General features: G+C 40.8%; 1 protein-coding gene and 1 long non-coding RNA gene across 3 annotated transcripts; one reads left to right on the top strand and one right to left on the bottom strand.

Moving 5' to 3' along the window:
* Positions 1-5087: 5087 nt before the first annotated feature.
* Positions 5088-10878, bottom strand: LOC118858387. 2 transcript variants are annotated; one of them, XR_005010936.1, is made up of 3 exons: positions 10742-10878; positions 8422-8578; positions 5088-7124 (listed from the first exon to the last, which is right to left on the bottom strand). It is a non-coding gene; the product is annotated as an uncharacterized LOC118858387 (long non-coding RNA). The 2 variants fall into 2 exon arrangements; XR_005010935.1 differs by having other exon boundaries at positions 5089-7124; positions 10212-10878.
* A 310-nt stretch (positions 10879-11188) lies between these two features.
* NUDT3 (nudix hydrolase 3) lies at positions 11189-93699 on the top strand. Its single transcript, XM_036768885.1, has 5 exons — positions 11189-11508; positions 32877-32987; positions 86755-86799; positions 89198-89282; positions 90054-93699. Exons 1-5 carry the CDS (start codon positions 11410-11412, stop codon positions 90230-90232), a joined length of 519 nt encoding a protein of 172 aa, XP_036624780.1. The 5' UTR covers positions 11189-11409; the 3' UTR covers positions 90233-93699.
* The last annotated feature ends 21183 nt before the right edge of the window (positions 93700-114882 follow it).

Raw genomic sequence — 114882 nt, 5'->3', positions numbered from 1 at the left:
GCCAAACAAGTTGTGGCATATGACTGTAATGGAATATTATGCTGTAAGAAATGATGAGCAGGCAGATTTCTAAAAAACCTGGAAAGAAATATATGAACTGATGCAAGGTGAAGTAAGCAGAACCAGAAGAACACTGTACACAGTAACAGCAATACTGTACAATGATCAACTGTGATCGACTTAGCTATTCTCAGCAATAGTGATCCAAGACAATTCCAAAGCGCTCCTGATGAAAAATGCTGTCCACCTCTAGAGAAAGAACTGGTAGGAGTTTGAATGCCGATTGAAGCATACTACTTTTCATTTAAAATATTTTTTTCTTTTGGTCTGACTTTCACAACATGACTAATGGTAATATGTTTTGCATGATTCAACATGTATAATGTATATCAAAGTGCTTACCGTCTCAGGGAGGGGGAGGTGAGGAAAAGCAGGGGAAAAATTTGGAACTCAAATTTTTTTAAAAATGTTAAATTTGGGACTAAAAATTTAAAAGAGAATGTTTGAAATTGTCTTTACATACAATTGGGAAAAATATAAAATACTAAAAAAAAACTGACTTTTACATAGCCTTTAAAGTTAGCAAAGTATTTTATATCTAGTCTCTCATTTGGCCCTTTCCAGGGATGAGGATGTTATGGTATTTATTCTCTTCCCCACTTCACAGATGAAAAAAAAAAGGTTCACTAGAGACTTACCTGTGGCTCCAGAAACTAGTTAAATGTCAGAAGTAGGATTTGTCTTTTTCACTCTAGTTCTCAGTCCATTAGAGTCATAAGCCTAGAAAACATAGGAGTTGAGATTCAAACCTAGGTCCCTCTGGCTCCCAAATTTAGCTTTGTCACTCCCAGTATATCACTATCTCTCTCTCCCACTAACTTAGACTAAAAGCAGGTTTGAGAAATGATGGGAAAGTCAAATTAGAATATATAGATGGTTCTATACAAATGTTTGAAAGTGAATAGGTAAATCTGAATGCTACCAACATTAATATGGTGGCTTTGATGTATCTGGTATGTTGGTGACTTGGTAGGATGATCAATAGGCAATTTTTTTTCTCCTAGATTATAGGAGAGGAGCAGGTAAGCAACACTGATAAGGCATAACAACAAGAGTATATCATTCCTGTTGTCAAAAATTCCATGCTTTGTATTTGAAAAAGGACTTGCTTGGGGCCAGCTAGGTGGCACAGTGAGTGGAGCACCGGCCCTGGAATCAGGAGGACCTGAGTTCAAATCTGGCCTCAGACACTTGACATACTAGCTGTGTGACCTTGGGCAAGTCACTTAACCCCAACTGCCCTGCAAACCCCCCCCCCCCAAAAAATAAAAAGGACTTACCTAAACAACCAGGAATGTTTAAATAAGAGGTGAGGAAGCTACAGAAGGAAGTACTTAAATAATCCACACAGATTTTTAGCAAATTACCTCAATGTGTGCATCTCTCAGGTTTTTGAGCAGGAGAAATTTACTTCTTAAAATACTCTTTTTGGTAGGTTTTTACACTATGCTTAACTTGTACTAGGCTTCATGCAGTGAAAATTGGCGTGTCTGGGCAAGGTACTATGCTTGGTACTGGACTTGCTTCTGAATAGTTACTAGGAACTGGTGCAGGAAGCAATTGGGATCGTGACAACAATATCACTGAATTCAACATTCTGCTGGGAAAGGAGAAACCAAAATAAACCTGTCACTTGGTTACTCATTTTTAGAAAAGGAAACTGGGACACAGTGAGGGCAGCTGGAAAAAAAATGTTAGGAAAAGCTTTAAAATGCTATAACCTACAAGGAAGCCTTGGGACTTTCTATTTTAAAGCACCTTATTGGAAGCCCAGGGTAAATGTGTGGCACAGACCCAAAAGAAGAGACAACTTGAAAAATAATTCTTGTACAGTTAGTCGACAGTCAAAGAGCCTATTGTAGGGAAAAGGGCATCTCTTTTAATAAGGGCCACATTATTCATGCTAAGAGAACAGAGCAAAGTGGGGCAGTGTGAATGCAAGCTAGAATTTGAAGAGCACCTCACAAGGTTAATAAGAAATGGCTTCAGTATAGGTCAAAATCTAGAAGTTAATTTGGGAATCAGTAGAGGCCTTTCAACCCAATGCAAAAGGGATGCAGAGGGATGAGAAAGAAGCCACAGAGACAATGACTTCTTTGCCTGAGTCTAAGAAAGATCCCTCAATTCATCGTAGTTTTTTGAAGCAGAAATGTCAGAGGAACTAGATTAAATTGGATTGTAAAGCAGGTAAGCTATTCTAGGCCAAGGTGAAAGACTAGATTTAGGTAAGTTAGTTAAAGCAAGGGTTTTGATAAAACTCCAGGATGAAATTATGACCTAACAGGGTTCTATCCTGGGTCCACTTCTATGCTGCTTCACTTGGTACTCTCCTCAGCTCCCATGGATTTAATTACCATCTCTATGCTAACAATTTTCAGATCTACCAATCTCGCCCTAACCTCTCCTGACCTCCAATCTCACATTTCCAACCACCTCCAGTGGAAATCTTCAACTCAACATATCCAAAACTCATTATCTATCCCCCAAACCCTCCCCTCATCCTACCTTCCCAGCTACTGTAGAGGGCAATACCATCCTCCCAGTCCGACAGGCTAACAACCTTGGAGTCACTCGGGATTCTTCGCCATCTCTCATCCCCGTGTCCAGGCTATTGCCAAGACCTGTCAATTTTACCTTTGCAGCATCTCCCCAATACACTCCCTTCTCTCCTCTGACATGGCCACCACTCTGGATTATTCTAATAGCCTGCTGGTAGGTCTGCCTGGGTTTTATAGCCAGTAAGTAATGGGACCTGGGTTTTAGTATGCTGGGGCACTCTCTGTTGTTCTAGATTCTTCACTAGTGAGCCACATGATCAAAGGCCTGATTTTTTTAAATTACTAATTGATGCAAACCTAATGTGACTCGGTGGCTAATTTTTGTATGACTGTAATTGCTAAATTAAAATGTGTATTTAGCAATTGCTTAATTTTAGTAGTTGCTAAATGTTTTTGCTTAAGATCTCAGGCGGTTTATATTTGGCTGCAAACTAGATGCCCTTTGCAGGATTCCATGCACCATGACTTATGCTATGACTCCCCGAAGAATTTTTGTTTTTTTAACTGACAACACAGCGTAGTGGAAAACACTGGATTAGAGTCTTAGGACTTGGGTTCGAGTGTTGGGAAAGTCATCTTACCTCCGTGAGCCTTAGTCTCATCTGTAAAAGATGGATACTGATACTTTTATTACACACCTCTCTATCTTGTGAAGATAAAATAACCATGTATGTTACAGCCTCCCTTACAAAGAGGTTGGGGGGGGGGGTGTTGAGTGGAAGGAATGGAGCTATAGGTATAGAACACCTTATAGAGTATAAAATTTTCTGTTAGTTTTGCTGAACATTTTTTCCTTAAAATTTTTTTTTTAATTATAAAGGGTGGCTATCTGTAAGATGGAAGGAGTGAGACACGTTGGTCAGCCAGCCAGCGAGCATTTATTTAGTGTCTATGTCTAGCACTGCTAAATTTGGGGGATAAAAAGAAAGAGGGAAAAATCCCTACCCTCAAGTAGCTCACATTCTAACGAAGGAAATAACATGCAAACAACCATGAGCATATAAAATACATACAATCTACACGGGAGATAGAAGCATAAGTGAGGCACTGGGTGGAAGACCCTGAGAAAGCCCTCTTAGAGAAAGCTGGATGGGAGCTGAGTCTCAGACAAAGCCAGGGAAGCCAGGAGAGACAGACGAGTAGGGAGCATCCCAGGCATGAAGCATAGCCGGTGAAATGCATAGTTGAGGATTTAATGTGTGCAGAGCAGCAACATCGGTGTCATTGGCTTTTTTTTTTTTAATTTTCCTAAGCTTCCTAAGCCTTTTCCTAAGACTTCCCTAAGCCAAGATTTTCATGATTTCAAAGGGTGTAAAATGGAAGAATGTAAAGGTAGGAAGGGCCCAGGTTGTGAAGGACTTTAAGAGCCAAACAGAGGATTTTATATTTGATATTGGAGGGAAGAAGCCACTGGACTTTATTGAGTAGAGGCGTGATACGGTCTGATCTGTGTTTTAAGATCACTTTGGAGGACAAATGGATGAACTAGAAATGCAGAGAGATGAGGCAAGGAAAGTCTATCGCAATAGTCCAGGCATGAGGTGACGAAGGCTGGCACCAGGGTGGTAGCTGTACGAATGGGACGCTGACAACAGCAGTAGCAAAGGTGGTAAAGACTTAGGAACAGATTGTGGGGTGAAGAATGACACCTTCGTTGTGAACCACGGTAACAGGGAGAGTGGTGATGTTCAGTTGTAATAAAGAAGTTTAAAAGAAGGGAATGTTGTGGGGTCGGGGGGGGGGGTAGGGTGCAGATAGTGAGCTCTGTTTTGGACATTTTGAATTTTAGATGTCTACAGGACATTTAGTTTAAGATGTGTAATAGTTTGTGGTGCCAGACTGGAGGTCAGGATTGGAAATATATCTAGGAATCGTGCATAGAGATGACAATAGAAACCATAGGAGATGAGGAGATAGAGCAGGATAATATAACATGGAAGAAGAAGAGAAAAGGACCAAGGATAGCTCAGGGTTAATAGGATGAAGATGCAGATCCAACAAAGGAGACTAAGAAGGAATGGTCAGAGTGGTAGGAGGAAAACCAAGACAAAGCCGTGTCAGCCAAACCTAGAGAGGAGAGAGTATCCAGGAGAAAGACAGTAAGCCAGGCACTGTATTTATTGAGGAAGGAAAGAGAGTATCCTGAGGGATAGTAGATAATTCTTGATTGGGTGAAAAATATGGATTGAATGAACCTCAAAGGAGGAAAGGTTACTGTGTGATAATGGTAAATAAGATGACAGCTGTAAGCAAGAAGTTTCTAACTCCACCACAATCAGTGAGTCAAGGGGCATAATATAGGTGATGTAAAGATATCAAGAATTTTTAAATATTACAAGAAAAAGTAATCATGTAAACATAGAAGAAATAAAACATACATAAAAACCGAAAAGTCTGTAGGTATGTGTATATGGAATATACAAAAGTTTGTATGTCTATGTATATGAAAACTAAGGAATGAGCATTTTTGCTTCCATTTTTAGATTTTGTTACTATTTTTAATAGTTGTACTGATTCTGCTTTATCATTTCACATAAATCTTTCCATGATTCATTATATTCATATTTGTAACTTTTCTAGAACAGTATGTAATACGTTGGGCTCAAGTACAGGTTGTAACATTTAACAAAAAAAAAACCAGGAGTAAATTATATCATCAAAGAAATGTATGATTGAAAAATATGATGGGCTGATCATGTGTCCAGAGTGGGAAAGAACTGATGGAGAGATGGCCTAGCCTCCTGCTATCACATGCCCCAGCATACTGGGTGGAGACACGCTGGCGAAGTCAGAGAACACCAACAAGTGTCATTTGATACAAGCAGGCATGAATAAAGTACATTGTTGAAAGGGAATATTCACATTTGTGAGTCCATAGGTTCCTTTGATTAATATTTCATTACCTTGATATGCCATAATTTTAAAATTTATTTAGTATTTTATTTTTTCCCAATTACATGTGAAAATAATTTTTAACATTCATTTTTAAATTTTGAGTTCCAAATTCTCTCACTCCCTCCCCTCCTCCCCTCATGGAGAAGGCAAGAAATTTGGATATGCCACAATTTATTCAGTCATCCCCCAACTGTTGGGCTTCTAGGCTGTTTACCTGTTGTTGTTGGTTGTTTTTTCCCTAATGACAAATCCACTGTAAAGGTTTTTCTACAAATTTTTTTTTTCCTTTTAATAACATCCTTGGGCCTTACTAAGGAGATCTCTGGGCTAAAAGGTTGGGTCAGTTTTGCAATGCTTATTTTATTTCGCCAAATCTGGCTTTCTAACAGATAAATGGTTTTGTTTTCTTTAAAAAAAATAGATAGATAGATGTAGTCAATATATATGCTGTTCTAATCATATCACTTTATGTTACTTCACGCCTTCAGATTTTCCTGTGTTCTTTGTAGTTAACATTATTACAATACTTTGTGATATTCAAATATGCCATAATTTAGATGTTTTCCATTCATCGGACCTATTTGATGGATACATTAACGAATCTCAGATTTTATCAGTTCTTTCCAACATTGCAAATCGTGACCCATCCACACCTTCTAGTCCTCTGCTACCCTCATCCATGTCCTCAGCGTTTATCAAGTGGTATGTCTGACATGCTGGTAGGCAGCTGGGCAGTACTGGACGGGGAATCAGGGATACCTGAGTTCAAATCTGACCTGAGACACTAATTAGCTGCGTGACCCTTGACAACTAACTCACTTAAGTACTTTCTGCTTCAGTTTCCTCCCCAGTAGATTGGGGGCAGTAATAGCATTTACTTCTTAGGTTGTTGTGATGATAAATTGAGATTTTTGTAAAGCTCTTTGAAAACCTTAAAGTGTTATGTGAATGTTAGCTACCCCTATCATTCCCCTAAGTCTTTTTGTCATGGATGATAAAAGGGAGCTCTAGTTGGTTGAGTGTGGAGAGGGATGGTGTAAGTGACAAGGTCAGGTGTGCCTTTTCACAAGGTCACCAGCAGCCGAGCGGAGGAATAAGGCTGGGGAGCCACTTGAAGGAGGTAGTCCCACCAGGACATGACTGCAACAGTTCCAGCTTGTGGTGATGAGGACCTGCTCCGGGGTGTGGCATTATCAGAGAAGAGAACAGAGCTTCACCAGGGATGCTGACATCTTGATGTGTGCCTGTTTATAGATAACATTGTTCTGTTCACATCCAGTCCAGGAATATTCCTGGAACCCCACATGGGATCCAGAATTATTCAAAATAACTCAGCCCATTCACGTCGATAAGGTGGAGGAAGACAGCTTGTTTTCCAGATTATTACAAGTAGTTCACCAAGAAGCAGTGATGAGCATTCACGGAGGCATCTCTTTTGGGCATTCTCAATACAACATAAACTCTTTGAGAACAGGGAGTGTCTCATTCTTTGTCTTTCTATCCTCCCACCTGGCACACCAAAGGCACTTAACAAATGCTTGTTGACTGATGGACTAGGGATTTAGAGGCAAAAAGGAAACAATCCAGGCTTTTCAAGGAACTCATCTACAGCTAGGGAGAAACATACATAGTGTACATAGATGTTGATTACAAACTGAACACAAAGTAAATACAAAATAATTCCAGGGTGAGAAATGATTTGTTCTCTCTCACATTAGTAACCAATTATTGAATTAGGACCAGGATTTTTCAGGTTGTCCCCTCTCAGAAGGACATTGCTGATAATGAGATTGAATTAACTTTCTCAATCTTATTCAGACCTCACCCAGGTTCCTTGTGCTCTACCCAGGTTTGGGTGGGGATAAATTCTTTGATTAGATTGCCCAAGGCTGGGCAATTTAGAAGTAAATGTCAGGATCCTACCCCACCTCCAGCCCCTCTTTGGAACAGGTTCACCAATCATTGTAAAATTCACTTTCTGTCAATTGTTAACCAATCAGAGTTGATTGCCACCCTCATGAACACCCACTCTTCCAAGGGCATATAAACTGTGAGCCCACAGACACTATTAGTTTATATGACATTCAAGAGTGTCACTGACCCATTTTATTAGTAATATTCTAGCATTATGGATAAAATGATGAGTTATCCAGAAACTATGTCTCTTGAACTTTATAAACATCATAAGAGGCTGAGGGAAGAGCACCAATAATCAGGGAGATCAAGAAAGGCCTCCCTCTGATAGGCCTTGTGGGGTGGTCAACCCACAAAAGTAATCTAACAGTATCTATGCCTTGGACAAATATTGCAGTGGGACAATGAGTTGGGTTCAGAAATGAACAGAAGAGCAGACTGGAAACCTGCAGTCCTTTTAATTACTCCAAGAATGTCCCTAAAAGGTCCATTTTTTTTAAAGCAGTCAATCATTTTCTAGTTTTTTTGTTTGTTTTTGCTAAAGCAGCTATGACAATTGTACAGGACGGCATAAACAGGAAGTACCTAAAGCACTGGCATTAGGCCTAGTTTTAAAGTTCTTATGATTAAAAAAAATTTAGGGAATATGCAGATTGGCAACAGTTTTTTTTTTTCCAAGTACAGAAATGCTAAGTTAAGAGGAATAAGTTTCAGGAAAAGCTCTTGAATTATATGAGTTGGCAAACAATTGATTCAACAAGTATTTCCTGATAAATATTTCTAATATGTGCAGAGTATTTTTGCCAATTGTTAAGTAATTTAGTACTGGAATTGTTATTACTCAGAGTGGCTAGGAGTCATTGTAGATTGTTCCCTGAAAACATGGGCTTTGTGTGGTGTTTGAAACCAAAAATTCTAAAAATGCTAGGCCACACAGGAAGTTAATGGCATTTAGAATCAAAAGGGACTTCAGAAATCCCTCTGTCCAACCTACCCGCTTTACAGATGAGCGGAGTCACAGAGAAGTAAGTTGATTTGTCCAAGGTCACAAAAGTAATAAGCAGCGGCGCTGGGATTAAACGTAGGTCTTTTGACTCCAAATCTTGGTTTCTTTTATTTTTCGAAGACCAGGTCTTTCCACCTTGGTTAGTCTGGAAGTAGAGTACATACTGATAGGTCAAACTGCTGGTAAAGACGCTCCTCTTTCTGAGCTGGATCACTTTGTGCTCCTCCTTAGTAACTCCGTGGCTCCCTACCTCTAGAGTTTGACCATATTGGTGTGGATACCCAATCACAAAATCAGCTTTTGCCCTAATTTAGCTTGGAACTCCTAAGCTCAAGCAATCCATCAGCCTCAGCCTTGCCAGGTGCAGGGATTACAGGTGTGTGCCACCATGCCTGGCTCCAGATCTTGAGTTCTTTCAACTACACAGGGATCATTGAAAAAGATTTGGAAATAAGCAGACAACACCTAATTTGTATATCTGTTCTCAGGATTCCCCCTTACATGGGGGGAAAAAATCTGGAGATGTACAATGAAAATAGGGGGAGAGGGAAAACAGTCATATGCCAACAAAAAAGGGTAAGACTTCACATTGAAGGGACATAGGTCTAAGCAGATGCTATAACTACAGCGAATAAAAGTCAATGTCATATAGATGAAGCAAACACATGTAGAAACTTTAAAGAAATAAATTTAGGGCACATGAAAAACAGCTTTAAGCAACAGGCCATAAATACCTGAAGCTGATTGCTGTAAGTGATTTAGAGTGAAAATGCAAGTAAGTTGATGGAATAAGGTAAATTCATCTTTACTAAACTCCTATTCTGAAGCGTAACATGGCACGAAGGTAGCCCCGGGCTCTAAAAGGCTATGCTACTGGAAACTAAACCTTGGCAGGCCCTAAAACCAAACGGGAGGTGCTTCAAGTATCAGCCTGGTGGTACAGCCTGTTATCCAAAGACCAGCCTAAGTAACGGAGAGCTTTGCCGTCAGGTGATGAATTTCTTCGGCTACCACAGCTCACAAACTTAACTACAAAGGCATGGAGAGATTTTAATTCGTAGTGATGGGGACTATACCCACAATGATCATAAGATCATAAATTTCAATCTATGGAAGGGACCTTAGAGGTCAACATGTTCAACTTCCTCTTTTACGGGTGGGACTTAGCCAAGAACTAGCAGAGCAAGTAACTGGTTCCTGATCCAGTATCTTTTTTCACTTCACCAAACCGCCAAGATTGAATCTCATCATTTTTGAAATAATTAGATAAGATGAATTAATTGCTTATGAAGTCATAATAGGTTATTAAAGAAAGTTATGGGATGTTTTGTGACCCATTTCTAATCTTTTGACCCTAAAGGCAACCACACCCTCCCAAGGAACTTCTGGTTATGGGTTCAGTCCTGTCTGACTCTTCCTGACCTTATTTGGGGTTTTCTTCCGGCCCATTTTATAGATGAGGAAACTGAGGCAAACAGGGTGAAGTGACTTATCTAAGGTCACACAGCTAGCAAACGTCCCGGGCCAGGTTTGATCTCAGGAAGAGGAGTCCTTCCTGACTCTAGGTCTGGCACTCTATCCACTTCACCACCTAGGTGACCCAGTCCAAGGAACTCACTGTCAAGTTAAACGCTGAATCAGATCGAACCATGACCCCGTTCTGGATGGGGCTGGGGACAGGACATATCAATAAGGAGTCTTCCTTGACTGATTAAAAAAGATTCAGTGTGGGAACAATTCAGAAAATTGAAGGAAGCCCAGGAGACAACTTTACTCACAAGTTTTGCTCAGGAGGCGGCCTCAGAGGTCAGTTTGTCCAACTTCATCTTTGGCAGGTGAGGACAAGGAGACCCAAAGACTTTAAAGCGACTTGTCCAAGAAGCGGGGTAAAGGACTGACTCCAGATTCCCCCCCTCTTCCCACAACGTGCCAATGCAACCACACAACCTCCTGGGGATGAAGGATGGGGACAGCAAGTTGCTACGACTGAGTAACCACAGAGAGGCGGGAGGAGATGGCTCAAAGCCCGAGGAACGAGGCCATGCTCTCTTACATTTCTTGGGAGTTTTTTGCCTCGATTTTTTTCCTTTATGAATGGGGGGAAGGAAGCTTGGGAGGATGGGGTTCATGGTGGGGGGGCGGGGTGGACGGTTGTCCTAAGCTCCTTCACGGCGGCCAGCGGTATTTCTACTTTAGACTCTTGGTAGCCCACCCCATTTATGCGAAGCAAAGGCGATTTCCTTGGATTTTACGAAGCCACGCAGATAAATATTTGTTCTTCCGAATGGCCGGCCCCTTCCTGACTCACCCTATAGCCTGGGTCCCAAGCCGAGGGGAGCGCGGCTCCGGGGCCCCGCCGATGACGTAGCGCCGAAGCCGAGCCCCCGCGCCCGGCCCAGGCTGCCTTTATCCTTCTCCGAGCGCAGCCCCGCCCCCGCCCGCCCCGCCCCCCGCTCAGCTACGCTACTAGCGTAGCGGCCTCCCCGCCCCCACCCCCTCCGCCGGGGCCGGCCCCGTCCCAGCGCCCGTTTGCGCCCGCGCGGTTGGCGCCAGGGCTCGAGCCCCGTTCGCTGGGGAGGGAGCGATTCCCGAAGGCCGCCTGCGCCGAGAGAGCGGGAGCGGCCCCGTCGCCCCGCCAGGCCTTACGCCGCTGACGCGGCTCGCCCAAGATGGCGGCCCGGTCGTCGTCGGTGGCGGCGGCGCTGGCGGAGGGGGCGGCGGCGGCCGTGAAGCGAGCGGCGGCGGAGGGGGAGGCGGCGGCGGCCGTGACGGCGGCGGCGGCGACGACGACGACGACGGGCCGAGGGCGGGAGGAATGAGGCGGACGAGGCGGGACAGCGGCAGAGCCGTGTAGCGGAGAAGCGGCTCCTTCCCCTCCTCCCTCCCGGCGCGGCCTGCAGACCCCGACCCGGCCCCTCGCCCCGGCGGCCCCTCCCCCTGCCGCGACCCCGCGACCCCGCGACCCCGGGCCCGGCGATGATGAAGCTCAAGTCGAACCAGACCCGGACCTACGACGGTGACGGCTACAAGAAGCGGGCCGCGTGTCTGTGCTTCCGCAGCGAGAGCGAGGAGGAGGTGCGGGGGGCCCGGGTGGTGGGGGGCGGGGGGCCGCGGTCCGCGCGTGGGGACGGGCCGAACCGAGACAATAGGGGCGCCCGCACCTGGGTGGGGAGACGGAAACGGAGGCGAAGAGGGGCGTCCGCCCCCTCCCCCCTCCTCCGAAGGGAGGGGGGCCAGAGGGGACGGTCATTTGGGGCTTCCCCTCCCCCAGTTAAATGGACTGCGAGGAGGGTGGGCAGGGCGGGGCGCGGCCAAAGAATGGGGCCTGGGGGCTGGGGCTGGAAGAAATCTAGCCGAGCCATTCCCCGAGGTGATGAATAAGGAAAAGATTATGGCGAGGAAACGGACCGGAAGCTGCCGGGAGAAACTATGGAGCCCCAAAGGAGGGGAAGGGGGGCCTAAAGGATGTGGCAGAGTGATCCGGGAGCCGGCGGTGGAGACGAGAATGGCTGAGGCGTAATGAATGGGCCGGACTCGGAGCGATCTTCCGCGCCCTCGGGCACAGACCCGCATTTGTCGGACGCGTCGTGGAGTGGCCGCCTCGTAGCTCCGCTTCGTTTAACGTCTGCGGTTTGCCCGGGGTCGGTGCTGGTGGCGCAAATAGCGGAGCGTTTGGATGGCCTGCGGCAGCTTCGTTACGGGGAGCGTTCTGCCCAGCATTTTAGCTCATCTTCGAGGCTGAACCCTGTAGTTTAGGTCCTTGGACCGATCCCTTCCACTGCCCCAAAGTAAGGGTCTTAGGGCAGGATGGCTCGGGAGGGGCATGTGAAGAAGACGGGAAGCCTCTGAATTCTTGGTTTGTTTTGGGTAGTGATGGAAAAGTCTGCGTCCAAAGTAGTTTCCATGGTGGCTCGGAAATAAAGCACAGAGGCTTTGGAAAGCCAAAATGGTGCTTTTGCAAAAGTGTATACGTAATAAAAGTTAGGTACAAACGGAAACAGTCTATACAGGGTGTTCCTAAAGTCTGGACACAGGCAACTGACCGCGACGTGGAGTTCACGTGAATCTTGCAAAGCGCATCGACCTTTGCATCACAAGTGAATTGAAGATGTTATTAATATTCCAATTAAATAAAATGTTGTTAAAATTTCATTCATTTCTTGAAAATACGCATCTTTGCCTATGTGTCCAGACTTTAGGAACACCCTGTATTGTGGGAAAGCATTCAGCAGTGTGTTAATAGGAACGGACCTATGCTATAGCGCATCATATTGAAATGGGGAAAGAAATTTGAGCCAATGCTTGTGAAAGAAGCTGCGATGAATTGATGGATTGTCTGTAGGTGCTGTCCAGAGAGATTTTAGAGGAAGTGGAAATTAAAATTGTCTAAAAAAGTGAATTCTTGTAGCAATATACATGTTCTTGAGGTAGTATTTCCTTACAGTAGAATCTAAGGGACTATATACAGGCACTTGCTTTAAAGGTTTCCAAAGCAGATACATTTTAAGAGAGATTCTAAACAGTGATTTCCTGTAAGTTACATACTCTTTTAGGACATAAAGTAGCTGTCTTAGTTTCTTTGTTTACCATCGTATTTGTAGCTTTAGGATATCAGATGGGATCCCAGGCTTGGGGGGGCAGGGGAAATTATTTAAGTAATTATAGCAGATTTTGCTGTAATCTCCCCAACATAATTCTATTATGAATGATTTAAAATTTTTTATAAAGATATATACACATATATATGCATTTCATATATATGTAAACTGATTTTTTTAGAAAACAAATCCATTATGGATAAGTTAATTAAGGTTCCTTTTCTCCTAATCTTTTTTGCTTAAAAATTATGCCACTTAGTAATAACAACTAAAGTAGCAGTACTTTAATCATCAGAGATTTCTAAGCTGTAGGTCTTTTCAGTAGCAGCAATAGTCATTAAATGTTTAAGGGCATCCTAAAAATAAAAGTCACAGGCATTGTTACTCATTTTTAGGATTTTAATCTAAAACTCTTCAAAGGAATGCTGATAAATGTATCAAAAAAATTTTTTTTAAACCTGACTGAATATTGAATTAACTTGAGAATTGGGTAATGAAGCTATTTGTGGATCATGGTCATGGAATATTAACGCTCTAAGAGATCTAATTAGCTTAACCAACTTTCTTGATTTTGCAGTTTTACAGAAGAGGAATCTTAGGCCCAGGGAGGCTACAATATGCTCAAGGAATATAGGTTTGTGTTGCTCTGTGACAGTATAATATACCCAACCTTTTTTGTGAAGAGTTTGTCAATCAATAAACATTTATTTATGCCAGGCACTGCGCTAAGCTCTAGGGATTCAGAAAGAGGCAAAAGATACTCTTTGCCTTCAAGGAGCTCACATTCTAATGGAGGAGAAAACATACAAACATGTACAAATAAGCTATATATAGGATAAATAAGAAATAATAAAGAGAGGGACAGCAGTAGAGTACAGAGGGGTTGGGAAAAGCTTCCTGTAGAAAATGGACTTTTAGTTGAGACTCAAAGAAAACCAGAGAAAGCAGTAGACAGAGATTCCAGTCATGAGGACAGCTAGAGAAAATGCTCGGAACCGAGAGATGAGTGTCTTGTTCCTGAAACAGCCAGGAGGTCACTGTTACTGGATCAAAGAGTATGTGGCAGGGAATAGAGTATCAGAAGATTGGAAAGGTAGGAGGGGCTAGGTCATGAAGGATTTTGAATGCCAAGCAGCGGATTTTGATTCTGGAGAAGGTAGGGAGCCACTGGAATTTATTGAGTAGGGAGTGGTGATGTGATCACTCCTGTACTTTAGAAAAATCACTTTGGTGACTGAATGGAGGATGGCTTAGAGTGGGAAGAGATTTGAGGCAGGCAGACCCAGGAGCAGTCTATTCCAGTGGTCCAGGTGTGAGGTGTTAAGGGCCTGAACCGGAGTGGTGCCAGTTTCAGAGGAGAGAAGAGGGTGTTTTGGAGAAATGTTGTAAAGGTGAAATAGATAGGCCTTGCAACAGCTTGGATAGGAGGGTGAAAAGATAGGAGGTGACGATGACTTCTAGGTCATAAGCTGGAGGGACTAAGAGAATAATGTTGCCTTCAACATTAGTAGAGAAGTCGGGAGGGGGGGCCGGGTAATGATTTAGGCATCGGTTCCCAAAGTGGACCATACCACTCCCTGGAGGGGCACTGGAACAGTTGGGTTAGGGGGGCAGTAGTAGTTTGAAATGATGCAAATTTCAAAAAAAAAAACAAACAAAACAAAACAGTAAAGGGTTAAGGAAAGAAGATTGGGTGGGGGGCACTGAGTAATTTTTTTTTTTTAAAAGGGGGCAGTAGGCCAAATGAGTTTGGAAATCTGTGATTTAGGGAGAAAGGTAATGATGTCAGTTTTGGACATGTTGGGTTTAAGCCATCTGAAAGGCAATTGGAGATTGGATGTCAGCAGAGAGTTTAGGGTAAGATAGGTAGATTTTAGAATCATCAGCATAGGTCACCCAGTGAAGTAGTTTAGACTGAGAAGAGAATAGAGCCCAGGACTGAACCTTTTGGGACCCCTATAATTAGAGGGTGTTACCTGGATGAAGATGTAGCAAAAAAGACAGAAGGAGCAGTCTGATAGATAGGAGGAAAACCAGGAGAGAGTGGTTTCCTGAAAACTAGAGAGAAGATGGAGGGGAGGGTGATCAACAGTGTAAAAGGTATCAGAGAGGTCAAGGAGAAAGAGGATTAAGAAGAGGCCATTGGATTTGGCACGTAAGAGATCATTGGTAATTTTGGAGAAAGCAGTTTTTGGTGGAATGATAAGGTCAGAAGCCGGGGTTAAGAAAGTAAGAGGAAAGTGGAGGCAGCAAGGGCAGAAGAGATACAGGAGGATAGTGAGGGTTTTTTGAGGATGGGGGAGACATTTTCAAGTTTGAAGGTCGTAGGGAAGGAGCCAATAGATGGAGAAATTGAAGATAAATGAGAGAGTGGGTATAACAGAGGAGGTGTAATGGAATGGGATCACTTGTGCAGGAAGAGGGATTAGTCTTGGTAAGGAGTAAGGCCACTTCATATAAGGCAGGGGTGAAGGGGGATAAAATGGCTTAAGGCATCTGAGTGATAGGAGATGAGGAAGAGGAGAGAAGGAACTTACAGCAAATGGCCTCCATTATTTCTGTAAAGTTTCTCAGCTGAGAGGGTTGGGGAAAGGGAAGCCATTGGAGGTTTGAAGAGATGTAAGGATTTACAAAAGCAGCTATGGAGAGTAGGATAGTGAGTTGATAAGGGAGGTATAGTATGATTGCCTAGCAGCAGTGAGGGCCCAGGTGAAGATGTGTCACATTATTTTGTTCCGTTCAGTTCAATCCGAATGGTGGTGTGCTTTTGTTTTCACCTTCATTCAGCATCACATGTATAGGAGAGAAGGTGGCTGGATTGTGGGAGTGATCCAAGGCAGTGTACAATTGATAATATAATGAGGGAATTCAAGAGAAGATAACTGTGCAATCAAACTAATTCACCAAGGGGTCTGGATGGGGAAAAGAGCAGAGAACGGCAAGTGCAGGGGAGACGTCTTAGGAAAGAGCTGGGGTGTTGAGGGATGGAAGGTCGCCATTTCAGAAAAGAGCAGGGTTTGGTAAGGAAAGGCAGAGGGAGAGGTGGAGAGCCAATAGATTATGGTCAGATAAAGATGTTTTGGAATTCTTGAACATGGAGATGGTGCATTTGTGGATAATGGCAGAATCAAGGGTAGGATCATCTTTGTGTGGCTGAGGTTCACTGGGGGACCAGGGCAGGGGTGGAGAACCTTTTGGCCTTGGCCACATGTGGCCTTCGGGGTCCTTGGGTGCAGCCTTCTGACTGAGTCCCAGTTTTACAGAACAAATGCTTTTATTAACCATTAGCATTTTGAGGAAAAGTCAGTCTGTATATGGAAGTCCTTAGGTATCAGCCATTGAGAGAAAATTGTGTCAGGCACCAAATTCATTCCTGTTATTAGTGATTTGGAACATTCTTTTACTCTTTTCGTTCTTTAGTAGTTTGCAGTTCTTCTGTGAATTGGTTGTTCATCTGCTTTGACCTCTTATCTGTTGGAAAATGGCTTTTTTGAAAATCATGTATAGCTGGTAGTTGTCTGTATATGTTGGATATCAAACTCTTCACTGAGAGACTTGATAGTTTTTTTCCCCCACGTTAACCACTTCCCTTCTTACCCCAGATGCATCGTTTTTGTTTGGGCAGGAGCTCATCAATTTCATGTAATCAGAGTTCCTATCTTTTGTATTGCGTCTGTCTCTTGTGTGGTTAAGAATGTATTTCTTAAGCTGGCATAGTGGCACACACCTGTAATCCCTGTGCCTTGAGAGGCTGAGGTTGGGGAATCCCTTGAGCTCAAGAGATGTTAGCTACAATAAGGCTAAAGCCAGTCAGGTATCCACACTAAATCCAACATATGTTGAGCCCCTGAAAGCAGGAGGTGCTACCAGCTGCCTCCTGAGGAGGAGTGGATCAGCCAGGGTTGGAAATAGAGGAGGTCAAAGCTTCTGTGTTGATCAGCAGTGGGATTGGGCCCGTGAATGGCCGCTGTACTTCTAGCCTGGGTGAGATGGGGAGTCCCAGTCTCCTAGACAGAGAGATAGGAAGATAGAAGGAAAATACCCCCTACGCTTGGTGTGATCTTCAATATTAAGGTCACTTAATTCATTGTGAATTTATTGTGGAACATGGTATTGGCATTTCTCTGAATTGCCATATCTGGTCTTTTCACAGTCCTCTTCTGGACTATCCTGTCTTGGAAAATTTTCTTTGGTTTGTTTTTCATAATACTAGTCTTATTGCTCTGACTTGTGAATGTGCCTCAGGGTTCTGTTCTAGGCCCTTTTCTCTCTGTACACTCACATTTGTTGAGATCATCAGCTCCCATGGGTCTAATTATCATCTTTATGCATGTGATTTCAAGACCTCTCTACAAAGCACTTTACGTGCATTATTTAGTTGAGGCATCATAACAACCCAATTAGATAAGTCGTACAGGTATTTTTATCTCTATTTCATAGGTGAGGAAACTTGGACTCAGGGAATTTATGTGACTTGCCCGTAGTCGTACAGCTCCTGTCAGAAGTGGAATATGAACCCATTCTTCAGTCTGTGTGGCCTCAAGTCCAACATTCTATCCACCATAAAATGCATTTTCTTTTTACATTATCATGATAGCATGTATAAATTTGAATCTTGACTCAGCTACTTACTACTTTTGTGACCTTGGGTAAGTCACAGCCTTTCTCTAGACTTCAGTTTCTTCACCTCTAAAATGAAGGTGTTGGATTGGATGATTACCATGGTCCCCTTCCAACTCAATTCCATAAAATCACTTGACAAGTTTTTATTAAGTGTTTATTATGTGACCATGAACATCTTTCAGGAGTCAAAATTTTTCATATCTCCATCATTTCCTATAGAGCTAACTGTATTTTCTTCCCATCTGTCACACTTACGGGCATTGTACTTCCACTAATGTCCTCTTCTGATGCCTCCTTATGGTGTAGACATGACCATACACAAGCTTGGCCAGATTCTATCAAACTGTAAAGACCTCTAATACCAGCCCAGGGGGAGACTGAGAACCAGCAAAGCTAGATTTCAGAAAGGATCCTTGATGCTGGATGTTTGGCCACCGGATAGTCTTTTATTAGGTAGCAGGGAGTTGCAGTGGGTGGAGTGCTGGACTTGGAATCAAGAAAATAAGTTCAAATCTGGTCTCAAACACTTAAGTGTGATCCTGGCCAAATCACTTAACCTCTGTGCTTTAGTTTTCTTTACTTCAAAATGGGGATGATAACAGCACCTACCTCCCGGAGTTGTTAGTCATTTCGAGATTCGAACGAGATGCTCTTTGTAAAGCTACTAGTGTAGTACATGGAACAAAACAGACACTTAATTAAAACTTAATTGCTTCCTTCTTTCCTATGGAGGCGTGGGGGCTACAGGTTGTGTCAGTGGGAAAGTTATCCACACCAGTGAAATCATAGATCCTTGAAGTGCTGAAATAAATATATATTCTCTTGTTTTAATCTGTGGTATAGCAGATAGGTGTGTGGTCTTGTCAGCGTCCAGATCTTGCTGCTGACCCACATACGAGCTTTGTGATCCTGGGTGCGTCTCTGTGCCTCAGTTTCTTTCGTCTGTAAAATGAGGGGATTGGACTTGATGCCCTCTAGTTCTCTTCCAGCTCTAAATTCATAATCTTGTGACTCCGGCATTTGGGCAACTTTGAGGTTTTGGTTTGTAGTTAATGTTGTTGTTTGGCTACTATAGAACATAAGCTGTAAACATTTTTGTGCGTGTACAAATAGGCTTTTCCCCTCCTTTTGAGTTCAAAACCTGGTTTCAGACATGAGCTCTGTGACCAGTTTATTAAACTGGCAAATAATTTAACTTCTGCCTACCTCTGTCTTTTCATTTGTGGAGTACGGATAATAATAAAACCTAACTCCCAGAGATGTTGTGAGGATTAGATAGACAGAGTGCTTCGCAAACTTTAGAATGCTATGTCAATGCTAGCTGCTGTTATTTTTATTATTATCGCTATTATTTGAGTTACTTTAGTAGGTACAGCCTGTGAGAAGCATCCAGTGCCAAAATCCCTGAAGAATTAAGATTGTTGATGATCCAGGGGGCAGTGGAAAGATACTTGGAGTGTAAATGGGCTGTAGAATATGAACGATGATGATTCGATCGCAGGAAGAAAGACATTGTAAATCTAAACACAGTTACTTTCTCTTATCCAAGGTTGGCACTTTGCATCAGTCTGAAAGGTGATGTACTCTGACGCTAGTACGGTTTTTTTCTAAACAAATCTTATTTTGCGTCAAGGGTTTTGAATTTCCTTACTATCCCAACAAAACCATGCTGAAGTCTAAATATGTATTCAGTAAGACCACTGTCATCTTCCTGTTAGGGCCAGCACATTGGAAGTATCCAGAAGATGCTATTCCCATTCTGCATAGTGACAACATTAGAGTCACATCTGTATTAGTCAAGAAAAAAATAGCACAATTAATGTTTAATATGGTAGAAGAGAAGTTTAGCTTAATTACTTATATGTTGGCAATTGATAATGAAGACTGGAAAAATACTCAAATTTTTTTGTCGTGCCAGTTTGATCTGCCTTGTCTATAGCTTTGCCTTGGAACCCAAAGTATAAACAAAAGTAGAATTTATTTCCACGTCAGACTCAGAGAAGAGAACTCCAATGATGATTGTGGTCTTCATTTTTTAATAAATTGCAAGATTGATAATAGAATTTTCAGAAGTACATCCTACTGATTAGGCTAAACAGATATATAAAGACCAGTCACTAGTTAATGTCATTACTGATGGAATAGCAGCAAATTTTGAGGTTTTTTTCAATACATTCCCAACGCTTAAAGATTTTTTACCTTGATCAGAGCTGTTAGCATTTATAAAATACGCTGACAAAAAAGGGTTGTTTGCTAACACAGGCCACAGAGTAGATACTTAATAAACTCCTGTTAATTACTTAACTGGCCACTAATCATTGTGACTTGGATATGCAAAAGAAGATCATGGTGCACTTTGTATAATTAGCAAGAGAAAGACTAACATAAGAACCTGTAATGGAGAGACCATCATTTATTTATTTATTTAAAGTGGGTTTTCCCCCCAATTACATGTAAGACAATTTTTAACAATGCTTTAAAAAAAATTTTTGAGTTTCAGATTTTCTCCCTCGTCTCTCCTTTGTCTCTCCCCCTCCCTAAGAGACCGTAAGCAATTTGATATAGGTTGTATATTTGTGCAATCATGTAAAACGTTTCCGTGTTAGTCATGTTGTAAAAGAAGAAATAGACCAAAGGAAAAAAAAGCTATGAAAAAAATAAATTGGAAAATAGTATATCTGCATTCAGATTCCATCAGTTTTTTCTCTGGACATGGATGGCAGTTTTTCATTGTGAGTTCTTTGCACCTGGCCTGGGTCATTGTATTGCTGAGAATGGCTAAGTCATTTCACAGTTGGCCATCCTATATGCAGTGGAGAAATCAGGTATACAATTAAGGACTTTCATTATAGAGAAATGAAAGTCATCATTTAATTCTACTCTGTATTTCTTAAAAATGTTCTTACCAAACAAACAACCGTGTTTGGTAAAAGGAAGTAAAAAACATGAATCGAAACTTGTACTTTTCATGAGATTGAGCGGTAAAGTATGAATGAACATGCCATGAAACTACATATAGAATAAAAGTTCTGTGGAATGATAGCGGTATCCATCGTTCTTCAGTGCTGTTAGCTGTGGGCTTGTGGCAGACAAGGTCAGTATCAGAAGAGCTGTATTTAACATACAACACATGATTTCCTACAACAGTAATTGTTGGAATTCTAGTATTTATTAAAAAAAACTTCACAAAAAGAATAAAAAGTTGAAGGATCATTTAAGTCTTCAGGCAATTTAATGGGTTATGTTGGTAGAAAATAGGGAATAGAGATAATTGGAACACAATTGGATTTGAGATAGAAATAAGGAAAAACTGTAAATGCTGAAACATTATAAATGATGGTGGTAAATCTTTCTTTGAAAATAAGCAACATGCATGTAAATATAGCCCTGCTTTGAGATAGAAAAATAGAAGGGTAGCCTGTAATTTTTATCAGTTGCTAAAGTATTCTTGTCTGCCCAGAAGAAAATCTGAGGTATTTTCTACAAACTGTGGGACTTCAGAGGCCATCTGTTCCAACTCATGCCTGAACACTTCCCTTCAACAACATAAACCCAAGTGGTCATTCAGCTTTTGCTGGAAGAGTCTCCGGTGCAGTAAAACCTACTCTCTCCTGAGGCAGAATATACTTTTGGATAATTCTAATTGTCAGGAAGGTTTTTCTTCCATCGAACCCAAATTTGCCTCTTAGTACCTTCCATCTGTCGGTTTTCATCCTGCTATCCAGGGCCAACAGAACAAGTCTCTTGCCTCTTGCCTGTGACAGCTGTCTTTTCTAGCTCCAGATTTCCAAGTTTCTGAACCTGTTAGCATATCTCTCCTTCAGAATCCTCATGATCTGCATGTGGCACAACTGTCAGGCCCTCCATCATCCTGCTGCCCGCTTTTGTGTAGTCAGCACTTGATCAGTGTCCTAACTAAAACGTGGCACTTGAAACAGTATGCTAAAATATGGTTTAATCAGGGCAGAGAACCGTTATTTGACCACCTCCCTGGTCTTGGAGCCTAAGAACACAAAGGATATCAAATCACGTTTTTGATTCATATTTAGCTTGGAGTCCCACTCATTTCGAGTTTACTGATAAACTACTATATAGCTGTGCCTCTCTTCCTTTGTACTTGTGAAGTTTTAACGGGAATGTAAGAGTTTGCATTTTTCTTCTATTAAATTTCCTCGTATTAGATTAGCCCAATGCTCTAGCCTGTCAGGATCATTTTGAATCCTGACTCTGTTAGCTGTCCCTTCCGGCTCTGTATCATTTGTAGATAGGCACGCCATACATGTCTTTATAGCTTTGATGAATGTCAAACAGCATAAGGTCAAGCACAGGATTCTGGGGCATACTCCACTGGAGACTTCCATGTGGTGATATCAAACCCATTAGTGGCCACCATCTTTTTGTGGACCTTCCCATTTAACCAGTTCTGAATCTACCTAATCATATTGTCATCTAGACAAAATATTTCTAAGAACACAAATATATTTCACCATTTTTTTGGTAGTTAGAGTAAATAGTCTTATTGTTAAAAAGAAATTGGTATTTTAAAGTGCACACATACAGTCATTTGAAAGGTTTCTCCCCCCAACCTTGCCCACTAAATATTCTGTAATGTTGAAAAGCTGATTTTGTACTTCTGCACTTAAATATTAAATACATTAAAACTTAATTGATTTTGACTAAATTGGGGAAAGGCCAAGAAACAATCTGAATTATAGGCCAAAGGTTTTGTTCCTTTTAAGTATGTACAGTAATTTATAGGGCTAATAAAGTATTACTTGATGGAGATCATTATGAACAGCCAAGGTTTGTTTGCATAGATAGTTTGTGTATGAACACATTCTTGAGGGTAATTTTAAAAGCTTTTCACATTATTTAAATATCTCCCTATAAATCTTTTTTATACTTAGCATACCCTTCACAAAAATGTAAATCTTTGCTAAGCCCTTGTCTGAATTATGAATTTTAAGTTATTCAAGTATGAATTGATGAGTCTAGTATTATACTACTGGATATGTATTATTGCAGGAATATTTCTAGTGGTTTCAGTAAGGGATTAGGAAACAGAGCAGCTTGGTGCCCTGGAGTGGGTCTCTTTTGAAGCATTCCTAATGAAAACCTGCTTGCTTTACCATCTGTAGCAGGAGTTGAAGGAGTTCCAGTGTCTTGTCACTGATTCCATCTTTTGTGGCAGATAACCCTTTTATGATGTTAGTTTTAGGGAGGAAGAAGGAAATGATTATAAAAACAATGAGAAGAAACTTATGAATAGGATCTTTGTTGTTTTTAGCCTTATATACCACGTTCATAAGAATGTAGAGCATTTAGTTTTGTGGAAGAAATTCTCAAAATTGAAGATGTCATTGTTTCTTGATCATAACAACACCAAGAGGCCACGATGGCAGATAATTCAAAAATCATTTTTATTTATATTTAGAATGTCTTAATTATTGACATTTGAATAGAGGGTATACTCCATATTTGGGGAATACCTCTTTAAATAAAGCCACGCTGTGAATACATGAAAAAGAAAATAATAGGCATTTGGCCAGTTTTCCCATCCTGAAACCTTTCTCAGCTTCTTTCTGTAACTCACTCCATGCTGTGAATTGACCGGCTGGTTTCCTAGGCTGAGGTAAAGCACTGGAGGAAGCTGAATTATTCCATTCCTTAAACATTACCTAGAGCAAGGGTGGTGGTCAAGTGCTTGGGTTTCAAATAGCTTTCTGGAAAATTGCTTGTAAACCAAGTAGAGTGGTATCTGCATGTTAGCAAAACTAATCAGTGGCAGGGAATGTTGTCAAATTTGAAAGTTAAATTTTTTATGAATACTTGGAAGAAGATGATTTGTAATACCTATTATACTTTGTCAGTTCATTAAATCTTCTAACATCAGCCCGGATATGCCCTACTTTCTCCAGTGACAATGTTTTGAGAACTTAGTACTGAGATGTTTTATATTTGATGTTTTACTGTTTGTCACTTGTAACAACGTGGCTGGAAGCTGCTGTAGGAGTGTAAGACCCAACAAGACCATCAACAAGAGCTGCCAATACTCTTTGATCTGCTTTTCCAAGGAAAGCAACTTTAAAGGGTTAACAGTCTCACTTTAATCAAACATACATATATCATTTACCTAGTTCAGGGGGAGAAGCCAGCACCCTGAATTTCAGAGCAAATACATATAGAAAATATCACCAGATCACATAACACAATTCAAATAGGCTTTGTCTGGTCAGGACATCACATACATAGTTACCAAAAAGAGAAGCACCTGCATCTGGGTTTTCTTCAAAGCTAGGGGGCTCCAACAGCTACCCAGAGTCTCCACACCAACATTCTTCCAGTGAGTGAGAGCCCCAAACGAAACACTAACCTCTGAGTTTATATATCCTTCTTAGGGCCAGAAGGCTTCACACCTAATCAGCAAAAGGTTATGGGCCTAGGGCTTTGTACCTAGTAAGACTTAATCAAAGGCACTTGACTACTTCAGCATTCTAAAAGAGAAAAAAGTAAAAAAAAAAAAAAAAGAGAAGTCCCACTTTAATTAATATTACATCACTTGAACTATATAAGCTACCTTTAGTAAATGTGGAATTTTTGTGTACATTGAAGATGATAAAGCCCAAGCCTAATATAATGTTATGCCCCCATGCACAGTCAGTAAATGTTTTGATTTATGATTCTAAAGTAATGAGAACCTTCCTAGTAATTTATAATAGACATTCTGTATAATTTCCACAGTTTCCTGTTCTTATCAGGATAGTAAAATTAGTTAGGATTTAGTTTTTTAAATATGCAGAAGATATAAATGTATAGTTACTAAAATATGTTGTTCATCAGATTCTCATCTAGTTATACTTCTATTTTGGTTCCCCTTTCCAGTGCCAAGACTTCCTAATCTCATAACTGCTGACTGGTCCACTCGAACTACAAGCCTCTGTTTTCTTCATCATTTTCCCTTAATATGTTTTGATAAAACACAGTTTTAACACCAGCTGTTGTTTATAAAAGCTGGAGGAAGCTGGAGGGGAAGGTGAAGTCTATGCTCTTGATAGGCCATTATCTCTTGGTCACTTGTCTCTTTAGGCCACTTCATTCACGTAACTATTATATTATTCTGACTGAAATGACCAAATCGTTTGACTTACTTGGACAGTGACATTCTTCATTTGCATATCTCCGCATCTTCTGGCTCAGAATACATTGAGCATTAGTGTGATTGGTTGCTCCCTCGTTGTTGTTGTTTGTCCTTTGTTCTTGAAGAGGACCATGACCTCAGGAAGGTAATGTTATGACTTATGAGTGAAATTGTATTTAAGTGAGGTAGGGCTGTACAGAGTTACCAGCTTCACTGTCTCCTCCTGTGACCCATCTGGATCCAGTGCCAAGATATAGATCAGGACAACTGGAGATGGCCCCAGAAGCAGTTGGGAGACCTTGGTATTTTTAAGCTAAGATCATTCCTAGGTCTCAGTTTGTCTGAGGCAACACCCATTCAGTGATTAAGGCTAGGTAAGAAATGAGGCAAAGAATGGCCTCTTTTATTTAATTAAAAAAAAAAAATCCATCTGGGAGGGAAAGACCCTCAGGATTTCTGGCCAAAACAGGTCAGCTTTCCTTATTTCAGAATAGTTGGGAAGTGGGGTATCCTGGTACCATATATGCATTACTTATTTTCACATAATTAGAATAGTCATTTTACTATATAAAGTCACTATGCATTAAAGCTGTACATCTTTTTTAAGATGATAGTAATTTATGACAGCAACATTTGTCAATTTTATGCTCTTGAAAATATCTGTAGTTTGTTTCTACCACTACATCAGCCTTTCTTTCTGAGCCCAGTAAGAGTGAGGTTCATAAGATTTCCAAGATCCTTCGCCCCCCTAAATCTCTTTTTTAATAATAGTAGCATTTGCATAGCACTTTACAGATGTTTTCCAATTTTATCCTGGCAACAGCCCTGGAATACAGGTGCTATTTTACACACAAGGAGAGCAATGATATAACGATGATCATCTGTGAAAGATTTAGATACTGTGATCAATACCGTGATCCTAGACAGTTCCGAAAAACCCATTATGGAAAATGGTATCACCCTCCAGAGAGAGAAGTGACGAACTTTGAGTGCAGGTTGAAGCACACCCTTTTCACTTTGTTTTTTGCTTTTCGTTTTTTGTTTGTTTGGTTTTTGACTAATTTGTTTGTTTGTTTGTTTGTTTCCATGACTGATATGGAAATATGTTTTGCATAGCTTCACCTGCCCAAATGATATCATATTCCTTGCCTTCTCAATGGGTGTAGGAGAGGTGGGAGGAAGAAAACTTGAAACTCAAAACTTTAAGAAATGAAAGTTAAAAATAAACAGGTAACTAAAAGAAGGAAAAATGAGTTACAAAGTGGTTAAGTGGCTTGCCCAGGGTCACACAGCAGATAGATAAATGGGAAAAAAGGGGGAGATGTTAGTTTCAGAGTAGTTAATTGACTTGCCCAGGATCACAAAGCTATGTGCTTACTTTTCTTAACTTTCTTGTCTTGCATTTTTTCAAAAATTTTTATCTAAATTCAGTTTTCTTGATAAGAAAATCTTTTTTTCTCCATATATTATTATATTCAAGTTGCAGGATAAGTTATTCTCACTTACAATCCATTACTATTCATAAAGCTGTACATCTTTCTTTGCTTTGTAAGGCACTTGAATTTTTGCAGTGTTTTGGGGTTATTAGGACTGACAGTTTTTATTGTAGGGTATTGTAGATGCTGACGAGGTTAAGTCTACTAACCCTGTGATATAGCCTAGAAGTACATCTCTCTTTCCTCGCCTGATTTCAACAGCATAGGGAGCTCCATGGGTATCAGTGCAGATAGGTATCTACTCAGTAATTTTTAGTCCGGAAGTTGTTGGGACTCCTAATCCTGTTGCCCTCCCTTCCATTTAGTTCCCATTCTGTGCTATGTCCTGTTGACAAGTTATCGTTGTTAATATTACAGAGTTTACTTAGATCAGTTGTGTTTCTCCACTCATTTTTGGGTCACCTTCAGTTATGATTCTCTCTAGATAGCTCTGTTCTATTTCATGACTATACGGCATCATTAAGAGAATATTGGTTTTGAAGAGGTGGGCCAGTGCATCAAGCAGCAAGTTATGACCGTTGAACGTGCACCACAGTTTCCCAAATGGAATACAGTTCTTTCTACTCCTGTTCGTTCATGGGCCCAGATCATTGTCCATCTGCAGTATGCGAACAGGGTGTAGCATGTGTATCAACTAACTCAGGTGAACTGCATATCATACTCTTGAATACCTAATCCATTATTTAATTTCTTTTGTGGATTGCTAAACAGTCTTTTTTGAGTGACTGCATTTTCATATTTATAACAAGAATAAAAAATTCCAATCCTGAAAATGGAATTAAAATGGCTTTTTTTTTAAAGGCAGTACCAATTTTTCAGTGACCTAGTTACGCACTTCCCAGGACCTTCATTTCCTCCCCCAACTCCCCAATAATTTAATTTGCCAAAGCTTCACTTAGTCTTCTTACTCACTCTCCCATATGTCCTTTCCCAGTAACACAAACTTAGTTCAGTTTTTTATTGTCCTTCACCTGGATTATTGAAGTAGCTCCCAGCAATTACTCCCTTCTCCCTCAAAAGTCAGAAGACCATTATCCCTAATTTTGCATGTTAGTTATTCCCAGTTAATCATTTGAATATGCTAGCAATAACTTAAGTGATACTGTGTTGTTTTAAAATTTTGCCATCTTTAAAAATTATTACAATCTTTTAATGCTGTTGTGGGGCAGCTAGGTGGTACAGTGGCTAGAACACTGGGCTTGGAATCAGGAAGACTCATCTTCATGAGTTCAAATGTGGCCTCACACACGTCCCTAGATACGTGATTCTGGGCAAGTCATTTAAACATTTGCCTCAGTTTCTTCATCTGTCAAATGAGCTGGAGAAAGAAGTAGCAAACCAGTCCAGTATCTTTGACAAGAACATCCTAGATAGGGGTCACAAAGAGGCAGCTACAGCTGAGCCAACTCAATAAGAACAAAATGTTGCATTGTGAGACAGGGTGAACTAATTTAAGAGCCCATTAATTTCTCCCTAATGTCCAGGTTACCATATGACATCCTTCTCTCCCCAACCTCCCCTACCCCATTCAGTAAAGTCCAGTGGCTTCCTACAATCTCCAGATCAGATAAAATCCTCTCTTATTCAGAGTCATTTATAACCTCGCCTTCTCCTACCTATCCTGTCTTCTTATGCCTGACTCTTCCATCCAGTGACATCAATGAACGCCTGCTGTTCTTTGTTCTTCTTTGTTGTTTGTTTTTGTTTTTCAAAGGGAGGAAGGCAAGGCAGTTGGGGTTAAGTGACTTGCCCAAGGTCACACAGCTAGTAAATGTGTCAAGTGTCCAAGGTTGGATTTGAACTCAGGTCCTTCTGACTGCAGGGCCGGTGCTCTACTCACTGTGCCACCTAGCTGCCCCTGTTCTTTGTTGTTCTTTCAAGGCATTCTTCTCCTCATTGGTTTTTTGGAACTCTTTTGCCGTTTGAGTTAGTCTATTTTTTAAGGTGCTATATTTTTCAGTATTTTTAGCAAGTCATTGACTTGTTTTTCATGGTTTTCTCGCATCCTTCTCATTTCTCTTCCTAATTTTTCCACTACTTCTCTAACTTGCTTTTCCAAATCCTTTTTGAGCTCTTCCATGGCCTGAGACCAGTTCATGTTTTTCTTGGAGGTTTTTGTTGTAGGCTCTTTGACTTTGTTGGCTTCTTCTGGCTGTGTGTTTTGGTCTTCTTTGTTACCAAAGAAAGATTCCAAAGTCTGAGACTGAATCTGGGTGCGTTTTTGCTGCCCGGCCGTGTTCCCGGCCAATTTACTTGACCCTTGAGTTTTTCGTTGGGGTATGACTGCTTGTAGAGTAAAGAGCTCTGTGTTCCAAGCTTGAGGGGATGCGCTGTTGTTTTCAGAGCTATTACAGCCAGCTCTGCCACACCAGCACTCCTCCTCCCCCAAGAACTGCCAACCCAGACCAGACTCAGATCTAAGCAGGCTTTGCACTCCTGCTCTGATCCTAATTCCTCCCACCAGGTGGGCCTGGGGCTGGAAGCAACTGCAGCTGTAGTTCTGTAGCTGCCCCACCTCCGCTGCCTCTGGGGTGGTGGCTGAACCACAAACTCTATCCCCTTGTCCCCAGCAGCTTTTCCCACTAACCTTCTCTGTTGTCTTTGGTGTTTGTGGGTTGAGAAGTCTGGCAACTGCCACAGCTCACTGATGCAGGGCGCTAGGGCCCACTCCGTCCGGCTCCTGGTCTGGTTGGTCCGCGCGGCCCATGCTGGCCTCTGCTCCGCTCTGCTCCACTCCCAGCTCAGTGTGCGAAAGACCTCACCCAGCAACCATCCAGGCTGTCCTGGGCTGGAGCCCTGCTTCCCTCCACTATTTTGTGGGTTCTGCAATTCTAGAATTGGTTCAGAGCCATTTTTTATAGGTTTTTGTAGGGACTTGGCGGGGAGCTCACACTAGTCCCTGCTTTCCAGCCGCCATCTTGGCTCCGCTGTTCTTTGTTCTTCTTAATAGATAGTGATAGAAATGTCATAAAAAAGAGAATTAATAAAACATTTTTTAAAAAAAGTATAGAAAGGTACACAAAGAGAATTTTTATTATCTCATTATATATGTATGTGCTGGTACAACATACATATACACATTTTTAAAAACTACCAATTGGTGGTTTATAGTTTAATAGTTTCTTGTTCTTTATATATTGAAATATTTGTGTTTTATGAACAAATTCTCAATAAAAAATACTTTTTTTTTTAAGGGAAGAGAAGGGGCTGTCAGTGTTCTGTCAGAAAGCTCTCCTACTTGGAACTTTATATCACTCTGAGCATTTAAATATATCTTCCAAAAGAATGATTTTTCAATGTTCAACCTGTTCCCTACCCCCACCCCCACTTAGTTTCTCATGTTTGTGGGGGGGCAGGGAAGAAGCTGGAGATAGCTACAGGAGTTAATATTTGATAATATAGTGTATCTACCATTGGCTTCTTGAGTTAAATATTGAACTTTTTTCTGCATGTAGTTATATTTTGAGAGGACAAAATTTGAGCCATGGTGTCAGATCAGAATAATGGGGAGCTACGTAATAACAGTTTTACCAAATTTATTACTAAGACCACCCAGGAGAAGTAGTTGACCGGTTCTTTAGTCTCAGAATCTCTTTACGCTGTAAACAATTATTGAGAGCCCCTTCCTTCCAAAAAGCTTAAGTTTACCTGGATTATCTTTTGTAAAGCAGGTCTATGGTTCTAAAACTTAGTGGACTGTCCAATTATGCCTGTAATCGTAATCTCATTCAATAAGCCTAAGATTCAGAAGGACACCTAGGGAAATTGACAGATAGGAGATAAGCCCTATATCAGCTGGGTGAAAGACCCCCTATAATGCACATAGCTTCAGGCCTGACTGTAAGTACATCTAGCATCTGTTAAAGGCATGAAGTGGAGTGTACCTCAGCAACTAGACTGCTTTGATGTTTCCTTAGTGTTTTCTTATGGATGAAGATAACAAAGAGAGCTTGGAAATTGTCTCCTTTCTTAGAAAATGAAGTTTTTTAGTTTCTATGTCACTGTTGTTAGGCAGAGTAACTCATCATGGGTCTGCTTGCTTCCCTCTAAATCTCATTTTATGAAAGAATTATTCTTCATTTTTTACAGCACAGTAATACTCCATCACATTTATATGTTATGGACGTCTTCTTTGCAAGATAGCCTACTTTTTCATATTTTTGTTTTTTACACAGATTTCCAAAAGTCCCAGATGGCTCCATTTTTTTCATGCCCTTAACAGATGTTAGATATACTTGTAATCAGGCTTGAACCTTTTATCCAGTTGATATAGGTCTTATCTTCTATCTGTCGATTTCCCTAAGTGTCCTTTTGAATGTTAGGCTTTGTTGAATGAGGTTATGATTACAAGCATAATTTGGGCATTCCAGCAAGATAGTTTTAGGACCATAGACTTAAAGCTGGAAAGGACACTACTCTTTCCATAGGGGAGGAAACTGAGGGTCGTAGAGTGCCAAGTGACTTGCTCACAATCGCGAGTCTATTAAGTGTTAGAGGTGGAATTTGTACTTGGAGCTTTCTGACTCCAGCATTTTATATCTGCTAAGCCTCTCTGCCTCTCTCTTCTATTCCATTTCAGTCTTCTGTTTGCAAGATGAGAGTGAATATTGAGTTTTCTATTCAGTTTTTTAGCAGGGTGCCATTTGAAATTCTGATCAAACCTTTAAAACATTGGCTGCCATCAAGCCCCAGTCATGGTACATTAATTCATTCTCTAGCACTCTATTCTGCTTTATAGGAAAAATACTCAGCATTACCTTATTTGATATGGTACTTTTCTTCTGGCATCCGGCTAACCTGTATGACCCCAAACTCTACCAGGAGGAGAGCACATCATTGTCAGGTCATCTTTCTTGATTACATGTTGCAACCCAGTGAAACTTAAATTTATCTTCTGTTATTATGTAACATTGGATCATTTTCAATATAAGCAAGTTTACTTAGGACTCTTCTAAAGAATAAAAATGATAGTAACCTATGTTGTAAATATTTTAAAGAGCTTTGTATGTGACATTTTAGAAGTCTATAGACCTTTATATTTGTATAGTATTACAAAAGTAATGGGTTGGACTTTCTTACTCAAAGAAACTGTTGTGTGGACTATAAAGAAACTTCATCAGTTAATGTGAGTAGAATTTCACTTTCAGCTTAAATTATTTTTGTCCTGATTTTCGGTTCTCCACTCCAATCCAGTAAGCATTTATTAAGGGTCTACTGTGAGCTTGATACTGTACTAGTCACTGGGTACCAGACACAGAACAAAAAACAGTTCTTGCCCTCATGAAGGTTACATTCTCCTGGGGAGAATACAAGATAAAGCAAAGTTTACATGATAATTTGAAGGTTTAGAATAAGAACTTAGAATCTCATTTACAATTTTGAAATGTATGTGCTGTTTTATCTTTTAGCTGGGTTGTCAAGGAAAATTGAAAAGGAAAACTATTTACTTTTCACAATAATAGTTGTAAAAATAACATCATGAAGTTGTGCAGTTTCTTCTGCAAGCCACTTGTTACTTTGACTAGTAATGTCTCCTTATTTTGCAGTTATTTGTACCTTAACACAAAGCAGTAGAATTTGTTGTGATGGCATTCTAGGTCATCTTCACCTCTTAGTGATTTAGACATTAGATACTACATATTGAACTGTGACTTTTTTCTTTGCTCTAGCCTTTGAAATGTCTTTCTGTGGTTCAGTTGCACAGAATTCTTAGGGAAATTACTAAAGAGCTGTATTCACTATGGCATATGATTTATTAGTCTCGTTTATTTTGCCTTTTATTTTTCTTGGTTGGGTTCATATATTTGGTCCAGATCTGTGATTTTGGTAATGTAGAAAATTGTAGAAGTGTGGAAGTTCTTTTCACTGATAACACACTGTCAGTTGCTGTGTCATTTATAGAAAGAGATGATTTTAGAGAAACTTGGGAATATTGGTGTGGACTGATGCAGAATGAAGAGAACAATTGGTACTATAACATCAGCGTGGTAAAAACTATTATGGGAGAAATGGCTTCTTTCTGAGCTCATGTGGTAGATAACTGTTGCCAAAATACATTTATTACAATGCAGAAATTATGGAAGTGAAAACTGAAGTTTTATTATTATGCTGAAACATAGGTTCAGGCCACATAGAAAAGGAAAACAATTGAATTCTAAGCAGGATTACATCAAGGTGACAGAGAAATCAGTCTTCTTAGGCCATAAAAGTTAAAGATAAATCCATAATCCCTAATAACAAAGAAGTTTTCTAAAAGAGAGAGGGGGGAAAGAGAAAGAAGAAAAAAATTCAGCAAAACTGATGAATACTCCCCCCTAGAATCTGAGTGGCTTCCTTGGCCTGAGAAATATTACTTTGGTAGCTGCATAATGGAGGATGGATTGGACAGGGTCTGTATGTTAAGGAGATAATTTATTAAATTAGGGATTAACCGCCATGGCAAGGGTGCTGAGTGTTTGATCATTTTGGGGTTGTTGTTTTTGTTTTCTCTAACTTTGAAATTTTCCAAATAAGCGTTTATTATATGCTATATGGATGTATACATATTTATATCTACACACACACAAATACGTTATTTTTATGTATTAGGTGCTGCTGGTGAGCAGTAGTCGTCATCCAGACAAATGGATTGTCCCTGGAGGAGGCATGGAGCCTGACGAGGAGCCCGGCGTGGCTGCTGTTCGAGAAGTGTGTGAAGAGGTATATATCAAATAAAAAGGAGCGCTCTTTTGAAGAAATTTACATTTGTCAATATCTGTCTCTTTTTAAGGAGGAATGTTATCTCTTTCCCTTCTAATTTCTTGCAGTAATCTGATTAAATACCCTACCCCTATTCTGTTGTATTTGTAAAGTCTTTTAAAATATTTCCATGTGTTTAATGCTTTTGGTATTATAGAGTGGTAGTTTCTGATCATTTTAAAATGTGCCTCCCTTGTGTCTTAAAGGGAATTGAAAATAGCTATACTTTAGTGACATCAGCTTCTCTTACGATTCAAAAGTAACTTTGGGGGACTCAATCACTCTGCCTTTGTATCTTTTCTGTAATCTTGTTATCTTAGCAAATTAAAAATCAAGTCATTGTTCAGCCCAAAACTACCTCAAAGGATAAGTTATAAAGCTTAAAATGATTTGTAAATGCCGGTTATTATTAGTTACCCCTAATATACCTTCTGATATAGCTTATTACCTGCTACTTTTATGGTGATGAGGAATGTATTGGTCTTTCCTGTAATCTAGTCAGGCGCCTAGGAAAGGTGAACCATTGCAATGTCTGATGACTTTTAGCTTTGAAACTCCTGAGAGGAAAGTGAATGAATGAGTGAGTGCAAAAGCTCTTAGTAATAAGCACTTACTTGGTGCAAAGCATTATGCTACATGCTAGGGCTTCAGATAGAAAAACAAGACAAACTAATAGAATAGAGGTTTGTAGACTTTTTTATGTCATGGATCCCATTGACAATCTAGTGAAGCCTATGTTTCACTTCTCAGAATGATATTTTTAAATACATAGAAAAAATTATGAAGGAGACCAACTGTATTGAAATACAGTTATCAGAATATTAAAAACAAGTTAATAAGATTTTAAGAACCTTTGTAATAGGAGAGACAGTACATATGGGAGATGCCAACTGCAAGTTGAATGTATTCAGTCTGTGCCACAAAAATTAAACACATGTACAATAGATAACACTATTTTCCCCTTTAGTCAGGTGATTTTTCTGGATTCTTTTATTCAGCAGATATGTACTAAGCATTAGGTACTATGAGGTTAAGGAAAAAGTAGGAAATAAAATTCATCTTTTTCAGAGCTTATATTCTGTTGGGGAAATAGTATATACACATATGAAAACAGGCTGCAATTAAAAATAATTAAGAAACAATTAGATGGTAGAATAATATAACCTTGATTGTGCCTACTTCAGCTCCTTTCCTTTTAACTTTTAACCTTTTAACTGGAGTTTCTCAAGATTTAATTCTCAGTGTTCTTCTGCCATTATCTATTGTAGAGCTTTGAGTATTTACTTCTTTATCGAAGAGTGAGGGAAGTATTGTGTTCCATCTCCTTCTGGAAGGCCTCCTTACCCACCCAACTTATTAATGCTTCACCTTCCTCAGATTTTCTTGTAGCACTTTGCACTATCCCTTGTCCCATTCATTCCTTACCTGTGTATATGTACATGTTATATCCCTGAAGGAGAATGTATGTTCCTTGAGGGCAGGGATTGATTTTTCAAAAATGTCTTTGCATTCCTACTCCCTATGCTAGGACCTAACTCAGTGCAAGTATTTAATAAAGATTCATTGAGTTTAGTAGTCAAAAAAGGACTGATTTTGGAACATGTGACCTGAGTTTGAATCCTGGCTCTTAATATGCTACCTGTGTGACTTTGGGTAGGCTACAACCTTGGGTTTTATCACCTGTTGAGCTAGATGATCTCTAAAAACTCTTCCACTTCTAAATTTTGTGATCCTACAATTCCATCAATAACATATTTAACCCTTGATGAACTCTGATATCGTATTTCACACCACTCATAGCCCATGTACATCCACTTGAGTGTGCTTAAACTCAGCATACCCTGATCCAAATTTATCATCTTTCCTCTCTTATATCTTTGCCACTGGCTTCTTTTGCCAGTATGTCCATGTTACTGTCTTAATAGAATTGCCCAAGATAAGGATCTCCTTATGTTCACTATTTAGTTTTTTTTAAGAATGTAAACAATTCATTTCTTTTATTCACAATAACATTATAAGTTAAAATGCTTACTATTCTTCAACAAAATGTGCTTTGGTATTGTAAAGCACTTTTAAATGTTGATATAGCACAGTTATTCTGGAATATAATGTCTTAAAATGTGTTTTTCTCTGTGAAAATTATGTAAACGAAAATACACACAATCTCTACAATTAAACTGACAAACCAATTAATGTTAGATAGCAATGACAGGAAATGGTGCGAGGTGTTATCATACTTCCCTAGACTGTTCCATGATTTTTCGGTGAGGAGAAAAAAAATTAATATGTAGTGGTCTTATATAACACAGAATCATAGAGATGGAAGGAACTTCATATGATTATCCTTTATCTATCATCCTTTACACAGGGATTATCATGAGAGACGATATGAAAAAGAATGCAGGTCTTGTGGTCAGGAGAGAACTGAGCTCAAATCCCAGCTCTGGTACTTATTAGCCATGTGTAACCAATGGGCAAGTCACTCAATCCCTCTGAAACAAGTTCTTCTTTCTGTTGAGCTGAAATCTACTTTTCCCTAACTTCGTCCAGTAGCTTTTCATTTTGACCTTTGGGGCTTATCAAAATAAGTTTAATCTCTTCTCTGCATGAAAGCTATAGGGGTACCTGCAGATAGATTTCATGGTCTTTCCTAAATTTTTCCTCTCCAGATTTATCTTCCCAAGCCTCTTTAATAGTTGTTAATCCTCTAAATACTTTGTTCACCTTGCTGTAAATGAACTCTGGCTTGTCAGTGTCCTTCCTAAGAATGTGTAACTTACAAACAAACACAATATTTTTGATATGGTCATCTTTGCAGATCTGACCAAAATTGATTTATACTAAAAAAATGGAGGAGCAGGAAGAAAATTAACTACTTATCAACTCACATATAACAGAGAGTAGCAGGAATACTCTTGGGATAACATGGGTCTGTTAGGCCTCGTACCCAGAATTCTTTAGGCCAGTTTTTTCTCTGCCCAGTTCTGAGGCAGTACTACCTATAATCTTCCACGACGTTCAACTGTTAGATTTTGTAAATTATCTTATATTCTATTTATTTTCCACCCAGCTATGGCCACCATTGAAGACTCTTCTCTTGTTTAGACAGTAATCTTGTATGGACTAAACTTCACACTCCTCTTCAATACCGCTTCCTCATTTGTAGTGAGCCTTTAATATATCTTGACACTGTTAGTCATTTAGAGCCAAAATCTATCATGTTAAGGAGTTTTGGAAGTCCTGATATTAAAACTGTATTATTTCTCAGCTGCTCCCTAACCACCCTGTCCTGGTTCTTGATACACCCAGAATTTTGCCTTCTTGACTCCTTGAGGCTGTCTGTCTCATAGATTCTCTGTAGGTTGAGTCTGTCCCATAACTGGCCTATAAGCTTGAATCATTTTAACCTTTTGTTTTCTGTTGTAAGCCTATTCTTGTTTTAGCAACTCTCTCCTTACTAATTACATCTTATTTTCTATCTCATTTACTTTCTGATCTTCTAGTGCCAGTTCATTTCTCCGTATATTACTGACCTCATTCTAATCTGGCTCTTCATTCAAAGTCAGTTCCCACATTTTCCTAGAAATAAGGTGACTCTTCTCTACTCCATAAATGTTGGATTGTAAATATAATGCATATATGGTTGGAGAGGGAGGAATTTGCCTCATACCTCAAAAATGGACCACCATTCTCCCAGTCCTGTAGAATGGAAATCTAGAAGTCATTCATCCCATTCTTCAGTTAACATCATAATTCCACTAGTTTTCTATAATGTATTTCAAATTGTTCCCTTCTTAATTTGTAGTACCCTAGCTACAGCCTCAGTACCATGTTATGACAATGACCCCGAGCTTCTAGTCTCTCTTCCACTCTATCCTATATACCACTGCCAGGTTATTCTTACTCAAGTACTGGGTATTTTTTCCCATGTCATTGCCATGCTCATGTGGCTCCATTTTCCCTTATCACATCAAATCTAAATTCCTTAGCTGTAATATTCAAGGTTCTCTCAAGGTTCTTAGTCAATTTGTAGTTAGCTACTCTTTTCTTACTCCATCTCATTTCGTTTTGTTCCCCTAATCAACCCCTTATGCTTGCCTGCAAATCTTAGAGCATTATAGGATTCACAACTGGAAGGAATTTTAGAGAGTTTTCAGTCCAGATCCATCATTTAGAAAATAAAATGTATTTATGCCCTTTCTTTTTATTAGTCGTTTCTACAAATACACTTATCCACTCCAAACCCCTCTCCAGATTGAACCCTCCCTTATGACAAAGAAAAACAATCAGAAACACTCAATACAGTAACTGATTCTGACAGTATATACAACACCCTACCCTAAGTAGTCCCCAACATCTCTGCCATGAAGTGGTAGAGATTTTAGCATTACTTTTTCTCTGCCAATTTTTAGTTTTTCAGTTCATCAGAGTTTGGCTTCTCTTTTGCAGTTTTTTCATTTACATTGTAGTCATTGTGTGTATTTATCTTTTGGTTCGCATCTTTCCCTCTGCATTAGTTCTTATAGGTCTTCCTGTGTTTCTCTGAATTCCTCAAAATTGTAATTTCTTATTATACAATATTCCATTATTCATATACCAGGGATTTTTTTTCCCAGTTATTTCCTAAGGTGGGTACTCCTAAGATGGGGCATCCACTTTAGTCTCTGATTTTACAGATAAGGAACCTGAGTTCTAGAGAGATTGAGTGATTTGCTCAAGGTCATACAGGTAATAAGTTGCAGATTTTTTTTTAAATATTATTTTTCATTTTTCCCCAATTACATGTAAAAACAATTTTTGACATTCAGTTTTAAAAATTTTTGAGTTCCAAATTCTCTCCTTCCCTCTCTCCACTCCCCCTTCCTAAGACAGTAAGCAATTTGATATAGGTTATACATGTGCAATCATACAAAATATATTTCCATATTAGTCATGTTGTGAAAGAAAGCACAGACCAAAAAATAAAGAAAGTGAAAAATAGTATGTTTCAATCTGCAGTCAGACTCCATCAGTTCTTTCTCTGGAAGTGAACAGCATTTTTCATCATGAGTCCTTTGGAATTGTCTTGATCATAGTAGGTAAGTCATTCACAGTTGATCATCATGCAATATTGCTTTTACTGTGTACAGTGTTCTCCTGTGAACCCATATTTTCTGACTCCGCAAACAAGGCTCTTTCTACCAGTTCGCTGCCATATATCAAAGTCTCAGAACTGAGAGACCAATCTCATTAGATCAGTGTCTCAGTTTCCCTCTCTAGCCTCTGCCTCTTCCCGTGTGTCTATTCTTACTGTCTTTCACAAATCATGACGCATCTTTACCTGTATGTCTTTGCTTTTGCAGTTTGCCCTAAATAGATTTCTCCCCTTCTGCCTACTCTGTCAGCCCAAATTCCTCATTTCTCTCTAGGCTTACTTTCTTCCTAAACTAATCTTGCCCCATGGGTAATTTTTTTTTCCTTTTTGACCAGCAATTTCTGCAGTATTTTGAATTGTAAGTACTTTGTGGGTTGGAAACTAACTTCTTTTTCAGTCCCTTATAGTGATTGGGTACAGTGATGAGTACACAGTGGTTGATTAATAAATACTTCTTTGATAAATATAAGTTCTAGGAAAATATGAAATGCGAAATACCTCTTAGAAAAAATGAGATTTGAACCAAAATTCAACATACAAAGAAAAGAGAATTGTATATGAAACAATGAACTTGTCTTTGTTCCCTTCTGAATTCCTTCTCTTCTCTTTGTATTTTTAATCTCTTATTGATGCTCTCTTTTTTTTAAATCAGTCATCACCCATTAACTTTCCCCCATTGATTCTCCCCTCCCCCTCAACAAAAGCCCTTCCTTGTAACAAGTACTTAGAGTCAAACAAAACAAAATCACACATTAGCTATGTCTAAAAATATCTCTCTCGTTTTGTACCTCTGGTCTTTTAACAAGGAGATCAGAACTATCCAAACTCATAATTGGTCATTGCACTGATCAGGGCTCTGCAATCTTCCAAGTTGTTTTCTTTACCCTGTTGTCATTGTATAACTTGTTCTGATTCTTTGAGCCAAGTTTTAAAGAAGCAGTGACTATGGATGGGCAGAAAGCAAGCTGGAAGGCATTCTTGATCTGAGCAGCAGCATAAAAAGGAGAAGCGAGGGGGAATAAAGAAGATAGGGACCACGTGCTGTTGAGAATGTTTGCCTGGCAAGAGCAGAATGGCATTTCTGAGTAATGAATGATAAATGTGAGGATTACGGCCATGGCACCCTTTGCCCTAGTTTCACTTATGAGTGGAAAAAATCAGGAGAAAGATCCAAGTAGCATAGATAGTGGCCAAGAAAGGATAAGCATGCCTCTTAACAGATTGTAAGTACTGAGAAAGGCTGCATGGCCTACTGAAGAGAATGCTGGCCTTGGAATTAGGAAGACCCCAGAGGTTCAAATCCTGCCTTAGATATTTACCAGCTGTTTGACCCTGTGCAAGTCATATCACCTCTTTGGGCCTGAATTCTTCATCTGTTAAAAATAAAGGGGGGGGGGGGATTGGGGGGACGGGACGGGACTAGATGGCTTCTAAGTTCACTTCCAGTTCTATGATCCTATTGCCTATTTATGTCTTTCTGCTACTGGTTTGACAAGAAATGAATAAGCTTAGACTTAAACTACAGTAAATTTAAAAAAGAAAAGAACTTAAGTAAAATTGAAGCCCAGTGCTAGCAGATAAAAGCTCTTGAAGTTTGTTAGAAATTTGGTTATAGTGGATATGTTACAGTTGGCAATGTTAACAGATGTGTATGTAAATGTAACATTTTTAAATATCAAAGAGATATTTGTTCAGGGGCTTAATATCCCCTGCTGTGAGTGGCAGTAGCAGAGAAAAATAGCAATGTGAATCTAGTAAGAGCATTCTTTTTTTCCTTTTGGTGTTTTAAGTTGCTTCTATATTTATATTGAAAATTAAGGAGAAGTATAATTCTAGGGTTAGACGCGCCCTCCTCACTCTCACTAGGTAATTCTACATTCATTCTAATTAGCTAGAATCACCTGGTTGTCATTATTAACCTTAAAACGTAAATCAGGAACTATTTCTAATGGGACTAATAAAGACTTTCTCCTCCTGTGGTACATTCAGTAGGCAAAAGGAGAACAGTCTCATTGATCTACAGATTTGTGCTTTTTTTGTTATTGTTAAATGTGAGTCTTGGGGAGTCTGTAGCTGTGGAGACGTCCAGTTTAGACTCAGCGGGGTGGCTGCCCCTTCTGTAGCTCCGTTGGCTGGATAAAGATTTGAAGGTACGGTTAATATACAAGTGTCCTTTTCTTGAGTGCAGCGCAATTCAAAAGACAAGACTCAGTGTCCATCAGTAAGCTTGGATAGCTGCTAGGTTAACCAACTTAATCTGTTACCATCCATTGTTACTATCAAAGGGCTAGCAGTCACTGCCTCAGCTCTTCTGGGGTGGAATATCATGTGTCTTGTTTCCACTCTTGGGCAGTGTTAGAGTTACACATATTTTCCCAGAATATTGGGCAAAGTATGTGTCCCAGGCGGAGTAACTGCACCTAGCCTTTTTCTCTTTTTCCTGTTACTCATTCCCATTCTTCCAGATGTCCTCAGGATAAAAATAATTCGTCCTGAGATCCAGGAATCTCCTGGAATTAGGTCTGTCTGTTTTAGTCCTTTCATTTTATTGGTGAGGAAACTTGAGGGCCAGAGAAGTGAAGTGACCTGTCTGGAGAATCCTAATGGGTAAAGAAGAGGCAACTAATGAGAAACCTAAAGTCCTGAAGTTGGAAGAATAATAGTGGAAAGCTCTGCCTTTTCATTTGATATCCCTCACTCTTGCCACGTGACCAGCCAATTTTTTCCTTTCTGTTGCGCAGTTCCTTGATTCCTATTCTTTGGAGTTTCTCTTTGGTTATATATTATTTATTTTATATTATATATTACAGTCATATACATATATATCATATATATTACAGTCTTCTCACACCCATCACAAACCTATCCATTGCCCTCGGTGTCATACTGATAGGTCTTCAAAGGCAATGGTATTCCATGTCTTGCTGCCATCTAGCTATGCCACTGGAATGTTACTATTGAAAAGTTGGGCTTTTCCTTACTCGGGAAGTTGAATGTCAGTAAAAGAGTTTTGCTGTTTCACCAGAGTAATCCTTCCTGCTTTGCTCCTTCTTTTCAACTCTGAGTCCAGCTCATTTTTCATCTGTACTATCTATCCCAGGTAGATTTACTATTGGGCAATCTATATCAGGTCAATCTAACTGCATGCAGAAATCTGGGCAATAAATATTCTTTGTCTTTCAGTTTTTCCTTTGTGGATGGTCAGCTCAGACTCCTTTGAGTGATTGCAGAGACTTATGGAAGAGAGCTCTAATTGGGGCCTGCTGTGATCAAAGCAGCATCATCCACAAATAAGGGCACCTGGAGTGTGTCACCATCTCCAGGGAATCCTTCCTCGATCTGGACCCTAACATTATATAACATGGAGCTGAAGGCAAGATGTCAGGTTTCAAAACCCAGTTCCTCATTAAGATAGTTGACCTTGCATAGATTTTTCTTTTAAACATGTTTCCATTTTCCTATCTTTAAAAGGATTTGAGGCAGCATAGCATAGAGCAGAGGTATCAGATAGGTAGCCTGCAACACTCTGGACTGTAGCTGAACCAATTAAAATGTAATTGGGAAATATTTAGTACAATAAATAAAAATACAGTAGAACCTAGATAATTATGCCCATATGTGGTTTTCTAAGTCAATATTTGACCCACAGGGATCTTTATGTATCCTTTGTAATTGGTTGTTTCAGGCATTTCCTATTCTTTTCGATCCCATCTGGAATTTTCTTGGGAAAGATACAGGAATAATTTACCATTTCCTTCTCTAGATCATTTTGTAGATGAGGAATCTGAAGTAAACAGGGTTAAGTGACTTACCCAGGGTCACACAGCTGGTACATGACTGAGGCCAGATCTGAACTCAGGAAGATGAGTCTTCTTGACTCCAGGCCTCATGCTCTATCCCCATGTACAGTTTAGTGGCCTCCATTTTTATTTAAGTTTGTCACCACTGGTCCCTAGAGCACAGATGGAGTTGGAAAGAATTCAGTTGAAATTCTGCCTCTTGACTCTTATGAGCTGGGCAGCTGTGGTGGCTATTCTCTGAGTCTTACATGCTAAGATTTGGATGAGTTGTGATCCACCTAGTATTGCCCTGATGAAACCTCTGCACCAGCATGAACAAGATGCTCTTCAGTCTGGCTTCAATCCAGAGAAAATAAAATGATATGTTTGAGCTCCTTTTGGAAGCTTAGGGCGAAGGCAGGGTATAAATGCAAGGTTTATCAATCAGATGAGATGTAAAATTACAGAAGGACATAAAAACAGTATAACAGCCTCCATTCAGATAGGTGGTTTATTGCAGGCTTCTTGTTGGATAAGAAAGAGAAAAAGGCATTCATCATATGCGTTCTAAAATCAACTGAATTGAAAAGAATGTTAGAATAAGTATTTGAGTCTTAATTTTTTCCAACAAATTTTGACATTTTAAAAACTGTTCTTACTAATAAACTATGGAAGCATTTTTCAAGTAACAGCTTGAAAGAAATGCATTAACTTAAAATACCTTTCCTTCCTACAGCCAGCTTCCTTTTAGTCTTCACCATATATCTAGTTGGGAAAGCTGTTATAATTTATTGTTGTTTTAAACGAAGCAAGACTGTTAGGTAGCATATAATAGCTTTATCAGACATAGGTATGATTAAGCCCAAACTGCTTCTAATCCAGTGTTTGCTTATCAAACAGATTTAAAGACATAGCATATTTGCTAAATTTTTTAAAAAAATGAATTTGCTGCATTAGAAACATTAGCTGAATTATTAAATAAAGCCCTATTTTAAAATAGATTACTTTTTAAGAACATATTTAACCACCCTTTTCTAGGTAAGCCTCCAATTTTTAGTTCATTGGGGAAAATTCCATTACTATAAATACCAAAGGGACCTGTCTTACAACAGTGTTATTTCCTTGTTCTGCTGATACTCCATAACAGGGCAAGAAATGCTTTCTCCAGCCATCCTTGTGACAAATTCTCTGTGTAATAAAAAGCACTCTTTTGTGTGGTGTTTGCAAAGCAACTTTCTTTTACTAATTCATTGTGAAAGTTAAAAACTGTTGGCTGGCAGAGCTGAAGAGAGAAGCTGTATCAGAATTCTCTTGTTCAGCAGTTACAGTGCAGCTTCTTTTACCCCTTTCTACTTCAGATGTCTCTAACTTTCATCAGGACGACTTACTTTGAACTTTGAAAGATCTATGCTGTTTTGAGGGTGCCAGTGAGCCTTCTGACAGTATCATAGCCCACAACTCTTTCAGGTCATACACATCCTCAGCTTGTTAGAACCACTTAAGCACAAATAGGAATTTTGAAAAGAAAAGTAATCAGGATAAAGACATGTTAAACTTTTTCTTTACCTGCAACAGTTGAGCAACATGGGTATGGTGGCAGCAGCACTGCACTCAGCAAGTATTTATTGAGCTCACTATGTAACCGAGTTCTGTGCTACATATTAGAGGTGTAAAGAAAGGCCGAGACAATCTCTAACCTCAGCAAGTTTCCATTCTAATACAGGCATACCCTCAGAGATACTGCGGGTTCAGTTCCGAACCACTGCAATAAAATGAATATGCAGTAATGTAAGTCACATGAAACTTTTGGTTTCCCAGTGCATATAAAAGTTATGTTTACATTATGTCTATTAAGCGTGCAATAGTATTATGTCTTTAAAAACGTATGTACCTTAATTAAAAATACTTTATTGCTAAAAATGGGAACCATCACGTAAGCTTTGAGTGGTTGGAGGGTCTTACCTCGTGTGGATGGCCGCTGAAGGCTGGAGATGGCTGTGGCAACTTCTAAAAATAAGACAACAACGAAGTTTGCCACTTTTGTTGACTCTTGCTTTCACTTGAATGCTTGGAGGCCATTGTAGGTTATCAATTGGCCTAATTTTTCCGTATTGTTTCTCAGGCCCAAGGAACAGGGGAGAGACAGGAAATGGCCTGTCAGTGGAGCAGTCAGAACACACCCCGCATTTAACACTGAAGTACCCCAAAAACAATTATAACTGTAACATCAAAGATCATTGATCACAGATCACCATAACAGTATTATAATAATAATGAAAAGTTCAAAATATTGAGAGAATTACCAAATGTGACATAGAGACACAGTGGGAGCACAAGCTATTGGAAAAATGATGCTGCTAAGATTTGCACAATTCAGCGTTGCCGTAAACCTTCAGTTTATTAAAAATGCAGTATCTGTGAAGCACAGTTAATACTGAGTGCAGTAAAACAAGGTATCCCTTTAGGGGAGGTGACGTGTAAATAAATAGGCACGTATAAGATATCATACAGAGTGGTCAAAAGGTAACTTTAGAGGGGAAGTACCTAGCAAAAATGGGGAGTTTAATTCTGGCTTTGCTGTTCAATACCTGTATAACCCTTGGGCAGCTCAGCTTCTCTGAACTTGAGTTTCTTCATCAATAAAATGAGAAGGTTGGACTAGAAGTTATTAGATAATGATTTTTAAGGTCCCTTCCATTCCTGTGACTTTTTAAAATGGTCATTAAACCCATAACTATGAATTTCTTTAAGTAAGGACATATGGACACATTCAGACCTTAGAGAACTGGAATTTTGGATGATCAAAAAATCTCTAAAGGCTTATAAATTCTTGCCAGCTTCTCTTTTGAGCCACAGCTAAAACTCTGTGATAGAAAATTGTATTTGTTAGATGTGGAGGAAACTAATTCTTGGGATGGACAGGTGTTAGCATTAGCATATAGGTGGCAATATGTTTATAGTAGTATATACATCTGGTAATTACTGAGCACTTCAGTGCCTGCGTGATGGCTAGGGTAGGCCCTGGGGAAAGAAAGGCTATTGAAAATGTCTCTTCTGTGAGGGAGGAGACAGCGTGCGTGTGTGTGTACACAGATATACACGTATGTACAAATAGAGATGTATGTGTCTATATAATATATAAAAATATATAACATGAAGTAATTTTTTAGTGGCGTATCCAGATATCATGTAGAAAGTGGTTCTAAAGCTGAGCTTTGAAGGAAACTAGGGGTTTTCCAAGGCACTTGTGAGTAAGTGCTTCCCAAGCATGAGGGGCAGCCTGTGCAAAGGCACAAGAGATAGGAGATGTTGTTGTGAATGAAGAACAAGAACAGTCGGGCTGAACTGAAGGGTCTCAGGAAAAGAATATGTGATAGGATTGACCAGTTAAGATGGGGCCAGATTGTAAAGAGCTTTGAGTGCCAAACAGAGTAGTGTCTGTATTTGATCCTGCCGGGGAATAGGGAGCTACTGGGTTTATAGAGTAGAGGGGTGGCATGGTAAGGAGATCGATCTCTGGTTTGGGGAGGGAGAAACTTGAGATAGGGAACATACAGTTTGGAGGCTATTGCATTAAGTCCAAAACAAGAAGTATTAAGGAGCTGTGTAAGTAGAGAGAAAAGGGCAGATATGAGAGATCATAGGTAGGATCAACAAATTGAGTGGGTATGTGGTATGAGGAAGAGTGAGTAGCTACAGATAACTTGTGAGGTTGTGCCTAGACAGAAGTAGGGAAATTCAGAAAAGGGGAAGGTTGGAGGGAAGAAGGAAATAATGAGTTCTGTTTGGACATGTAGAGTTTGAGGTGCCTGTGCGACATCCGGTCAGAATCGTCCTGTGAAGCTGATGATGTTTGAAGAGAGCTGAGGAGAGAAAATGGGGCTGGATATATTTGGAAGTCATCTACATAGAAGTAATAATTAAACCCATAGGAGCTGACAAGTAACTTAGAGAAAGAAGGATCTGGACAGAGCCTTGGGGGATACCCACAGTTATGGGCAGGCTTGTGAATTCTGATTCGACAAAGCATCCTAAGAAGGAGCAGTCAGATAGGTAAGAAGGAACCCAAGAGAGAGCAGTGTCATGAAAGAGAAGAAAGTGCCTTAAGAGAGATAAACAAGGATGAGAAAGATTAGAAAAGACCGTCAGACTGGGCAGCTAACTTGTTGCTGTTCAGTCTTTTCAGTTGTTTCTGAGTCTTCGTGACCTTTTGGGGTTTTCTTGGCAATTGCCGTTTCCTTCTCCAGCTCATTTTACAGATTAGAAACTGAGGCAAGCCCAGAGTCATGTAGGTTGTGAGGTGGGTGGGGTCGAATTTGAACTCAGGTCTTCCTGACGCCAGGCTTGGTGCTTTATCCATCTAACTGCCTGTGGAAACTAAGAGATCATTGCTAACTTTGGAAAGGGCAGTTTAGTTAATTTGATGAGGTTGTTGAGAGCCAAATTGAGAAGGTTTGGGAAGTGGGAGGAAAGGAAGTGGAAGCAAGGGGAATAGAGAAGGGTTTTTTTGAGAGTTGGGTATGAAAGAGAAAAGTAAAAGAATAATAGGTTAAGATGTCAAGTGAGAGCTTTTTTTTTCAGGACAGAGGCCACCTTTTTATCTTTGTAGGCAGTTTTAGGAGATTGGTGATTGAACATGGGGGGTGGGGGGGAGAGATCATGGAGGCACATTTTTTGGAAAAGATAGGAGGGGATGGGACAAAGGACACATGAAGACTTTGACCTTGGTGAGGCCAAGGGTTGCCTTTTTGTCAGACTGAAGTGAAAGGAGAGAATGTCTGACAAAGTAAAGGGGCTTTGAAAAAGGGTAAAGAGAGCTTACAGGAATGGTTTCCATTTTCTCATTAAACTTTGAGTTGAGGTCCTTTGCCGGGGTTGGAGATTTAGGAGAGAAGAAAACAGCTACAGTGAGAGAATGAGATAGAGAATCAGATGGAGGAGAATAAAGCATGCCCTTGTTGCCCTGAGGGCCTTAGTCTTCGGGGTTACAGGACTTCTGTCTCCGTTCTTTAGCATGCAGGATGCAGGTAGTTATTAGCGACATATGCCTATCCCTTCCCCAAAAACAAATTTAATATTCTTATAATTGCTGTCCATAACCTGTCCTCTTGTGCTCTAATGTTTTAATGCTATCTAAAATACAGTGCCAATCATTTAGTGCTTCCTTCATGTGGAGCTTGCAGTCAACCAAAAACCCCCAGAACTTTATCATACAAACCACGCTGAACATACACCTTTCTTGTTCTTATGAAGATTTTTTTTAACCCATGTAAGACTTTTAAATTGACTCTTTTGGTCTAATATTCTTTATCATCAGTATTACAACGTATGTGTCCTTTGTCTTATGGTCAGTGTACAGTACGTGACAAGCACTCAAATGGCATTTAGCAAAATGCCACTTTTTTCATTGCTCTGCACAAAGTAGGTGCTAATATGTTCCTATATTGATGTTAATTTTCTCTCGTACTAAAGACTTAACAGTAGCAGAATTCTTTCTCTACTCATAGAAGCCTCTTTTTGTTTTGAAATGCTGGCTAGAGATAGGGTGGCTCCGAAAAGAAGGAAGAAAAGGCCATTGAAATCCATAAAAGACTATAATAGTACTCTTCAAACTTTTGGAGCCAACATTGCAGGCAGTGTATTAAAAGGCCTGGTTTTAAAATACCTCTCATTTGATACCATCGAATATATTTGGTCTTAAAATAGTAAGAATACTTGTGTAAATTAATCACCGCTTATTTAGAGCATAAGAAATGCTGTACTGGATTGGTTCCACAGTTCATCCAGTCTAACATTCTTTGGCTTTGAAACTGGCCCTGAAGCCCATTTTGTACTAAGTCATTCCAAATGACATATGGTCCACATAGCCTAAGTTTCTCTTAATCATTCGTTATGGCTTCCACAATTAATTTATCAAAAAGCTTTGTGAATTCATTCATTTAAGAAGAGATAAAATATTTCAATTCGGTTTATTTTCTCTCTCACCTCTTGTCCACTGAAAAAAAGAAAACCAATCCTTGTAACAAATATGTGTAGTCAAATAAAACAAATTCCCATATTGACCATGTCAGAAACATGTTTTTTCATGGTGCTATTTTGTTCATGTCATATGTGTATCCAAACGTATCTAATGAAGTATGACCGTGAACATATAAAATAGCTTCCCTTGTCACCTTACCTGCCTTTAGCTACTCTAGGTCTGCAGTTGTATACAAAGCGGATTCACCAATTCTATTTGAGTATGCAGCTTCCTTTCCCAAAAGCAGAATAAGACTGGCATCTGAAGGTGGCTGTGAGGTGCAAACAGGTTTCCTTAGATCCTTGACTGTTAGGTTTGTTTCACCAGTGATGTGCTTCTCTTACTTAAGATCCAGAACCATACTGGCACATCCTGTAAAGTAGCAATTCACAGATTCTTTTGGTTTAACTCAAGTTAATTGAATTTGAAAAGACTTGTCATACCTTACATTTTCATTAACCTGTGAAGTTTAATTTACTACTCAATTTAAATAATACCTTTCTTGAAAGTGTGCTATGTGACTGAGTGACTGAATGAATGAAAGAGCGCTTACCAAGTGCTTACTACCAGCCAAGCACTGAACTAAGCATGGGCTTACAAACACAGTATAATGGGGGAGACAGCACATATGGGGATGGTGGGCAGGGAGGAGTGTTTTTGTTTGAGCAGCAGTCAGTTATCAAGTAATTATTAAGCACCTACTGTATATAAACCACTAGAAATACAAAGACCAAAATGAAACAGTTCCTGTTTTTCGCAGAGGTTATGTTTAGTTAGGGAAGTGATCAATATGGTATAGAATAAATATAAAATACATTAGAGGTAATTTAGGGAATGGAAGGCACAAGCAGTTGAAGGGAGGTAGAAATCGCTAGAGACTTCATATAGAAGGTTGTGTTAACTGAGTCTTGAAGGAGAAAATGAGGAGACTGCTTATTCCGGGCTCGGAGGACAAGAGGTGTCCTTCCCAGCGCGAGGGACAGCAAAAAAGGCTCGTTTGACTAGATTTTAAAGTACGAGAAGGGGAGTAGTAATGTACACTAGAGAGAGAGACTAAGGGCCATGTTGTAAAGAGTAGTTTGTATTTTATTCTGGGGGCCAAAAAACATCACGGAAATGGTGAGTGGAGGCCTAGAGGAATTGATTGACTTGGGCTTTCCACTAGCTGAATCAGTTCACCAACTAGATAAAACACAACTGAGGAACTCTTATACTCTGTTGAGAATGAGTGATTTCTCCCTGAATTCTGTCTCATCTGCCTGTAACTAGTTGTGTGACCTTGGGCAAATCTCTCCATCTCTTTGGGTTTTTTTTCATCTGTGCAATTGAAGGTTTTAGGTCAGAGATGCCAAATAGGAGGCTGGCCCAACGATCCTGAGTAAGGCCACAACTCAGATTAAAATGTAATTGGGAAGTATATGAAAAATAAATATAAATACAATAGAACACAGATAATGTTAATATATGGTTTTCTGAGTTAACGTGCAACCCACAGAAATCCTTGTGTATGGTCTGTCTTCCACCCCCATACCACCTTTCCATTTGAGTTTCATACCACTAATCTAGGTGATCTCTAGGAGCTTTACTAACCCTAGCAAATCAAGATATCTATGAATCTTTAGGACCTGAATTATACTATTGTATCCCTCCTTAGTTTCTCTCTTTCCCTATGTTTGAAATGAAGGGAGTTTTGGATTAAGTGTTGTCTGAGGTCCCTTTCAGCTCTAAAATTATGTTATTTAAATTTTTTCATTTAAAAACCCAAAGTGACTGTAATTTGCAACAGTGGCTAAAATGTTGAGAAATTTGCTTTAAAAAAAAAACTAAAGAAAACTATAGGAAAGGGCCTCCAGTTTCACTAGGAATAAATTTATTGTTTGATTACTAGCATTCAAGCTGATAAGTACTTTACTCAGAATGACTGGCTGCCAAGTTTTGAATTACACTCTCTAACCATGTGAGCAAGGGAGATATGGCTGAGCAGGGGGATTATCACAACCAGCTTAAGCCAGTTTCTTCACTGGAGATGATACCTCTGCCAGGGTTTCCTTTCACTCACTGAACTGTAACTGAGAAAAAGGGCCTTTCCAAGTTCTCAGCTGCCAGAAACCAGAGATCCATCAGTGATTTATTTAAGGGCTTGAAAGGTACAGCCAAAGATGTGAACTGACTCCTGATTTCCAATATGAAAAGGCACCACAAGTAGTTTCTAATGCAGATGTGGTCTTTTTTCTCCCTAAGAGGCATACAGAAATTCAGAAATACACATGCAGTTTTTTCTCTTGGGGTAAACTGAGTTCTTTGCCTCCATCTTTAGACATTAATGGTTTTGCCGTGTTACTAACCTAGGAGACAGAACAGGACTACCTCCTAGAATAAAAAGATACGTGGGGAAAGATCTCTAAACCTATGTTAAATGACTAAAGGATTTACTAGAGGTCGAAAAGGAAAATTACTCTTTAATTACTGGGTTACATATTCCATAAAGCCCTTTTTAAAATCATCTAATACTGTAGAATAATAAGCTCTAATTGTACCAAAAGGTTCTCAAGCTTTTTTTTTAATTTTTTTAAAATTTTTTTTATTTTTGCTTTTTTTTGGCAGGGCAGTTGGGGTTAAGTGACCTGCCCAAGGTCACACAGCTAGTCAGTGTGTCAAGTGTCTGAGGCTGGATTTGAACTCAGGTCCTCCTGAATCCAGGGCCGGTGCTCTACTCACTGCACCACCTAGCTGCTCCCAGTTCTGAAGCTTTTATGAATAAAATAATCCAGAATACTAAAGATCTAAGTCCTTATTAAAATACACATATTCATTTTATAGGAAGTAGTATTATTTATTTATTTTTTTGTATTACATAGAATGTCTAATATGGTTCCTTGCATGTAGCAGGCACACAATAAGCATTTGTCGTTGGTCTATTCTTAATCAGTGATTATTTTAAGTAACGTTTTTAGGTACACACTGACAGGTATTTCCATGATTACTGTTGTCTACGAGTACTTTAAAGCTAAAATCAAACCCCCCAGAGAATTCTATCTTAATAAAGGTGGATTTTAAAAAATAGTCTGTAAATGCACTTTAAAACAGAAATATGGGGAATGTCCTTTGAGTGATAGTTTGTTGGGAAGGGAATTTTTAAATAGGGTTAATCACTTAGTTTGGATCTCCCTATCTCACTCAGGCTGAAAGTACAGTGGCCACTCAGGACTCAGTCCCAGTGTTGAAAGGTATGGTAGCTTTGCCTTGCCCTTTTTTTTTTTAATCTAAGCCTGTGCACCCTTCCTTGGGCAGCTGGCTATACCTTCACTCCCAGGAGCTCACTATATTAATGCCAGAGTTAGTGCACATACCCGATCACCTTTAGCCTCCTAAACTCAAGTAATCCACCAGTTCAACCTCCCCCACTAGTAGGGGGATTTCTGTTGTGAACCATGGGTCTTTTTGCAGTGACCAAGGAGTACACATATTACTTGAGCAAACGAATTATATCTTGACATTCTTACTATAAATGAAACCAGAAGATAGAAAGAAGTTGCATTAAAGTAAAGGACAACTCAAAGATACTCCCTTGAAGAATCCAAGGATGGTTGGCAGAGTAGGTTTAAGCACATGCCCAAAGGAAACAAGAAACATCACTTCATGGGATACTTGGTCCCCACAAACTGTAGTACTAATAATTAAATATTTGTGAAATGAACACCATGAATATAATTACAGCTTATATACCAACATCAATTGCTAAGGATAAAGTGGGTAGAGAAAGTCTGTGAAAAATCATTAAGACGCTCAAAATGAAATTAACAAAATATTCTGATATGTGGTGACTTTAATCCAAAAGTGAAAAAGATGGGGTAGGGGGAAAATATGGGAAAGAAATTAGGAAGAAAATGAGAGAGACCAAAGACTTTTAGATGTTTAAACAAAAGCTTCACAGCTCTGCTTCATGAGCACATTCTACAAAAAAAAAAAACCAAAACCAATAATAATAATTAGCATGTGGTAGATATAACAAGCGCCAAGCAACACAAGAAACAATAAAATAGATTACATTTTGACAGACAGGAAAAGACTTGTTATTGATGTGAGAATTATCCCTGGGTCAGTTCTCAGTGTACATCTAGATTATTGACTCATCAGAACTAAGATAAGAACTAATAAGATAAAATAAGGAGAACAGGATATGGTATACTATAACCCTGTGCAACTACCTTATAATAATAAATATCTGGTGAGGCAGGAGTCAAGTGAGATACTCATTGCCCTGTGATGGAGGAGATCAGGTGCAGAGTCCTGGTTTATGGGGGGGGTTCTCTTTAGAAGCTAAGGTCCTCTTGATCCTCCCATTTGCAAGTGACATAATACTGATTGCATCAAGCCTCAGAACACTGCAGAGCCCACTCTAAGAGGGCTGTAGTCACTCAAAAGAGTTTGGTCTGTCTATCCACATAAGAAAAACCAAGCGGGTGAAGAATTATCTATTGCCCAATTTTCAACATGCCCTTTGGATGGTCAGTGTATAGAGCTTCTTCATCATTGTACATCTCTGAGACAAACCATACACATGGAGAGTGAGTTGGGCTTAGTATCGAAAAGGAAGACTAGAATAGGCTAAATTGGTTTAGGGAAATTGCAAAGCTGTGTTCTAACCCTATGCATCTCATGAAAAGCATATTACACTGCACATGATAAATGTTTGCAGTAACACAGCCATGAAAATAATTGTAGCTTATGCATGAAATCATTTTCAAAGAATAAAGTGGTAGAGGAGTGTGGAGATGGAGTGTCGTAGGTGAGGAATAGCAGGTAGGCCAGTATAGCTATGTCATAGCTTACATGGAGCAGAGTAAAGTGTAAGTAGATTGGAGAGATAGGAAGGGACCAGGTTGTAAAACCAGTTTATATTTGATCCTAGAGGTCAAGGTTCATTGAATAGATGGGTGACATGATCGATCCTGCACTTTAGGTAAATCGGTTTACAGCGGAGCGGAGGATGTACGTGAGCAGGGAGAGATTTTGCAGCAGAAGAGACCTACCAGAAGGTTATTGCAGCAGTCTAGGTATGAGAAGATGCAGGCATGTACCTAGGCAGAAGTTTGGTGAAGGGAGAAAAGGGAATATGAAAGTAGAAAGGACAAAACTTGGTGACACATTTTATTTAGGGCATGTTAGAGATTCAGGAGTCAGGGTTGACACCTTGTTTTTAAACATGAGTGACTGGAAAATTGGCGGGACTCTTGACAATAACAAAGGAGGTTTAGGGAAAAGGAGTAGGACAGGGAGAGGGGGAGACGGTGGAGCAAGTAATAAGTTCTGTTTTGGGTATGTCTACAGGAGATCCATTTTGAGACATCTGGTAGGCAACTGGTTATGAGCCTGGAGGTCTGGACTAAAAAGACCTACAAATCATCTGTACAACTTTCCTTTTTCCTCCCTTCTCTTCTTCACATCCTCAGAATAGAACCCAATCCAAGGACCTCTGTTTTTGTTATTTAACTCTGTCCAGTACCTTTTGAAGATACACATTAAAGTTCTGAAGATATTTCTTCTCTTTCTCTTAAAATGTTAGCACTGCATCATCATAGACCCTTTCAACTGCTCAACTAAATTTACCTTTCTGTGTTTCTCTGGATTCTTGTATTTATATTTCAGAGTTCCTACTCAGTGCTGGTCTTTTTACCACAAATGCTTGAAAGTCCTCTATTCCATTAGAAGTGAGTTTTTCCTTCTGTAGGAATTATACTTAGCTTTTTTGTATGGTAAGTTGTTCTTGATTGTAAGCCGATGTCTTCTACCTTTTAGAATCTTGTATTCCAAGTTCAAGTAGGTGGCACGATGGATAGAGCACCAGGTCTGGGGTCAGGAAGACTTAATCTTCCTGAATTCAAATCTGGCCTCAGACACTTACCAGCTGTGTGATCCTGGACAAGTCACTTAACCCTGTTTGCCTCAGTTTCCATGACAAACTCACTCCAATATCTTTGCCAAGAAAACCCCAAATGGGGTCATGAAGAGTCACACACAACTGAAAAACGTCTGAAGAAAAACAAAAAATTCTCTCATGAAAGTTGGTGGGTACCTGGTACTTGAATTGTTTCCTTTTGAATGCTTAATTTATTTTTCCTTTGAAATGTAGGGCTTTAGCATTCCTAAGACTTTTCTTCTTCAGGTTGCTTTCAGAAAATGATTGGTGGATTCCTTCTACTTTTATTTCACCCTCTGATTCGAATAGATCTTGGCAGCTTTCTTTTGTGACTTTGGTCAAACAGTGTGCAGCCTTTTTTATTTAAGATCATGGCTTTCAGGGAGCCCAGTGATTCTTAAAGTTTTCCTTCTTGATCTGGTTTCCAGGTCACTTGTTTTTTATAACAGATATTTTGCATTTTCTTCTGGGTTTTTTTTTTTCTCAGTATACTTTTTTCTCTCACTAACCTCATTACTATCTAATCTGTTCTGGTTTTCAGGGAGTCCTTTAATTGGAAAAGACTTGACATTTTCTCTTCTAAGCTATTTATTCTCCTTCCAGTTCTTTCTTCCAGAGCTTTTATTTTATTTTTCAATATCTTGCTTCATTTCTTGTAGATATTCATGTAGTCCTTGTGGAAAATCCCTTTTTTTCTTTTGAGTCTCTGCTTGGAATTGTTAGAATTATTCTCTCCTTCTTTTGGGGGATCTCTAGATCTACAGTAATTTTTTATACCAGTTAAGTCAACAAGCATTTATTAAGTGCTATGTGCCAGGTACTTTACTAAGCTCCTGAGATACAAAGAAAGATCAAAAAAACTCCCTGCCCTCAAGGAGATTACATTCTAATGGGGGACAATATTCAAACAACTGTACAAACAAGGTATATACAGGATAAATTGGAGAGTGTCTGAGGGAAGGCACTAACATTAAGAGGTACTAGGAAAGACTTGCAGAAGGGGGAATTTTGATTCTTATATTCTCTAGTATCAGTAATAGGATTTGAAGGAAACCAGGAGGCAGAGATGGGGAGGGAGCAAATTCCAGGCCTGCAGAATAGCTGGGGAAAATGTAGGGAGTGAGGAAATGGAATGTCTTGTGTAAGAAACCACAGGAAGGCCAGGGTCATTGGATTGTAGAATATATGAAAAAGAGAAAGGTGTAAGAAAATGAGAAAGCTGGGAAGGGGCCAGATTATGAAGGGTGTTTAAAGCCAAACCAAGGACTTCCTGTTTGATCCTGGAGGTAAAGAAGAGTCATAGGAATTTATTGAGTAGAAGGCTGACATGGTCAGAGCTGCACTTTAGAACACAGGTCAGTATTTTGATTAATCTCTGTCTTCAGCATTGATTTTCACAAGAGTTTGGATTACAAATTTTCTCCCCATTTCTATCCTCCCCGCCACTCCAAGATGGCTTATATTCTGGTTGCCCTGTTCCCCAGTCAGCCCTCCCCTCTATCACCCCTCTCCCTTCTCATCCCCTTTTCCCTTCCTTTCTTGTAGGGCAAGATAAATTTCTATGCCCCATTGCCTGTGTATCTTATTTTTTAGTTGCATGTAATAACTTTTTTTTTTTGAACATCTGATTTTAAAACTTTGAGTTCCAAATTCTCTCCCCTCTTCCCCTCCCACCCACCCTCCCTAAGAAGTCGAGCAATTCAACCTAGGCCACACATGTATCATTATGTATAACCCTTCCACAATACTCATGTTGTGAAAGGCTAACTACATTTTGCTCCTTTTCAACCCATCCCGCTTTATTGAATTTTCTCCCTTGACCCTGTCCTCTTTCCAAAGTGTTTGTTTTGATTACCTCCACCCCCATCTGCCCTCCCCTCCATCATCCCCCCCCTTTTATTTTATTTTATTTTTATCTTCCTCCCTCTTCTTTCCTGTGGGGTAAGATACCCAACTGAGTATGTATGGTATTCCCCCTCAGGCCAAATCTGATGAGAGCAAGGTTCACTCATTCCGCCCTCACCTGCCCTCTCCCCTCCTCCCACAGAACTGCTTCCTCTTGCCACCTTTATGCGAGATAATCCACCCCATTCTATCTCTCCCTATCTCCCTCTCTCAGTATGTTGCTCTCTCATCCCTTAATTTCTTTTTATTTCTTTTAGATATCTTCCCTTCATCTTCAACTCACCCTGTGTCTGCACTCTCTCTTTTACATATATATATATATATGTGTGTGTGTGTGTGTGTGTGTGTGTGTGTGTGTGTCTGTGTGTGTGTATGTATATATATATGTATACGTATACGTATATGTATATGTATACGTATATAAACACACATATATATACACATACATACTCATACATACATATTCACATAGATATATACACACATACACATTCACTCATATATATACATAAACATATACATATATATATGCATATTCCCTTCAGCTACCCTAATACTGAGGTCTCATGAATCATACACATCATCTTTCCATGTAGGAATGTAAACAAAACAGTTCAACTTTAGTAAGCCCCTTGCAATTTCCGTTTCTTGATTACCTTTTCATGCTTCTCTTGATTCTTGTGTTTGAAAGTCAAATTTTCTATTCAGTTCTGGTCTTTTCACTGAGAAAGCTTGAAAGTCCTCTATTTTATTGAAAGTCCATATTTTGCCTTGGAGCATGATACTCAGTTTTGCTGGGTAGGTGATTCTAGGTTTTAATCCTAGCTCCATTGACCTTCGGAATATCTCATCCCAAGTCCTTCGATCTCTTAATGTAGAAGCTGCCAGATCTTGGATTATTCTGATTGGGTTTCCACAATACTCAAATTGTTTCTTTCTGTCTGCTTGCAGTATTTTCTCCTTGATCTGGGAGCTCTGGAATTTGGCAACAATATTCCTAGGAGATTTCTTTTTGGGATCTATTTGAGGAGGCGATCGATGGATTCTTTCAATTTCTATTTTGCCCTGTGGCTCTAGAATATCAGGGCAGTTCTCCTTGATAATTTCTTGAAAGATGGTATCTAGGCTCTTTTTTTGATCATGGCTTTCAGGTAGTCCAATAATTTTTAAATTATCTCTCCTGGATCTATTTTCCAGGTCAGTGGTTTTTCCAATAAGATATTTCACATTGTCTTCCATTTTTTCATTCCTTTGGTTCTGTTTTATAATATCCTGATTTCTCATAAAGTCACTAGCTTCCACTTGCTCCAATCTAATTTTTAAAGTAGTATTTTCTTCAGTGGTCTTTTGGACCTCCTTTTCCATTTGGCTAATTCTGCCTTTCAAGGCATTCTTCTCCTCATTGGCTTTTTGGAGCTCTTTTGCCATTTGAGTTAGTCTGTTTTTTAAGGTGTTGTTTTCTTCAGTGTATTTTTCAGTATTTTTTTGGGTCTCCTTTAGCAAGTCATTGACTTGTTTTTCATGGTTTTCTCGCATCCTTCTCATTTCTCTTCCCAATTTTTCCTCTACTTCTCTAACTTGCTTTTCCAAATCCTTTTTGAGTGCTTCTATGGCCTGGGGCCAGTTCATGTTTTTCCCGGAGGCTTTTGTTGTAGGCTCTATGACTTTGTTGTCTTCTTTAGGCTGTATGTTTTGGTCTTCTTTGTCACCAAAGAAAGAATCCAAAGTCTGAGACTGAATCTGGGCGCGTTTTCGCTGCCTGGCCATATTCCCAGCCAACTAACTTGACCCTTGAGTTTTTCAGTGGGGTATGACTGCTTGTAGACTAACGAGTTCTATGTTCCACGTTTGGGGGGGGGGGGGGGGGGGGGGGGGGTGCCAGCTCTGTCAGACCTGCACTGCTCCTTCCCCAAGAACCCCCAACCTGAACTGGGCTTAGATCTTCAGCAGGCTGTACACCCCTGCTCTGATCCACCACTTAATTCCTCCCACCAGGTGGGCCTGGAGCCGGAAGTAACAACAGCTGTAGCTGCCGCACCTCTGCTGCCCCCGGGGCTGGAAGCCAAACCTCGAACTCCTTCCACTCCCGCAGCTTTTCCCACTAACCTTCTCCGCAGTCTTTGGTGTTTGTGGGTCGAGGGGTCTGGTAACTGCCGCAGCTCACATATTCAGGGCGCTAGGGCCCCCTCCGCCCGGCTTCTGTTCTGGATGGTCCATGCCGCTCAGGCTGGGCTCTGCTCCACTCCGTTTCCAGCTCCCAGCTCCGTGTGGAATAGACCTCACCCAGAGACCATCCAGGCTGTCCTGGGCTGGAGCCCTGCTTCCCTCTGCTGTTCTGTGGGTTCTGCCGTTCTAGAATTGGTTCAGCGCCATTTTTTATAGGTTTTTGGAGGGACTCAGTAACGGAGCTCACTCTAGTCCGTGCTTACCAGCCGCCATCTTCTCCAATCTAATTTTTAAAGTGGTATTTTCTTCAGTGTTCTTTTGGACCTCCTTTTCCATTTGGCTAATTCTGCCTTTCAAGGCATTCTTCTCCTCATTGGCTTTTTGGAGCTCTTTTGCCATTTGAGTTAGTCTATTTTTTAAGGTGTTATTTTCTTCAGTATTTTTTTGGTTCTCCTTTAGCAAGTCATTGACTTGTTTTTCATGGTTTTCTTGCATCCTTCTCATTTCTCTTTCCAGTTTTTCCTCTATTTCTCTTACTTAGTTTTCCAAATCCTTTTTGAGCTCTTCCATGGCCTGAGACCAGTTCATGTTTTTCTTGGAGGCTTTTGATGTAGGCTCTTTGACTTTGTTGATTTCTTCTGGCTGTATGTTTTGGTCTTCTTTGTCACCAAAGAAAGATTCCAAAGTCTGAGTCAGTTTTTGTTGGGGTATGACTGCTTGTAGAGTAGAGAGTACTTTGTCCCAAACTTGAGGGGCTGCGCTGTTCTTTTCAGAGCTGTTTCTATACAGCCAACTCTGCCACACCAGTGCTTCTCCTCCCCCAAGAACTGCCAACCCAGACCAGACTCAGATCTAAGCAGGCTCTGCACTCCTGCTCTGATCCACCACTTAATTCCTCCCACCAGGTGGGCCTGGGGCTGGAAGCAACGGCAGCTGTAGTTCTGTAGCTGCCCCACCTCCGCTGCCCCTGGGGTGGTGGCTGAACTGGGAACTCTGTCCCCCTGTCCCCAGCAGCTTTTCCCACTAACCTTCTCTATCGCCTTTGGTGTTTGTGGGTTGAGAAGTCTGGCAACTGCCACAGCTCACTGATTCAGGGCGGTAGGGCCTGTTCTGCCCTGCTCCCGGTCTGCTTGGTCCGGCTGCAGCCCACACTGTGTTCTGCTCCACTCTGCTCCCCGCTCCATGGGATAGACCTTACCTAGCAGCCATCCAAGCTGCCCGGGGCTGGAGCCCTGCTTCCCTCTGCTATTTTGCGGGTTTTCCAGGTCTAGAATTTGTTCAGAGCCATTTTTTATGGGTATTTGGAGGGTCCTGGGGGAGAGCCCTAGGCCAGTCCCTGCTTTCCAGCCACCATCTTGGCTGTCACCATTACTCTCTGTCTTACTCAGATGTCTTTGATTACTCCTCTCACCAAACTTTAGTTCCTGAATTGAAACCTTGTGTCAGAGCCAGGATGTCCCCTCCTGTACTTTTGGAAGTTATGAAGGAGATTGTCAGCCCTCCTTCACTTTGACCAAGGCTCCCTGAATTCTTATGCTGACCTTTTTTCCTCCTGGACTTAGGCCCTCCTGAATCAGTGGTCTTACTGGCATTTTGAGGTTGAATTCTAGTGACCTTTGAAGCCCCTGGGCTGTTCCCGTCTGAGTGTTGTGACCGCTGATTGATGCCGCTTTCCCTGGGGCTTCCAAGATTCCCATTCTAGAACTTTCGGGCTGTCACGGGGCTTTCCTGGGTCTTCTAGAAGGCTACCTTACACTGGAAGTGGTATTTCCAGTGGGTTTCTAGCTGACTTCTTGGGGAGTTCTGAGGTGGAAGAAATCACTGTGTTCTCTCTAGATTTCTTGATCATCATTTGATCGTCCTAATTTCAGGGTTTTGCTGGAATAGGTGGGTAGGAGCTGGGTGGTCTGCTTTGCTTTGAGGCATCCATCTTGATTTGATGTCTCACTTATTATTTAAACTTACTTTGTTTTTTTCCTTTTCTAAAACCAACAATATTTTATATTTTTACTCGGTACTTTTTGTTTTGGGAGGCTTGTGTTGGTGAATTTGCTTGTATCCTTCTGAGTACTTTCACATCTTTTCTTCCTGTCCTATTTTCACATCTAGACCAAAAAAACCCAATAAAAGTAATATTGATTGTTACTCTGTTTAAAAATCCACTTGATAAAAATGTTATCTCTTTGTCTCTCTGTGTTTATTTTATTTGTCTGTGTCTCTCCCCCTCCTTTTTGGCTGGATGTTGTGCACATGTGACATTATTCCATATTTCAGTGTCCTGTTATTGTCAGAACACATAATGGTGCTTTATTTGAATCCAGTTAGACACTGCAGATGATTTTTCCTTCCCTGGTCCCTTTCTTTCCCTTCTTCTTGGTCAGAATATGCCTATTATGCATTACAGTGAAACCTGGCAGCTTTACCTATATATAGATAGCTGTCAGTTTTTTGGGGACTGATTTAGCTAGACCTTTTACTTCTTTATCTTCATTCTGACGATGTAACTTTGGCGGCCATTTTCTAGCTCATTAGTAGATTCTGCTGAAAGTTAGGTAGTGGAAAGAAAATGGAATTAGACTTGATGACAGAGAATATTGAAAATAGGAGTTAATTGATTTTTGCATTATCTTTATTACTATGAATTATTAAGATATGAAAATGCTTTAAGCTGTTTCAATCCTAAGTAAAATTCAAAGGCTAGAAGTCATGTTTGTGGAGATCTGAAATACTTTGAATATTAAGAATTTTCTTAGAAGTGCCAAAATAATAGGAGAAAACAAAACACATTTTTTTCCCTCCTGATTTTGGATGCTGTATGTTTGAGTTCAAATAAAGCAAAGTAGAATAGCTAAAATTCCGACTTGAATTTTCTTTAATATCTGTGAAGAGAAATAAAGCTGTATATCTGGGAACTGAGTTCCTTTTTGTTTCTGATACCAGTTCAGCTTTAAAACCTGAACCTGCCCTTCTGGACATTTTAACATTTATTTTCTGAATAAAGATGTGGGGGTAGGATGGGATGGACCTGGGATGTTCTTCTCTGAGTGTTGTGCCCACTGATTGATGCCTCTCCCTGGGGCTTCCAAGAGTACCAACCTAGAACTTTCCGGAGAAAACAGAGGTAAGGTTAGGAAAGATACAATTGAAATAGGGTTTATTTGGAAAATTTAGACCTTTTAGCAGATAAATCATTAGGCTTTTTCTTTACAGGACAATTATGGGATAGGGAGCTTCATGAGGAAATTTCCAAATAAAGCTAACAAACTTAGCAGCATACCAACTACGTTGCCATCCATATATATATGGATATTTGTGTGTGTTTGTGTGTGTGTGTGTGTGTGTGTGTGTGTATGTATATATATATAAAAATATTCCTCTGTGGTGATGGTAATATTTTTTGCTTAAAACTTAATAACTCAAAGCCTAGCAAATGTAAATAGATGCCCAATCCCCAACCACAGGCAGTTTTTGGATTCAGGATGTAGAGATTTGGGTTTGGGGTGCAAAGAAATCCAAAAGTTTGATAAGAAAAAACTTAGTGAATTAATGAATGAGAAAATATATTGAAGAAAAAATGTTTAATAATTGCTTTTCACGGCTTTCACTTCTTTTGAAATGGAGGCAAAAGGCTGTAAATACTAAATATTCTAAGCGTTGTGCATAGTAATCACTTGGTAAATAGCTCTTGATTCTAATTGCTACATTTACTTCAGATCTACTCAGAACCTCCACTAAAGTCCAAAGAGCTAGGTTTTTGAAGGCTGTACCAATGGATTGTAAGCTCTCACAAGATCCTGATCTAGGGACAGAATGTGTGTTTGTTGTCTAACAATTAACCTAGCTAAGTCAGTGACAAGGCAGTGAATTTTTTGACCCAGGCATTTCTCAAAGACCACTAGCTAAAGGCGCTTATAATAATATGTAGTTTGATATCTACCTGCTGTGCTGGAATGATAATATCTTGTGCAGCATCATGTACTTTATTTCTGTCTTTCCCATTTCCTTAGACTTCTTAAATCCCATGACCCTTTGCCCTTACCTAAGCTACCCCAAGGGCTGATCGGTCCTACAGTCAAGTAGTATTTATTAAGCACCTGATGTGTGCTTGGAACTGTGCTAGGTTTTGGGGATACAAATACAAGAATGAAACAATCCCTACTCACAATGAGCTTACTTTCTAATGGAGGGAACAAGTACATATATTAATATGTATCACACAAATAAAAAGTTAATTATTGCAATTAGAGACAAAGTATTTAAGGTAGTTTGACTGGGGGGATGTTATCAGTTGGAGAGATGATGATAAACGTCATGAAGGAGATGGTACCTGAGCTGCATCTTAGCAGAAAAGAGGGACTCATGAAACATCATAAGAAGGAGTGAGTGCATTCTAGGCACTCGAGGTGACCGTGTGAGTGGACCAGTGCAAAGGACTAGAGATTGTGGAGTGCAGCAAACACAGTAATGTCCAGTGAGGCTGGAAAGTTTCTAGGGCTCTAAAAACTGAACTTTGTTTATGTTTTATCCTAGAGACAGTAGGGAGCCACTGGAGTTGATTGAGTCGGGGAGTCATATGGTCCTATCTGTGCTTAAGGATTTACTTTGTCAGCTCTTACTTGAGGCACACCAGATCCCACAATTACCCACAAGTGTTCCATGTCCTTAAAGATAGAAAGTCTTAACATTCTTCTTTGTCAGGCAACTAGGTGCTGCAATGGATGAAGTACTGGTCCTAGTCAGGAAGACCCGAGTTCAGATTCAGCCTCTCACACTTCCTGGCTGTGTGAACTTGGGCAAGTTACTTAACTTCTGCCTGCCTTAGTGCCCGCATCTGTGAAATGGGGATAACAGCACTTAATTTCCAGGGTTGTTCTGAGGTTCAAATGAGATGATATCATTAGTCTGTAATTTTATTTTTGCCTGTCTAACCATTAGGATTCTGTTACTGAGTCAGTGATAGGTAACAATATTTTAATAAGGCTATAACCCTTGAGTCAGGTAAGTGTAAATGAGATTCAGCTGTCTTTAGGTCGAACACATTATAGGCAACTTCTCTTTGGGATAGGGGAGGAAGTAGAATGCTAGAATTTGGGTTTTCTCTCAGGCTTAAGAAGTACTTCTGAAACTATATTAAACTTAATCTGTGGACATACTTAAGTAAAAACAACACCACATTAGTCTCCATAAATTATGTTCTCAGGGCAGAAATCCAGAATTCATACTTCAGAAATACACAAAAAATCTGTGAAACCAGCTATTAGCATTGCTGTAAAATCAGGCAAAAACCTTCTTCCATTGTTTGTTCTGAAAAATTTTCCTTTGAATTAGAACTAACTTTACAAGAGACGATTAGGATTAACATCTGAGAAAATGGGGAATGTTTTATGTACAATTAATATTTACAATATGTACAAACTTAGCTATGAGCTGTATGGGACAGTATTTTTAAATAATAGGAGAGACATCCTTAGGAGAAACAAAGGAAATTTATTTCACAAACCTTGCAAGATTTGGGCACACCTCCATAATGGAGGAGGCGAGGTAAAAGGGAACCTGCCTTAATTTATACTCTTAATGAAAAGATTACCACCCACCTCTATCCCTTCTCACCATTGGCTGGGAGGTGGGCTTACAGTCTAGGTGCGAAAACTACACCCAGGACCAAGGTTGATCTGGTCCATTTAGGTTTTTGCCTATCAGAACTCAACTGCCAGGGTGGCATCTGAAAGTCTAGAAGAAATGGGGTGGAGGGGGGTGGGAGGAGAGACCTTCCTGGAGCAGAGAACAAATAGCTCACAGGAAGTTCATTATCTTCTAACATCTGAGAGAGAGGGGGAAGGGCATGCCCCCAGTTCCAGGCCTACCTTCCAGAATCACAAAGCCAAATCCCAAAACCTCTCCTGCTCCCTTAGACATACCCTGTGAAGTCTTCACAATTATCCATCCCATTCAGAGTTATTTCTTAGGTTTTATAGTTCTGGTGTTCATCTCTGGAACTGGATATGTTGAAGGATTGGGGGATCTTATCAGTCAGTACTTGTGATTCCATTTAGCCAGCAGAAGAGGTGGAATTCCAGAATAAGAGGAAATAAATTTTGGAAACTTGGATTGCAAGGTAACCCCCTAGCCAGACTGCTAAACGCCATCTCTGAAACGTGCTGATTGATCACACCTCTTTTTTATGAAACTTAGAATTGTCGTCTTGACTCTGAAGGAGTGAGGCTGAAGACTTGTGAAGCTCTGCCCCATTTAAATCCAATACGAAGGCAAATCAAGACTTCACCCTTGTGATGTCATTGGTCCTTTTCCAGAATCAAGGATGAACTACAACAGAGTTCTGCATGAGGTCTCTACCCAGAGAGAGAAGGACATCCAGGTGTTTGAGTTAAAGCTTTGTCACACATATTCCTTACGCGAATACCTCACTACTATTATGGTCTAAATTTAAGCTTACTCCTCCCATGGATGCTGTGTATATTTGTGGGAAGGAGTGAACCAGGCTTTTAAGAGAACATTTTATATTAACTGTCTTTACCATGTTATTTGAGAGCAGTAGTAGCTGCCCTCTGGGGAACCTAACCTGCCAGAAGTTGGGGAGGGCTGCAATTTCTTCTTCTTTTTCTTCCCCATTCCCCCATCTCCTCCTCTTTGTCTTCCTCCTCCTTTTCTTCTTCCCTTGACATACATGGTCCTTCTCTCTACTTGGGGCACTTATATGTGAGTGCTCTGTTTATAGGAATATAATTTTTGCATGATTTTATTTTGTAAGATTTTGGGGCTTGGGGAGGGGGAGCTAAATTAGTTTATTTAGTTATCCATTCAGTAATTTGTTTTTTTAATTTTAAATTGATTTATCTACCACCACCACCACCAACTTCTCCCCACCTCCCGCCCCCCCCCCCCCAAAAAAAGGCTGGGACAGTTAGCTTTTTATCCTAGTTCTGAGCAGTTTTCCTTTACAATTTCTTGAAATACAGCTATGAAAAAACAGGCTTTTAAAAAAGCCCATTGTGTTTCAAATGGAGCTACTTGACTGAACCTTTAAACCCAAATCACTCTGGCTTTCATTGAATGGCCCTCCACCCAAGCTTCTGTGGCTTATTGTTTAGGTTTTGAGGGCTTAGAATGAGCATAAATAGCAATTGTTTTTTGTTCTGGTCACAAACTCTTAAGTGTCTTCCCCTCCCCAACGATATCTTTGTGATGGTAAATTAGGGGATCTTTTGTCTCAGTTCTTACCCAGCCCACAGTCATTGAACAGGCAAAAATTTCCTCAGACCTACTGACAAAAAGACCTTAATTTAGAAAGACCAAGGTCTCCCACTACTAGGCCATGGCCAGTGGTCTTGTCTTTACTTCTGTATTGCCACTGGACTTCAAGGAACCTAGAGGAGAGAGTAAAACTGATGACTTTGCACAGTTCATTCTCACTTAAATCCAATTCAGATGCAAGTCAAGACATCACCCTTGTGATATCATTGGTCCTCTTCAAGAATGAAGGACAGGGGGCAGCTAGGTGGCACAGTGATGTAGATATAAACAGTACCCTAAGAGTTAAAAACAATATTAAGGGTTGACTTTGTAAAGCCCCTAGTTTACTCTCTAACCTGAAGGGACCCTGGTGTCTCCTCCCCTTATCTTGAGTTACCATAAAACTTCTCCCTTATCCTGGATCATAAAATTCCTTGTCTCTCCCCTTCAGGCATCATAAAACTTTCCATCTCCCTTATCCTATCCATAAATCCCCAACCCCCATAAGAAACCCTAAAGTCATCCTACAGGCTGTATAGCTTTTGGTCTATATAAGTCTGGTTCCTTCCCTACATCAGTGCCTTTGTTTAGCTCCTTGCTAAATCTCAGGCCCGCCGCTTTTGCGTCAATAAAGCTCCGCTTGGCTACAGAGAAGGTCTAAGTGAATTCTTTCACATTTGAACCTGCTCTCCCAACCCTGACCTCATCAGCAGTGAGTAGAGCACCGGCCCTGGAGTCAGGAGGACCCGAATTCAAATTTGGTCTCAGACACTTGACACACTTACTAGCTGTGTGACCTTGGGTGAGTCACTTAACCCCAGTTGCCTTGCCTTCCCCCCTCCAAAAAAACAAACAAAAGAATGAAGGACAAACCACAATTTTGCTATAACTTATTATTCTTTTTCTTCCTGGGCCTCAGCTGACCTAAACCTATTCTTTGCCTTCATCTATGCCTCTAATCCCTCTGTCCTGCATTCTTTAAGTCTAGGTAGCAAAGATTTATTGTTATGCTTTTCAGCAGGCTAGAGTACTGAAGGAACCTGGGACCTAACAGGAATGATACTAAAGCTTATATAGGAAAACTAGTAGATTATCTGGCAGATGTGCTTATTAGGTGATAATTTACTACCTTGATCACTGGTGTCATTCACTACTGGAAACCAGGGGAAGGGGTTTCTCAGGGGTGTGTTTTTGGTCTCTTATGTTTGTAGCAAGATAGCTTTGAGAGTTGATGACTATAGCTTGACCTCAGAATTAAATATGTTAACTTTGGGAATCAATACATGATAATTATGCAGTTACAAGATAGTCCTGTTTTTACAAAAGAATTTCTTCAGAGCTCAGCTTGTTCTTGTGATGGGGCAAGATAGTTGTTTTAGTGGAGCCCACTCATGAGTCCTTGCAGGGAAAGGTAGTTTGTCTTGCTGGGGCCTTGGGCTGGGGAGAAAACTATAATGGGTAGGGAGAAATGTGATTTTAAAATTGGGATCCAAGCACCCCTTCATTTTCTCAGGCCATTACTTTCTAGTCTCAAACCTATTGTTAACCATTTCAACTCAAAATTGTATTCTGCTCTTAAATCCTTCACTCTCTTTTCTAATCATCTCTACCAGAAATGCACTGCTCCTGCCATCTACCTCTTCTACACACATGCTGTTCAGTGAAGCTAGAGAAAGTCATACAAACTCATTGAGCAAGTGTATTTTAAATTCATTTTGTTGCAGTCTAGGGGTGCTGAGAACCCTGAAATTCCAGAGCAAATGAGGCGGGTTCTGCCTCGATTGAATTTGACCCAGGCCTTCTTTCAGTCAAAGACAAGGTTTATTAAAACACCAGTTGGGGGTGGGCAAGATTTTAAGAATCCTTGCTATTTGTAACACTTATCAATACAGGCAGCCAGACTCTTAAGGGGTCTGTGCAAGATGGACATTTATATACAGTGGTGAAGGAGTGGGTGTAGATGGAATCAAGAAGTGGCAGTCTAGGGTGGGGTCAGGTACAGATTGTGAGGGCCACAATGAAAGGATTAACTGGGAAGGGTGTCCCAGGCAAATGCCAGGGACCTTGGCCAAGTGGGAAAGTCCAGGGGCTTTTCCTTTTTGGGGCCCATATCACAAAAACATGGTCTTTTCCTTTTAGGGATTCAGATCCCATCCCCATCAATTTTATCCAGCTTTAAGCGCGTGTACCAACGATCTTGCTAGCAGCTGCTATAGGGGTGCAAGACCCACCAACAACCAGCACCCAGAAAGCTGCCAACACAGATTCTTTGATCTGCTTTTCTAAGGAAAGCAGCTTAAGGGGCTAACAATCTCAGTTTAATGAAACATACAAATATCATTCACAGTTCAGGGGGAAAATATCAAGGCAAATACAAACAGAAATTACAAACATCAACAGACAGACCTTGTCTGGTTCAAATCACAATATAGGTACTGATGAGGGCACAGTGTCTGGGAATCCCCTTGAATCTGGAATACAGTCTCTGGGAGCCCCCTTGAACTCTCATTTATTGTCCAGCTACTTCCCACCCTTAATCCCTTTCTCTTGGCTCCTGGAGTCTGACCTCCTCTGGGTCCCATCAAGCCCCTCCTTAGACTCCTCCTCAAGACCCTCCCTAAACCCCTCCTCTTGTGATACCTGAGTAGCCAGCTATTGCTAAAAAACCCTGCCCCCAGCCCCTAACGGCAAACCCCAGTTTGTGTAAGAAAATCAGACTTAGTTCCTGCCGTTTGGCGTTCAGTGGGTGTCCTTGACACCCCCCCTCCCATGACTGTTCTGGGAGTATGGAGTATGGCCTTGAAGGATGAAAGCCTCAGCCCCAGATATTCTTATGAATTATGTGACTGTTCCTAGCTCTTATCTCATGAGTCATGTTGTGGGATGTATGGCAAACTGGACACAGAGATTCTGGGTTGTAATTCAGTTGACACTTAGTCAGCTGTCTGATATGTTGTATCTACAATCTATTAAGGAGTTTCCTTTGATCATGGTCATAAAAGGTACAGGCATGCCGAGTCTGCAAAATGACATTTCAAGAGATAATTAAGCACTGAATCCTGTATTCTCTATAAAAACTACCCTCTCCCTTTAAACGTGGCCATTGATATGGGAAGACCCCAATGGCCGCCAGCTAATAAACTTCTCCATTCAAAACTTATACTCTGTGGCGTGTCTCACTCACTTCTGGTATAACACTCTAGTCACCCCAGACCACCCCTCAATCCCCACAATCTTTGTGTATATAATCTCCATCTTGCCTCCATGAAGGTGCTCAGATTCAGTCTAGCTCAGTAGGTTGAATCTGGCCGGCTTGTGAAAACAGGCGCACAAAGGGTGGAATTTCTTAAGACAACCCATTATGGTGAATCCCTAATAAACTTTGTTTTTTCCCTTGGCTGAGAAGGCTTGAGTCGAATTCTTTCAGCAGGACCTGCCATGTAGGTATTTTGGGGTCTCGAGCACCCCTAAAAACCAATAGCTCCCTACCATCATCATTTTGCTTAGACCTCTTCAGTTACCAGAGAAGAACCAACATCTGGGTTGCAAAGCTGGGGAGCAGTTACAGCTTGCCCAGAGTCTCAACACTCCTTCCATGAGTGTGCCCCAAAAGTCAAAGGCTAAGCTCTCAATTATATCCTGTTCAGAGCCCTGAGGCCCAGGCTGGGGGTGGGAAAGTTCCCCATCCCCCGTATTGCATTATATACAAATCAATGACTCCCAGTTGTTTCAGTGCTGAGAAATCTGCCCCACTCAAACAAAGGCCAGAATCATTAAAGGCACTTAAGAGGAGAGTAGCAAAAAGTCCTGCCTTAATTACTACTACTGTGAGTTACAATTGCAGCAAGGAAATCTTTGTATTTCTCCCGAATTGATTCCCTATTTCAAAGGTGTTCTAAACCTTCTCTTTCTCCTGCCTCCCGCATCTCCCCACTTCACTAAGAAAAACTAGGCTATTCAACATGAATTCTTTCTTTTTTCCTCTTCATTTCAAATCACTGACATTATTCCCAGTCCCTTTCATCCTTTTCCCTAGTCTGACGAAAAGTTGGCCCCTTTCCTTAGTAATGATGCAGTTTGGGATTGCTGGGAACCCTGAAATGACAGGGTATAGGGCAGCGTCCTGCTGGGATGAATTCACGCACTCAAACCTTGCAGTCATAGTAACAAGGTTTATTGTAATGTCAATAGTAGCAGAGATTCTTAGGGAATCTGCAAATTAATGAGGGTGAAATTGATACTTATATATTAAAAAAAAAGACAGTGAAAAGATCTAGGTGGTGATGAGGTTTGGGGTTATGGGGTGCTCAAGACCCCGAAATACCAACGTGCCGGGTCCTGCTGAATGAATTCGACCCAAGCCTTCCCAGCCAAGGAAAAACAAAGTTTATTAAAGATTTGCCGTATTGGATTGTCTTAAGAAATCTCACCATTTGTGATGCTTGTTTTCACAAGCAGCCAGATTCAATCTGAGCTAGATTGAATGTGAGCATCGAGCACCTTCACAGAAGCAAGATGAAACTTACATGCAGAAAGATTGTAGGAGGGATCTAGGGTGGTCCTGGGGTGGTGGGAGGAGGGGTTTAGGGAGGGTCTTGAGGAGGATTCTAAGGAGGAGCTTGATGGGACTGGGATGAGGTCAGACTCCAGGATGGGAAATAGCTGAAGGCTACTTGGAGATGACAGACAATTAAGAGAGCTAGGGCAACTGAGCTAGGGTGTAGATACTTTGATCCGGACTGAGGGTGGGAAACAGCCAGAAGGCAGTCCAGAGGTAGCCAGACAATAGAAGGCTAGGCTAGGCTAGGCTAAGCTATTTGAGCATGAAAAGCCAGATCCAGTGGAAAGATTCAGGGTGGGGTTTAAGGGGGTTCCCACAGTCTCAACCTCATCATTCCCCCCTCAAATGAATGGGACCCGAGTTCTTTTGGGGTTCAGGGGAGTTCCCACAGTCCAAATCCTATCATTGGGATTAAGGAGGGATAAATAGCCTGAGGTGGGCCAGGTGAAATTGTGAAAGGACTATTAAGTAGTCTGGAGTGGGTCAAGAGTAACTGTGAAGGACTGTCAAGTATCTAGGTGGGCTTGCAGAAGTCTAAGCAAAGTGATGATAGGTAGGGAGCCGTATGTAACCATACGTTTCCAGGGGTGCTCGTGACCCCAAAATACCGACACAGCAGGTCCTGCTGAAAAAATTCGACTCAAGCCTTCTCAGCCAAGGGAAAAAACAAAGTTTATTAGGGATTCACCATAATGGGTTGTCTTAAGAAATCCCACCCTTTGTGATGCCTGTTTTCACAAGCAGGCCAGATTCAATCTACTCCTTCATGGAGGCCAGATGGATATTATATACACAAAGATTGTAGGAGGGATTGAGGGGTGGTCTGGGGTGACTAGAGGAGGGGTTTAGGGAGGGTCTTGAGGAGGAGTCTAAGGAGGAGTTTGATGGGACCCAGATGAAGTCAGACTCCTGGAACCACTGTGCCCTCATCCGGCTGGGGTGGGCCAGATGCCTTTCTGAGACCCCAGTGATCTGGGCTGCTGAAATGTGTTGGAAAATTCAGGGACTGGGTTGCTTTCAAAGACATGGTGTTTTCCTTTTAGGGGTCCAGGTCCCATCACTCCATCAGTAAGGCCAACCCACCCCAACCTCTTCCTTAGCTACCGATTTCTTCTCTACTACCCCGATTAAAAACAAACAAAAAAAGATCACTTTACCATCCTCAACCATCTGCTCACGTTATCACTCTCGTTATCCCTTCTCTTTCTCAGCCAAACTCTTTGAAAAAACTCTATATTCACTCACTTTCACTTCCTTTTTCTGACTTTTCAACCCTTTGCAGTGTGGCTTCCTCATCTCAAGTGACACTACTGTTGGCAGAGTTACCAGTAATCTCTTAATTGCCAAATCTAACGGCTTTTTCTTAGTCCACATCCTTCTTGTAGGTTTTATCTCCTATAAATTTCTGGGTATCTTAGCTGCTATTTTTCCTGATCTGTGGCTATTCCCTGCAGTATCTAACTTTGTGGATATCGGTAAGCAGTCTTGTCCCTCCATCCTTTTTAGTTTAAACCCTTTTAATTAGACTTGTATGACAACTGGCAAAATACTTTCTTAGTAGCCTTTGTTAGGTGTACTCTGGCCAGGAATCTGTCAGCCCTGTATTGTAGCCATGTTCCACAATTGTTCATTTCCCAAGTTAGTTTTTCTCTGGTATCCATTGCCTTCAATAGGCAATAAATGGTGAGGAAAATACAACCTATGTCCCTATAATCTTAAGTTTTTTGCCTGAGACTTCATAATCATTGACAATAATTTTTAAGTTCCTTCTGGTAGTATCATTTGTGCTACTTCCCCTCAGTAAAGCTTGCTTGCTTTGCTTGTCTGTTGACTTCCATCTTGTGCTATGTTCTGTCATGCCCTGATCTGCCTCTCTAGTTTTCCCATTTAGGAACATCAGCTATTGACCAGAACTGGGACTAATGGTCTTGACAGGGGCACCTACTTCCCGTGATGTGACTTAAGGAATGTAACAAGCGAGAACTAGTACTCGAAACCTCATGGCAGGACTTCTCCCTGGCTTTGAGTAGGGACCTCCCCTGAACCTTCAGTCTCTTTCCCCTGGCAACGTAAGTGGCACATAAAGGAGAATTCTGGGATCCTGAACCTCACTCAGACTACATTAAGGTATCTGTCTATTACTGGATGATCTCTCACCTAACAGCTTCTGTGGCTCTATTCTAACATTCTTCCCTAGAGTAACCATCTTTTTCTTTAGGAAGAGCCTCAAATTTGTATTTAACCTCTAACTGTATGACTGTCATTTTCCTTTCCTTTCTTCTCTTCCACACCCAATCACCCTGACACGGGTTAACTCCCTTTGCTTCTACTAGTACCCTCCCCTCTACTTCATATTCCCTTTTTCCCCATTGAACTCTTTTGCATTTCTTTCTTTGCAGAGCCAGGTGAGATGGCAACTATCATAAGCCTACTTTAATGCCACTGAAATGTTTGTTATTCCATTTAATGTTTCTTTTCCTCTTTATTGTCTTTCCAGCTTGTGTTGCTTTTGTGGGTAATGGGAAATAAGGGAGAGTGACCTGAATAACTGATTTTACCAGTTCATTGTTTTGTTAATGACTGTACCTCAAGTCTTTAAAGCAATACTCCATCAAAACATAGAGTAAAGACAGTCTCTCAAAAGATGGAAGCATAGTGAGAATGATTTTAGAATAGAGGAAGAAAAAACAGAGACAAGGAGGTAGTGAGCAGTGGCATTTCGAAGATGTCTATAACTTGTCAAATAACCTCTAACTAAGATGATGACAGCAGAAAGGAGGTGAACTGAATAAAGGCATTATTTGAAGTTCTCAAGACCAGAGACAAGGGAACATGTTTCTATACAGGAAATATGCAATCAAAATCATAGTTTTCATTCAATCTGAACTGTATTTCAGCCTCACAAGACCTTTAGATTCTTTGCGGTGGGGTTGCCTTTCGAATCCTAATTTTTTTAAAGATCAAGCAGACATTAAACTCTAAAAATTTTCTGTGTAAGTAATTTTACTTTAAAAAAAAAACTTCACTTTTACTGGCTTCTAATGGGGGATTAAAAGGGTGAATTGAGCTTGCTATGGCTACTCACTCTAGTTTGGGAAATGATTCTTCTGTATAAATTGATTGTGTGTAGTACTAAACATTGACGAAGGAAGTTTTGTTATGGTGTTGGCCACAATTGAAATTTTCTTTTTGCCTGCTGATGGAATAGTGTATGAAGAGTAACAAGAGGTGGCAGAATCAAAGACGCAGGAATGAGAGGAAGCATTTTTGCATTAGCTGTTCGTTACACCTCTTCTGCAACAACCTAGAAAATGCACTAGACCAAATTCTGAACAAGAAATTGAAGAAAAGGTCACAATGAGTTATTTTTCCAGCCCAAGGCAGCTTAAGAAGATAAAGAGAAAGGTCTGCTAGCACTAGGGCAGAGGCTGACCAAGAAAATGCAGGCAGCAGCAGTAAAGAACACTATAACACCCAGGGACCAAAAGGGAGCCAAGACAGAGCACCAGTACAGGAATTTTGGGGGCAGAAAGAGAACCCAGAGGACCCTTAAACTAGTGCTGGGAGCAAGAACAAGAGCTTTCTGGCAGCTTTGTTGCCCTTACCTCAGTTCCAGGTCACAGACCCAGGGCAGAGAGTAGTGGTTGCAAGGGAGCTCATTGAGTACTAAGTACAGAACAAATTCTAGAAACTTGGCTGTCTAGCTTTGAGTCCAAGAGCAGAAAAGTGACTCAGTTATAACCCTTAGCCTGCATAAACCTGCAGTGGAATTATCAGGGCAAGAGACCAGAACCAAAGGGGAGCTAGCAGTTCAGTCATTCTGAACCTGCAGGACTTCCCAGCAGACTAAGAGTGACTGAGGTCAACAGCAGTCTCTGGAAACTCAGTCTCAAATCAGCCAGAGGACCCAACTTGCAGAGCTCAGACCAGGAGGGCAATGAATTCTCCCTGGATTACACCACTTTGGAAGCACTGAAAACTTGCAGGCCTTGAGGCTGAGCTATGAAAGCAGCAGAAGGATGTAAAAGGACAGATGCTTAGGCCAGACATCACTCCTCTCTCACCCCAGGTGAACAGAGCCAAACACTAGCATAAAGTCCAAAATCAAGGAGGCTGGAAGAATGAACAAACAAAAAAAGAACCCTACCATAAAGAGCTACTGTGGTGACAGACGATAATGACTTAAAAACATCAACAAGCAAAGACAAATATAGATTGGAGGCAAGCCCAACAGGAATTCCTAGAAGAGTAAAGAAAGAGCTAAAAAAAGAAAGATATGAAAAGAGAATTAACAGTTTGGTGAAAGAACCACAAAATCTTATTGAAGATAATGACTCCTTGAAAATTAAATTGAACAAGGGCAGTTAAGTGGTGCAGTGAGTAGAGCACCGGCCCTGGAGTCAGGAGGACCTGAGTTCAAATCCGGCCTCAGACACTTGACACATGTACTAGCTGGTGTGACCTTGGGCAAGTCACTTAACCCCAATTGCCCTGCCAAAAAGAAAAAAAAACATTGAAGCTCATGATTCCATAAGACATCAAGAAATAATAAAGTAAAAAAAAAAATGAAAAATAAAAACAGAAGAAAATGTGAAATCCCTCATAGCAAAAACAACTGACCTGGAAAATAGATCAAGGAGAAAGAATATAAGGATTACCTCAAAACCCTACGTTAAACCCATGATCAGGAGTAGTGTGACTTGTTTTTACTATGTAAATGATAGTTTCTCTTAGTAAGTAAGAAATGAGGGAGTAAGGCAAAGAATCAAAACCAGATCTTCTAAACTGAATTCTGGAAGCTGATGTACCACATGTCAGGGAGGTAGCCTCGTGTATTAGGTACAGTGTATTTAAACTGATGCTGGAATGCTTAAAGTAGTATAGTATGACGTTGGTTTAAGCAAATATAAATGAAAAAAATCTTCCGGGCATTATTTAATGAAGGGTTGTAATAACTGACACTTACATAGCACTTTATACACATTATCTCATACGTTACTTAAAACAATACAGTGATGTCATAACTTCAGGTAGAGAGGAGGACACTGAGGCTCAGACAATTTGAATGATTTGCCTGTGGTCGCACAGCTAATAAAGTCAGAGGCAGCATTTGAATCTAGTTCCAAATCTTATGGAAGTGAATGTTGAAAACTAAAAATAAATAAGTTATGTTAAAAGAAACGAATGAAAAAAAATTAAACAGTTAACCTCCTTTTGGTCAAACAATTAATGCTTTCTATATACCAAAATTTTTTAAAGAGTCCTTGTATTGTATAAATAAACTGTCCCTAAATTATTATTACTCTTTTTTTTACCTGAACTTCATTGGAAGATGTGAACTTTTTACCTGACTTGTAATTGCCTGGGTTTTTTTTTTTAATCTTAATTATTTTATTTTTTTCCCAATTACATGGAAAAACAATTTTAGCTTTTTTTTTTTTTTTTTTTTTTTTCGAATTTTGAGTTCCAGATTCTCCCCCTACATTGAGAAGGCAAGCAGTTCCACATAGGTTATTATGTATGTGTAGTCATGCAAAACACATTTCCCTGTTAAGTCATTCTGTGAAAGAAAACAGTCAAAAAACCCTCAAGAAAAATAGAGAAAGTTAAGAAAAAATATCTTTGATCCGCATTTAGGCTCTGTTAGTTCTCTGGATATGGACAACACCTTTCATCATAAGCCCTACAGAATAGTCTTGGATCATTGTATTGCTGAGAATAGCTAAATTATTCATAATAAATCATCATGTAATATTGCTGTTACTGTGCACAATGGTCTGGTTCTGCTCATTTCACTTTGCATCAGTTCATGTAAGTCCATGTTTTCCTGAGAGCATCCTATTCATCATTAGCTGCTATAAATATTTTTGTACAAATAGATTCTTTTCCTTTTTGTTTTTTTATCTCTTTCGGATATAGACATAGTAGAGGTATTGCTTTGTCAAAGGGGATACATGGTTTTATAGCCTTTTGGGCATAGTCCCAAGTTGCTCTTCAGAATGTTTGAACCACTATACAACTTCACCAGTAGTACATTAGTGTTTTAATTCTCCTGCATCCCCTCCAGAATTTATCATTTCCCTTTTCTGTCATATTAGCCAATCTGACAGGTGTGAGGTAGTAGCTCAGAGTTGTTTTAATTTGTATTTCTCTCATCAGTAGTGATTTAGAGCATTTTTTTATATGACTGTAGATAGTTCGATTACTTTGTCTGAAAACTGCCTGTTTATATCCTTTGACCTTTAATCAATTGAGAAATGGCTCTTATTTCTATACATTTATTTAACTCAGTTTTCTAAATGTCTGAGAAATCAAGTCTTTATCAGAGGAACTCACTAAAAAATTTTTTTCACAGTAATGATTATCAGCTATGTAGTTTCCTTCTACCCTATTTTCCTTGTTTATCCTACTCTCCCCTTTCACCCTGTCCATTCTCAAAAGTGTTTTGCTTCTGACTTTTACCTCCCCCAAACTGCCCTCCCTATCAGCTTCCTCTTCCCTCCACCCCTTCTCTTATCCCTGTCCTTTCCTGCTTTCCTGTATGGTAAGATAGATTTCTACACCCACCTGAGTGTGTATGTTATTCCTTCTTTGAGCCAATTCAAATGAGAATAAAGTTCATGTGCTCCCTTCCCCCCTTCTCTCTTCCACTGTAAAATCTCTTTCAAGCCTCTTTTATGTCAGCTAATTTATCCCATTCTACCTCTCCCTTTCCCCTTCTCATTGTTGCATTCTTCTTTCTCATCCCTTAATTCTATTTTTTTAGATACATACCATCACGTTCAACTCATACCTCTGCTTTCTGTGTATACTCCTTCTAACTGCCCTAATAATGAGAAAGTTTTTTAGGAGTTATAAATATTGTTTCCCCTGGTAGGAATATAAACAGTTTAACTTTATCAAATTGTTTATGATTTCTCTTTCCTGTTTTTCTTTTCATGCTTCTCAATTCTTGTATTTGAAATCCTGTTTTCTATTCAGCTTTTGTCTTTTCATCAGGAATACTTGAAAATCTTCTATTTTCCTGGTGGATTCTTTCAGTTTCTAGTTTACTCTCCAGTTCTAGAATATCAGGGCAGTTTTCCTTGATAATTTCTTAAAAGATGATGTCTAGGTTCTTTTTCTTTATCATGACTTTCAGGTAGTCCAATAATTCTTAAATTATCTCTCCTGGATCTATTTTATAATGAAATGTTTCACATTTATTCTTTTTTTTCATTCTTTTGATTTTGTTGGATTGTTTCTTGATTTCTGAAAGTCTTCCACCTGCCCAATTCCAATTTTTAAGGATTTATTTTCTTCAGTAGGGTTTTGTACTTCCTTTTCCATTTGGTCAATTTTACTTTTTAGGGAGTTCTTCTCTTCAGTGAATTTTTGTGTTATCTTTTGGCCAATTCTGTTTTTTAAGGTGTTGTTTTCTTTGGTATTTTTTGAGCCCCTTTTACGATGCTATTGAATCTTTTTTCATGATTTTCTCACATTACTGTCATTTCTCTTCCCAATTTCTCTTCTACCTCTCTTACTTGATTTTTAAAATTCTTTTTGAGCTCTTCCATGGCCTTAAGACCATGTTGTTTGCTCATTTTTCCAGCCTATTTCTTGGCTTTTAACTCTCTGCTAAAGTGGGGCTCTGTTGCCTAAGTGGAGGGGGCACGGCACTGTCCCAGACTCCAAGTTTTTTTATGCAGCTGTTTTCATAGATAATTTTGGGGATTTGTAGATTTTTGGCTCTTCCAAGGTGGTATGATCCAGGGAGAGATGTGTTTACTAATCTTTTGTATTGTGCACAGGTTTGTGAGTGACCACAAGCACTCTTTTCAACCCTTGAACTGTGACAAGGTTTCCTGCTCCCCTGTGGCCACAAGCTCTGGTGTGTTAGTGCTCCTCCTTGCACTGGAACTAAGACTCAGGACTGCAACCCAGAACCAAATATAGGCAATGCAGCAGTCATGCCCTTGGTGCCAGCAAAGGGATCCCTGAGAATCTCCTTCTGACCCATTGCCCAATCCCTTTACCATCTGTAGGCTGAGCGGCCTGGAAATGACCACTGCTGCCACCAATTCATTCTCCTCAAGGCATGCTCTTGGTTTGCTGAGGCCTGGTCTGCACTGGAGTCTTCAGTAGACTGTGTTTCTCTCTCACTCTGGTGCAGTAGATGTCTCCTACTGTCCTCCTAAGTTATCTTGGGCTGGAAAATTGTTTCACTATTATTTTTTTGTGAGGGGGAGGTTCTGCTGCTCTAGAATTTGTTTAGAGTCATTATTTAAAGGTATTTGGAGGGGTTTAGGGAAGAGCTCAGGCAAGTCCCTGCGTTTAATCTGCCATCTTGGCTTCACATCCCACTGGCCCCCCACCCCCAACTTGGGTTTTTATATAATTCTCACCTAATTGATAGCAAATTTAGTGGCTTACTTAGAGATTAGGATCTACACTGTTGGAGAGTCCAGCACGTGGTAGGAACTGATATTACTGGGATGGTAGCTAATTAATTGCCTTCTGCCAAATAAAGTGAATACAGAGGAATCTTTAGACCTAAAATATTAGATTTAAATTTGTATTCATCTAAGCTAACTTAAGAAGAATTTTCACCTTCATTTTCTTAGGCAGTAAAATAAGCAGTCATACCAAGATGTTAAGCGACAAAACTTGGTTTGAATTTTCATAGCCGTGATGTGATTTGAGTTGGATTCTCCCCCCTCTATCCCCACCTTGACTTGACACTCTTATCAAGCTTGTAATTCATTTGACTTCAAGAAAAAAACTGGTCCAGACAAGCAAGCTGGCCAGATCAGTCTTGTGGACCAAATAAAATCCATCATCTCCACATACCAGAGCCAGATATCTGTCAGATGTAATGGTGATACCTACATTGACCTGCATGCAGTAATCATGTGATACGTAAAAATAGCCTCCTCCAGGGTTGTTGTCCGTATTAGTATTCCAAATAGGGGGGGGGGTTGAAGGTTGGGCAGGGGATAATGGGAAGTTGTGTAGTGTACATGGTATACTTCTGTGTGGATGTAGATGGCAAAGAATATTGAAGCAAGCTGTAGTCTGGAGGCTTTTACTTATTAATAATTACTTGCCCTTTATAGTAGATAATTGAACCATAAAGAACTATAATAGTCTTATTTATTTTAGATGGACATTTTTTTAAAAATCAAGGCAAAAACAAACATTGGCTAGTTTAGTGATGATTGTAGAGGAAGCACAATGTGGTACTTCCATCATTGACTGGACTTGGAGTCCTTAAGCAGCAACTCAGTTCGTTTTTTCTCTGCGTCTTACTTTGTTCATCTGATTTGACAGGGTTGGATCTCTAAAGGTCCCTTCCATCTTGGCAATTCTGAGTGCTTTAAGGAACGAAAGCAAATGAACACATAATAATATTTCACATTTATATAGTTATTTAAATTTTACAAAGCCCTTTATTCATAGCAGACCTCTGAGTTAGGTAATATAGATATTATTTCTTCATTTTTCAGAGTAGGAAACTGAGGGCCAGGAGTTACCAACATTAATTGGTTAACATTAATTAGTTAAGTTCATATCTTACCACTTCGGTGCTTCACAATTAAAAGGACCTGGGTTTTCATCTTGGATCTGCATTTATTCAATGTGATGTCAAATAGCTTATTTGACCTTTTTTCCACTCAGGTTTCTCATTTTGTAAAGAAGGAGCTTGGATAAGATGACCTTTAGGTACTCCTTGCTCCAAGTCTGTGTGTAGGTACTGATCTATGAAAATCTCAAAATCTGAGTTTAGAAAGATGCTTTTTTGGGTAATTCTTTTATTTGCCCACAAGGACCGTTTAAATATAGTTTCCATTAGTATAATTATGTTTGCTTATTGATTATTAGCTTGACTGAAGGGCTCACAGCAGGCGGTGGAAATTTAAATTAGTTTCTGCCATTTGAAAATGAGTCAAAGTTAAGCACAGAAATGTGAATGGAAGTGATCATGATGGGATTTATACATAACTTTATTAGGAACATTTCCACTGGGTAAAAAAGTATGATGTGAGCATAACTGTTCCTGTTGTTGAACCAACATATACATGTAAACTATTGAAATCTAGTGACAGGATGTGCCTTTGCTGCCAAGAACCTTAAAGATCTTCTAGTCTAATGCCTTCATTTTGCAGATAAAAAATTGGTCCAGAAAATGGACCTGGGTCTTAAAGTCTGACAACATCAGGGCTCCTCTTCCTGACTTCTAGGCTCAATTTTCTTTCCACCATAACGGACTGCATTTCTGTTAAGTCATTGATTGTGCCCTTTAGTTTCAGAATTTGTTGCCATTGTATGTTTTTAGTCTTAGTTCCCTTTTAAAATGCTTTTAACCTACTTGGATAGTAACTTCTGTTGAATACTGCTTCTCTGCTGCTCCAAAGAAAAGGTAACTTCTGTTCCCTATAAATCTCTCTCCACGCTTCTTCCCCTCTTTCCCTCCCCTTCTCCTGTAATGTATACCACTGACTTTCTTCCTAAGCACTGTAAGTGTGGAGGTGCAGTTGTGGGAAAGCATTTGATATGTCTCTGGAGATTATTTGAGCTTGTTCTGGCTGCTTGAGGTAGGAGTGGAGAATTGGCTTTCCAAAGTGGTTTTGCCTGCCAGCTTGTCCCTCTTCTGCAATAATAAACATCACTGGTTAATTCATGGAGTGCAACCTAGTTATTCTTAGTTGGCTATGGAAAACCAACTATTTCCAATAGTGGAGGGAAATCTAAATAAGAAAGAAATTCCACCGGTATCTTAAAAGTCTCTTTGGAGCAGGAAGGGAGACAAAGAATGTAAATGTGTAGTTATGAGAAATAATGGGAAAAGGCATATTGGCAAGTGAATAAAAGGGGCAGTGGTCTATAGTCTGATAATTAGCAAGCAATGAATATAAAAGTACAGATCTGTGAGGTGCCCTGTTCCAGTTAAATACCTCTGATAATGAAGTTTGTTGATTTTTTAAAAACCTCTTGTCAACAAATATTAAAGTGCCTAACATTTGCCTAATTCCAATGGCATGTTTTTAAACTGTTTCATATATGTAATATATATATACAAAAAGGGGGACCTAACCACTGGCAGCATCAACTTTATGATGGATATTTTGAAGAAGCAGCTAAAACTTAAGATTACTGGCTTGTATAATATAAGAGGTTAGTTACTTTAGGTTTCTGTCTAATGAATGCCCTCTAGTATTTTTATTCATTCATTTCAGTTCCATTTAACTTGTACCTTTATTTTGACCTTGCTTAGCCATCCATTTTAAAAGCTTTTTTCTGCAATTATAGCTCTTAAATATGATTTTAATATAGCTTACCTAACTAATCTAAAACGTTTCTTTTTGTCAAAGCTCTTTGTAAACCATTAAAAGTTGTATACAAAAGTGAAGGTGCCACCGGAGCTCATTGAGTAGGGGATTGACGTGGTCAGACCTCTGTTTATAAAAATCAGTTTGGCAGTTGAGTGAAGCCTGAATTGTAATGGGGACAGACCTCTGAGGCAGGGAGGGAGACCAGTTAGAAAGCTATTGCATTAATACAGAGAACCTGAAGTAGGGTGGTGGCTGTATGAGCAAAGGGAAGCAGGCAGGCTCACATGAAAGATGTTGTGAAGGTAGTGGGGTAAGTGAGAGTGAGGAGTCGAGAATTTTTTTTGAGTGAGGTTTTGAGCCTAGTCGACTGGGAAGATGGTATTGGCCTCAACAATAAGAAAATTAGGAAAGGGGAGGATAGTGTTGGAAGGGGGAAGATAATTTTTGAGATATACAAGAATAATTTGGAGATGTATAAAACTGTAGTTAGTACAGTCTGGCAACCATGCGCGTAGAGTGGAGAACTCATAGAAGCTGACAAGATCAGCGAAGTGCATTATGTCAAAAATATTATTTTACTCTGCATTTTAGGCAGAAGTCTACCAGAAACAATTGATTCATTAAACATTAAACTCAAGCTTTGACGTGCTTAAGAAAGATGCCTTTGGATATGACATAAGACTATTTGGTTTGGTTTGATGAATAGTATTTAATTTTTTCTAATCACATGTAAAGATAGTTTGCAGCATTTATTTTTTATAAGATTTTGAGTCACATTTTTTCTTCCTTCCCATCCCCCCTCCCCAAGATGGCAAGCAGTCTAATATAGGTTATACATATGCAATCTACATAAGACTGTTTTAAGTAACATAGGAATCTTGAACAACTTAAAAGGTCACAATATATCCATACAATTTTAGTCACTTAACCTCTAAAACTACTCAATATCTTCTCTGACCATTCCCCTCCTCTGCCCAATACGGTAATCCTTCAGAATGGGGAAGCAGTTACTCTCCTTGGGTGAATCATAACTCTTAATCCCTTCAGGAATTGGAGGAAGTGATGATTTTAACTGGACCCCAGAGACCTTTCTTCCTCTAAATTGGGTTAACACTTTTAATCCATTTTTCCAGACCTTAGCTTTTGTTCTTAATCTTTTACACACTTTCCTGAAAAGAAATCTGGAAAGGATTTCAGACTAGAGAAATAACTTCTTCCACAGATAGCACAGTGGGAAAAGAGAAGGAATCCAAGATAGACATAGCCTTTGAAAATTCTCAAACCAGGAGTACTTGATATATTGAAGAACCAATAAAGGAAATTGAGAAAGTTCTGTGGGACAGATAGGAGGGGGATCAGAGGAGAGCAATGTCATGAAAAGCTAAAAGGAACTTCCCATATGAAGTCAGTTGCCCAGTCCTGTCAATTCTACTTCCACAACATCTTGTTTCTATTCCCTTCTCTTCACTCACACTGCAGCCACCCTAGTTCAGGCCCCTATTACTTCTTACCTGTTCTCTTTGCATTATTTATCTTTGTATGTTTTGGGCCCAGCTAGATGAGCATCCAAAAGGAAATAACAATCACAGACATGGTCAAATACTGCCAGAACAATCGGGATTGAGAAAAGGACATTAGGTTTGGCAAGTAAGAGGGCACTTAAAACTTTGGAGAGAGCATCTTCAGTTGACTGATGAGGTAGGTAGCCAAACTGCAAAGGGCCAGTGAGATGAGAAACAACGGAGGCAGTGATTGTCAATGGCTCTCTCCTGGAGTTTTGCCCTTAAGAAGGGGAGAGATTCAGGCTAATAGCAGAGATAGTTGGATCAAATAAGGATTTTTAAAGAATAGGGAAGACCTGGCATGTTGGTAGTCTTCTTGTAAGAGGAGATCGAAGATAAGAGAGTGGGGATGATAGAGGGGACAATTTGCTGGAAAATTTGGTAGAAGATGGGGGTCTGCCTTAACTAGGAGAAGGACCACCTCTTCATCTGAGACAATGAAGTAAGAGATAGCTAGCTAGCTCTCTGAGGATAGAATGAAGGAGAGAGTGGAGAAAGAGTAACAGTGAATGGGAGGGAGAGCAGTGATATTCTCCTGAATGGTTTCAGTTTCTTCTGGGGAAGCATTTTTAGCCAAGAGGTAATGAAGAGAGTATGTGGGATAATGAATCTGTAGGATATTTGCTATGTTCCTTGAGCTAGATTACCTAAATTATAGTGGCCCAGTCAGCACCATTTTGTGATTTCCTCTACCAGCTCTATTCAGCAGCATGGATATGGAAACAAAGGATGTGGGTGATGAGAGTAATCCAAGGTTGGAGCTTTGCAAGGCAAAACAATAAGATATATTGGTTGTTTAATCTTTGTTTTTTCACTCTTCATGACCCCATTTTGGTTTTCTTGGCAAAGATACTAGAGTGGTTTGCCATTTCCTTCTCCAGCTCATTCATTATACAGATGAGCATGAGGAAAATAAGGCAAACAGAGTTAAGTGAATTGCCCAAGTTCACATAGCTAGAAGTTGGCTGGCTCCCGGACTGGTGTTCTATCCCCTGCCGAAATAAGATATGAGGGGTAAAGAAATTAAAAATGGAGGATAGTGTAGAGTTGAGTTCATTCACCAAGAGGTCAAGGTAGGAAAGAGAAGAGTGGTACTTTTGGAAAGAACTGAGAAATGGAGAGACATAGTAGGTACTTAATTTTCTACTTACCTGTATAAACTCTCCACCCGAGCAAAATGTTCTGTTTAGAGTCCCTTAGATGTGCCTTATGTCTTCCCATTTTCTTACCTAAAGTTTTCTCTCTTCACTCCCCACCCTGTTTTCATCACCGAGCTCAAATGTGATCTCATTCCTAAACTTTACTGATGGCTTCTCTCCGAACTCTCTCCTAAAAGTTTGTCTCTGCCTATTCATTTTGACACCTGTCCTAAGCTGCCTTGCATTATTTGTCTTTGTGTGTTTTGGGCCCAGCTAGATGACAAGTTCTTTAGGGCAGAAACTGTCTTGTACTTCATTTACATTTGCTACAAATGACTGCTCCAACTGCTGTCTGTGAAAAATTCTGGAAGCGAGAAGTTAAAAGATAGGTTTCCTGAACACCTAAGCAAAAATAACTTTTTGGGGGAAAGGTAACATGATTTTTGTAGGGGGCAATCTAATCAGCTCATCTAATCTATCACAGTTCTTTGAGAAGATAAAAGCATGCGGGTAGATAGATGAAGCTGAAACAGTAGACATAATCTGTTTCAGCTTTTGATTGGATTCTACAGCGGGAGTCTTTTATGATGTTTGGGGGAAAGAAAATAGTGTAAGGACATAGGGTATTTCTGTATGAATAGATAAAAAACACACCTTTAGAATCTGCTGAGAGATTAACGCTAGAATTGGTCTTATTTGGCATTTTAACATACCGGAAAGAGTAAATCCTCTCTAGTCTCAAGGTTTGCAGGTTATATTGAGCTTTGGGGAATAGTAAAATAAATTGTTGAGAATTAACTAAATCAGTATGTCCTGAAACTGAGAGTTAGGCAGGAAAAGCTGGTGAATTTCACTCTGGGAGAAAAATGTTGGATTAAGTATTTCAGGGTAGAACTATATTTTTGCAATAACAACAAAATTAAGCATTATCGAGTTTACCAAGGGAAATCAAACAGAAAATGTCATCCTCACATACATAGTCCTAGTTTGTTCATACATGGAATGTTGGGTACAAGCTTTATTGTACATCTTAAATAAGTCATGGTGTTGGAGAATGCCAGTTAAAATAATTAGTGTGATGGGAAGCTGCTATACGAAGGCAGGTTGAAAGGGCAAGGATTTGACCTCACCTCCCATATCAAATCAGTTGCCAAGTCCTGTCTCTACTTCCACAACATCTCATTTCCATCCCCTTCTCTCCACTCACACTGTAACCATCCTAGTCAGGCCCCTATCACTTCTCACCTATACTGTTATGAATCTTCCTGTCTACCTCTAATCTCTCCTCAGCATCTCATTCTCTCCTCCTCCTCTACCCCCCTCACCCGTCATGTCTGGCTCTTCATGAACTCATTTGGTGTTTTCTTGGCAAAGGTACTGGAGTGGTTTGCCATTTCCTTCTCTAACTTTTTCCAGGTGAGGAAACTGAGGCAAACAGGGTTAAGTGGGTTGCCCAGGGTCATACAGCTGCTAAGAGTTTGAGGTCAAATCTTGTCAGTTCTCTTTCTACATCTCACGTCTCTCCCCTTCTCTTTACTCACAAAACCACTGTCCTAACTAGTTTAGCCCCTCATCCATTTGAAAGTAGCTTCTTAAACTGCCTGTCTCTCCCCACTGTAATCCATTCAGTACAAGGTAAAGTGTTTGGGTATATGTGCATGGTTATATTTGTTTTATTTCTATATAACCTTCTTAATTTAATGTAATCAAAATTATCCATTTTACACCTAATTTTGCTGTCTATTCATAAATTGTACACCTATCCATAAGTCTGATAAATGATATGTTCCTTGTTTTAATTTTGTAGTAAAATCTCCCTTTGGGTCATGTATCCATTTTGGTAAACGTTGTGAGATGTATTGGCCCATGCCTAGTTTCTGCCATACTGTGGTTTTTGGTTTGTTTTGTTTTTTTTCCAGTTTTCCCAACAATTTTTACCAAACAAGGAATTCTTATCCCAAAATCTTGAGTCTTTATACTTGTCAAATATAAAGTTACTATGTTGATTTGTTGATTTTTTTCAAATGAATTTTGTTACTCTAATTCAGTAAAATTTTTGGTAATTTAATTGAGATGGTGCTGAATATATAAATTAGTTTGGACAAAATTGTCATTTTTATTATATTGGCCTTGACTACCCATAAACAATTATTATCTGTTCAGTTAATTAAGTCTCAGATCTTTCTAGTGTTAGTCTTCTTATGCAATATTCCCTTCACTCATTCTGCAATCCAGTGACACTAGTTTCCTTGCTGTTCCTTGAACAAGACACTCCAATTGTCTCTGAAATTCAAACTTTGGGCATTTTTACTGGTGCTCTCCCTGCCTAGAACCTTTCCTCCTCATCTTATCTTCCCACCTTTCCTGATTTCCTTCAAGTCTCAGCTAAAGTCTCACCTTCTACATGAGACCTTTTCTGGTCCTACTTGATCTTAGTACTTTCTGAAAAAGAAAAAAGACCTATATGTACAAAAATATTTATAGAAGCTCTTTTTATGGTAGCAAAGAATTGGAAATTGCGGGGATGCCATCATTTGGGGTTGGCTGCACAAGTTGTGCTGTATAATTGTGATGAAATGCTATTGTGTTATGAGTCGATGCTTCCAGAAAAACCCGGGAAGACTTACATGAACTGATGCAGTGTGAAGTGAACAGAACTAGAACACCGTTGTATACAGTAACAGCAATATTGTATGTTGATCGGCTGTGATTGACTTAATTTTTCTGATCAGTAATGAATGGTGCAAGACAGTTCTGAAGGAGTGAAGATGAAAAATGCTGTCTACCTCCAGAGAGACCTGACTATAGTCTGAATGCAGACCGAAGCATCATTTTTTTCACTTTATTTTTCTTGCTTTTTTTTCTTTCAAAAATGGCTAACATGGTAATGTTTTTTGCATAACTCTTCTCATGTAATTTAAAATGAAGGCAACATGATAGAGGACCAGAGTATTAATACTTTCTTTTTTTTCTTACCCAGGCTGGAGTGAAAGGGACGTTGGGAAGATTGGTAGGCGTTTTTGAGGTAAGTCAGGTTAAGTCTTTTAACTTTTTCCAAATTTTTGGGAAATTGATATAAATACTTTAGTAGCTTGGATACGCTTTAAAAAATTCTAGTGTGGAAAAACTGCTGAGAAGCCTGGAAAAAAGTGTGGCAGAAATTAGGGTTAGATCAAAACCTCGTATCCTATCCCAAAATAAGCTCTTAAACGAGTACATGACACAGCTATAAAAGGGTATATCATAAAGAAATTAGAAGAGCAAGAAAGAAGGTCCTTTTTTGGATCTGTGGTTAGGGAAAGAATTCATGACCGAGCGCAAGGTAGAGGGGATCACAGAAGATAAAATGGACAATTTTGATGGTGTAATATTTAAAAGGTTTTGCACAAACAAATCAATGCAGCTAACATCAGAAGGGAAAGTAGGTAATGGGAGGTGGGGGGTGGAAATCTTTGTAGCAAGTTTCTCTTAAGGAACTGATTCAGATTTGTAAGATACCCATTCCCCAATAGATAAATCGTCAAAGAATATAAACAGTTTTCAGAGGAGAAATAAATTCAAACTGTCACATGGAAAAAATGCTCCAGATGCTACTAATAGTTAGAGAAAAGCAATCTAAAACAACTCTGAGGTTTTACTTTATACCCATCAAAATTGACCAAAAAAGGAGACTTAAACTGGTTGGAGCAGTTGTGTTAAAACAGGCACTGTTGATGGAGCTGTGAACTGATCCAGCCATTCTGGAAAGCAATTTGGGAGTAAATCTCCAAAGTCACTAAACAGTGTAGAACTTCCAACCCAGAGAGATCATTCTTACATGGGTATCTAATTAGTGACTTTGGAGCATGTTTGCATGTGGCTGTTTGATGGCTTGCGTTGCTTCCTTTAAAAACTGCCTGTTCATGTCCTTTGACTGTCTCTTGGAGAATTACTTTTGTCATATGTATATTTGAAACTGTTCCTTGTAAATCTTGAACATCAGACTCTTATTAGAGAAAGTTTTTTTCAAAGACATTTTCCCCAGGTTTATAGAAGTTTCCCTTCTAATTTTTTAATTCTGTTGGTTTTGTTTGTATAAAAACTGTTTAAATTTTTTATAATCAAAATTATTTATTTTATATTCTGTAACTGTCCTTTCCTTGTTTGATCATAAATTCTTCTCCTACCGGAAGTAGTCTTTCCTACCTTGCTTTTCTTAATTTGTTTGTAATGTTATCTTTGACATCTAGGTAAATGTATCCATTTGGAATTTTACCTTTGAGATGTTAATCTAAACCTAATTTCTGTCAGAATGCTTTGCAGTTTGCCCAGCAGTTTTTGTTGTCAGCTCTTAACTTGGTGCGTGCCCAGGGTCTTTGAGCGCATTGAGCACTGTGCTCTAGTGTTCTTTTCCTTCTGGATACTGAGTAACTTTTGACAGTAGCATTGTTACCTCCATTCAAATGTCATGGCTGTTGAAATAGTTGGTGTTTAGTAGAATTGATAAAGTGAATAAAGCAGGGGCAGTGAAAAATAGAAAATTAGCAAGTTTTATTAAATCCTTACTATTTGCAAAACATTACACTAGCCCCTGGGGATGCAAAGACAAGAAGATGCTGGTCTCTGCAGTTAAGGAGTTTAAATTTACTGGGGAGATTGAGGGGACGGGTAACAATTAATCATTTGAGGAGAAGGAGAGACCACTAATGACTGAAGAGATCAGTTAAGTCTTTCTATAGGAGATGGCCCCTGAGCTAAGCCTTGAAGAAAGCTCAGGATTCCAAGAGACAGAAATGAGCAGAGTTCATTGGAGGTACATGAGACAGCCGGTGCAGAGACACAAAGTAGAAAAATGACACACTGATTTGGGGAGTAAAATAGCTTGGTTGTGACTCCCTCTGACCCTGAAGAAGTGTACATATACTCAGAGGCTAGCGTTTTGCTTTTGGAGGCACACTCATTGGAAGAGTGTTGGTGTGGAGATTCTGGGTAGCCATTGAACACTGCCGGCCCCCCCCTCCCCTCCCCACCCCCGCCATGTGTGCTACGGTCAGACAGAAACCTGTCTTGATCTGTTTATATTGTCTCTGTTTGTATTTGCTCAGGATGGTGACTTTTTCCCCTGAACTAAGTGAATGATATACGTGTGTTTAATTAAAGTAAGATTGTTAACCCCTTAAAGTTGCTTTCCTTAGAAAAGCATATCGAAGAACCTGTGCTAGCCGCCCTCCTGTGTGCTGGTGCTGCAAGTAGCATAGTTGTTACACCAGCGTAGCTTAGCCAAATGACCTGCCCTATGTTCAGTGAAACCTGTTTTAAATAGACTCTGTGATTTTGAGGAAGATAAGAAACTAAAAGAAGAATCCTTCCGTTCGCCATATAAGTTTGCTTTATTATTATCAGCATAGAAGATGTTCTCTGTTTATTTTCCCTTTCCTCTTCAGAACCAGGAAAGGAAGCACAGAACATATGTCTTTGTGCTTATTGTCACAGAAGTGCTGGAAGACTGGGAGGACTCTGTCAGTATTGGTAAGTTATCCATACTGTTGAGTGTTCAGAGATGTCCTTCTAAGTAACACCGCACCAGGTGGTCCTTGGTAGATGATACAATCTCAGAAGGATCATGAATTATTTATAGAAAAAAATAGGAAAGTCTTTAAAAAGAAAGGTGGGGAGGGGGAGGAAGCCCATAAACCTTTAAAATTCAAAGAGTGAGAATTTTAGAATTTATGTTAAATAAACTAAAATTCCCTCCTCACTTTCCCTCCAATGGCCTCCAGGCCTATCAGTGAAAAACAGAAAACAGTAGAGTATATTGAATTTATTTCTAAAATCATATCATTTTTCTGAAAGAAAGAAAAAAACCTGACTCAGTAATTAACATTTGTATTGTTCAACTTGTGCCAAACTGTTCTTATTTCTTTAGAAAGCAAAACTGTTATCAGGGAGTTTTTATTGTAGCCCTCTTAGAATCGTAAGATATTATCTAGTGTTGGAAGGGACTGCAGAAGCCAGCTAGTCCGCTCCTCTCATTTTGGAAGTGAAGAAACTGAGGCCTCAAAGGTTAAGTGACTTGGCCAGGGTCATCCATAGTCTTAGATTGATCCAGCAACTTCATTGTTTGTGGGGCAGGCTGTCTCCAAAAAACCATTTGATCTTTTGCAAGTTTGGTTGTTCTGTATGTTTTGTAGCGTCAGAGGGAAACAGATAGTCTATGGGGTCTCTTTGTAGACTAGCGATAGGATAAGGAGCTTTTCCTTGCTTCCCTGACACTCCTATCACTCTTTTTACCCCCAACAGGAAGGAAAAGGGATTGGTTTAAAATAGAAGATGCCATAGAAGTGCTGCAGCATCACAAACCCGTGCAGGCCTCTTACTTTGAAACCTTGAGGCAAGGCTGCCTGGCAAACAACGGCACCCTGGTTATGGGCACTACGTACTCGGTTACTAGTCAGAGCTCGGTGCCAGACATTAGATGACTGAAGACATCCTCCTAAGAAAAACAGAAATTGGAAAATAGACTGAAATCCGGATCTCCTTCCTCTCCCTGATTCTCTTTTCCCCCATCTTCACATGCCTCCTCTTTCAAACAGCCTGAAACAGAGGAAGTGTTCTTTGATAATGTTGCTGTTTGGTACTAAGTGGAGCTTTTTTTCCTTTTTTCTTTTTCTAAAAAATCCTCTTTAGGGGGCTAAGGGTGGGATGGGTCTGTATTTTGTAAAGTGTATTTTGTGCATGACGTGTCCTTTCCCTTCTCTGTGAAGAGAGACGGGCAGCTTCTCCTCTGCTTTGCACTCTGAAGCGTTCCTATCTGTCCAATTCCCATCCTGGCCAGACATTTTCCTCTTTTTTAAACTAAAAGATACTAATGCAAGACCATCTCTTCCAGGAGTCTGCCCTGTAATGTACTGTTCAGACCTGCAAGTTGGTCGTGTTCAGTGTACAATGCATTTATATACACATTATATATTGGCATATAATATGTAAATAAATGATTGTAGGAGGACACATTTAAGAGTCTAATTTTGCAGAATTTCTTTCACTTGGCGTGCTTCAGAGGAGAAGAGAGTTTCTTAAGTAATCTGCCTAGTAGGGTTAAGCTTATTTTTTTTAACAGCCCTAGGCCAGTTTCCCTGTTCATTCTTCAGCTTTCCCACCCTTGGTCATTTGCTATGACAACCTGGGTAAGGAAAGAATTGGAGGACCTTCAGACTGCCCCTGGTGCTCACAACCTTCTGTCATCTACGTTGGTGTTGCTACTCTGTCCGAAGAAAACATGAAGAACACTTTACTTCTTATTACCCAGGCAGGAGGAGCAAGTAGCCCCAGTCTAGATCCAGTGAAAGAATGATACAGTTGAATCTCAGCCTGCCCTGATGACGATGGGGATTTGAACTGGAGCTCTTGGGATTAAAATCTCTAAAGAACTGGAATAGCCAACGCCAATTCTGTCCTGTTTGTAGTTGAGGATCTCTCTCCCTCCTTTTGTCCATATGCCTTATTGTGCTGAACTGGATATCGTATTTGTGCTAAAGCACCCGACTGTGCTTTCCCCAGTGTAGCCGCACGTGTTCCTCCTCTTCTGTGTGAGGGCAACTGTATTGTGTCCCCCAGAAGAAGCATATGAGGGGAGAATTCATGTGCCCACTGTCGTGTTTGTGGTGTAGCAGCACTTGTAATTTTACCATGGAGCATGCTCAAAATACTGTCTCCTGCTGTGTGGATGTGAAAGGTACAGCTTCTGCCCAGAAGTACCAGTGTAGAGGACTCTTAATCATTTATTAGAATAGCTACATGATGTATTGGCACACTTTAAACTCTTGTGTTGGTTTAGTGATGTTTCAGAATGTCTTTATTTGCCAACTGTGCTGTTTAGTTGGGAAATAAAAGGGAGATGGTTGTGAGTTTGGGGGATGGGCGGGGGCAGGGCATTAGTTAATCCCTGGCTTGGGACAGGAGGTTGTTGCTAGGTTCTTAGTAGCATCTCCTTTGTCAAAACATAGCCAAGATGTGAAATTAAATCTGCAATACTCTTTTATTTAATAATTCTAATAAATATGTAGACTTTCAAAAAGGGTTTTTTCTTCCCTCCCATTAAAAGAGGAACAAATAAGTCTGGTAGACCTATCAATTTAGGTGTCTGACTCTGGAGAAGAAGGTAGCCGATTTTAGAAGCTTTCAGACAGGAAGATCGCAGCAAAGCAAAGCTTTGAACTACAGGGCCAAAAAGCAGTACTAACATTTTGTCAAAATATAGTAATCCCATACTAATAAAGTCGTTTATGTCCATGGTTCAGGATGAAATAGAGCATTACACTTTGAGTCTAAATGCTGAACTTGGTTTTCCATGCAGCCGTTTAGAAATGAATAAACCATCTCTTTTTAAGAATCCCACCCCCACTTGAAAGCCCTCCGAGGCCCTGCCTAAAAATGCCAAGAAAAACAAAAACAGATCAAACATTCAAGGCCTAAGTAGCATCCCAAGTACACAGCCATCTACTGCTGCGGTCACTTCTGTCTGCCTTTTCTTAAAAGGCACCTTTAACGGCATTTTGAAAATGTTGTTGGTCTGTTAAATTCAAACATAAGGGCAGAACGCTGTTAATGATTGCTGGTGGCTTTGTTGTTTGGGTCAGGAAAATGGGTTGCAAGGAAGTATTTTAATGTAGCATGAATTAATGCTATTAATGCCCTTAGCTGGCGGGGCTTGTACCCATAGTTAAAATTAGTGCATTGTAGTTCACTTCCAGTGAATGTAGGTTTTGTTTTTCCTTTCCGTATCGCAGATTCCATTCCTGTCCTTTTCAGTATGGATTGGAAATCTCTTACGATAGAACAGGTGGCTTGATCTGATAGACGGATCCCTTGACTTTTAACTTCCTTAGCCCCATATCCCCAAAGAAAACAAGGAACAAGAAAGTGCATACATATACGTAAACCATCTATGTAATACTTAAGAACATACCCTGCTGATTTGGCTCATATTTCAGGAGCCGCGTACATTGTGTCTACTGAGTGACCACCCTCTAGAAAAGAGTAAAAATGGGTTGGCTCTTTTTTTCCTTTCAAAAATATTTTAAAATTTATGTTCCCTTTTTACCTTTAAAAGTTTGTGAAGATTGCAGCCATTTGGTAAAGCTTCTAATTGGGTCTGAGGCTTCATTCATTGGGTGCCAGTAGGACTGTCCCCCCTTTCCTGGAGACAAAGAAGGGGGTGGGGAGTGTGCATGCGTTTGTGTGTGTGATATACCTAACACGAAAGTGCGGTCATTGAATCGACTTTTCTCGAGTCAGATGCCGATGCTCTGTTGTACAGAAATTCCCTTGCTGTGGCCCTGTGAAATTGGGGAATTGAAATGGATCAAAGAGATGAGACACTTGGGTTTTTCTAAGATTGCGTAGTTTCAGAGTCGTTGCTCTGCACAGTTTGCGAGGCCACGTCACATGTGCTGCACAGCTCAGCAGTAGGACTGTGCTCTCAACCCCAAGTCCAGGGCTAGAAAACACCTCCGTGGAAGTAACATAAAGTAGTTGAGGTGTGTGATACGGGAGCTTTGCCATCCTGTTTGTACAGTCAAATTCCTCTGTAGTGAAAAAATGTTGGTTAGTAGCCCATGCTAGACCCTTTTACTCAGAAGAAAAGAATATTTTAGTCTTTGTGGTTTATAAGGAAGGGGGGGTGGGGGGAGTCGTGTAATGGAGACTTCTGGGTAGGGTACATGCTCAAGGCTTCTATTTACCTTCTTAAACAGGCACCTTTTAGACCCAAGTATGTAATCTGCTTTGTGTACTGAAAAATCGATAATTTCCATTGAATGCGCTGATGCCTTTAAGTCTGAATAACAGTTTTCCCCCCACTTCCTTTTCCTTTAAATCAGTTTATTCTGAGCCATGTTTACTTTTAAAATTAATAAAGATTTCGCAACCATAATGTGCTCCCTACCTAGCACTGTGGTGTTCAGTACTTCTTCAGTGTTCTTGAAGCCTGAGCTGAGAATATACTTAGTATGTGCAATAGAATATGTAGTAACTTCCATAGTATCACAATTCTTCTGTGGTGTGCATGTGTGTGTGTCGGGGGAGAGGGCTGAAGACATAGAGATGTGGTATAATCAGTAATGTCCTCTGGTTGGGATTCCATTTGCATTTCAGAAAATAACCTGCAGCAAGAAAATAAGCTGGAATACAGAATGATTAACTCACGCAGCTATATATGGGGAATCTAGCTGCGAAGTGATTTTTTTTTTTTGAAGATACAGAAATCAAGTGTTTTGGTGTGTGTCTCTTCCTCTCCACCCCTCCCCCTCTTTTTTTAATCTCTAAAAAAGGCAAAGGACTGCTTGAAGCTCACATAGTTTTGTCACACTGCCTAACCACATTGACATTCTCTTAATGTAAACCACACTGAGATCAGGCTTGCCCCAGAAAGGCATATGAGACTTGGAAATTGGGGAAGGGAAAATCTTACAAAGTTGGGCTCTGGTGCTCTCAAGATGGGCAACGAGACTAGCTTATTTCGACGTGTGGTGATGGAGAAGAAATCTAAGGAAAAATATGGGTCTTGTTTGGCAGTTACTGTTCTGACCTTGAAATTAGAAACTCTTGGAATCCAGAGAGGCCCTTGAATGTCTTTCCTCTTTTTGGATTCCCCTTCTCAGATGTCACCAAAAACGAGAGGATGCTCTGGGATTGGGGGGAAAAAGAAGAAAGGAACTGAGATAATATTTGACTGTGGTGCATGTGTATGTTCTATTTAGATGAGAGGAAAAAAAATTTGATAGGTTGTTTCTATCATGGTCCACTTAGTGGAATCAGAAATCTCATTTCCTACCGGAGACTGACAGCCTTTAATTCTGTTCAGTTGGCCTTTCAGTGGGTTCTTAATTTTTGGACAAATGTATTCAATTTTTTTCACAAAGATTCACCATTTTCTTAGCCCAGAACCTCCCTGGAGATGTGGAGAACTTGGACTTTTCATATATGGCAAAATCATGCTTTTCCCATTGAGAAGGACCAAATGCAAAACATTAATTCACCCTATTCTACTTTAAAGAAAAAAACCTGTGTAGTAGCTCTAGGACCACTCCATTGGAGGCTCAGCCTCTACTGCAAGCAACCATTTAGTTTTAAGCTTGGGGGCTACCATTGATAGCATTGATTTCATTAGGATTTCTGAAAAATGGAAATACGGGGCGTGGTGGATATACAGACTGATGAGTAATTCTAACTCAGAAATCCACTAATTGACTGATACTGGAGGGGATTCTACTAAAAAGAAAATTTTTTTTATTTATAATAAAAGATAACATAAAATCACCAGTATGATGTAATTCTTAGGCTATTGTCTTATCAGCAATCAGACGGTTAATTATATACATATATATATATATATATATATTGCTTTTTGGCAGTGCAAGTCAGGTTAAGTGACTTGCCCAAGGTCACACAGCTAGTACATGTGTCAAGCATCTGAGGCTGAATTTGAACTCGGGTCCTCCTGACTCCAGGGTCGGTGCTCTACTCAGTGCACCACCTAGCTGCCCCTCTGATTCATATTCAGTTGAATATGTTTTAATTAGCTTTAAATACAAAAGAGTAAGATAGATATGATTTCATTTTGCTAAGCTTTTCACATACCCTAATTACATCAAATGCAGAGAGAAAGCTATCAGTTAAAAAAACGACAAAACCTGAGGTTGGGGAGCAAAAATGTCAGCACAAACTACCAATGTGCCAACTGTTGATAGACATTCACTGTGGCATTCTCTTCAGAACAGCAAAGCATTTATCTAGGTGTTGAATTCCAGGCGAGTTGGTCTGATCATAATCTCTGTATATGCGCCTAGAGCCAAGAATGCTTATCACAGCTTAATAGTTTAACATGTACTCAAAGGATCATTTATTTGCCAGGTGTGTTCCTGGCAACGATTTCAGCAGAATTAAGAAGAACTGGGCCAGGCAGGAAGGATACTCGAGTCTATGAAAGCTGCTAGAATTTCTTTAAAAAAAAAAAACAAGTACTGGGAGCTCAAACCACACTATTTTCTGAAGTCTCTTTTACTCCTGGAGCTCAGGATATGGTGACTTAACGATTTATCTAGTGATGTTGCCCTTAAATTCACACTGGTAATAATCCCAGTGAGAATCTTCCTGAGCAAAGCATGCATGGAGCAGCTTTGCCTTAATTGACAATGTTTGCCTGACAGAGTACTGAAGGTTTTCTTTTGCAGAAGGCGAAAGGACTGGGGTGCATGTAGTCCTGTCCAACTTGGTATCCTTCAGCAGAGCTCTTTTAACTGTATTCTCGTGGCTGAGTTGGTATACTTTCTGTTCAAAAGTATAAAGCTGATTTTTCTCTGTATCTTGGGTGTCCAAGGAATACACAGTGTTAAGTATACTTAGGGAAACTTTTGCTAACATGAGTGATTGGGGTGGGGGGTGGGAGATAAGCAGTTGGGAATGTTTTGGGATAGGGGACAGTCTTTAAGGATTAGAAAATCTATATAAGTTAACGTAGGAACTAACGTTGAATTGAACCATTCTTAGGTGATCCTTAGCAAAGAGCAGAGACTTGAAGCAAAAGTTAGATCTATGCTTCCAAAGCCCTGAGGAAGATGGAAACTGAGGGCAAGAAGCCAGTGTTCTCCCTGAGCCGGCACATGAATCAGCAAGGCCAAAGAAGGGATGCGCAGCTGTCACTTGGGTGAGAGAATCCAACTCTTTTGCCTTGTTCCACATATGAGTGGAGACTATCGCTCTCCAATCTGAAGCATTCAGACTTCTTACTTAACATGACAGCTTGCCTCTCCTGCTGCACATGATTATATACAGAAAAGGCCATGTTGTCTTGGTCTGTGGAGTTCAGAATCCTCAGAATTCATGTAAATGGGTTATGCTACACTGTCCTTAATAGAAATGATTCATTTCAGCCCCAGTAGAGTGTAATAACTGCATGGGATTGTATCATTTATTAGTAGAGAAAGGGCTTGAAACTGGTTTGAAATGGAAAGAATTTGAATGTAGCTTTGTAAAGATATGGTCTGAAAATTTCACAGATAGTTTGTAGTCAAAGTTCCGGACCCTCGAATGTGTATTTGATGGGCCTGACTTCAGGGAAATTTGCCTGTTAAAGCTTTGGTTTCTCTAAACTGGGAGTGTTTGTAGGTTCTTCAGCTGGTGGTGTGAACTCACAGAAAAAGATGTGTGTATCAGATTGTCTTTTGTTTGAGGAAGTAACTGAGAGTGTGAGGATGTTGGAAGTGTGTGTTAAGCAAGAATCTCTCACACATTCATTTGTGTCAGGGCTGCAAAAGTGGCAACAAATTAATATCTTCATGTCTTGCAATTACCAGCCAATCCTTTATTTCAAGTACGTTGTCTCTGTCACCACTGATGGCCTTTTGTAAAGGATAAGCATGAAGTATTGAGAGCCAAAAGTCAAGCTGCATGTGATGTACCGGTAACGTGTGGTCTCTCCAAACAGGTTGCTGGCCGTGGAGTACTTGGCACTGGGTGATACAAATTGTCACTTGCGTTATAACACTAGTCTTTTTTTAAGTGAATCCAGAACCGCCAATCCCACTTTCCTCCATAGCAGCATTCCCTCGAGGGTGAAATGGCCCCATATAAAGGCATCATGTTTGCTTCTTAGGTGAATATGAACAAATGTTTCCAGGAGATCTCAGGTTGAGGCAAAGAAGCAGAATGTATCTGTTCTTTTTTTCCCCCAAAAGGGCAAAAAAAAAACCAAAACCCTTCCATAATCCTTTCTCTGCCCATCACCATGTTTTAGCAGAGGGGCACTGTTGTAGAAAAACAGCTAACATTAAGTAATGATTTCAAAACTGAGTCTCAGAACCCAAGGCTTCCTCATCCAGAAACCAGCCCTCAGATCTTGAAGCCTGGTAGCTCTGTTCTGACCCCACAGGGCCAATATCTTAAGATTTTGTTGTTCTTTTCAGGCCAGGGGGAAGAAAAAGTGCTGGCATATTGTTGTTAGGCATTGCTTGTGACACATTTAGGGGGGGAAGTGGGCTTCCTGCTTGTGGTCTTGGGTCGTGTCCAACCATCCTCAGGCCAGAGAATGCAAATACTTCTTTGCTAGGGTTGTATGTTTTGCGTCTCTGAAAAGAACAGCTTAAAATTTATAGTCTCAATTATCTCTAAAAGAGGAACATTGAACAAGTGATCCTGAGGGAGAGCTCATTGGGCTGTGGAAGCAGAGGAGCTGCAGGGCCCTTCAGAGGCCGAAGGATTGTATTCCCTACACCTCATGCTCTTCGTTACTGATTCTGGTTAGTGGAGTTGTGGTTTGAACTCTCCCCTTTCCTCCCATCATACCCCATTCACACTTACTGAAAATAACCTTCATAACACAAAAGTTAGGTGAGCTTTCCGGGGGTCCATTTCTCTTGACTTCTTGTCCTCCACTTGTGGCATCTTAACGGCTTCTAAGGAAGTTGCTTTAATTTCTCTCTAGGAATGGGAACAATTCTGAAGCCTGGATATGGAAGGAATTGCAGGTTTTGCTTTTTTTCAGGCTTCATTCCTCTTCTCCCTGCCCCCTTTCCCTCTTGTCCTTTGCTAGCAAGACGGGTTCAATTCAATGTGTAGAAAAATATGACTGAATAAGAAAGATCATGAAGGCCAATTTCAAACTGTGAACGGTCTGCGCATACACAGGAGCATGCGCGCTCACACACCTTTTCTCCCTAAGGTAATGAGGTGGGCATGTTTAATTTTCCTTCCATTGTCTCATCAATAGAAAATAAAGCCATCCCTCCCATCTGTAGTCTAGATGAAGCTTTGATGGCACCACTAAAAGTCTCCCAGCCGAATTTTTTAAAAATCCTGATATTAATATGTCTGAGTGTGCGGTTCCTTTATATGTTAATCAATTTCCTTCAACTTGAGTTTTGTGTGAGGGAAAGGCATTGGAATTGTAGGTTGTAATCTCGTGCCAACAAATAAACACTGGTATTTCACATGTACTTCTGCCTGGTGTCCTTATTTCTTAACAGCAATTTCCCAGTTCCTCGCAGTTATTCCTGCCAGTGTTTCTCTCGAGTGGTCCCTTATCAGTTGGACCAGCAAAAAAGGAAGTACCACTGTGCAAACTGCTTTTCAGCAACTCAAACCAGGAAAGGGCCTTGCCGCTGGTAGATAGTTTGTTCAGGATGGCGATCTACGGAGGGGAGAGGCCACAAAGCACATTACAACAAGGCCAGAGTTCAAAATGAGGAAGGAGAGTGAGGTCTTAGAGTAGCTGGAGATGGTTTCGTGAAGAAGGTGGGTTTTAGAAGATGTCTTATGTTTAGATAGATGGAGAAAGGGGGGAAAGCGAGGCAAATTACCAAGAGAAGGAAATGAACAAAAAGACGGGAAGAGCAGAGTGCTTGAGAAGGTGTGGAAGGTAAAGTTGGATCGTTAAGGTGGGGATGGATTCGGTCGATCTTAAATCAAGAAGAGGCATGTAGATGATGCAAGAAATGAAGTTTTTTGAACATGTCGCAGCCTCAGAACGATTCTTTATGTTGATTTATCAAACAGTGAGCAAGATGGCTTTCATGGAAAGAGGACAGAGAAGAAAGCCCAGCTAGAAGACTGTTGGTGCTTTCTCTAAGGACCTTCCTAACTCTTAAGATTTTATTGCCCTCAGGAAAATTGACCTTCCCGAGGTTGCACACCAAAGTAGTGGTGGATATGGAACCTAAACCCAGATCTGACTCTAAAGTCACTCCTTCCACGAAGTCCTGTTAAGTTCTGGCCCTCTGACCAATAACTAGACATTGGGCCGAGAAGTCAAGTTGGCAGATATTAGGTTTGGGGCTTCTGATGTTCTCTCTTCACCGTTGGAGAGTTTCCACTGCCCTCACATTCTCTTGGCTGTTCAGACCTCCCTCCCCCTCTAGCAGTTTGAACATTGTCTCATCATCCGAGTTCCTTTCCTCATCTGTCTTATGTTCCCTTCATTCAGGGAACTGCTTACTACTGAACACAATAGATTAGCCCAAAATTGAATTTAACATTACATACATCTTCATGGAATTTCTGGGCTTCACACTTTACAGAAGACATTGATAAGCTTCAGAGGAAGACAACCAGGATGAAGAAAAGTTTATATCATATGAAGACTGGTTAAAGGAATTATCTAGCCTGAAAATACATAACAGTAGCTAAAAGGCAAACACATTGGAGAAGAATTAGACTTATTCATTTTGGCTCCAGAGGACAAATGTGAACAGCGGGTCGAAGGTGCCGAGAGGCAGATTTAGGCTTGATGTTCAGGAGTGAGGAGGCGGGGAGAGGTGGGGGCTAGGCAAAGTTAACCAAAAGAATGTACTGTTTTAAGAGAGAGTGGGTTTCTAGTCCTTGGAGGTTTTTCAAGTGGAGGCTAGATAGTCATTTGTTGAAGTAGCAGGGATTCTTTTGGGGGCGTGGGTTGGACTAAATGGCCATTGAGTATCTTCTCAGCTCTGAAATTCTGTGATTCAGTAGTGGGGTGAGGAGCTTAGTTTAGAAGCAGTAGAAACAGAGAAGGGCCAGATGCAAGAAAAATTGAAGGAAGAATCAGAACAGTGCTAAGGTCAAGTATTAGAATGAAGGAAAGAGTTAAAGATGACTTAAAGATTTTGAGCCGGTAAATGGGAAGATGATGATGTAAGTGGCAGAGGAAACCATTGCAAGGGTAGCATGGGTGCTGCTTAAGAGTGCCAGGGCTGGGGAACCTTTGGCCTCGAGGCTGCCTTGGGGATTTGTTCTGGGAAGTTTGGATTCAGTCTATGGACCACAGTTGAGGAAGTAAAGGGCCACAGGTGGCCTCCAGGCCTGGTAGGTTCCCTACCCCTGACACTTCGCTGAAGTCTAAACCATGGTTTGCATCTGATGCAGCTTGGCTTGTTTTGCATTTGAATTCACCTCCCATTGATGAGGTTAAAGAAAAATGATGATGGTAGGGAATCATGTGTTTCTAGGGATGCTTGAGACCCCAAAACACCAACACGCCGGGTCCTGCTGAATGAATTCCACTCAAACCTTCTCAGCCAAGGAAAAACAAAGTTTATTAAAGATTTGCCAGAGTGGGTTGTCTTAAGAAATCTCACCCTTTGTGATGCTTTTTTTCACAAGTGGGCCAGATTCAATCCAATGAGCTAGATTGAATCTGAGCGACTTCATGGAGGCAAGATGAGATTTATATACAGAAAGACTGTGGGAGGGATTGAGGGGTGGTTGAGTAGTCTGGGGTGACTAGAGGAGGGGTTTAGGAAGGGACTTGAGGAGGAGTCTATGGAAGATCTTGATTGGACTGGGGTGAATAGAAGTCAAGACTCCAGGAAACAAGAGAATGGGATTTTGGTAGGATTAAGGGTGGGAAGCTGCTGGGCTAGGCCAGGTAGAGATTTGGGCCTAGTAATAAGGAAAGGCTTATGGCTCTGGGAGGCCACATCTAGTGGGAAGATTCAAGGAGAGTTCAAGGGTGTTCCCAGAGACTGTACTCCAGATTCAAGAGGGTTCCCAGAGATTGTACCCTCAAACAAATGGGACTGAAATTCTTTTAGGGTCAGGGATGAAGGTCTCAGCTTCTGAAATTGCTTTCTGCTGGCAAGGAGTGTAGAGCTGTCCCTGCCTCGATGGGTCTAGTTCAAGGGGTACATAGCCTGAGCAATGACCTGGAAATTGATGGCTTGGAGCCTGGAGGAGACAAACCTGGCAAGGAGGTTAAGCAAACAACCAAACAGGCAGTATAGGAGCATAGAGAAGGGACAATTTCCCTGGAGGGAATTAAAGATGACTGTTTCGTACCTAGCTCCCCTAACCACTTGTTCTGTGTACCACACTGCTTTGGGGTTCAGGAGTGTGTGGCACACCCGAAGAATTAGGTCAGGGGTATCTAAGAGCAAGGCTTGATATTTGGTGAGCCTGTGGCTAGCCAGCCACTGGTGGCTCTCTGCTTCTAGGCTGCTCTGACCTCGCTGGGGAATCAGAGCTTCTAGGGGCTAGTCAGCTAGAGGTTTAGAAGCTTCCCCAGTTAGAGTGGCTGTAGCAGCCAGCCATCGAGTCTAATTGTTTTGAAAAACAGGCAACTGGTTTGGGGTCAGGTCCTAAGGATTGGATTAGGATTCCCAAAACTTGTCCTCTCTTTTTATCAACATGCAGAGTGAAAAGTCTTTCTAGATTAGGTAAAGCTAATGCTGGAGTGGTGGTCAATTTAGTTTTCAAAGTCCTAAAAGCTTTAAGCGGGTCTGGGCCCCACTCTACAGGGAGTGAGTCAGGGCATTGGATATTGAAGGTGATGGAGGGGAACCATGGCTGGGGTGGCAGAAGTAGCTTGCCCAGGAATTCTCTGATCCCAAACAATTGGCTCAACTGTCTCCCACACCTCAGGGGAAACATGAGGGAAAAGGGAGTTAGGAAGTTTAACTGGAGAAAATTGGCTCCCCAATTTCCCCATAAGGTCCCTTCCAAACAAGGGGACAAGGCAAGAGGAAAGCATGAGGAATGAGTGTTCAAACAACAGACCCTCAAGTAGGGAGGGGAGGGGGTATATCTGGAGACATCCCTTAGTTTCCCCTTTGATGCCAGTGACTGTTTGGGTCAAGGAGTGGGTAGGTCCAGAGAAATTGGTTAAAACAAGAGAACGTAGCTGTGATAAAGTGGGTAATCTTCCCTGCAGCCTCAATTTTATCCAGAACTCCACCCGAGAGGTGGAGAAAGTGGGAGCACTGCCAAGCCCCAGGCTTTCCCCTCCTTCCGAGTCTTGAGAAGACTGGAGGACAGGGTACTGGGAGGTGTCTCTACCACTTTTCAAACCTCGGGGACAATCCCTCCTCCAATGTCCCTCCTGGTCACATGCTGGGCAAGGTCCTGGAGGCGTCAATCCTGGGGGCTTCCTCTGGGGGGCACCCTCGAGAGGCACTCCTTGGACCAGTGACCCTCCTTGTGACATTGAAAGCAGGATTCCACTCTGCCCAAGTCGCAGAGCTTCCTCCAAGGGGGTGCCCTGGAGGGGCACTCCTTGGGTCTTTTCCTGGCCATGGCAGCAGCCAAGAATTGAGCATGTTCTCTGTCTCTAGCCCTTTCCCACATTCCCTTTCCTGTGCTGCAACCAGGTCTCCATCGTTAAAGACTCCAAAGGCCATCTCCAGTAATTGGGCTTGAGGTGTTTGGGGTCCCATTGCCAATTTCTGCATTTTCCTCCTAATATCTGGGGCAGAGTGATTAATGAAATACATATTACATATTGCTGCCCCTTCAATAGAATCAGGATCCAAATTTGTATACTTTTTAATAGCTTCTACTAGCTGGTTTTGGAAAAGGGCAGGGTTTTCCTTTTCTCCCTGAGTAATTTCCCTAATTGAAAATTTATCTGCTTTTGAAATGCTGTTTTAGGCCTTCTAACAGGCAAATTACCATATGGTCTCTCTTTCCTCTATCCTCACTCTTGATAATTCCATCCTGGGTCACTAGTGGGAACAGCACCTGTTTCTGGGGGATATTTTATGGGGTCATTGCTAGCCAAATGATCCCCAAATTTTTGGGCATGTTTACAGATTCTCCTCTTCCCTTCAGTGGTACAACAGGTAGAGAAGAAGATATGCAAATCACACCAAAAAAGCTCAAATTGTAGGGACAGATCCCTAAAACCCTCAGTAAACTTAGTGGGGTCTTCCGAGTATCTCCCCAGTTTCTCTTTAACCTGAATGAGATCCAAAATGGAGAACAGAACAGGCGCTCTAATTGCCCCACTGGGTGAGGCAGGTACTTTCCTCGGGGGGAAAAAGCCTTGAAGGCACTGTGGGGACTGGAGCTTGGGGAGAGAGATCTGGCTGATCTGTGTTAGACTGGAAGTGGGGGGCGGGGGGAGGGGATCTGGCTAGCAAGGGAAAAGTTCAGCTGGTACCTGAGAAGGGGTAGGGGTCAGAAGGGGAATTACCTCGGAGACCTGAGAGGATTCCACCTCAGAGAGAGGAGCCAGGGGAGGAGGTACTGCCATGGTGGGCAGGGCCCGAGGCTGGAACCTAAGTAGGGGTTGGCTGGGGTGGGGCAGGGGGTAGGGCCCATGGTGATAGATACTGCAGAGCCTGCAGTAGGGGCAGGCCAGGCCAGAACCTGAGTAGGGGTCCCTTCAAGGGAAGGGGCCACAGAGGGAGGCACCTCAACAAGACCCTTGGCTGAGATCTAAGCAGGGGTCACCAAGTGGGGAGGAGATGCAGGGTAGGAGACTTGGACCGTGAAGAAGCCAGAAAAAGAGGGGGGTTGGGCTAGAGGAAAAGGGAAGGGAAACCAAGGGAAAGATGGGATGGCCAAGGAAGGGGGACCACAGGAAACAATGGTGCTCAGGGGAGGTTGGGGAGCAGGAGGATGAGCTGGGGCTGAAGCCCTGGGGGCCATAAGAAGGGGGTCATCCAAAATGCAGTATTGACCCTCATTGCCCCTTTGTGGAGGGGATCTAGCTATGAGCATCTTGCAATCTTTTCTGAGATTGGGGTTCCGAGAGAGGTTGAGGAAGGCCGTTATGTACAAAATTTCTCTCCATTTTCCTTCTCACTAGCAGTACAACTCCAGCTGCAAGGGAGTATTATATTGTAAAGGCCCAAAACTGGGCCACGACACGTGGCCTTCTACTTGATACTGAGGCCAAACAGTGTTGCAAAAGAACACCAGCTTTTTCTTTTTAAGTTGTTTAGAGAAACTAAATTTTTTCCAATTTTGTAAAAGATAACCCAAAGGCGAATTTTTGGGGATTGAAGAGGATTGACCCATTGTGGGCTTGGGGGGCTGGAAGTCTCTCCCTCCACAAGGAGGATCTGGGAATAAGCCTCAAAAAGGAACAAAACAAGACAGAAAAAAATACAAACACAAAAAGGTACTGGGGGTTTTCCCATTTCCTAGCACTGACAGAATTGAGAAAAGTGGGCATGTACTTCCAGATAGGGCGTCTGTCCTTGTCCTCTATGCTTCAGAAGCTAAGCCCAGGTCCATGGTCTCGAACATAACTAGTGGACCGAGAACCTGAGTGTCAGGCTGAGTACAAGACCGCCTCGCAGCTGTCTGACCTCCTGGGACTTGGGAAGTCAGGCCTGAAAAGCACCTCCAAAATGCTTGGAGAGTGAGAAGGGGCTTGAGAGAGGGGGAGGCTTATGTACCTGCCAGTCTTGGCTGGAGAAGAACTTGAGATTAATAGCATTCCCGGTGTCAGGGAACCAAAATGACGAGGTTAAAGAAAAATGATGATGGTAGGGAACCATGTGTTTCTAGGGGTGCTCAAGACCCCAAAACACCAACACGCTGAGTCCTGCCGAATGAATTCCACCCAAGCCTTCTCAGCCAAGGAAAAAGACAAAGTTTATTAAGGATTTGCCATAATGGGTTGTCTTAAGAAATCTTACCATCTGTGACAGCAGGCCAGATTCAATCTGAGCACCTTCCTGGAGGCCAGGTGAGACTTACATACAGAAAGATTGTGGGAGGGATTGAGGAGTGGTGGAGTAGTCTGGGGTGACCGGAGGAGGGGTTTAGGGAGGGTCTTGAGGAGGAGTCTAAGGAGGATCTTGATGGGACTGGGGTGACTAGAGGTCAAGACTCCAGGAAACAAGAAAATGGGATTTTGATGGGATCCTGTGTGGGAAGTAGCCAGAGGCAATGCGGAGGTAACCAAGATTTGGGTCTAGTGGTAATGGAAGGCTTATGGCCTCAGGTGAAGGCCAGATCTAGTTGGAAGATTCAAGGAGAGCTCAAGGGGGTTCCCAGAGACTGTACCCCATCAGCACTAGGCAGTTACAGGAACACAGAAAAGCATCGTGTGTATGGCACGACTTTTGAACTGTGCTTGGAAGAATACTAGGAATTCTAAGGGTTGGTTTGGAGAGAATGCATTCTTAGACATAAGGGACAGCCTGTACAAAGGCGTCAATGAAGGAAAGGTATGTAGTGTGAAAAACAGTAAAAAAAAAAAAAAAAGTGCATGGAAGAGAGTGATAGAAGCCTCAAAGGGTAGTTTGGAGCCAGGATTTTGCTAAGTGCCAAACAGGACTCATTTGATCCTAGGAGCAATAGGGAGCCACAGAGATTTGAGTGAGGGAATGATGTAGTCCAACATGCTTTAGGAAAACATTTTGGCAGCTTTGTGGAGGAGGGGAGGATTGAGACTTGAGATAAGTATACTCAATTAAGAAGCTATTTCCACCCGGCAAATTGGCAAAAATGGCCCCAAAATGGCAACAGTCAGTACTGGAGGGATGGTGGAAAAATAGGCACTGTTGTTGGTGAACCTGTGAAATGGTAATGCACTTTGGAAAGCAATTTGCCAACAATTATGCAAATAAAGTCACTAAAACGTCCATATCCTTTGAAGCAGGGACTCCATTACCGGGCTTATACGCCAAAGAAGCCATCAATAAGAAAAAAGTCCCCACATTCTCCAGAATATTTGTAGCAGCATTTTTTGTGATACTAAGAATTGCAAACAAAGTAGATGCCCATCAATTGAGGGACGGCTAAACAAACTGGTACCTGAATGTAATGGAATATTATTGTGCTGATAGAAATGAACACAGAGAAGCAGGAAAAACCTAAATGAACTGATACAAAGAGAAGCAGAGCCAAGAAATCAGCATCCATGTTAGCTACCACAATGTAGATAGAAAGAACAGCTACACAGCAAAAATCAACAGTGAACGCCACAAAATCAAACAAGACTCAAATGAAGACTTGCGAGAAGACGCCCCAGCGCGCCCTTGTGGAGGTAAGAGCTTGATGGGCATCGTGCTACGATGTTTTCAGACTTTCTCAATGTATTGATCAGCTGTGCTGACTTTTTTTCCTCTGAAAAGTACTGTGTGGCATATGAAATGACTCCATGGGAGGAGTAAGAGGGAAGATATATGGGATACTAGTGTGATGTAAAAAACAGAAAATACCAATAAAACCTCATTTACTAAAACAAATTTTAAAGGCTATTGTAATAGTTTGGGAAAACTCAAACTAGGGTAGTGTGCCTATAAGTGAAGAGAAGGGGACGAATCCAAGAGATGATGAGATAAAAAACAAGATTGGCCAAATGACTCGATATGCAGCTTGAGGAAGAATACAAAATGGCTCTGAGATTTCAGACCTGGGTGACCAGAAGAGTGATGAAAGAAATTGATAGAAATAGGGAAGTTCAGAAAAAGAATAGCTTAGGGGAAGGTGACAGAAGAACATAATGAGCTTCGTTTCGAACATGCGTTGGAAATTGCAACAGGATATCCAGTTTTAAATGTCCAATGAGTAGTTGGAGATGCACAGCTCAGGAGAGACACTACAGTTACCTGGGGATAATTTAACCCGTGGAAGCTCAGGGTGGTCAGGCAGGTAGGAGGAGAACCAAGAGAGATGAATGTAGCAAAATCCCAGAGATACAGTAGAGGGTGGTTAGTAGTTTAAAAAGTCGAAGAAGGATCAAGGATGAGGATTAAGAAAAAGCCATCAAATATGATAAGAGATAACTGGTAACTCTTGATGGAGTCATTTCAGTTGAGCAGAGGTGGTTGAGAAGTGAGACTGAGAGGAAACAGAGACAAGTAACATCAGCTTTTTTTCTAGGAATTTGTCTATGAGACTGAAAAGATATAGGATCAAACGATCAACAAACATTTATTAAGCATTCACATCTCATGCATGGGAGACCAAATGAAAGGCAAAGAGTCCCTGCTCTTGGTTACATTCTAGTGGGGCAGGTTGCTTACAAGCAATCAGGAATATATAAAATGCATACAGCTTTTCCTTTGGGCCCCTCTCCCCATCTTTCACCACCACCACCACTCTCCCTGGTTCTCCATCATAATCAAATTTTGCAGAGACTCTCAAGATCTCTGACTCCATAAGTGGCTGTGTACTTGTTTATTCTTTCCTTAATGTGGGTTCCCCTTAGAGTGGGAAGAACCACTTCGTTCTCCACCTAACAGATCCCATCTACCCTCGTGCTCACACATTCTGAAGAATCCATTTAGTACAATTGTAAAGGATCTGTTCTTTTCACCTCCTATAATGACCTCCTTGCTATGCACATTAAGGACAAAAAAGGCCAGGTGGGGATGGTGACCTCTGCTCTAAGTTTCCCCCAAGGCCCACCCCTGTTCCTGCCTTTACTACACATTCTGGCCAGCAACAAAATCTCTTATCTCTCTACATATGCTTAAAAGACACATGGTTGGAAGAGCTTATATTTTGCCTTATTCCGTCATACGCTTTTTTGTGAGTGTAGCCCATTGTAAGACTCTGGTAGTCCTTATCCCAACCCCCAAGGTCATTGTTCCCTCCAGTCCCCAGAGGGCTAGCTAGCTCCTCGGGATTTCTAGGGTTATCCCCCGAGGGATTTGGGAAAGGTCTTTCTAATGCTCTCAGCTCAAGCTCCAATTCCTATGTGTGTTCCCCTCAATTTTAAATATCTAGTACCAGTTAATCTACTCAATGTCATCTCTATTAGTGATTAGCATCCCATTATATAGTTAGCTTTTTCCAAGGATATTTACTGAAAAGATAGAGGAAAAACTAAACTGGGTCGCACCCTCCCCTCTACACCTTGGTCTGAGAATAAGAGTCGTCTCAGACTTCAAATGCTGACTCCAAACATTCTTCCCTCAGTCAGATCAGGTCTCAAGGCAGCGCAGCTGATGGACAAGCTGCCCCCTTACTTACAGGATGTAGTGTCTCAGGTGCTAGGTCAATCCACTTCTTGCCTACATCAATTGGGCCATTCATCACTTGGGTAGCTAGGGCCACTGGCAAACTTTTCTTGCTCTTCTGACTCTGAAACTCAAGATCACAGCATGGTCAATTCTGCCCCAATACTCCTTCACCTAAGAAAAGGAAAGAATAAACATAACAGGTGTGTGGGGTGGTGAGACCCCAATAATTCACAGAGGCTTCTCAGGTAGGGACAGAAAAGGAATTAATTTTATTTTACAAATCTCGAGAAATGTGGGTATCACCTCCACTAGGACGGACTAGTGGAAGGAGGTGAATTATGAAAGGCAAGAGACCAATTTATATCCTAACACAAAAAGATTCCCACCCAGAGGCAGGCTTACAATCTAGGCTCGAAAAGTTAGACAAAGAACCAGGAAATCAAGCACAGCCAATCTGAGGTAAAGAGGAGGAATGAGGGAGGGGAGGGGGAAGTCTTCCTGGAGCAGGGAAAAAACAACCCATATGCAGTCCTTTTTGTCCTTATTTGGTAACAACTCTGTGCTAGCACGGGGTGGGGGGTGGGGGGAGAGACAAAGACAGAGAGAGAGAGAGAGAGAGAGAGAGAAAGAGAGAGAGAGAGAGAGAGAGAGAGAGAGAGAGAGAGAGAGAGAGAGAGAGACACTTATCTCCCACTCAAAGGGACAGAAAAATCTGTACCATGCACTTGATGAGGGCACAGTCTCTGGGAACCCCTTGAACCCTTGAATTCTCCTTGAATCTTCCCACTCGACCTGGCCTTGACCTGAGGCTATAACCATTAAGCCCAAATGCCTACCTTGCCCAGTCCTCTATTGTCCAGCTGTTTCCCATCCTTAATCCTGATCAAAATATCCATACCCTAGCTCTGTTACCCTAGCCCTTTATGGTCTGTCATTTCCATATAGCCTTCAGCTATTTCCCCCACCCTGGAGTCTGACCTCATCCTTAAGTCCTCCCCTAGACCCCTCTTCTGGTCACCCCAGACCACCCCTCAATCCCTCCCACAACCTTTGTGTATATAATCTCCATCTTGCCTCCATGAAGGTGGTCAGATCCAATCTAGCTCAGATTGATCTGGCCCGCTTTCCTAGGCGTCGCAAGGGGTGGGATGTCTTGGGGGCAGGTCTATGTGGCTAACTCTTAATAAACTTTATCTTTTCCCTTGGCTGAGAAAGCTTGAGTCGAATTCTTTCGGCAGGACCCGGTGTTTCGGTACTTTGGGGTGTCGAGCACCTCTCACCCCAAACCCTCATCACACTCATGGTTTCAAGTCAGTCCTACCTCTCTCTCCCCACCTGGAGGCTTACAGCAGTCTTTATCTTGCTTAGCACCAGATAAAAGAAATGGTTTTAGTTGGTATATTTGGTACACTCACCCAGTTCCTGCCACCATGCAGCGTGCCATCTCCAATCATCCTGATTTATATCTGGCCACTGGACCCAGATGGCCCTGGAAGAGAAAGTAAGACTGGTGACTTTGCACAGCTCTCCTTCACTTAAATCCAGTTCACTTGCAAGTCATGGTGATAAGGTTTGGGATTGAGGGGTGCTTGAGACCCCAAAATACCGACACACCGGGTCCTGCTGAATGAATTCGACTCAGGCCTTCTCAGCCAAGGAAAAAGAAAAAGTTTATTAAAGATTTGCCATGTTGGGTTGTCTTAAGAAATCTCACCATTTGTGATGCTTGTTTTCACAAACGGGCCAGATTCAATCCAATGAGCTAGACTGACCTTCATGGAGGCAAGATGAGACTTATATATAGAAAGATTGTGGGAGGGATTGAGGGGTGGTCTTGAGTAGTCTGGGATGACTAGAGGAGGGGTTAGAGCAGACTGGGGTGAGGACTCCAGGGTGAGAAATAGCTGAGAAAAAGGCTACCTGGAGATGACAGATAATAAGAGAGCTAGGGTAACAGAGCTGGGGCATAGATATTTTGATCAGGATCAAGGGTGGGAAGCAGCTGGACAATAGAGGGCTAGGCTAGGTAGAGATTTGGGCCTAGATAATGAAGGGCTTATGGCCTTAGGCAAAGGCCGGATCTAGTGGGAAGATTCCCCCTCAAACAAATAGGACCCAAATTCTTTCGGGGTCAGGGAAGAAGGTCTCAGCTTCTGAAACTGCTTCCTTCTGGGAAGGGGTGTAGAGCTGTCCCTGTCCTAGAGACTGTACCCCATCAGGTTCAAGGGGGTTCCCAGAGACTGTACCCTCATCAGTGGCATCATCTTCCTGATATCATGGTCTTTTTCAGAAATAAAGGAAAAACAACAAGCCGCCATGCAGTCTCTGAATAAGAAATACCTGTGCGTATTCTGAGATGGAGAACTGGACCCTTCCATTTGTATCATCATCCACTCTTTAAAAGCAAGCTTCTCAAGCGTCCACAAGGGTCCCTTGCACATGTTCTCAGGACTGGGCCCTCATTTGCCAGTCTCCTGTTATATTACAAGCAGTAAGGGAAGCAGGATTTTGTTCTCTGTAGACCTTTCAGCGAATCACACAACTGGGAACATGCGGCCTGCCGGCAAATTCCTCTGAAGAAGTCTCATTTAACAATCTATTGTAACAAGAATGCTCCTTGCTGCCGCTGTAAGGCCAGTAACACCAGCACGCAGGAGGGCGGCCAGCACCGGTTCTCTGATCTGCTTTTCTAAGGAAGGCAACTTTAAGGGGTTTACAATCTCACTTTAATTAAGCATACACGTATCATTTACTAAGTTCAGGGGGAAAGCCCAGCACCCTGAACTTCGGAGAGAAGACAAACAGAAAGTACAAACGTACATTATCTAAACAGAGCAAATAAACACAAATCTGTCTGTCCGTAGCAAAGATAGTTACTGGAGAGAAGCGCCAACATCTGAGTTTTCAAAGTGGGCTGGGGTGGGCAGGCGCTGCTTCAATGGCTGTCCGGAGTCACCAGCACTTTTTGAACGAGTGCGCCCCCAAAGGCGAAACGCTGACCTCTGAGTTTACATCGCAAGCACGAGATTCCAACCTATGTGAGCTAGGCTTTCACTCTTGATTCAATCAACGGGGAAAAAAAGACGACAAAAAGTCCACTTGGCTGCCGTTACATTTGAAAGGCAAAACTTATCAAAGGTCCTTGGTTACCTCAGCACTCCAAAGGAGAAAACAGTAAAAAAATTCCCACCGTATTTACCATAATATCTATATGGAATGTGTTCAAATTTATAAGAATGAGAGTGTTCCGGGGCAGCTAGGTGGCGCCCTGAGTAGAGCACCAGCCCTGGAGTCAGGAGGACCTGAGTTCAAATCCGGCCTCAGATACGTGACACATGTGCTAACTGTGTGACCTTGGGCGAGTCACTTAACCCCAATTGCCCTGCCAAAAAGCAAAAAAAAAAAAGAATTAAAAAAAAAGAATGAGAATGTTTCCCTAGTCAATAAGGGATCAGAAGACATCACAGTCAACTTTCAGGGAAAGACATTCAAGCTATCTACAGCCATACGAAAAAATGCCCCAAATCACTAATAATTAGAAAAATGCAAATTAAAGCTGATAATACACATCGAATTGGCAAAGCTGACAAATGAACAAAATGACAAACGTTGGGGCGGCTATGGGAAAGCAAACATTTAACACACTACGGGTGGGTCTATGAAATGATGCTGCCATTCTTCAAAGCAATCTGGAACTATGCCCCAAAAGTCCTGAACTGCGCACACCCTTTAGCCCAAAGGAGATGAAAGAAAGAGGAAAAGATCCCCCGTGTACAAAAATATTTATTTTTTGTTTTAGCAAAGAAATGGAAACTAAGGGATATCTGCCAGCTGGGGGATGACTAAACAAATCGTGCCACAGGGACATAATAGAATAGTGTTACACTGTATCAGAAATGACAGAGGGAATGGTTTCAGAGAAACATGGGAAGATTTGTACCGACTCCTGCAGACTGGAGGGAGAAGAATTTATGCTAGAACAACATTGTAAAAACCCCAAACTTTGAAAGAACACTCACTGATGAGTCTAACAAGGCAGCTGGAGATCTAGCCTCAAACACTCATTGTCATGGCCTGGGCAAGCTATCCTAACCCCCCTTAAATTCACGTTTCCTCATCCACGAATCGATGATGATGGTAACAGCTACCTCTCAGGGTTCCGGTGAAGATGAAATGAGAGAAGATTTGTAAAGTGCCTTACAAAACCTTAAAATGCTATGGAAGTTTTATAAATGTTACCTGCCTCCTGATACAGAGAGAATGGACTAAATATGAGACACATTTTGGGGACATGGCCAAGAAGGGATTTTTGTTGTTGTTGTTATAAGGTTTTGTTTTTCGGTTTTTTGTGGGGAGTGAGGAGCAAGGGAGGTGGTAGAGAAAATAAATGTTTGTTGAGTGAAAAAACATTTTAATTAAAAAAAGATGAGGTTTACTGCACAGAATCAGAAAAGCCTCCCTGTTTTTTTCTCCTATTTTTGTCTAGAATATTCTCATTGTATTTTCTCCTGAGCTGAACAGGTAATCAAGTAAGAAGAAAAGGATAACATGACAAAACAGGAAAATGATAAATGCTGGAGAAGATGTGGGAAAATTGGAACACTAAAGCATTGTTGGTAGAGTTGTGAACTGAGCCAACATTCTAGAGAGCAATTTGGAACTATGCCCGGTGGGCTATAAAAATGTGCATACCCTTTGACCCAAAGAGATCATAAAAATGGGAAAAGAACCTACATGTGCAAAAATACTTAAAGCAGCTCTTTTTGTGGTGGCCAAGAACTGGAAATCGAGGGGATGCCCGTCCATTGGGGAATGGCTGAACAAGTTGTGGTACATGAATGTCATGGAACACTATTGTGCTGTAAGAAATGATGAGTGGGTGGACTTCAGAAAAGCCTGAAAAGACTTATATGAACTGATGCTGAGTGAAGTGAGCAGAACCAGGAGAATACACAGTTACAGCCATGTTGTGCAATGATTGACTTTGATAGACTTGGCACTTCTCAGCAATGCAGGGTTCTAAGACAATTCCAAAAGATTCGTGATGGAAAATGCTTCCCACATCCAGAGAAAGGATTATGGAGTCTGAATGCAGATCGAAGCAGACTATTTGCTCTCTCTCTTTTTGTTTTGTTTTGCTTCTTGTTTCTTGTGGTTCCTCCCGTTGGTTCTAATTCTTCTTTGCAACATGACTAATGTGAAAATACGTTTAATGTGAATGTATATGTAGAACCTACGTCAGACTGCATGCCCTTTTTTTTGGGTGGGGGGGGGGGGGTTGAAGGGGAAGGAGGGAGAGAAAATTCGGAACTCAAAAGCTTGTGAAACTGAATGTTGTAAACTAAAAATTAATTAATTAATTAAAATTTTTAAAAAAGAAGAAGAAAAGGAGTCAGACCATATTTGGAAATCTGCAGGGCTTTCAATGATGCTGAGTTGCTCCCTAACACAGAACTTCTCTTATTTCCTGTTTATCGTTCCACATAGCCTGTTTTACATATTTCCTTGCTTGTTGTCTCCTGGTTGGACAGTAAGCTCCTTGAGGGCAGGGACTATCTTTTACCTTTCTTTGGGTCTCCCATGCTTAGCATAGTGCTTGGCATGCAGTAGGAGCTTAATAAATGCATATTAGCTGACTGACCTTTCCACACTATATTCTCCTGAGGACTGCCACAGCCTTTGAAAAAATAAAAACAGCAGGAAGCTAGAAGGGACATGGAGGAGCCTAGGATGAGGATGATACACCGCAGCCTAAAATTACCAACATGACTCACACAAGATGGACGTGAAAATCTGTACTCGGAAAGTGAGGTGGGCTAGTCACATGAATGTGAAATGTCCCAGAGCCCAGAGGAAGGCCTTGCTAACACACTGTAGATTTTTGCTGGAAGTTTTTTGTTTTGTTTTTTGTTTTGGGGGGGTTTAGGCAAGGCAATTGGGGTTAAGTGACTTGCCCAGGGTCACTCAAGGGTCTGAGGTCTGATTTGAACTCAGGTCCTCCTGACTTAGGGCCTCCTGACTCTACTCACTGCGCCACCTAGCTGCCCCTTCTGGAAGTTTTATGGAAGGACCTAGAGAGCTGTTGCATGGAAAAAGAAGGCATTGAAAAGGCTATGCTCTTCATGGTGGGAGAGAATGTCCACAGATGAGATCATGAATGCTTCAGAACAGGAGGTAATCTGCTCAGAGGAGTAAGGTGAGGAAAGTGCTTTGGGAGCCTTAGGGGTGATGTGAAAGTGTGCTTATTATGAGTAGTGATGGGTCGAGGAGGATGATGTCGACCAAGAGAACAGAGACAGAGTCGGGGAGAGAACTCAGAAAAACGCCCCCCCCTCCCATGCCTGCCTTCCCCAGGGCCTTCCATGCACTTTGAATGACGATAAGAAGGGGAGAGAAAACGAGAGGTTCTGGATAGAGAACAGGGGCGTACACGGTGTTATAAAGAGGAAGGAGGCTTTGCC

The sequence above is a fragment of the Trichosurus vulpecula genome, chromosome 7, assembly GCF_011100635.1.
Source record: "Trichosurus vulpecula isolate mTriVul1 chromosome 7, mTriVul1.pri, whole genome shotgun sequence".
Taxonomy (NCBI): Eukaryota; Metazoa; Chordata; class Mammalia; order Diprotodontia; family Phalangeridae; genus Trichosurus; species Trichosurus vulpecula.
The sequence above is the reverse complement of the archived record's forward strand: the minus strand, read 5'-3'. Positions and strand labels throughout refer to the sequence as shown.

Coding starts and splice junctions, on each gene's coding strand:
- NUDT3 (XM_036768885.1), top strand. CDS start 11,410: ATGATGAAGCTCAAGTCGAACCAGACCCGGACCTACGACGGTGACGGC. Junction 11,509..32,876: donor GCAGCGAGAGCGAGGAGGAG/GTGCGGGGGGCC, acceptor TTTATGTATTAG/GTGCTGCTGGTGAGCAGTAG. Junction 32,988..86,754: donor TTCGAGAAGTGTGTGAAGAG/GTATATATCAAA, acceptor TTTCTTACCCAG/GCTGGAGTGAAAGGGACGTT.